General features: G+C 39.1%; 1 protein-coding gene across 6 annotated transcripts; it reads left to right on the top strand.

Moving 5' to 3' along the window:
* The first annotated feature begins 67,791 nt into the window (after positions 1-67,791).
* ELAVL2 (ELAV like RNA binding protein 2) lies at positions 67,792-127,220 on the top strand. Of its 6 annotated transcripts, none has more exons than XM_068176705.1 (8): positions 67,792-67,861; positions 83,835-83,921; positions 87,598-87,835; positions 105,876-105,979; positions 116,567-116,720; positions 119,234-119,459; positions 123,979-124,017; positions 124,498-127,220. In XM_068176705.1, exons 2-8 carry the CDS (start codon positions 83,850-83,852, stop codon positions 124,823-124,825), a joined length of 1,161 nt encoding a protein of 386 aa, XP_068032806.1. In that variant the 5' UTR covers positions 67,792-67,861; positions 83,835-83,849; the 3' UTR covers positions 124,826-127,220. The 6 variants fall into 6 exon arrangements, with proteins under 6 accessions (XP_068032806.1, XP_068032805.1, XP_068032808.1 ...); XM_068176704.1 differs by having other exon boundaries at positions 87,595-87,835; XM_068176703.1 differs by having other exon boundaries at positions 67,793-67,861; positions 124,495-127,220.
* Positions 127,221-144,179: the final 16,959 nt, after the last annotated feature.

Genomic DNA, 144,179 nt, shown 5'->3' with positions numbered 1-144,179 from the left:
GCATCATGTCATGGTTTCACCCCAGCCAGCAGCCAAGCCCCAGCAGCCACTCACTCACTCCCCTACAAGCAGGACTGGGGAGAGGATCAGAAAGGTAAAAGGGAGAAAAGTCACGGATTGAGATAAAGCCACTTTAATAGGGACACTGAAGTCCATGCATGCAAACAAAGCAAAACAAGGAATTCATTCACTGCTTCCCATGGGCACACAGGTGTTCAGCCATCTCCAGGACAGCAGGGCCCATCATGTGTAATGGTGACTTAGAAGACAAACGTCATCACTCCAAATGTCCTCTCCTTCCTCCTTCTTCCCCCCAGTTTTATGTCCTGAGCATGATGTTACATGGTCTGTAAATCCCTTTGGTCAGTTGGGGCCACCTGTCCCAGCTGCGTCTCCTCCCAGCCTCCCATGCACTCCCAACTTCCTCACCAGTGTGGCAGCACACACAGCAGAAAAGGTCTTGGTTCTGTGTAAGCCCTGCTCAGCAATAACAAAAACATCTCTGTATTATCAACCCCGTGTTCAGCACAAGTACAAAATATAGCTCCATTCCAGCCACTGTGAAGAAAGCTAGCTCCACCACGAACAAAACCAGTGTACATCATCATATGAATTTTCTGACCATAAAATAATGACTCTCCTAAGAGAATAAAGGGGCAAACCTGATCAGACTTTATGGTTTATTTCTAAATGGAAACACAATTGGCCCAATTTATATTATATATAATATATATTTACAATTCTATAGAGGTGCCTTCAGACATCTTCCATGGTCCTGTGCAGACTTCAGATAAAACAGCCTCAGAACTTGCTCCATTTAATGGTTGACTTGATTAGACTGAAGTACAAATAAAGGGTGAAGGACTGGGGGTGCTGTGTTGATTTCAGCAAGAGTAGAGCTTTTATTAGAGTGAGAAATGGTGAAACTTCCTTGAATTAGTGCTCTTACCAGCTGGAATCTAATACTGACAACACAACAGAATTTCTCTAGTCTTCCCTTGTACCTGGAGTTTCTCTTTGAACAATCTGTCAGAATGAGTTTTTCTCATGTTTTAATCATTTTCACTGCATTCATATTAACTTTGCCCCTTCATACATATCTTTAGTTCACACTGATCTAGCCAGATTATCAGCTCATATTTTACATGGAGTATTCCTCCCAGATAAATGGCACAGCATGCAGGAGAACATAGAGCAGCACGATGTGGACTCACAGAGAATGAGTCAAGTGACAGAAAAGCCTCTGCAATCCACAAGATACCTCATCATCTCCAACACAGTCAGCCCACACTTCGGCTTTCTAGTCCATGTCTAATGGTCAACAACTAACAATGGATTCGTGTCTTCTAGCTAAAGCTTTGGCCAACAGTCTGTGTATTGCTCAGGAAGAAAAAAGAAAATAAAATAACCTTCCAGAGTACAGACTGCCTTTACTTAATTTGCATGTAACAATGAACTAAAAGACAGTTTTTATAACTTAGGTTACAAGATCATAAGAAAAAGTTTTCATTTTATTGCACATATTAGTAATTAAATCTAAGGCTGTATAATAAGAAAAACAAAAGGAGTTTTAAGAACAGCTCAATGTATCAACATCAAAGTCATACTGTTATCAGAAGCCTTCTGAAATGTAAAAGTGTATCCAAAACAAAACCCCATTAGGATTAGATGTGAATACTGACCTAGACCTTTTTGTTATTTATTAGATCAGGAATTATGAATCACTGTAAAAGAAGTACAATCATTTTTTGATCCCCTATTGGCAAAGTATGGCCTTTCCTGCTGTAGTTGTAGACACAGATCTTAGAATTAGAAAATAAGAAAGAAAGAAATGTTTTGACATTGAAAGAAATGTTATTTCCTATATTTTGGATTTATGATATGGACAGCCAGACAGTTGTATTTTGAAGCTGTGTTGGATTGAAATAAACTGTGTCAAGAATAAATGAACCCTATGCTGCTGTTTATCAAGAAAAAAACTTTAGAAAATTTTGAGGTTTTGAAAAGGGCAGCATCATTTCCCCCTCTCTGGGTTTTGGTTGGTTCATTGGTTGGGTGGTTGGGGTTTATGATGGTTTATTTTTTCTGTAAGAAAGCCAGTCACCACTAGCTTTTGTTAAATGATCCCAAATTATTTTTCTGCACCTTCTTGTTCCCTTTGTTAGTGTACAATGTCAGGTTTACATGTTTATATCATCACTTATCACCCCAGCAGTTGGCTGAAGCATGTCCTGAACTTTGCCTTGCTGCTTTGGCATCTCAACATTGCTGCTAAGTCTCAGCATTAAAACATAGTATCAGTTTGAGGTTGGAAAGGAAGGGAGCCTCTCCAGGACCACAGGCCGAAACATTCTTCGAAGATCTGTGAACGTGAACAGCCCAAGGTCAGATCTTTTGAAGCCCAGGTTTGTGGTGACTCAACTTGCTGGCTGGGCTTCTTTTGCTGCTCTGCTGTCGGGAAGCCCCGAGCCAGTGTGTGCTGGCGCCCACCCCTGTACAGCCTGAGCTGGAGGTCCATACATTCCTGCTGCTGTCTCACATAAAGAGCAACTCCCCCTCCTCAGAGTCCCAGCCTCGGCATCCTAAAGCACCTGTATCCATACAGAACAGTTCCCCAGTTGTGCAAGCCATCCCACAATATCTGCATGCGCCCAGTGAGTTCATAGGCCTGCAAATGCATGCAGAGTTCTAATTCCTCCTGCCTTTTTCCTTACACTGCCTTACACTGCATACATTAAAAAACGCACTTCAGATGGGGACCCAAACATGCTGCTTCCCCATAAAGACCATATGTTTTTTTCCACATGAGGCAACCCCTTGGGCATTTCCCTATTTATATGTCTCTGCTGAAACTGACTTGAGTTCACTTCTGCCGATTGCAAAGTCTTTTCCTATGACTTTCCAACTTCATAGTCAGAGATTTTCCTGCTCTTCCACTACAACTGGAGAGCTGGACTCCTGAAATTACAGCGATGTGGAGGACACACACTCAATGTCTTCTTCATCCTCTCAGGTGCTCTGCAAGTTGTTGATCTCCTTCCACAGTTCTTTCACTTGGTGCAGCTTCTCAGCAGCTGCACATCCCCTGAAGGCCAGAAGATCATGTGTCCTAGCGTTAGCAGGAGGTTTGACCCTCTCTAAATCGGATGCTGCAAGCATCCTTTGTCACAGGCAGCTGGCATAGTTCATTAGAAGACTCCAGCTCTGTTCTTACCTTAGCCTTATCTCTGTCTTTATCTGGCTGCAGTTGGAGCCTTCCAGTTCCTCAGAGGGATCACAAGAATACTGCAATCATCCTATATAAATTGCCAGGAAGCTCAAGAAGATCTGAAGAGGGGCTAAGAAGAAGAAGAGTATAGAAGCTGCAGTGCAAACTGCTGTATCTGTGTGGGCCATTTGATCTGTAGTCAAGAGTTATGATCACTGGAGTCATAGAAAATACCTCACAACCAAGAAATACTCTTCTTAGATCTAGCTGATAGGCTGGGGTAGGAAGCCTGAAACCATGTCTCCATGCACCTGGCTCATTCCTTCATTTCCTTTATGTGTGAAACACTCTCTTTATAACATCTTGAAAAATGCATTTTCTACATTCAAAGCAAAGTAAGCAGTGCATTTACAATAATCAGGATACAAGGGTAAAGAATCTGACATGGGAAAGAGGGGTGAGGATACAGCTTGGATTTAGACAATGGATTGACTATAGCTGGAAAGATACACATCATATCAATGTGAAAAACTAGCAGCATTCCCAGGTGTCATCTCTTTGCTCTTTAAATAAAAGGCTGTCTGACATTCTGTCTGACAGAAGTCTGTCTGACAGAAGTACGATATGTTCCTAAAGGACTATTTTGATTTTGGTATATGAAAAAAGGAAGTTAATATACACTCACAACCTTGTGTGTAGATTTGTAATAATTACTTGGAACTAATAGACCCTTCTGTAATTTACCCTGGTTAATCTTCAGCATGCAATGACAAAAAGCAGTTTACACACATGCCAAAATAACCTCAAACTTAAAACCCAAAGCAAACAAACAACAAACAAAAAATCATTAACATTATTCCAATTCTATTTCTCTCTTCCTTCCTTGATACACATAGCCTTAATTTCACTCTTTGTGTATATTACAAGGACTGATGTTATGCTCTTTGAACAGAAGGCTCACACCTACAGCAACACAAAGTAAAAGTTCACTGTCTTTGTAATCCCAGCCAAGCCAACTCAATGGGATGGACCGTGGTCATAAACACTGCTACACCTTGCTTACATAGATCCAGTTACAAGACCTAACCCTGAGTGTTTGCATGGTCAGAATTATATTCTTTATTTTCACCAGCTGCACTATTTTCCACACTACGTCTGGTAAGAAAAGATTCATGGCCAGGCCGTGGCACTGTCTTCTAAGTTGTCACTATGAATTCATCAGGAATCGCAGACTTCAAGCACAGAATGGTAGACAGGGTACCCATGTGGAGACAGCACATCAGGTTTTGATTATATTTTTATTTTCTTCCAATACTTGCCAAGATTATTTTATTTACATTCATATATTTGTGGGAATAGATACTTTTTGAAAAAAGCTACCAGTTTTACCATGACTTCATGAGCAGATGCAGTAGGTAAGTATTTCATCTAGCTGTATCTTTTTTAGCTGTGCTTCTTTGCTCTCAGTTTCATGATACCACTTCTGAACTGGTTGAGATCAGCCAGAGGTCCTGCACCTCCACCTCTCAAGTCATTCAACACTATCACACAAAATGGAGAACAGACTTCCAAAGATTTACTTTAGCTGCTGTGACTCCAGTGGCTTAGAAATGCAGCAGTTAAAAACCTCAGAAAAAGGCAGACAAATTTTTGAATGCAAGAGCAAAGGGTATGCAGAAAGATTATGTGGCCCATTGTAAAAACCTGGAATTTCTTATGAAGTGTTTCTGTAATTTGCATCTACTGTTTGAAATCCTAATGGGAAACTGAATGTAATACTTTGGAGCACAACACACTAGACACAAAGGAACTTGGAATTATGTCCTACTGGGTTTGGACGTGATATATTTCCAATGAATAGTCTGAATCTGTTGAAAATCTCTATGTAATGTGGCCAAGCAATACTCCTAAACATCTGAATTAAGGCATGTTCTGAATAAACAATATACATGAACAACCATATTCTGTACAAGAGCTATGCACCAGTAAAGGTATAGATACACTAAACGTGAAATTAAATAAAGTTATCTTTCAAATACAATGGACTCATACAGGCAAGATCTTATTCCTGAACTAGAAAAGAACAAACATTTGAAGATTTAATTGTTATTTTATGCTAATTTACTAGAAATACACATACATGCATTTATTTTATTATGGGAATATTTATTTGTTTTTATAACTGAGATTAAAAGAAATCATCACTATTAGTTTGATTAACATCCCTCAGGTCTTCTGAAATGTGTCCAGAATGGCTTAATATATTTGGGATTGATGCATAGAATTGATTATGTTTTTTTTCATTGTGAAGTGAGAAGTTAATTCATGACAGAAGTGCTCAACCTCTGTTGGAAGATCCTTGGATATTTTTCCATCTACATTGGAATCCAAGTAATTCTGGTCTAGACCTTTGATTTTCTATAAACATGGACTCCTGCAAACCATCATACCTCTACCTTAACCTCCCTCTGAAATCTGTGAATAATCTTTTATGCACACAATTTTAATGAGAAAAAGAATTAAAGGTGTTATTACTTGTGTAATGCCACTAACAACATATGCTGTGCCAAGAAAATATACTCCCATTACTTTCTTGATTTATTTCTTAGGCAGACATTGAGAAAGCAAACATGAGGTTAAAGACTGTTTATACTGAAAAGAGCACAGCTTCCCTTTTGCAGTCTATTTTGCTCTGTTCTTTTCTCTTTTTTAATAATAAGTTCATTTCTATATTAAGATTGACATTTAGAATTAGAGGATTGTAAGATTTTTACTCTATCAGAAAAACTAAGTGGTTGACTATCACAACATTTTCATTTTACAAATGCAAAATGTAGATTTCACACTAAAGCACTAAAAACACTGTTGAATCCAAGTAGCGTTTTTTCCCACATTTTTAAAAGAGGCAGGAAAATTAACTGCAGGTTTGTGTGCCATACAAGTAAGCACAAATAAGGAATATGCATTGTTGTCTCCTGAATGGATTTGTCACTTTACTATCTAGAGCTTTTATCTAGTGACAATGGAATATAAAAAAAATACTGAATAAAATACCAAAAATTCATTGTGCCAGGAGATCTAATCTTTGTCTGCCTTATTAAAAGATTTGCAAGCTTACTCCTTCTGCAATTCTGAAGCAAGCCAAGAAAACCATGTTGTTAAGAAACTCTAATCCTTGTGATATGTCAATGGTGTGTAACTTAAACTGGAAATTAAACATACAGCCCTCTGGTACTGTAGCAATGGTAAAGATGCTTCCAGTGCTGTCATTGAGGTTATGAATGGCACTTTGCAGGAGGCTTTTTCCCCCTCCACCCCACCTGCTCAGTGAGTCCCATGGGCAGTGCCACAGGAGTTGTGTATGCAAACATGATAATACCATTTATTCTGTAATAGGTATTATTTGGCACCTCATATTTCTGTCTGCTGTTTTGTACCTGTCTGCAACAGCCTCCAGAATGAATAGGACAGGATCTCCCAGCTCTCCCAACTTCTCTGATTTCTGGCTCCCAGCAATGTCACAACCCAACAGCAGGAGAGAAGTAATTGCACCCTTCTGTTGCCAACACCCATTACAAATTGTCAGCTTTCATAAACAATATGACTGGATGAAACATTTCTTTCTGCCCTTCAAATAATTTCCTTTTATTTATTGTGATGGTTTACTTTTTGATTGTTTGGAAGGCATGGGACTGCTACCCTTAGCAACCAAAATGATTACTTTTTAACCTGCAGATTAGGCAGCAAGGCATAATGCAAGCTTCCCTACACAGAGCTGTGTTAATTCAACACATGCTTGGCCTCAGTACACCATTATTTTTAGCCCAGAGAACAAAAGCCGGTTTTGTTGTTCTCTCTGTTCTACATGCTGTTTCAGAAACATCGATTGCTTTCCAGCTTTGGCTTCTGCACTTACTTGCAACTTCAGAACTTAAAAGCAGTGTTTTGGCAGCAGTCACATATAAAATTTTTGGTATTATGGAATCTAACCTAAGAACATTTTACTTCTTGATAATTATATTTTCCCTTCAAGCTAATCAAGACAAACTAGGCAAAGACTTGTGAATACTGCATCCCATGCTTTTACAGTACAGTAAAAATCTACTTCCAGAATCACAAATATGACTCAAGCACCATGATATCTGAAAATTAGGCATGTGGTTATTAATTTAAACCTTTTGCCATCCCACACAAACTAACATGATATGGGTATACTTGTTCCAATTTTTTTCCCCTTTATTTGTTATATAACCAAATGCAAATTGAGCTAAATGTCTAATTCACACAATGAGAATCAGATAAATGTAGATGCAATGACAACTTATTGCATATAGATGGCATATGAAGACTGAAGTACCTTAATAAATAGCTGATAATCTTACTTTAAATTGGACACTTACAATCTACTTTGAATTAGCATCATTAAGAGGAAGTTCAATAAAATATACTCTTAGAAGTTATGTACAAGTCATGTAACCTACACTTACAAAGGTGGCTTTTTCTGACAAGAAATTGAATAAACTGTAATGAAAAGTTCATAAATATATTTTCTTTATTTGTATTGTATGTGACAATGTGCTAGTTATAGAGTACCAAGATACATAAAAGTTTATATGCAGTAACCAGCAGCTGTGTAAGGTGCACAGAGAACAGGTCCTTTAAAGCAAAGTTTTTATATCCATGGCAGTTTTCATAAGTCAAGTTATGGGTAGAAGGTAAAAAAATATTTCTGTGGAAAAGTTTGGATCTTTTTGCTCCAAAGCTGTCTGGACATGATTTTTCTATGTTCTTTTGAAATAATTGATACTGGCTGTTGTGAGAAAAGTGTGAATACTCTGCCTCTCAGCCCTGGACTTTGATATAAAAGAATAAGAAAAATCCTCATTAGGGGTAATTATCTATGTAAAAAACTGGTATGAATTTTACAAAATTAAATAATAAAACAAAATTTCTCTCTTGCATTCTATCCATACTCCTCTCCACCACATGCTTCTCTGACAGAAGTATCAGGCTCTGCTTCAGAATCATCATCACTCAGGTATTTTCTATCAGAAAAAAAAAAACTCTATTCATATGCTGGATTTCAAATGTTTGAATATTTCTTTCAAATTGAATACAATCTTCTTTCTCTTTTTTATTTTTTTAAATAATAAACAAACATTCATCACTCACCTTGTTGCACTGACACAACAGATATATGATGAGTACATGGTCAAAAATCAAAGTCCCAAAATGTCAGTGGAACAGTGCCAGTGAACAGCAAAATTGCCAAGAACTTTATCAGAGAAAAGTAGCCACAACATAAAAGCAGTCTGGGAAAAAACCTTGGATTTTGCTATGCAGTGTGATAAAGCAGTAAAGTAAAAAAAAAAAAAAAATAAAACAAAAAAAAACATCCAGAGCACAGAAGTCCTGAGTTCTTATCATGACTCTGCTCTGCATTGTCACGACTAAGGAGCAGTCAATATTCATGGTACTATCATGGTAATTTTCAACGGTTTAGTTAAAGAATTGCCCAAAACTTAAGCTGACAGTCTTAGCTGCCAGACTAGAAAAATTTAATACCAGGAAGCAAATGATTGAAGGAAACTGTTGAAAATCTCTACGTAATGTGGCCAAACACTACTCCTAAAAATCTGAATTAAGTCATGTTCTGAATAAACAATAAATGTGAACAACCATATTCACAAGAGCTGTGGAACAAAAAATGCATTGCTACACTAAGCATTTTTAAGGTAATTTAGTTTCATTTCATTTCATCATATTAATTCAGCAGCTATTTCTTCAACAACTATAATTATCACCAAGGCAGATGTGATATGCTTGGGGACAAATAATTGACATTTAAATATTTAATCCTATCATCAGAAATCTGCTGACATTGATTTCCCTTAAAAATAGAAATAACAAAGCATTGGCCTTTAGCTCTATGATTTAACATTTTAGAGACTACTTCCCTCATTTAGAAAATTATGTTGCTAAATACTTACATACTTTCGAAAGATTGTCCTATTTTTCCTACATCAAGTTCACACAGCCTTTTTTTTCTACATAGGAAGAATTACACTGAAACAAGATTGAAGTACTTTTGTTTACTTTTATTTAACCCAACCCACAGAAATACATAGCTGTAGAAAAGCAAATGAACAAACTACTTTAACAACTTACATGACCAGGAGAGCAAAATTTTAAGATTTGCTAAGCTAAAAATCCTAAACAGCAACCACTATAGAAATGGAGTTCTTTTTGAAGTGGCAAATAACCACTTTCATGCTGAAAAAGTGATTTTTGAGGGCTTGAGGGTTTGACCCTCAGCTGGCATAAACCAGATATCCAACACAAGGGAAAGCCAAGTTCTGATGCAGAGGGAAGGGCTGGAGGTAAGAAGAGGTGAAAGTGATGGAGTACAGCAGCTGTTACCATGCAAGACAGCCACTAGTAACTGGGAACATTTCAGACAGCTTTGATATTTCTATTTGTTGGTGGTTTTTGAAGAGGAACTTAGGAGTGAGTGCCCCTGGATTTTCCTGGTCACAGAGCTGTGATTTCTACAGTCTCAGCCTACTGATGTGAGCCAGTGGGTGTCCATGTGCAAAGATGAAGTATCAAAATATGAAAAAAGACAAGATTCTTCTATTTTTTCCCTCTGTATGGGAAAGCATGCACAATGGCAATAGCTTGAAGTACTATACTTGGATAAAACTATTTTTAAAAGTAAAAATGCTTATTTGTTTCTTATTTGTAAAAAAAAAAATCTTATTTGCATTAAAAAAATGGAACAGTGGATCATATTGCACCTGGGGAAAGCAATGGCAGTTCAATGCCTTGAATTTTACATCCATCACCTTGTTATCCAAGTTCCAAATTTTATTACCTTCCACTTATTGTTTTTGTGTGACTACAGCTTACAGTTTGATGCACTATATTTTGACTTTTAAAGGACTTCAGACTTTCCAGAGCAGGCATAATGTGTTCTCTGTGCATAATGTATCCAGCTGACCAGTGTTCCACCTTCAATTACAAATGTGAACACAATGTAAGATGTAGAGCAGCTCATGTGTTTAAGATGGGTACACACAGCAGACCTGTGCCCCTCTTCATTGTACCCATTGCTTTAGCAATTTCCAATTATGTTCACTATTACTACAGTGGCAGAAGCAAACTTTGGTTACTGAAGATTCATCTTTGAAATCCCTCTTTTAATGACTTCATTCTAACAGCACATCAGACATCAGCTTGTGTGCAGTACAGAACATCACAAGTATTTCAAAGTATTAATTGTCTCTGTCAACACATAGATTTTTTGCAGATTTAGAATTGATCTAACAGCACCAGGGAAGGGGCCTGAAGTGAGCTACTTTAAGCTCAGCAACACAGGAGTTGGGTGTTAAAATTTCTGTTTTGGGAGGGACAGAAGGGCGTGGCAATTCTGAAAATTCCTGAGATGCTAATTCCTGAGATGCTGAATTTTAAGGATAAAACATTTTTATCAGTGATATTAATAAAAGGATAGATCTGAAAAGTCATGTAAAATCAATTTTTTACATGCAGCCACTGCCTAAATGAGTTTATAGGCTGGCTTTCCAAGGTCGTATAGACCTAGAGAGTTTGCAGATATTAAGTGCTTTGTTAAAAAAAGGACCTATGAGCTTCAAGTCATAAATAACAATAAGAGACAGGACAAACACTAAATGACAGATCAAAAAAGTGGTCATACTAGGTATTTCACAGTTTCAAAGCGAACAAAATACTAGGTCTCTCTGGTACACTGCAATGCTTGATTTCTGAAAAAGGGAAAATTATGACCCTCTGAAAAATAAGTAGAACTAATAAATAATGCTGGAGAGATTTCCATAAAATTAGATTTTGGTCTTTCATAATATGATGATAAGTAGAGAATATTTCCAAAGTCAGCTAAGGTTTTTTTGGCATCTATTCAGCTGTGTTAGGGGAAATTGTGGGTTTGTTGTATTAGTCACACTTAGATTGTTGAGCTCTTCTTCTAAGGTGTAATGTCTTACTTGTTATATGAGTTTGAAGCAAGCATATATTACCAGAAGTATTTTATTTGTATAATATATGTTTAGTTTTAACCCTTGCTTTTTCCTAGGCCAATGATTTTTATGTTAAATATAATTGAAATGATATTTATTCATTTATTTATCAAACTAGATTTATTTATTATAACCTTTTGGTATACTTCATGTTTTGCATGTTTATGAAGCTGTAACTAAGACAAGAGTTACACAATCATATGTAGAAAATAGTATAGAAATTCTTCTGTCTCTAAATTCTCTAATTCTCTCTCTAATTCTTCTGTCTTCTAAAATATAAGTATGGAGATTTGAATTGAGAGACAGGTTGCTCACCAACTCTAAATATGGCACAATGTAAATTCAGATACACTTAAATAAATATGCTTTTTACTATCTCTTTTGAATTACCACAACCAGTTTGTCAGCAACAATGTATGATCCAAAATAAAAACAGTGGGTAGAAGAAAATTGATGCAAACAGATTGGCATCTACCAACTTGCAGATGCTGTGGTTTGCTAACTATCTGACTATTTTGGTAGAATATGGCATGTATCCAATGCAAACTTCTTTTTTTTAAACAAACAAACAAACAAACAAAATGAGAGACCAAGAGATACAAGTTCGTATCTCTGTTACTATTCAGAACTCTGTTTCTTTTATGGAGATATCAAGACATTTACATTCTAGAGATATTAAAAAATCTTCACTTTTATGTGCAGCTTAGTTTGCTCTGTGAAAGACCAGACGCTTTAAAGATACTGCTGGTTGGATCACTACAGTTAATATTAAAACAATATTAAGAGTGGAGAAGCAGGAATTTCCGAAGACAGGACGCTTTTTGATTATTTGTAAACCTAGCTATAGCCTTTAATTAAGCCATTTTATATTGTAGATCTGTCCATTACAGGAGATCTGAATTGGTTTGATAGATTAAGCTACTTCATTTTGGAGCAGTCATAAATCTACCAAAGTACACAATCAACACAGTGAATAAAGAGGGTATCCACACTGCTCTTTAGTCCTTCCGTCCTTAACCTCACAGCCTCTGGTGAATTATGACCAAACCCACACAGAACAATTTTCCTAGGAATTACTATCCTCGACCAAGCCAGAAAAAGCAGCATCTGATTCATTCCTATCATTCTGTGCACCATCCATTCTGGAGCATTGAATGACAGAAGATAAAGTGAACCACAGAACTGAAATCTCATCTCTTCATTCGCAAGGTTGGCACATTCACAGAGATAAATCTAAATTTACACTGGGCACTCTGTATAAGGCTGAGTTAAGTTTCACTGCCCCAGGAAAAAAAGTACCACTATAGAAATTGAAACACAGCAGTTGCTCACAGATTTCTCCTTGCTCAAATCTTTAGAAAAATACCATAATTTCTTCAACTGACTAGTATTATTTCATCTTCAGAATACATAAAGTATTGTATTCCAGCACAACTTGATGGAAAAGTAGATGGACTAGTGCAGCTTTTGTTTTTCTCTGCCCCGGTTCTGGGCAGCTGGGGCGCCTGGCTAGGCACTGCTTTCTGGTGAGACCGGGGCTGCTGCGGGTGCGGAGCTCTAGAACTGAGCCTCCGCGTGGGTTTGCCGCCTTCATAGCCGCACATTGAGAGAAGACAAAGGGAGAGAGAAGGCACACCTTGCCTCGCGTGACTGAGAATTGTTTATTCCCCATGTGGCTGCAGCGGTCGTCACAGCAGCTGTTCCTAGGTCGCGCGTGCAGACAAAATGGCGATTGGAACAAAGGAAACACTGGGTTAAATAGGGGGCGGGCAGACAGCCCTTGCCCAGTGGGGACAGATGACAGGGGAGTGGCGTGGACCACGGCAGCCTATAGGAACACTACAGAGGTGGGTACAGGGTTCTGGGACAAATAGGATTACAGAGGCGGGGTGACTGACACAGAACTTTCAGGAATGAACAGGGGGTGGCTATAAGATGGACATGTAAGAGCTCCTATGGTAGACAGCTTGGGGCAGACCATTGTGAGGGGAAGAAAGGGGTACAGAGAACCAACTAACTAACACTTATTAAAATCCCTAACTGAACCAACCAATCATGCAACAGACTAGGATTATTGTGCTGCTTCAGCCTCTATTTCAATGAAGGAGAAAGCACAAAACACATCAGCTGAAGCAACGGAATGCTAAAGACAACCGAAGAAAAATAAATATGTCATGTTGCATCAACAAACAAACATTTACTTCTTTCTCTTGATCAGGATGCTCTGATATTTGATCATCATTTATAAAACTCATGCATATATTCCAAAGAAATCACAAATCAGAAGGAGACTGGGTAGGACGCTGGAAGCCATCTTAAGTGTAAATATCAAGTACCCTTCACAGTAACAAAGATAAATCTTGAACAACACACTCAAAACTGTTGCCTCAGACTCTGTGAGTATAGATGTTCTGTGCTGTATCCTTTAAACAAGAACTTGGGCTCTGTTGAGGAACAGAGAAGGAAACTCTGAGGAAGTGACCCCTTGCACAACTTTTCCTATGCTTGAGTATTCCACATTGAACAGGAACAGCAATTCTGCAACATGCTCCTTACTCATACAGAACTCTTGCATTTGGTCCTTTTCTGTTTCATGAAACTTCTAAAAGAGGTGTAAGTAGTGGAAAGTTTTGAATGACCTGGGTACCCCCACCACAGAGAAACCAAGAATGAATGACCACTGGGACATCACTGGATCCACAGGTGGGGATATTTTCTGCTTGATCTCTCCCTCCCATCCCCTTCCCCTCCTTCCCCTCTCCCTCAGCCTCCCCCATTTCTTTCTATCTCTCTCTCTTACATTCCTTGTTAAATAAATCTCTTTCATTGACTTTGGCATATGGTTTCAGTCACACCTTACTTTGCGCAGAGGCCTCTCTCACTAGTCAGATCTTAAAAAGGGGGACAGCCTGCTTCACCCTGGCCTTCACTACAGGCTGCAGGGGGATCTCTGCTCCACTGCCTGCAATTCCTCCTCCCGATCCTTCTTTACTTTGCCTTAGTGTCTGCACTCCTCTGGCTGTAATATATTTCTGCACAGTAACATTTTTTTCCTTCTTAACTATTTTATCCCAAAGGTCACACCACTGTCACAGACAGGTTGAGCCTTGGGTACATCTTGGAGCCCGCTGGCTTTGGCTGCACTGGACATAGGAGAAGCTTCTAGCAGCTTCTCACAGAAGCCACCCTACAACCCTCCCTATGAACACATAACCACACAAACCCAATACAGTGTTTTCCATACTAAAAAAGTCAAGAATACATATTTTTTCTGTAAAAACCTTCACAGGTGAAATTCACTATTGTTTGATAGTTACTGTTTTTACTTTCTACCTCTACTTTCCTTTTACTCACCATTATTCTCGGAACAACATTCAATATTTAATCCCTGGTATAATGACCAATTTTTTCTTTTTCAGCATTAGTTCAGTTGTCACTGCCCTGTTTGGTAGGGCATTTTGAATAACCAGAAGGTTTTCAACAAACCATTAATCCTACATTTGTATACTGCCACCCATGCACAAGGCAACCTTATGTACTACTACAACTGTTACTACTAATAACAATTGCAATTAACTGGGGACAGAGAGAGGAATAAAAACCAGGAAAGACAACTGGTGAATACAGTTGCTGACCTAATGACCAATGCCCAGCTTACTTCTGAGTAGTGATCAGCTGCTCCTGGTCAATTCCCCCATTTATATACTGGGCATGACCTTCTGTGGTGTGGAACATCCCTTTGGCCAGTTCAGGCCCCCTCCCCTGGCCATGCTGCCACCCGGATTCTTGTGCAACTCCTCAGTGGCAAAGCATGAGCCACTGAACAGTCCTTGAATCGGGATAAGTCCTTACTCAGGGTAAGCAGAGCTCAGCAGCAGCCAAACCAGCAGCGTGTTGTCAACATAATTTTCACACTGAATCCAAACCACAGCACTGCAGCTGCTAATAAGCTGAAAGCTATATCAGCTGAGACCAGGACAGATATGTTGGACACCTCTCAGGAAATACTGTTTTCAGTTAAACACCTGTGGACACCCCTAAGCTTGGGGAATGTGGTTATAATAAACCAGTAGTAGCTTAAAAAACTAAATTAATCCAAAACCAAGGAGAATAGTAGTAAAACTACATTTCAATGCCTATTACAAAGTTTGGGGCTTATCCTAAAATCTCACTAAATGTCTGTGGTTTTTTATTGGAAATCTAAATTTGTTTTGAACTTGTGTGTTATTATTTCTATTGCAATCAACCTAAATCATTCAGAGTATTCATTAATTATTAAAAAAAAAAAAAGGTCTGTTAGTTATAAGAAAGAATTCCAGATAGAGAAAATGTCCTTACTTTAGGAATTTGCAACTACGCAGCTAGACTGCTGAAGTATCTTTAGGCTGTTGATCTGAGTTGAAAAAGAAAGAGTTGGTCTTAAAGGAACACTTGAGTGTTTATGTGAACACAAAACCACAAGTCAGAGAATGGGACTCTCCACATATGTATGGCAAGCTCAATGTCCTCCAAATTAAGCTACTTTTCCAACATACTGTGAAGAGTGCTTTCTGAGTTTTGTTAAGGTTAGGAATTCCAGCTTAGAAAACTAATCTTGTAGTCCACAGAGAAAAAAAAATATTTTCCCTCCTTTCTGCTTTACCTATGAATATGATTTCTGAATTAAATATAATCATGGACTTGGGGTCTGAGGTGAGGATGGAAATTAATAGCTCTTCTTATTGATCCTTCACACTTTGTAACCACTCAGTAAATTACTCATGACATCACTGCTTGGCTGCAGTCCTTCTGCAGCCAGACTCTCACATTAAACCCAGCACTGCCTGCAGCATGCTGCTTTTCAGCAGCAATTCACTTTCACTCACAAACCAATTTTATTGTGGCCTGAAATGTAAAGGGAAATCTTGGCCTTGTGACAGTCAGCCAGGATTTTGCCAACAGACTGTTAGGTTGTGGGTTCAATGGCTCTTCCTGCCACCAACTCTCTTATATCAAGATGCAGTGAAACTAAAGCTGTAGGGATATTGAGCCAGATTTTCATGTGGCATATGACCAGATGCATATTTCATGCACTTTTTCAACTCCTTCTCGATAGCTACTCTAACATCAAAACATCCTGTAAAGAAATTAACTATGTGTGCTCATACAATCTGTTTACACACATCTTAGTTTCCCCCTTCTCAAAAGCCTGGTGAATCAGCATAGAGTATGGTCAAAAGCCTGACTTCAGCAAAGAGTCTCTGTCAGAACAAATCACCAAATTAAGTCACATCACTAATAAGTCATAGGACTTTTAAAAACATTTAATTTTAAAGTAGTGAATTTTATTCTGAAGAACATTAAGTGCTTTTAATTCTAGTGGTAATCTTTTGTGATGATACATCAAAGACTTCTACACAGAGTAGAATTTTATTACTAATATTCACAGAAAATATTAGTGAAAATATTAGAAAATAACATGTGTGAGATAGGAAGATTTGCATACATACACTTTTGCAGATATGGCCTGGTATTCACCTTTAGTAGGAACTTCTGTCACTCAATTAATTAGCTAAATTAACAAATACATCAATAGTAGGCTTTGTGTATTACATGGGAGGTTTTTTCCTTTATTTTCTCTGCTTATTCCAGAAGCCTTTAAGCATGTCCAACACCTATTTATATTAATGATGGGAACTGGCATGGAGGCAAGAAAGAATTTATTTTTTAAATGAAGAACAGCTTCAAAGACCTGTTTTTGTTTTTTGGGGTTTTTTCACATATTTCAAATATATAGTAAAATCACCTGGAGCTCTTTTCCAGATTTTCATGTTTCAACGGGAATTCTAGTGATGATGGAAATATATTTTCATATTGATTTTGCCTTGGTTTACCCATTTACAAAATGCATGATAAAAATGCACTTATCTCACAAGACCAAGAAGACATCAACTCAAATTAATTCTAAGATGTTTGAGTGAAAGGCACTTTGAAAGTAAAATATAGTTTTACATTAGAAACAAATCACTTGAACTGTGTAACCAAAATAAAATAAATATACCAGTCTATTTATCTGTCCTTAAATCTTTCCTTGTCTAAAGGCAAGGACTTGTCTTCCAAAAATTTATCTTTCATCAAAATGTTTGTAAGTTTATCTTCTTCTAAAGGAAATAATGGAATACACATTACTCCTAAGATCACAGGTTAATGTGAAAAATAGGGTAAATTTCCTCCAGCACCAGAGTCTCATGGTGATGACTGTACATTTCTGACTGTAGTCCTTCTAATGACCCTACTTCCTCTTCTGTTCAGTAAACAGCTTCCACAGTGGCTTAAGCAATCCCTGAACGAGAAAAAGGCTCTTTGCCATGCAAGCAGATAGAAAGGAATGAACCACATACAGATATTTCTCATTATGATTAAAAGCATTCCCATAAGGCCTTTTCTTATCTAATGGATGGGGTATGGCAGGAGAGGAAAAGTAAAGGCAAAATTATTTCTCAAATGTAGTGGTATGATTCATATGCTTCTTGGTAATTGTTACAATGGATAAATAATGCAACCCTTCAATTGATTGACAATTTGGTTGTCTGATTTTATCAGCCACTAGCTACATGTTCTCTCATCACAACTCTCATCTGTCTATTTACTATCTGAGTGAAAATTTCTTTTTGATTTTATAGTCTTCTGACTTTTAAACTCCATTTTGTGTTCTCACAATTAGTGAGGTTCTTTTCTTAACTCAACTCAAGACAGATGGCTGTAGAGGACTGACACAGAACAGCTGGAAAAAGTTAGCAAACAGAGTTAGCACACTTCCTACTCAGGTGTTCCCAAGTGAACATAGGTACAACCTACTGTAAGGGAGTCGCTGGCATTTTTTCCCCCCTCTACATGTCTTTGGATACTAACTTTGCAGGAGTGGATGTTCACAACAGTAGCAGTTGTAACATACAGAACACAGAGAAATCAAGTATCTTTGCTAGGAGGAGTGAGGGGAAAGATGGCATCTCCTTGATCCCTGTAAGGACATGAAGTGGGGTGACTATCTCACTGCATTTTATCAACTGGATGTATATGTAAAAGGAGCATAAATTATGTGGCATATGTATCATTAAGCTGAGTAAGTATATTACAGAATCATCGAGTCACACTGTTGCACCATCAGCTATTGTCACAAAGATACCACAATGCAATCTTGTTTTAGCTCTCTGGAGTACTGTTTGATGACATGATGTATTTCCTAATGCAAAAGGTTGAGTATCTTTGTGTTTACAGTAGAAATTTACTAATAAAAAAAAATTACATATTTTATCCTGACACTCTGTTTTCCAGATGGCACCTAAGGATGTCGTGGCCCCAAGGCAGAAGAGGAAATTTGAAACTGCTTACATAGGATCCCAAAATTAAAGACAGAAAGAAACAACACAATCCCTGTCATTTCAGTCTGGAAACACAAATCCTTTTCTGCCACACATGTGCCAATAACTAAGCAAGCACTTCAGCTGCACTGGGGATGGTAAATCAACATCACATGAATTACTAAGGGATATATAAAACAAAAAGGCTAAGTCATCTCATTTTGGCAGAAAGCAAGACCAAACATTTATAATTTACTAAAATTCACTTTCAAGACTTCAGAATGAAGACATATTGACATATATCTACCCAAATCCAGACTGACAAATAAAGCTTATCTAGATATTTATTTATTTATTTAAATTGTATTAATAAAATAAAACACTTGAGTATCTAAGGAAACAATAGATTCTCAGCAAGTTAGATCTAAAAATAAGTTCATACTCATGAACTGAAATAAAAATGTCATCCATTTTCTTAGAGGACATAATAAGAAAAACATAGCAAATGGATTATATTCCGATGATATTTGCATTGGCTGATGAAGATCTGAGGGCATGACATTTGCCTAGCAGCTAATGAGAAACTAGTTGTTCTTTGTTTGTCAAAAGTTACATAAATAACATGGACCCAAAACCACAGATTGTGAGAGCACAAAATCTGTTGAAACCATAAAGACAGATATGCAAATGGGAGATGCATTTTTTAGATGAATTTTGGCTTTGAAATATCTCATAACCAGACATTATAATGACTCAAGTGATGAAACCTTATATCCATAATTCGCTCAAGTTCAGCTACATGTAAACTAGTATAAAAACCAGAAAAGGAGTTGAACAAGAACAACCTCCAATAAGAAGAAAAAAATCTCTCAGTCAGAAATTTAGGTAATCCATGCTAATAAACATGTTGCTATGTTATAATTTTTTTATTCTGAAACAAATTAATCAATATATCAGTAGGCTAATTAAAGAGAAATCCTTACCATCTACTATAATGTTCTACATTAATTTTTTTTCATTCTCTACATTTTTGAGAGATAGAAATCTTGTCAGCATAAAGGTTTCCTTTTTTAAAAATGTGGTCATCCTGATCCCCTCAAATTCCAGACAATATTGAGGAAATTCACTAGATTTCCAACTTTTCCTGCTGTCTTCAGTAACTTAAAACTGGGCTAACGTAGAAGCAGGATAGGAAGGTACATAGGAATCTAAGAGCAAAGTAAAGAAAAGTTACTTTTAATTCAACACCCACTACAGAGTACAATGAACTCTCCCTGGATTTCACTAGCTAACAGAACATAAGATTAATGAAGCAAAGCTCTTGTAAAAGCTGCAGAGAAACTAGGGACATTATTAAATAGGCAGAGAAGGACATGGCTTTCAAAAATTTCCAAAAAGTATTTGTCCTTGCTAGTACTACAGGACTTTTGCTCAGATGGTCTTTTTGAATAAATATACACAGTATACACTTTCTAAGTAATGGCAAGATTTCATCCCCTGTTATTTTGCCTTCAAAAATGAGCCTTTGTGCAAGAGCAGACCATCATTTCCATCTGCTATGGGTGGAATGAGTCTTCCTCCAAACACAAACATCCACCTCTCTGTCCATAGAGACCAGCACAATTACTTACTAGGAAAACATTAGACTTGACTCTCATCTCTCAGGTTCTCCAGAAAAACTGGGGTCCAAGACCTGGGTCCTCCGTCATGGTTGTCATGCAGCTTGTGCATTGTATATATCTTTATGCATGAGAATGATTATATTTTTTAAATATTTGTTGTATGTATATAATTTTTAGAAATAAAATGTTTGCAGTATTTTTATGTTGCTCTTCAGATCAGACATAAAGAAATGCTAATAATAAAAGCAAACTATAATTTCTTATTTTTCCATAGATTCAAGGATCTCAGCAAGGTCAATAACAGTGTATTTGTGGTGCCTGTCATAGGTGGGAAAACAACAGATAGAAGACAAGCTAGGGTAAATAAAGGACTTCCAAGAATTTAAACTCCTTTTGATTTATCTAAACTCATACCATAAACCAAAGGAATGAAATGTGCCCTTGTGCCAGGGCAGGAATTTATGACTACAGAGGAGCTCAGCTCTTCAGCTGGACAGCCCAGGAGCCTGAGGGGATGCTGTTGAGCAAAGGAGGAGGAGGCAGTAGCATGAATTCATGATGTGCAGGGAAGACAGAAGAGGAGGAAATATTTTCCAGCCAAAGGCGCCTACAGCCAGGGGCTCCATGACTCCATGAAATCTGAGCTAACATACTGAATCAGAGTGAAATCAGAGTAAGTAAGACTGAATAAGTGATGTCAGTCTCTGGGAAGGAAAGAACACTCCCCTCACAGGGGACTGGGGGTGTCAGAGAAAGGTGTTTTGCAGATACGACAGTTTATGGTGTGGATGTGCGCGTTGACTGTTAATACTCCACAGTGACATTTGACAGTGAGAAACCTCTGTTGCCAAACACGCACAAGCGGCATCCTCCTGGGGAGACATCTTTGACTCCCCTCACTGAACTGTTACACCTCCCCACCTCCTCAGCCACACGGACTGGCGCAGGGGGGCAAAGGCCAGGAGGGTGCCAGGAGGATGGCACGGGTTGCCAAGGTCAAGGGACGCGGTGCAGGACGGCGGCTGGCTGCGTGTTGGGCGGGTGGGACGCTGAGTGCCGACGGCGGTGGGGGTATGCCAGCTTGCAGGCTCCGACAGCATCATCTCCAGGGCTGCACCTCCACCCCCACTTCCCTCCCGCCCCATACCCGGCACGCCAGCCAGCTTTTTTTTTTTTTTTTTTTTTTTTTTTTTTTTTTTTAAGGCTGTTGTTTCCCGCAGCCAGATAGATAGCCGGATGGGAGCGTGGGTCCCTCCTCTCTACCCACGCCTCTCTTGCTGTTCCTGCGTGCTCTAGAGAGGCGGTGGGGGGAAGGGGAGCGTTTGGTCCGGGTTGCGTGGTTCGTCCTCCTTTTATGCGCTGATTTCTAGGTGTACTCCGCAGCGCAGGCAGTTTCCCCCATTCCCTATGTGACCCTGGCAGAAATGTTTAGAAAACGCGTTAATAGCGCGCATGTGTTTGCGTGTCTATATGTGTCTGTGGGGTTTTTCTTAAACCCATGACAAAGCACTATGAGGTCTGAATGGTAAGTGTTTTGGTTTTTTTGTTTTTGTGTTTTTGGGTTTGTTTTTTTTTTTTTAATGATTGCAAAAAAAGGAGGCAGCAGGCACTATCGGTGGGGGCGGGCGGAGGAGAAAATTCTCGCACGTAACATAAACCTCGTGTCTAGCGGAGGCGCAGTCGGAGGAGGCGCGGGCTCGCGGTGTCCCCGGCGGCGGCGGACGTGGTCCTCCCGCGCCGGGCAGGGCGCGGCGGGGGCGGTCGGGAGCCGCTGCAGGCGACCTTCGCTGCGGCGCGCTGCCCTTCGCGGAGCGCTGCTGCGGGACAGCCGCTCGAGAGCTGCGCCGTGCGCGCCGAGGCGGGGTGTGCGCGACAGAGAACCCCACCTCCCGCCCGGCGGAGCTCCCTCCTGCGAAGCACGCAGAAAAGAAGCCGGGCAGTGCAGTGAGAGGGCTCTTTATTTATTTATTTATTTATTTATTTATTTATTTTCTCTCGCAAATTGATCTAATTTCCTTAAGGGATGGATGCTTAGAGCTGCTTGAACTATCTAAAGAAATAGCAAGTTTCCTCGCTTCATGATTACCGTAGGTAACTTTGCTCGTTGCGACATTTAGCAGTAGGTGAGAAATTACATTGCCTGGTAGACAGTAATAGTTAACTTGCACCAACCTCATTCTGTGGATATCAGAATAATAGAATATGGGAAGTAGCAGTAAGTATTACTTAACTCCACCATTACTTAAAGCAATACAGATAATTTTCAGTAGTTTTAAATCTAGCCACCATTCTGATGACTCCATTTTAGACTCTTGACTGTTGTTGAAAGGACCAGAATTTACCTGTAGCCTAAAGTGACGTACTCTAAAGTCTAACTGAGTAAAAGAAAGAGAGAAAAATCTAAGTCTGCCCTGGCTGAGAAGACTTCTAACTACAGACTTCATAGCTGTAGCTATAGTCAGCGTTGAGTTTTCCTGTAATCATTAATATTTATTAAACAATATTTTGGTTTATTTTATATTTTAGTGTTGTCTATCCAAAGGCAGTAATGTTCAGAAGGATATTTTCCACAAAAACAGCTAGGTGAACACTGATGTATTACGGAATTAGTTTGCAGTGTCTTCTGTTCAAAAATACTTTCTTCCTCTGAAAAAGTCAGTAATCCATGAAATATATGAGTATATTCAGTTTAATAATTGTTAAGATTAGTAACTTCTGCACAGTTTTATCCTGCGCTGGCTGCAGCTGAACCCTTCTAAGAGACTGCAGGTGGTAAACCATGCATATATTTCTGTAGCCAGAAAATTGTATTTCTTTTCTTCCTATCATAAAGGCTGCTTCTCCCCCACATGTAGTAATATTCCCCTTTTATAGCAATGGCACAGAATTTATATACTGTAAATATTTATAACTTTTATGCCTTCACTAATGGCTCACCTTTTATTTTTGTCATTTTAAGCACTAAGAAGGAGAAAAGTGGTGAGCATGGGCAGGAAAGGATGCTGAATTTCTCAGGAATCTCAAATAACTAGAAAGGAACTCACTTTTCTGGCATATATACTCCACAAACATCATAAAGTTCACGGGTAGGGAGTAGATAGGTTTATTGTGCCTGTGGTTAGTCTGTTTTCCTATCACCTCTCACAGAGATGCTCACAAACATGGAGGCAGCAGCCACCCTTTGGTGCTCTCTGCCCAGAACTCACCCATTTGGCTGCAGTGTAGCAGCATAAGTAATACCTTCATTTACCTTCACCTGCATCTGGTTATGGAGATATCACAGGTTATGCATTAGTGACCCTGGATGTAAAAAAAAAAAAAAAAAAATCTCCAAACCACCACCAAACAAACAAACAAAAAAATCTAAGAAATCTTAGAATGTTGTAGATAAAAGTCAATCAAAATTGCTGAAAAAGATTGGCTGTCAAGAAAACTGGAAGACTCGTGGATGCAGTATGTTATAGATTTATCTTGCTTGGCAGTGATCATGTGGTTGTCTGAGTAGATGATTGTAGAGGAAAGGCTTTATTTTGCTCAATCATTAGAAACACCTAGGGAAAAAAGTCTGCATGCTTGTGTAAACACATTGTGTATGCTACCTTCCTGAAGAATATGTGGATGGATTGTCTGATGAAAGTGTAACTGAAAATCAGAGAAGTGTCTGTGAGCAAAATGTACACAGAGACTTTCTGTGTGAGACTACTAAGGGTGGGGTGGAAAGCATATGTACACACCTTAGAGCAGACAAGTAGGAAATGAGTTTAAATTCTTCTGATATCACACTTCCTAACTTCAGAGTCCAGCCTTAGTGTGAAAAATGACAGTTAAAATTGAAGGGCAGCCACAAAAGTACCAGAACTACATCAAATAGGAAAGAATTTCTTGAAAATTTATGGTAAAGGTGATTTTCTGGGGTTTCCTATCTTCCTCTTCTGCTTCCTCAGGCCTTTCTAAATAATTTTTTTGGATTATTTCCTTCCCAAGCCACCTATAATTTCTGAAAGCCCCTGTCAGTTGCTAGATGCCAAAAATCTAGTCAAAATCTAGCCAAAAATCTAGTCAAATCAAGTACCAAAAATGCACAGAAGACATTGATATTTATTCTGTTAGAATAATTAATAGCTTCATGTTTGAAACTTAATAAAACAAGGTAGTGCGAACTTCTTGTTTTAGTGCCTTAATATAATTAAAAAATAAAACCAAGATCAGTTCAAATTCTTTCCTTTCTGCCAAAGTATTTTTATAACTCCATGAAATCTTGATCAGTAATACATTGAAAGTTTCTGTTTTGCAGATTATATATAATCAAAGCATGAGTTCATATTGAACTACTTGCTAGTTCAAGCACAAATTTTTAATAATGATTCTCCTCAGAAGAGGGTTTGAAATTTTGGGAGTCAAATTTCTGAATGGCATTGCTTTCTCTATTTTTACAGAAGATAATGAAAGTAATGGAAAAATAAGATTGCAGTTGTTTGGGGGGGGTTCCATCTTCAAATAGTGCAGATGTCTATTAATTAGAGATGTGAGAATCATTAAAAATTTATCTTAGTTTCAGTCATGAGGTCACTGCAGCACCTTATATATTTTCAGCTTAGTTAATTGCATGCTTAACTCTACCACATTCTAAGATTTCACGTGCAGGAAAATAAAGAAAAAAATAAAAAAGAAATCACATTGCTTTGTTTCGGAGATATCTGGGTCTTTTTAGACAAATATTATTGAAGCCTAACTTTCCTTACCTAAATGTTTGGTGATTCATATAAGGAAAGCTGTTGACCCAAATCCTGAAAATAATTCTGCATGCCTGTAAAGTAAAAAAAAAAACCAAAAAAAACCCAAAAAAAAACCACTCGACTTTAGACATAGTCTTAGAGAAGTGCATATATCTTTGATTCTCTTTAAAAGTACTGGAGGTGCATCATGAATGTGCTTCCATTCTCTGTTTATAACAGGGTGTTGATGTATACACTTGCAGAGATACATGCCTCATATTTACTACAGAGAACTAATTTTTAATTTTGCCAGGTCCTTGAAATGAAAACCTTTAAGCATCATGGGAGTGCAAAACACATTAGAATTTATACTTAAGGGCTTTAAGCCACCAAGCCTTTTAAAACCTCAGTGCTTGAAACTTTTGGTTTTTCATGTTTTGGTGACGTTATGATCAGTACTTCAGATGTCAGGCATTCAGAAACCTCTGGCAATAGAAGAAAATGTACTTATGTATCTGTGAAGGAGAATCTGTATTGAAATGAAACCATTTAGGTGGCAGAGAGTGGGATTCATGAGAGCTGTGTTTTTCTTGAAAGTTTGCTTCATAATTTGTATTACTCGCCCTGGGTGTTTTTTGGTGCTGTGCTGACAAAAATGTCAGCCTAGTCTAGCTCAGCAGAAATAGAGCTGTATGGATTAGGAATTGTAGATATAAAAATAAGGGTTAACATCACCAGGGTGATACTCTGTTGAGTAGTCAGAAAGTAGTTATTGTTTCTGTGAAATGCATTAGGCATTGTCCAGTCTGTTGGGAATGTTGTGATGCTGTGGTTGTCTTGGAGTCGTGTTCCCTGTTCACTCAGTGCTTATGTTTAGTCAGAGAGTTAAGACTGACATCTCTTCTAGAAATTAAATGCTCACACTCAGCTGTATCTATGGCCACATAAATGCAAAACTGGCACATTTTCGAGAACTACTATTTTTTTAAAGTATGAGATCGAAATACTTGATGTCATTATCAGTACCAAGAGACAGCACCACATATGGCCTCAGCATAAGAACAAATCTACAAATATTACCATTTCAAGCACTTTTATTTTCCCCCAAGAGCACAATTTAATGTGTATAAAGTGTTTGCTGCTTCAGTGGCTACTTTTTCTACAATGTGTCGTAGCTGCTGGGGTCAACATGGTCTAAAGTAAAGCTGGTTATTCCCTCTAGGCATGATTTTACACTTCCTTGTTCCCGTAGCCCTGTTGACCATTCAGACAATCTGCAGAAGTGATAATTTATAAACAAAGTGGCAAGAGTGGGCATTGAGACATAGGAAGTACAGGATGTTATTTTTAGCTAATATTTACCACTGAATCAAGGTTTTGGTTCTGAACTATAAGGTTTTAATGCTTGCTAGGTTCACTTTGTCTTTCTAGTTATGAAATGTTCATTAAATCAGGTTGGGATATTTAATCCGGATGATGTAAATTGTTTTAATATAACTGTTGTTTTAATGTAAGTGTTTATATAATTGTTTTAATATAAGTGTTTAATATGAATATGTTAAAAATTTAAATTTAAAAAAAATTAGAAGGCCAGTATGGGAGGGGAGAGGGGAGACAGAAACAAAATAAGCTCCCTGACTCGTGTCCCACTGTCAGTTATGATTTCTTTAAAAGTGAATGACCACTGGATTTCACATTAAAGTGAATATGCTGTGATGAGTTTTTACATATGATGGCACACTGTGTTGCTCAAAACATGCAGCATATGAAACAGATGGCTTGGGAAGACTCTTAAAAAAACCAGCTGGGCCGTCTCTGGCATTACCTTAAAGCAAAAGAGAGGATGAATAAGTGTGCTGTAATTTTTGGCTTTAACACAGAGTTCAGGAAGCTCAGTGTCTGAAGGCATGCTTACTCAATCACAGTAACACATATAAAAACAGATACCTATTTGAGGGTAATAAAACAATAAAATTATTTGAAATTGTAGGGATGAAAGGAAGAATGAAAAATTGCAGTGGAAAAGGGATCAGACTTTTTTCAAGATGCTCATCACAGGACTGAGCAATGCAGAAAAATAAATTTAATCAGGACTTTCACATAATACCTTTAAATATTTTTGTGTACAAGATAGTAGAAGGTAAATCCTGCAATCTTTAATTTTTTTTTGAAATTATGATTTTAGAGATCTTCTTGTGAAAGTAATGTTTGTGCCTCCAAGACCTGCTTAGTTATGGTTTCAAAATTTCTAAGCATGTATAATCTTCTAACCAAGGGCAAGCAATGTATTTTGTACTAGAGGCGTGAAAATCAGACCGTACTGTACGAATATGAGTCCACAAGACATTGTCTTTTTAGGAGATATTTAATGTACTGGTAGTATTAAAAATAGGAAGCCATCCAAATTCTTCATATTCTTGTCCACAATAAATTTTTAGAAGTAGCTGTTTTGTTTTGTTTCTTTTTTTTTTTTAAATCCCATTCCTGCAGCTGCATACTGTCTTATTTAACCTTGACTGAGAACAACTAGATCTGGTATTTCAAGTCAAAACTACTAAAAGTAATAAATATTCAGTAGTATTAAAAAAGCAATTCCATCTTTGAGTTCGCAGTTTATTGAAATGAAGATTTATTTCCAGAAGCTAATATTACTAGATAACTGTTCAAAATGTGGACATTGCAGCCTAAGGAAAATAATTTTCTTACTCATTGCTGAATTTCTGTTAACTATAAAAATGACCATACAAAATGATCACTGAAACTGTAAATGTTCACAGATACTGTAAATTTTTGAAACTTTTTTTTCTCATTTTTTGTTAATTTCTTTTAAGTATTATTATTGTTCAGTTGTCTGTTAAAGCTGAGATGTTTAACTGGCTGTCTCGGCTATATTTTTATTTTTCAGCTCTGGAAAGTCATTGCACAAGACTTAGCAATACAGTTATATCAGAACTTTGAGGGATAAATATTGCTAAAATGATGTCATAATGCTGAAGTTTATATTTTATTTTAAAAATGCACCTTTAACTTATTTTTACTTAGTCTCTTTATTGGCAATAGGTTTTCATTTAATGTTTTAGGAAAATCCTATAAATGTTGTTATGTTACTACTTCAAAAAGGGAAAGAAAGGATGAAACATGTGAAATACTCTTGTACTCATTTTGTTTTTGATTTTGAATAGCTTTCAAATTAGAATGATTTTCCCAGATTTTTATAGGCTTGCCCAATCCAGCTGTATATTTTATATGCTAATTTAAGTTCTATTTTTGTTCCCCTTGGGATTTTGAGTGATTATAATTGTTGCTCTTCAAAAGCCAAACAGATGATGATTGCTGCTTCAGGAATATACCAAAAGAAACCAGCTTTCCTTAAACCTGCTCATCCACTTCATAATTATCTCCATTTTTTTCACTAAGAAGCAGAAAAATGCAACTGCAGTTCACTGAACCCAGTTCAGTTATTTAATATCACTTTACTGAGATAACAGGAGGTGTTAAAGCAGAAGGCTTTTCAAACACTAAGATGTAGCCACTGCTGTAATAAGGGTGCCAAGTGGAAGACCAGACCCTTCAGGTCAGCTTGAAAAACAATGCTAGAGTCCAGGGACAGCAGAAGTTGCTGTGAGCTCTGCTGGGCCTGGGACAATTTCTGGAGGACAAAACATAGAATTACAGTGATTTTGCAAGGTATTTTCTTGTCTGTCTGTTCTGCAAGAAGTGAGAAGTTAGAGCAAGCAGAAACATGGGAGAGAAAGAAAGGAGGTTGGAGCAGACACTGACACAGACAGTAAAGAAAATAATAAATAGGCAAACAATACCAGCTTTGATCATAAGTTCACTCTTTGTATCTCTCACCCCCAGTGACGTTTGGAATAAGCTGGGCTAGACCAGAAGGTTTCTCTAGAATTTGTTTCAGCAATAAATTTTAGTTTAATCACAGTTTAAGAACATTCATGGAGAAGTTTTGCAGTGAAGATCAATGCTGGAGAGAAATGAATCCCTGTGAATTGCAACAGGATGCTGCAATATCTGTCAGTTCATGAGCACTGGCATAAACAGGGATTAAAAGACTCAGAGGCTTTTCAAGATATAGAAATATGCAGGGAGTTCTTTACTTCACATAATTGGTTAAAAATCTCACATATTTGTATTTTTGCAGGTATCTTCTGATGTTTTCCTTATCTTATAAATGTAAGTAGTGTTGCTGGGTTTTTTCCTACCTGCTCTCTGAAGTTTGATTCCTGCAGTTTACAGGAAGAAGACTGACCATATGTGTTGCCATTTGTCCTCTGCTCCTTTGTTTATGCAGGCAATCAGTGACAGTGTCTCTGTATAAATCACAGTTTACCACTCAAGGGGGCTGATACAAAAACAGTTCCATCATCAGTTTCTTCTTCAAAGACAGACTGCAGCAGCTGTCTTAAAATATGGATCTTTCATCAAAGAAAGCAAGAATCTTTCACAATTCTGATCTCCCACAGGTCACATTTATTCAAAAGCTATGACCAGGAAAAGAAGCAGAAATGCACAAAAAGAGTAATTTGGGTTTTTATTTCTTAAGTTTAAAAACCTATACAAGAGCAGAGGTTACTCAGACAGTTATCAGAAAGTCCTTTTTTTCAATTATGGAAGCAAAATTCCTGTCAACCTGTACTTTTCTAGCTTATCCAGAATGTTAGAGAGTTTTGGCTACAGCAGTGTAAGCTGAGAGAAAAATTGAATGGCCTAGAGACTGGAGAGGGGGGAAAAAAAGCCTTTAAAATAGAACAGAGCTGAAACATCCACTGATTGTAGTTTTGTTGGTACAGCATGGGAAGTCATGAAATCTTGTAAATTCACAATGCCTTGTCAGAATGAGCAGTGTAATCCACATCTCCTTGAGACCAAAATGCAGAGGGTACAATCCCAGAGCCCAGGCTGCAGACTGCCAGGAACAGAGCTTTCCCTTTTGATCCCAAGCAGCTGTATTCAGTATGGCCAGCAGCTCTGGGGCCAGTTTCATCTCCAGCTAGAGTGTCTTAGAACCAGATCAAGCTTCCCATCTAATCCAGGAGTCACAACAGTGAGATCTGCTCTGGAAGGATCATTGTGCCCCTGTTACATTTAGACCTGGACTGGGTTTTATAAACCTACATATTCAAACACTGGCTGAGTGATAGCAGAGGTGCATTTCCTTTTGAAAACTGCTTTCAAATGAAAACATTACTTACTTCCCCCAAAGGTTTGATACTGCATCTACATTTGTCTGCATTTCCCTTGTTTAAGGACAAGTTTTGTTCCAACTAAGCTGTTTTCCTCCCTTCCTCACGCTCTGGCAGAAGGATTCCAGAGGCTGCAGCAGTGCATTTCCTTGTGCAGGAAAATGAAATGGGTTGCCAAAAGAGGAACAATGACACTGAGATCAATCCTATCCATAAGGGAAATAAAGAATAGGTGACTGATCTTAAAAGCAGCTAATGTAAGAGTTTATCAAAGCTACCACCTTCTCATTCATTATCAAGAAATGTTTCATCATGCCACCATTGCCTAAAAATCAGAGCTCAGCCCAGGACAACATGGGTCAGGAAATCCTGAGCTGTGAATCCTGTCTCCATGTTTTATCTGTTTTGCTTTGTTCTTTATCCTCTCTTGCATTAACGTGGAAGGTACTGAAATTATATGCAAAGTAAACCTTGAAAGAAAACTGTTCAAAAGCAGATTTTTTCAGAATTAATTGAAAACTACAATTTTGCATGTTATGATTACCCCGATAGGATGGAAAACAACAGTAATTTGTAGTAGGCTTTTTTTTAAATAGATTTTCAGGGTTTTTTTTCTCAATGGTAGATATTTGATCTTATTGCCACATTGTCTGCTTCTGGTGTGATTTCCTTGTTTAATTTAGAACCAAAATTTGAAGACTATTAACATTCTTACAGAAGCAGTAAGCACTAATAAATTAGATGTAATGTTATAAGAAATTGTGAAGATAATGCCTCAGTACTTAATGGCTATGAATATAAATTGACTGGGTATGTTAAGAAGGAAGGTTTATTTTAAATATGTGGTATATTTATTCTCAGGTCTGTTTTACAGAGTTATGTGAATTGGAAAAAAATAAAACCAAAACAACAACAGAACAGAGAAAATGAATGTCTACCCTAAATAATAATAATGAACCCAAAGAAAGAAAGATGAAAAGACTTAACTGAAAATTCTTGGCATAATAGGAGTTAAACAATGTAAGACTAGAAGGAATTCTTCTTTCCTCTGTAACCTAAAGGCAGCATAGTAAGAATAAAAGAAATGTTCCACGGTATATGATGTCAGAATAATTAATGAAAATAACTGTTGCTACTTGAACAATTTCAAATCAGCTTTATTACATTTTACATTAGGGCAATTGACTTATGATTACTAAAGCACTTCCTAAAGTAACAATAATTTTTATTTGAAACTGCAGAATTAAGAAGGTGGTATGTTTTGATGTACATTACCAGTCCATTTGAAAACAGTTCTTCCATACAGTACAAAAATAAACTCAGGCAAAATGATACATGTATACGGTACATGTGCTAAGCAACAGAAGTTCTTTGCAGTTAAATAGATGAGAATTGTTCTACACATTTGACTCCACCCACTATAAAAAATTCATTTATCTCAGTAAGATTACTGTAACAAGGAGACCAAACTATTTGTTGAAGTTTCCACAGTGTTATAGCTCTATATCGCTACTCCTATATCTTACCCAAATGGAAATTTTAAAAAGCCATTTTCCACAACAGCAGCAAAACTAAAGGCAAGGAAGAACACATACTGTCCATTCATTTAGTCTATACAAACATCTGGAGCTGTAACTTGGTTTTTAAAGAAAAAAATTAAAAAGCATAAAATTCTGTAGTTAACTTTTCTTTTTGTCCAAAAGCATTTGACTAATCAAGACAATACTGGGCTATGGCTGAATCAGCACTTTATACTCAGAGCTGGGAGAAGCAACAATTATATAAAGACTAAACCCAGCTCTGTAATTTTTAATAACCTTGTTTCTCCTTGTGTCAGTCTTATCAAGAATGAGGAAAGACATAGCCTTGTGGACTGAAGAGAGATGTTAGAGGTGATGTCTCTAAACAGCAGCTGTTCAATTTTTCTTAATGTGCTGTGGAGATGCAAGAAGAGCATCCCTATGGAAGCATTAAGTTCTAGGAAAAAATACCGGTTTTGGAGAGTGAAAAGGATATGTTCTGAATTGATTTGGTGCTTCCCCACCTCCTCTCCAAAGCTTAAATGGGGTAATGGTTCTTTTTTTTTTTTTTAATTTGCTATGTGTCTCCTTATATGTCCATAGTCTCTGTTTCTTCCTTTCTTGTGTATTAAAAAGGCAGTCTTTCCCAATTCAAATATCTATAGCTAAAATACTCTCTTGTCTCCTTTTCTTGTTTTTCCATACCTCCATTTTCTCTCACACTACTGTTTGTTGTTTTCTGCCCACATGTTCCAGGCACTGGGTGATAAAGCATGGTACAATCTAGCACCAGTTTATGGCAAACTAGGTGGTGGTGCTGTAGAACAGGCTCTAATAAGCAACTTTTTAATGCTTATGACTTACTAGCCTTTTTATCCTGTGTTGTGGGAATGGGCAGTACTTCAGTAAACCATCTTCATCACAGTGTGCAACTAAATATTGATTTTCTTAAGATAAGTATACACTATATATATCAACACATACTGTATAGAAGCTATGGTGATTCTACACAGGTACAAGCAATAAATAGTTGACCCCTCTATCTCAGTCTTCCATTGAAAATGCAGTTATTCCAAGCAGAAAAGACTGCAGAATAAGTGACTGTCTGAATATCATATTACACAGTCTATCTGCATGGCCATCAATGCTCATTTGCATAGTTACTGCATAGTAGGCTTTTAGGACCTCAAACACCCAGTCAAAATACAAAAAAACCCAAAAATATATTAGCCTATTTGAGTATGCTAAAGAAACATGGGGGATCTAAATACATAAAACAAAGACTGGGAGAACTAGTAAGATTCTATTTGAAGGCAAATAAATGTTACATATCTGTTAGAAAGTGACAAGATGGCTGTAAGTTTCACTATTCAGTTCTTTTATTCTGGCTCTGAATGCTCATTGACATTTACAGGGATGCATTACAAGGATTAAGGAAGAACTATAGTAAAAAATATTAAAATAATTGGAGTGTAATTTTGTATTTGTCTTTTGTCTTAGTGTAGCAGCTAGGAGCACTGATTATGTGGTAGGTAGAATAAATGCATCTGGCATAAATTATGTCAGTTTCAGGATTTGCCAAGCAGGGGAAAAGAGGAAAAAGGCTGTGGATGGAAAGGCTAAGTAAGCCTTTTTACAGAATTTTTCATAATTGTGGCTTAATTGCATTTGTTGCTTACATTCTCTTTCATGCACATTGAAATTGTTGATCTCATATCTTTGGAAGAGCAGTAGGTTTCCACAATCAAAAAGCAATATACAGTCATCCAGTAATATTAATTTCCCTTTTTCTCCCTGTCACCACATTAAAAAAAACAAAAACAACAACAACAAAAACCACAAAACCAAAACAAAACCAAACAAAAAACCAAAAACAAAAACAAAAAAAATCCAGAAAATAAGTTAAGTTCCAGGTGACTAAAGGTAAATTGAAGGAGGCAGGCAAATCTTAAGTTTGCAAAGCAAATCTGAGTAGCAAAAGAGAAACTTTACAGCTTCTTGACCCATGACATGACTAGCTTCTTGGCCCATGATATGACTATTGTCAGTATTGTGTTAAATATCACATGATTTAAATCCACTTTAAGCCTCACAATGTATCTTCTATTTCCTGTAAGGGATGAAGAAAATAACATGATAGGGGAAAGATTGTGGAAATCACAGCATCATGAAAATATTGTTTCAAACCAGTTCCCACCATTAGGAACCATTACAAGACCATGAAAATTTAATCCTAATTCTTAATCACATATGTTTCAGTATTTTGCTATTTGAACGTAAAAAGCAGATTCTTCATTGTAGTTTCACTTTCTGCAATTTAGAGGTGACTCTTTAGTATTGTTGATGTGGTCATTATCTTGACAATGATGTCTAACTGTAGAATTTTTTTCTTTCTTGTTCAGGATGAATTTGGATGGTGTGTGTATTTATGTGCCTGATGCAGGTTTTTTTGTTGCCCAAAGTTATCATCAATAAGTTAATATTTTACCATTTTAAGTGCCCAAATGGGAATTATGAAAGGATGTATGATTTTTCAGAATGCAGTTTGTATCTAACTTAATTCTGGATTCCCATGTCTCATGTGGACCAAGTAAAATCAAACTGAAAATCAATAGCCAAATGCTGAAAGGCACCTTGAAGTTAGAGGTCTGGAAGATCAAAATCAAAACCAAACTAACAATAAGTCCTTGAATTCATCTGAAAAAAATGCTAGAATACAAATAGCTTTGCTCATCAGACTTGTATTTGCTTGGTTTCAGTGCTTACTGACAGCAGAAGAAAAATGTGTAGAGAACTTGTCTAGTACTTTACAGTTTTGTTTAGCCTATGACATCCATTTCTGTTTTGGTGTGGTTTTTTGGGGTGTTTTTTCTGTGTTTTTTTATGTTTTGGGTATTTTATGTGATTTTGTTTTTTTTTCTCAGACATTCAACTGATTTTAAACTACAAAAAGAGAAAAATACTATCTAGAACTGTAGTCATTTTGGTGGTGGGGAATGATAAAATATCTTATTCTCTGAGGGAAAATAAATTTATATCTAACTTTGAACTTCAGCAACTTGCTTAAGTAATATGATCCAGTACTTTACTATTCCTAAAGTGCCTCAATTTTGGGGGCTTCTTTTGAACAAAGAAGCAGAAATTAGACTCATTATTCTCTCTTTTTCCTTAATCTCTGCTAAAATAATAAGAAAAAAATATAGCACTTTTATGCCTGTTCTGCAGGGCATATATTTATTACCTAATGACCAAACACAGAAGATGATCTTTCAGGAGAGTGAATGTCCATGACAACATCAGAATAATTTGCTGTAGTTTTGTGACATATTTTGTTCCACTAGGTCGTATGACAGTGCAGTATGTTACTATTAGTTTGAATAACCTTTTATATATTTAAAGCTATATGATCATTTATTATTTGGATTTGCTGATGACTCATCTCCAGCAGATTCAAAGTAGTACAGAGCTATGCATAGTACTTCTAATGGAAAAACTGAGTTGTTTAACAGAAGAAACAAAACCTCCAGCATTTAAAGACAAGAAAACTAGGCCAGCACCAGTAAAAGACCATTGTGTCATCCACGAATGAAGTAATTCTGACATAAAAAAGAATAAAAAGTAGTTATTTAGATACTTATAAGCTTGATAGTTCAAAGAAATATCTTGATGACATAAGTAACATAAAGGAAGCCCTTTTTGAAAGTGTGACTTGGTTTTTGTAGTAATTGCAAGAAATAATTAGCAAATTCTAATATATTAAGCTAATTCTTTATTAAAAAATTGTAACATGTAACATATAAATGTAAAGGAAAAGTATGAAAAACTGTGTAAAGTTATGTGGCAAGCATGGACTACACATAAAAAAGAGATAACTGTCTTTAACATATTGCCATGAAAAAAGCATTTTTTAATATTTCCTTCTCAAGAGCGTGCTGACAGTTGTTCACTCCCGACATTTGAGCAATCATAGCAGGTGTGTGTTATAAAAAGATGAACTTTATTTGGAGAAGGAAAGAGATAAACTAGTTTCATATACTTTCTGAAATCCTGTCCTTATCCTTAGTGCAGAACACATTGTGTATCTTTACGCAATCATTATTGCTAGCTGGAGTCATATTCTCTTAATTGAATAAAACAAAAAATTGAAGTTGATACTTAAAATTATGTCGAATATCTTTAAGTACTTGCTTTACAAGGTCAAAAAAATTCCATCTATTACCCATGTTATCTGATTATCTGAAAATTATCTAATCACATATTATACAAACACACTGGAATTTACAGGGACTTTTTTCAGTAAAATAATGGCAGCAACTTCCACTATATTACTTCACTGTGCTGTCAGCAGGAAATATGCTGGCTTACTAAAAAAGCTATCTTTAAGTAATACGTGCTTTCCACCTCAACAAATGAAAACAGACACAGGCTCTTGAAAAAAGTAAAATCCATCTTTTAAGTCAATATTCCTGTAGCTTTAATACCACGAGAGGATGTGCTCATTACAATTACTTTATAACCATATATCTTTTTCTTAGAGAAACTGATTGTTATGGTGGAAGTCTAATCTAACTGAATTGACAGTATTTGGGATGATTCAGTGGAGAACTTAAAAAGAACTTGTTATTTTGGGATAAAAAGCAGCATTAAAATATTGATTGTATTCTTGCTTTTCATTGTCTCTTTGCCGCAAGGTTATTTCTCCTCACATTTACACAGTGTTTTGCTGGCAAGGGTATCAGCCACTTCAGGCTCTGTTTATGTATTCCCCACAAATAAGAAGGCACAAGGGCAAATTGTTATATTGCTTGTGAATTTCATCAAAATTACCTGCCTTCTTGTGAACTCTGAAATGCATCTCAAAAACCAAGTGATTTTCTGATTCAGGGACAGCCACTTGGCAGTAATTTGCCTGTGCTGAAACTGCACAGTGACCTAAGTTGCTGAACAGGTTTGGCCTTATCCACATGTGCCTTATGCTTTCTCACATCACACTCTGGTTTTGTTCTCTGCCACATCATTAGAAAAGCCACCAGATCTCAGGGACAAGCAAAAAGGTGTACCTAACAAAGTGCATGTGCCAAAGATGCTTCCTTTCTCCCTTGATTCTGCCTTTCCTCTTGGCTCTGAAAAAGCTTACTCTCTTAATATGTTAAATAAATGACTCATCTTCTGGGTCCTTGTAACTGATAGCTCCTGCTATCAGATATGTTTAAGTGACAGGCTAAGGCCAAATACATGTGGTTAGATTATCAGAGGATAGAAGTAGTCTTGCCTGTGTGCCCTCCATTTAACAAGTCAGAGTGGTAAATCTTTAGGTTTCTGTTCAGGTTTAGGTTTCTCTTGGCTTAAGTACCTTGTGTTTCATTAAGAAAGAGTTAATTTTGTCTTAATTTATGATTTCAAGAAGATGGAAAGATAGACTTAGTGGCTAAAATTAAGTTACTTAATGGCTTACAAGCCTATACAGTTACTCTGGCTCTTCAAGAACCAATCACAATGAATTAAGTGCATGTAGCAAACCCTTCTTTAGAAAATAATGCTCTGTGACCTTAGGTTATATGCTCCAGTTGTATTTCTTTTAACTGCATTTTCTACAAAGCTTTTTTTCAAAAAAACACAGATCAAAGGTAAGCTGAATTCAGTCTAAAGTAAGTATTTCTGCTGGAAAATGGTGGACCTATAATATTTTATTCTGATGTCATTAATCAAACTAAAAACACAGTTTGAAACAGGATTTTTTTTTTCCTATAGAATATATTAGTGTGTGTACTATGGCTCATATTTTTTCAAGTGAATAATTCCACAGGTCATTCCAGATTCTTTTCACACCAGCAATTAATTTTTGTTTCACTGTGCTCACAAACACATGCTTGTATTGTCTGCTAGAGAATTGTGCTTTCATGTGAGCTTGACTCTGTGTATTAAAAATCACAGTGCAGTTCCTTCTCCTGCAGAGGAAATGGGGAATTGAAAATAAGCTGCTGCAGTTTCAAAGTGAAAGTGTTTTGTCCTTTTTAAAGAACTTGACAGCCAAATGGATGGTTTGTTCTGGGACTCAAAGATATGTCATAACAGTGGAACAGACAAGGTACCTCCACTCCAGTTCAGGTACTGCTGGGACAGTGATTTGGGATGAGGATTTTTTAAGGTGTTTTTATTAAAACAGCATCAAGTAAGAGAAACCTGTTTCTCTTTGCTGAAAAGATTCCAATGACAGTTTACTTCACTGGATTAACAACAACATGCTGGCTGCTGTGCCACCTGAATTTCAATTTCTTAATTTACAGCACAGATAAAATAGAATAAAGCTCGATCTCTGCTGCTCTTTACACTGGCCTTGTCTTATCAAGCATGAAGTTTGGCGTATTGCAAAGCTATTCAAGTCATTATCTGTTGAGGACCTCTTGAGCCATCTCTATCTCTGCAATGTGCTGATAAGACAGCTGTTTCTGTAGCTGCAGTGTCTCTATGGGCCTCGGTCTTCTTTCCATGCAAACTACAGCTTTGTCACTGTGCCCTGATGCTGTCACTTTCTCTGTTGTGCAGTAATACGATCCAAGCACAAGAGAAGTTGATGGCAGCAACTGACTGGCAGATGACACAGTCTTATTTTACAATTAGATGTGCATTTCACACCGCTGGAAATACAAATCCTCAATAACAGAAAATGCCGCAGCTGTGGTGCAGCAGCAATCTGCCTTTTCCTGGTCGTAGTAGGAAATAAGTACGTATATAATAGTTTAGATAAATAGACAACTTCTTTCAGGTATTAATTTTTTTCCAGACAAAGCTTCCACAGTTGTCTGTAAAAAATCTGAGGAGTTGTGGTTACCTTTTGTGGCGATACCTTTTTGAAAAAAAAAAAAAAAAAAAAAAAAAAAAAAAAAAAAAAAAAAGTGAAACACTCCCATTTCCTTTCTCCACCTAAATGCTAACCACTTTTTGACAATATTTTTTATGAAAATTCAGACATTGCTGTGTAATAGAATAGAAAATTATATAGTAGCCCTCGTTGCAGTGTTCATACTACTGCAGTTTCGTACAATGTCTGTATCTTACGACCGAAGAGAGGCTCAGAGAAGATGTAGGTACAACAATTCCACACCCATACTGAAGGCCATGCAGGTATGTTTTGTCTCAGGAAGTGTGTGTCTCAAGACTTGGTGTGAAACCCTTATGTGTGTCACTGTTTGTTTGTGAAAGTAATGCCAACAGACATAAGTTACCCCTGGGAAAAGAACCCTCAGAGTCCCGGGGGTTCAGTAACACACAGGCACAACACACACACCATCCATATGACAGCACCCGAACACCACGAGTCAAGAACCATTTGTCTGGAGTGCTCTAGAGGGAGTGCCAAGCCCACACTGATATCACTTACAGTATCGAGGTGTTTTCCTGAGGGTAGGGAGGGGATATTCCCCTTCCCCGGGAGCGGCCCTTCCGCAGACGCGGCGGGGCCGCGCCGCTGTCCGTGGTGCTGAGGCGGTGGCCGCGTGGTTCGCTGCTGTACCTGCCCCTCCCGTGGGCAGCAGGCGCTTCTTCGCTTGCTTTATTTCTTATTTTTTCACTTTTATTTAAAAAATATTTTAAAATAATAATAACTTTAAAAAATCCCCCTCTGTGCTAGCCGGTAAACATTTTTCTTCCAGCGCAATTTGCTGCTTTTACTGCCATTCCCTGACCACTCTGTTCCAGCCAGAGGATTCAACAGGATTCAGCACGCCTGAAAAATCAGTGCTCTTCTCTCCTCCTACTTCTCTCCTTCCATGTCCAACACCTATTTAATAACCCATACACGTTTTAGCTAAAGGGTATGTCCAGACAGCCAGCTACTGCTAATCATAAAGGCTTATTTTCAGACCTATTACTTAAGCAAAGGGGAACTTCACAGGAAAGTGTTTTTCCAGGGAGGACGAAAAAATTTAGTTTTCCTTCTGACATTGCCAGAATCAAGCGCCTCTGAATACACGTCAGGGATAAGAAAGGCCGATGACAAGGCAATTTGCTAAAACAGCTATTCTCTGCCTAATTTCACTTTAGCACTGTGTATTGACAAATATGACAGATGTGAGTACATTATTGGTAGAGATACTAAGCCTCGAAATAAAATGCATAAAGTTTGGATTTTGTCTCTAAAAGCTGGTCACTAATTATAGCTGTAAGATTGTTCCTTTTGGGTGGAGAGTGTTGGAGGGAAGATGGAATCAGGAGTCCTGAATATCAGACCAGACAGGGAAGCTGCTGAGAGCAGAGTCCTTTAATTTCCTAAAAGTTCAGGAAGACAGTCTTCTAGTTTCTAACGGCATACATTTTGCATTTTGGCATCCACTTTAAACAGAGTTTCTTTAGTTCTAAAACCAGGTGTGTATTTACACCATTTTAAAATTGGGGGGTGGGGCAGGGGCAGGGGAGGGAAGGGAAGGGCCTGCCATGTTTGGGTATAGTGAGTGAATGCATCAGACTGCTTAAGAAATCATCTAAATAATTTTTTTTATTTTCTGCCTTTCTCTCTTTTTATACATTAACGATGTTCTCCTAAGGAACACTTTTTTTGCTTACACACATGAAGCAAGAAAGTAATAAACAACTAAATCTAGTAATTCTGAAGACGGAAACATTGTACACAGTTTTTATAGATGTTTTCTACTTGGTAGAACAAACAATACTTTCAGTACTTTATTTCAAAGATATATATAAAAATATATATAAGACTTGATGATAAATGTTCCTACAAAATAAATAACTTGAGCAGCTTAATTTTGGTATCATTAAGAGAAACAGAAACAAATTTGCTGTATCAAAGGGTAAAATTTGCAATAATTAAATAAGTCTGAGCCTCAGACATAAGCTGAGAAAGTGTAGACCTTTCTGAATACTTACACTGCTAAGAGCAGTTTATACATACATCCACAAACTGTGTGAATAGACATCACTTCATGTAGGACCTTTGTATAAACAGCTTTGAGAAAGTAGGCATCCCCACCCCATTCCTTATTCAGTCCTTGGAGCTAGTAGTTTGGTACTTGTTCCACCAGGGAGTTATTCACCTTTTCAGAATGCTGCTGAATTAAAACGTTGGTGATATATTGTTAATGATCAGATTGTGTGTTCTAGAAAAACACTGGATGCATAAATCATAGAAACTAATTATGTAAAATACAAAATCAATCTCTGTATAACTCCCAGTTTTTGTCACAGTAGTTGGGTAGGGAGATCATAAGAAAGAGATGATACACAATTCATTGTATTAATAATTTAAAAACACACAGGGACACTCTCATTGAAATGCTATGTCTCTATTTGAAATCACATGTCTCTATTTTTGTGCTTGCTACACACAAATATCAGAATACTATAAATAAGCATTTGCTTTCTGCAGGGTATAAGTGCTTTGCTATTGGAAATACACGACGCACACTTGTGTTACAGAAGAAGAGCTACATCTAGGAAGCACTTTTGATTCTGAAAAGAAAGGATCAAGTGTAGTGAAGGTCAAACAGTAGGCAGAGTAAAAGGCATGCTTCAGAACACCACGCAGGATTGTTTCTTCCATACAACACCTCTTTTCTTTGCGAACGTTTGCTCTGCAAAACAGGAATTGACTACATCATGAATAAAATCTCGCTCCTTCCTTCGAGAATGTTTGCTAGAAGTACTATTAAAATATTATTATTTAACACTCATTAATATATGTACTCCCAAAAGGGCTAGAGCAGTCCCTGGCCCGTAGTAACAAACTTGGCACACGTGCGGGCAGAACTGGGCGGAGTGAGCGCATAAAGGTAAAAAAAAAAAAAAAAAAAAAAAAAAAAAAAAAAAAAAAAAAAAGGCCAAACAAAAATAAACGGGCAAATAATACAAAAACAAACAACAACAACAAAAAAGACACCGCCTTCTTGGCAGCACTTCTTGCGAAGGAATGGCGGCTCCGCGCCGCAGCGCCGGGAGCGGCGCGGAGCAGCCGCAGCTCCGCGCTCGGCCCGCCCGCGCGCGCGCGCGCGGAGGCGACCCCGCGCGGCGCCATGCGCCCTACTGGAGTGGCGGCCCGCGCGGCCAATGGGCGACCGCCGCCTCGCCGGGGGCGGGGCGAGTGGGCGGCGGCAGGGCCGGTGTGAGCGCGCAGCGGCGCCGGCAGCCTGCGTTGCGCCGGGGTGCGGGGACGCTGCTGCGCGCGGCGCCGGGGGTAGGCGTGGGGCGGCTGCCTTGCGGGTGGCGGGCGCGGACGGACGGACGGACGGACGGACGGACGGACGGAAGCGGGACGGGACGCGACGCGACGCGGCCGCCTCTGGGCGGACACACGCCCCCGCCACGTCCCCGCGGCCGCGCCGCCGGGCGCGGCACGCAGACGCACGCACCCCGGCGCGGTGGCGGGCAGGAGCCGGGCGGCGGGGCTGCTATAAATCTGCGGAGTGGTCCGCCTCCCTGCGAGGCACGGCGCGGCACCGCACGGCGTCGTTTCCCCCCACCCCCCCGCACACTCCGCGATGCTGCAGTTGGCTCGCGTGGCGAGCCGTTAGGAAGTGACCAGCAGGGAGGAAGGGAGAGAGAGAGAGAGCGAGAGAGAGGGAGCGATCGTCTTTAAAATCGCCCTTCCATCCTTCTTTTCTTTGTTCCTTCATTTCTCCCTCCCCTCGTTTTGTTCCATTAGGTTGCGAAAGGAGGGTCGTCCTGTCGCTCTCCCTCTTTTGAGTTCTCTCGTTTTAATTTTTTAATTTTTCATTTTGTTTTAATTTTTGATTTTTCTCCCCTAGTGTTGGACTGTTGGGAGTGGGGGAGGGAAAGGATTTTTTGGTTTTATTTTGGTTTGGTTTTTATTTGCTTCCTTTTATAACTGTCAGCAATTTAGCTCTTGTCTGTTTTCTTGAGAGAACTAGCCATCTGCCTCTTCCTCCTGATCCGGAGAGCTGCACCGTTACTTTTTTTTTTTTTTTTTTTTTTTTTTTTTTTTTTTTTAGCTGAGGAGTGGAAGGTAAGTTATGGCTTGATTCTTTCTATTACTGTACGCGTGCGATAGGGTCCACGCGACCCATTCCAGAGGTGCATGCCTTGTAAAATTATGGTGATCACCTGCTGTGTTTGCTCAGTCTTGACTCGATTGGTGCCAACGACGCTAAGTGAGTCTGTTCGTGGCTATGGCAGCATGCCCGCGGAGCTGAGTTGCTGAAAGTGTTTGCAGCGTGGAGAGGGCAGCCGCTGAAACGGGGGGACCGCACCGCGCCCACGCAGGATGGCATGCGCGTCCCTACCTGGGCTGGCCCAGCCGCAAAGTTCTTAGCGTGACCGCGCCCGTCCGGCTGCAGATACATCTCTTTGCGGGAAGTATCCGAGGGGACGGACCCGCACCGCGCTGGTGAAGGGAGACGGTATCACTTTGAGGAGATAAACTCGCATTTTCAGATTAGCCGGGATAAGGCGCTCCGCGCCTAACTGCATTAGCCGCACGGCGTTTTTTTTGCTTCCTGCGGGGCTGGGAGGCGACTTCGTGGCGCGGCGCACAAAGGCGCGTTCGGCAGTATTGTCAGCGGGTGCGGAGGGCGGGCGGTGAGCTGAGGAGAGCCGCTGAGCTTTCCCGGAGAGAAATCTATTACCATCGGGCGGGTGGACCCGTGTCTTTTCGTGGGAATGAATAACCCACCGCGGGAGGGGACGCGTCCCTTTGTTCCGGGCGTCGGGGCACTGCGCGGCGGTGCATGAGCAGCGTGGGCGGGGCGGCCCCGATCTCTGTCCGTGGTCCTACCAGGGCGGCGGGGAACGCAGACAGCGGTCGCCGGTGTGCGCGGGGAAAGTTGCCGTCCGGCAGCCATGGAACTCAGGGGGGCTCTGGGCAAAGGGGCGGACGGAGAGTCCCGTCTTCGGGCGCGTCCCCCGTCCTCTCGCCTTCCGTCCCCGCGGTGGTGGGAGGGTCTGGGCAGGAGGAAAAGGCGGCGATGGTAAACGCTGGCGCTGCAGATTGTGCTACCGGCAAAGACCGGCCTCGAGCACTGCCATTGTTGTTTAATTTATGCTGCTGCCACCACGGTACACCGTACACCCATCTATTTCACATACGAAAATAACTAATGTGATATCTGTATGAGCGAGGCAAATGGATAGCTAAACCTCAAGTAATTTTCAAGGACCGGCGGTCAGGCGGTGTATTTTGACTAGTGGTTGGAACGCTGGGAGGGCGGGGGACATGCACTCCCGTGGGGACGGGACCTCCCCCCGCCAGCAATGACAGCGTTTGGGCCCTCGCTGGAGCGCTACCCGCGCGGAACGAGCCGCCCGCAGGAGCGCAGCCGCGGTGCTCGGCAGCCGAACTTTGCGTGGGGCGAAGAGGGGTCTCCTCGCTGTCGGGCGCCTCCAGGAAACGGGACGGCGCTGTCAAAGTGGCTAATGCGCGTCGCAGCTCACGGAGCGCTCGCTGCCGCTGCGCCCTTTCGGGCGGCGGCCTGGGGACTCGTTCGCCCCGCCGAGGCGTTTCCGGAGAGGAGGCAGCGTGGAGCCTCCGAGGCTCGACACTTTATAGGGAAAGACGGCCAGTCGGGAAGCCTTCGGGTGATGGGCAAGCACTGTGGGTATCCTGCCTCTGACCCTACCGGGGACGGGGAAGGCAAGCTCCCGCCCTATCCTGATCAGCAGACTCCGCTGCCAGGCTCTCCTCGCCGCCCAAGGTGCTCGGCAGTAGTCGCGGAGTAGGGCCCGCCCGGCCTTGGCTCCGCGAAGTGCTCGCATTGCCCGGGGGCGCGGCCCTGTGGGCGCGGGCTTCTTGAGTGGCCGCCGGCAGTGTCACTCAGGCAGTGGCCGCGGAGGCGGGCTGTGGGGGACTTTATTTGCCCGTCATCGAGCTAGTCTCCTCTGTTGGCGGCAGGGCGACTGCGGGACTGTGGGCTAGAAGGAGCATCGGAGACATCAGGTGAGGTGGCTGCGGGGCGCTGCGCTGCTCCCTCGGGTAGCAGACACCTTTCCCCCACTCTGCTCCCAGCCTCGGACGGCAGCAGTGGTAACCAGGCTCCGCGAAACTCGCCGTTCCTTCAAGACAGCGAGCAGACGGCCTACTGGTCCCGGGCTGCTGAGAGAGGGGCGGGTCGAGGGGCTGGGAACGGAGACGGGGTTTACGGGGAACCGTGCGGTCTTGGCAGAGGCGCGCCGGAAGGCCGGATTCTTCCCGAGGAGGAGTGGAGGAGAGCTGGAGCGGGACTGTAGCCCGCGCGGGGAGCACGGCGGGAGGGCAGGACGGGCTGGGCTAGTGGCCACCGGCGCATGGCCAGGGTACCCCCCAGCAAAGAGTAAAGATAAATCAGAGCGTGTGCGGAGACCTTCACAATCCCCTACTACTGTAAGTGACTTTCCGTTAGTACCGGCTTGTTGCGGTCTGGGTTCCAAACTCCAGGAGACTGGTAGTGTTAGATTAAGAGGGGCTTCTTGACAGTTGCGGACAGTGTTTTGTTTTTTTTTTTTTTTTCTGCGAACGGTTACTTCGTCCCCTTCCTCCCGTCCCGTACTAGATGAATTTAATTGCTTTAGCCTTTGGGCTTTTCTAGACTTTTTCCTTTGTTCCGTCCCCCTCCCCCCTTGTGTGGTGATAATTGGGTGCTTAAACACTTGTCCCCCCGACAAAACATTGCTCAGTAAAGCCTTCGTTTAATCAGCAGCATCTGTCTGAATGACTTTCACCCCACCTATTTCCCTAGCGTAGCCCTACCACTCGAGCGTCGTTCCCATTCTCCCCGCAAGCTGCACTCTCCTTTCCGCCTTGTTCGCGTCTGACTTTGCTCTAATCGGAGCGCTTATGCCCACCGTAGTGCATCTGCCGCCTTCGGAGCGCGCCCTCCGGCGCGGCGGAGCCGTGGGGCAGCAGAGGGCCGCGGGTGGAGGGTGCGGGCCTGTGGCTGGCTGCGGAGGGGCTGCAGGGCTGCCCGCCGCACCTGCGGGGCACGGAGGGAGCGAAGCCGCGCCCGCGGGTGTGGCCGGTGGGGCTGCGCGGCCGGCGGCAGCGCTCCCTCCGGTGAAAAAGGCGCGGCCGTCCCGGCGGAGCACCCGGACCTGCCTCGTGCCGGCCCTCCGCCCCCCCGCGCCCTTGGAGAGGCGGTGCGGGGGGTCCCGCCCTGCCAGTGGGCCTAGCTGGGCTGGGGAGTTCCTGCGCTGGAGAGGGGCGCGGGGGTGGGGGGATGGGAGGGTGCACGGCTCACAGGCTTTGTTTTGTTTCGGGGGTTACGTCGCGCTGAGGAGCCAAGTGTTGCACCGGCGTGGCGCGTCCGAGCTTGGTCAGGCTGAGGGGTCGTCACCCCGTCATCTCTGCTTTTTGCACGGAGCACTACTGAGGTTCGGTGTATTGCCTGCCTTTTCAGGTTGCCCTGCCCCGGAAAAAAAAACCCCAAAACAACGCACTTCCCGTTCTTGATTTGAGTGCGTGGAGAGTGAGTTGATTTTGCTTCAATTGCATAACGCTGATGATGAGAACTCGTGGAGCAGCCAGGCAGCTTGGTACCCCTTTAAGCTCGTTACCCCCTCGGTAGCATCCGTTTAAATTCAGGTGTTACATGTGAGAACTGGAAAATTGATGGTTACTGAAAAAAATCCAGAAACCATGCAAAACGCATGTGTTTATAAAATAGTCTTTGATGGTAGTTAATTCAGTTGAAGCTTCTGAGACTAAAAGGTGTTGGCTGTAGTTTTGAAGACAGCCTGGGTTAATAAAGTTTAGCTACTTAGGACGTCAGTGTCTTGAGTTCTTATAAGTGATACTGGATAAAGTTGTAGCACCTAATGAATTGAGTATTTCAAGATGTCTGTATTTTCTTGAAAAGTTCTCAGGTTTTGTGCTGAAAAACTCCTTGCCATTTGACTTTGTTTTTGCTTTGATGGCAAGTTTTATGTTAAATTGGGGGACCTAGAAGGCGTTCCACTATGTGGGGACATTTGATTGAGGAAGGACAGTGGTATTAGTTTTAGCTTCGATTTTCCTTTTTCAGTTCCATGAATTCTGAATCCTGAAGTTACACTTAGGTTCTTTCATCTCTTTCCTCTGACCTTTCAAAAATGTAATAGGGGTGATAGCTCTAGCAGTGGACTTTGAACCTCATTTCTAGCAATTATGCATAAATCATTTTGTTTGCAAATATAAAATTGGCAATTCTAATACACGGTGTACAAGGGAGTATTACTTAACTGGAGAGAAACATAGATAGTTGAATTTTTTTCCATTATTGAGCATTTGTAACTACAGACACATACTAATAACCTTGAAACCACTGAGGAATTTTATCAGATTTATTCAAATCTGACCAAGCGCATCTTTAATGCCCCTTTCAAAAGTCTTCTGGTTGTACCCACACTGATATTTCTGCTTCAGCAATAGATGTCTTTATTTTATGTGTTTTTATTCTGGTGGAGTAGTTGATTTTTTCCATATGCAGTAGAGCTTTTTAATTGATTTAGTCTTTGCAGTGGATATGTATTAAATATGCTCACATTTACATAAATATCTTCCTATTATTAGGATAATCATGTTAGTGTAATACTTCTGCAAGTAAAATTATTGTGACTTTACCATATTAATGTGACTTTGATTTTTATTCTTTTTCCTGGATTCCTTTTAATTGCTGTTTTTTAAATGGAAGGGAAAGATTTACCTGCTGCATTTCCAAAAATTGTGAACTAACATACTTAAGACTGAGATAGGTACTCTAGGTTAAAAAAAAAGAGACAAGACAGAAAACCTTGCAGAGTTATGTCCCACGTTTCAAGATTACAGTATTCAAACTACAGTGAAGACCCAAGCTGAATTCTATGAAAGTCCTTGTAATACTAAGATAGAATTTTTGAGAGACAAAGCTAAGCATGCTTTAGTTGGGGACTAGGTAGGAAACAGATGACATGATCTCGTGTTCTAAAAGCACAAGTTCAGCTTTCTTGTGCTTTGTAAAATAAGTCAGTTCCCCTGCAGATAGACTTTACAGTTAAAAATAGTACAAGGATGCAAGCACAAGCTCCTGTCTTGTAACAGCAATGCAGAAATGCTGCTTTTATAGGTAAAACTTTTTGTCTTACAACATAGTGGCTTTTGATTATATGTGTGGCCAATGATGTTCTTCATAGCAATAAAGCAAATTGTGAGCTAATGGATAAACTTGGTTTGTGATGAATTACATTTCAATATTGCTTTAATGCCATCTTCACTTTTGCTGAAATGCTTTTCTAATAGATGCTAGTGTGTGCAGAGGACACTGAGTGTTACCAGCTGTTGATAACATTTGAAAAGTGTGAGAATGTTGCTTTAGTGCACAGATTTCTTTTTCTGGCAGCCCCCAAATCAATTGAAAAATCATGACACTGTCCAGCAGGATTAGCTAATGGTGTTTTGGGTTTTGACATCTCTAGTTCAATTTCTGAAGGAAGCTGCTGCATGTTTTTTTGATCTTGCCTGTGTAAAATCTACCTAATTTGACACTCTCAGAAGGGTTAGTTCTGGAGAAGCTGTCATAAGTTTGTAAGTTTTAGCTACTGCAGCTGGTGGGTCAGATCAAAATCTTTTGTTACCTAATCCATACTGAAATTCTGAAAGTCATACTGAGTCTGTGGTGGCTAAATAACACAAGTAGGCTTCTTGAATGATTCCCACTGAAGCCCAGACAAACTGCCAATATTGAGCAAGCTGCTTTTGCTCAGTAAGAATTGTTTTTTTATTTGTAGGGTCTCCTTGCATCTAATGCTTACAGAACAACATAATGCAATGCTAAATCTAACAGAATCTGTGATAAGAGACCTAATTGCTAGTTGTTGGTCTTCACTGTATTTGGAAGAAGAGCATGTGTTTCACATAGGCTTTCTGATCTACAGCTCTGAAGTAAGTACATCTTCAAAAGATGACTTCAGTGAAACACATGGCTTTAGTAGTCAGTGTTTTTATATGGACAGCAGTTTTTCAGCTTTAAAATCAAGGATAAAAGAAACAGCTCAAAACAGAAATCTGAAGTATGCTTTCTCAGAAACTTAATTAAAAATTCTAATGCTGTGTTAAGTTTTTGAAGTAGCTCACAGTCTAAATTCAACTTGGCTGGCAAAATATGTGGAGTTTTAAGAGCAGTAATGACATAATGTGGAAAATTGTAATGGGAAGAACTTACTTTCATATGTTTGAAATTTGTGAATTTGGAACAAGCTGAAGTGTTCCGGATGGAGATTAAACTAGTGTCACACTGTTTTCTATTATGTCTGAGCCTCATGGTACTAGTGTACTTAAGCAACAGGAGTTTTAATTTGTTTTGGTAGTCATAGTAAGCCCCATTGTAACCAGGGTTTTAAAAAAGCAGTGGTTTCTTGATAAAAATAGGGGTGAGAGATGTTTAAATGTCCTAGCAGTGAGTGTGCCAGCCAAGGATCAGAGTGAGAATAATTTTAGGCAGTCTTGAACTTCATATAGAACATTGGTGATACTGATTCTTCATTCCCTCACACAGTTGTGATGTTGCTGATGGCTGAAATAGTCCAGCTGCTGATCCAGAAACTGCAGAGATTCTTAGTCTAGATGAAGCTGTAAAATGTTGTAAGAATGAGTAGCTTGATTTACTGCAGTTAGGAAAAAAAACAGGTATATCCATGTAAAGCCACTGGCTGCCTAGATGATGCAGAAGCTAGAAAATATTGAGGTGCTGAGACACGGATCGTGTTAAGGATATGTGACACTTTATTCCACACTCAGTTGAAGAAGTTAAGTAGAGGTAGAAAGAAGGCATTATACAATGGAAGGTAACTGATTTGCCATAACATACTGTAAAGCAGTCATATGCAGTCTTGTGAATACTTACTACCTAAGCACGGCAAAAGAGGGAACACTTTAACGCTCAAATACATTGTGAGAAAGTCTACACAGGTAGGAAGGAGTACTCAGGGTGTCCTCGAATATTCACTGTGATGTGTTGAGCAGGCATTCTGTAGGTCTGTGCTGGCTGCATTTGCTTTCAGGTTGCTCTGGATGAGTTTATTTAGCTAAGTCCTTACTCTGATTTAGCTGTATGAGCTTTATGTATTTTTATGGAATGAAACTGCCAGTGAATGATCACTGGAGTAGTGATTTTCTTCTGTGCCTTAAGTCTTGATGTCAGAAAGGAAGTTAGTAGGATTTGTTTTACAGAATGGATGAACAGAATTTTTCTTGGAAATTCAAATAAGTATTTAGAGGCAAATGCCTTAGTCATTTCCTCTTACAATGGTTGAGAGAAGGAGATTCAGCCACAGAAAAAAAAAGGCAATGCCAGTTGAACTTCTCTACCAGTAGTGTCCTTGCTGATTGTATTTTGAAATACTGTTATTACATATTTTTTCAGAAGTAGAATTACATACTAGAAGGGTTGGTTTGAGTTGTCTTTTCTGTGTTGTTTTTTTTTTTTTTTTTTTAATTGCCTGTTTATTATTTATATTGATGAAAATTTATGCAATATTAACTGGAAGGAGGTCCGGCTTTGTCTCTAATTCCTAAATGAGTAGTAGATACATTCCAAACATTCGCATTCATGGTACCTGAGTTTTTTTTAGGGAAAAACCTGTTTCTGAGAGTCCTGAGCTTAGACTTGTCTCTCCATATACTGGGATTTGGACAGTCAGCCTTGGTGTCCAAGAGGCTGTTTCTGTGTAATGTTATGGAAAGATTGCTGTTAAAATACCTTAATGTAAATTAAATTGGCTAAGGATGTATGTCATGGTAGTGTCTGATGCTAATAATGTAACTATAAAGTGCCTTCAAGAAATGGTTCCCTGGGTTAAACTTGGTGTGGTGGATATCAAAATTTTAATTAAATATCTAAACACCAGAAAAAGGGCAAGGGTTTGTCTGCCCACTCTTCAAACTTTGCTTTATAAGCTTGATCCTTCTAGTTTTGTGTTTGTGGCATGTGATTTTTAGTTTCAGCACCAAAGTGGAGAACTTCTCTATATCTTACTTGTGATTAACTTACTTTCTGAATGCATTCTTGAAGTTAGGGTCTTATTCCTTACATGCTGCAGGAAGAGCTATGGCTGGACTTGTGCAGCATTATTTTGGAGAACAGTGTGCTGAATGGTGAGAGAGTTTTTGATAGCTCATGAAACCAGTGGGGCAAAAATGTACTTGTTTACCTACAGAAGTAGTTAAGGCTCCTTACATGACTGCTCTAGGTGACCTTGTGAGAAGTGTATGCAAAGTGGTGGTGAGGAGGAGAAGAAGGTGGTCCCTTATATCTCTGGTCTAGTGAAGAGTGTTTCTCTTTCATAGAGAAAGGAAGATGGATGCAGGAGAGAGTCGATATTGTGGGCCATCTGTCTTGGCAGAGGAGAAGATTTTTAATGGGGTGTTTTGATTGCTGAAGTTGCTATGAGCAGATGCATGCATAGCCATTGCACTGAAATGGGCAATATATTGCAGGAATGGTAGGATACGTATTTTGTTTCCATTTTATTTTGTAATGATGTCTTTGTTTCAGTGCCATCCATTTTGTTTGTCCTCTTGAAATGCTGGAAAATTAATGCTGTGACCTCTGTTTTATCCATTAGCATTAAATTTCTTATGCATCAACCCAGCTCATTGTAAAGGCAGAGCAAGATCTTGGGATTTATTTAAATTTTCTTTATCTGCTGTTCATCTCCAGTCATGATCCAGCAAGCTTAACTAGAGGTGAACTGGTTGCATATCACAGTTGACCTAAGAAAGGCTTTTAAATCTTAAAATCCTAGTACCTGCTATAATTATAATTAAGTGTATTATTTTTACCTCTAGTAACACATGTAGAAATTTTATCAGACATCCTAGTGTGGTTCATTTCCACCCAAATAAGCATTAGAAGCTGCTTTCTGTTTCCAAAAGATGGACAACTGAAGTCATAACTCTGAAACACCATATGCTGCTTGTAATAGACTATGTGTGTACTGCATGCATGCAGTAGAGAAGAAACTAGTGTATTAATGAGTTTGACTTTTATGTGCTTGCACCTTGAGCTACAAGCCCAAATTGGGGTCCTGACCTAAAACTGCTATTGCTAATCTGGCCAGAGCACCCATTCTGAAGGGAACTGGAAAACAGTTGACAAAGTGAACTGCATAAACTGAAGAAGACTGTAGAAGCTGTTTTTGCATTCAGATAGCTAAACTGTAAAACTTGGCATAGCAATAGCACTTGCCTTGGACATCATCCATGGTTGAGCTGTTGGTAGGCAAGATGAGAATTACAGCCATTAACCAGCCATTAACGAGCTGAGTAGCTGAATTTTTTCTGTAACAGTTGAGCAAATTGAAAGAAAATTAAATGGAGCCATGCTTGTCTTTTGCTAAAGTCTATTTTTATAAGAAAAGTTGTTCTTGTAGTTAAATTCCTCTGAACCACTGCCACTGAACAATATAAAACTAGCCATCATGGTGGATATCAGTGGGGATTTTTTTGTGGTTTGTTTGTGTTTTTGTTTGGTTTTTTTTTTTTTTTGTGGGTTTTTTTTTTTTTTTTTTTTTTGTGGTTTTTTTTTTGGACATACCTCTGGTGATCAACAATCCCTTCTCTGCTGAAACTATAACTGGGCTCTAGGTTTTCTTTTTTTGTGTAGAAGGTTTCATGTGCAACTCAGATGTTTGAGATGGTGACTGTTTCTACGTTAAATGGTATAACACAGATGACACATTCAAAACTTTGAGCAACCTAATCTAGTGGAAGATACCGCTGCTGATGGCACAGCTGTTGGAACTAGATGATTTGAAGATTGCTTCCAACCCAGACCATTCTGTGAATCTACAACGATTTTCTGTGCAAGTTTGGTAGGGTTAGAAGTGTAGACCTAGCTATTACAAAAAGATTAGATACTGCAGACTTCTGCTGTGGCAAAAATAAGATGTGTTTTTCTTTTGTGGATACAGTTTTCTTGATCTTTACAAATACTGTGTGTGTGAAACCAGGTGGAGTAAGGATTATTTGTTTTGAACATTTTTAAGTGTTCTGAAATGAGGAATGTCAATGTTCCTCAAGAAGTGCTAAGTTAAATTGCCTGTCTTTGGAGTTAATTGCATAGAATGATTGCATGCATCAGGTTTCCTGCTTGAAGTAATGCATGAGAACAGAAAATAAGTTGATAGTTTTTGCAGGAGAAGTTTGGGGTTTTTTTTAACTTAAGTGTGCAGTATCAGATTTAGCTTATGCTTCTGCATATCAATCTTGAGTAATCTTTCTGTGTTCTGAAAGAGTGTCCAAGCTCAGGGACCTAATTTTTGCGGCTGCTGGTACTACTTGCTCAATTATTAAAATACTGAAAATGAATTACCATCTAGTTGTAGCTGTCCTCCTGTTTTATAAATGGGGTTGACTTGCCCTTTTAAAACTTGATTTATGTGTCTTTTTGTGACTTGCTTGACCTAAGATGGCTGTGTTGTTTTTGTCTGCGTACATCTCAAAAACTCTGCTTGTCAGGGTATTAGGAAGAGCTGTAGACATGTGGTTATTCATATGTTCAGTCCAAATTAGGATAACTGTGAGTAAACTTCTATCAAATGCAGTACATGAGGCAGCATTTAACATTGACCTACACAAAAGGATGTGAAACAGTACACTCAGTAACAGCACGATACTGCCTGGGCAGCTTTGAATACTTGAGTATGAATGGTACATGTTTTCCATGTTTGATGTGTATGGACTGCAAGAGTTAGTTAATTCTCCTTAGGAAATAATGGAAATTGTACAGCAGGATTAATAAATGGGAATAAGAACCTCAGTTTCATGAAAGATGAAAAGTGTTGTGGATGTAGCAAAGAGATGATGGTACCTTTCATATCTGAATGCAATATGAATAGTTTGATTGGTGCTGAAATTTTGCTTGCTACCCAAATTTATGAATTTGTAAAGCTGATCAGCCTCCTTATCTATCTATTTAAGGTATGCTTGACTCCATGTAACTTACAATGCTGTTTGAAAACTCAGCAGTCCTGGCAGTGATGCCAGCAGGGCTAGCCTAGGGGCAGAAAGCCCTGAGCCCTGGCAGGTGGTGGGCTGAGTTGGGCCATAGAGACAGGGAATGAGGGAACGTTTTTCTTTCCACGAGAACTGCTGGGCAGTGGGCCTGGTGTCCACAGAAATGGATGGTGCTGTTTGCCTCCTTGGAGAGTTTTTAACCCATACAGTATAAAGGCCTGAGCAATCTCACCACATGGCTGATCTTGCTGTGGGTGGGGGGTGAGACTGGAGATGATCTGAAGTTCCTACTGACCCAAATGACTCATCTGTCTACCAGTTTTGCTGACAAAACAAAATACATTTACTGGACAGAGAACTGAGTTTGGGTCTTACAAAAAAAAAAAAAGGTGAGAAATAAGCTAATCTATGGTTGAACCAGAAACACCAGCACATTATGGAACTACTGGCTGTTCTTATGAGTGCATTTCTGGGTGAAATTCAGTCATTTGCACAGTTTTAACACTGCTTTGACCGTCTTCAGTCCTTCAGTCTTTAAGTATTTGGAATAGTAATTGGACAAATAATATTACTAGCTACTATATGCTGCCCTTATGAGTCTTCTTTACACTTAGAGCATATCATCAGACTTTTTCAACAAACTTTTTCATCAATCGTTGTAGACCTAAATGTTTACTTATTCTTAGGGGATTGTATGATGCTGTTCTTTTGAGAGAAAATAATTTAGTTGTCTTTGTGCAAGATGGCTTATTAAAAGAATAAAGAGTGATCTGTCTGAATTTGTTTTCCTGGTGGGGATCAACCTAGAGGCACACATACTTAGATTTTAATGTAGTCGGAAGAGTTCTCTGGGAGCTAAAAGTATGTACCTTTGCATGATCCACTTGAGAGCAGTGGGTGTCAGAAGGCTTTTCTGAAAATCCTTAAGGCACTTCTGGGCCAAATGACAATCCTTTGAAAACTGAAATGATTGGTATGATGATGTTAGTGGTGACCTCTCTGTCTAAGAGGTAAGCTATAACAAGCAAGCTACTGGCCAACAGTGGCCCAATCTGTGTCAAATAGAAGATATTCAAAGTTGTTGCTTATATAACAGTTTAAATGTGAGGTTTTCTGCCATAATTTTTGTTTGGGGTTTTTTGTTGGTTTGTTTTGTTCAGGAGGTTTTTTTTGTTGTTGGGGGTTTTTGTTTATGTCTGTTGTTTTGTTTTTTGTGTTCATGGTTTTTTTAATGCGAATGTTGGTTCAGATGGCAAAGGGTGTTTTGGGCACACCTCTGGGAGAGCATTTCTGAGTTTTGGCCTTGTTCAGACTTTTCAGAGACAGGCTGTATCGCGGTGCCTTGGTGTGAGTAATATCTTTCTTTGCTTGTTAGGACACCTTTTGGTAGAGTAGGAGAGGAAATGTGGCTTTAAGAGGACATGAAAAATGGGAAGATGTAACTAATGAGTCAGGAGATGGAAAATGGCTGTAAAGATTGAAGTAAGCCTGTTCATGGAGTAGTATCAGTCTGATATATTTTATGATGTGTAAGACTTTAATATTCCTGGTTATCCACATGTATCTTCTGCATTTCTAGCTTCCTGATTTCTGGAAGTGACTGTGGCATTATATAGTTAAATGGTAACTTAAAGAGGCAAGGCAAAAGACGAGGTACATATATGAACTTTTATGCAAGAGAGAGTTCTGTATGGCAACTAAAAACTGTAATACCTTTGTCTGAAACTACTTTTGGCAATAATGCTTCTGTCACATACTTCTGCACACTATTATGAACTGGTAATGTGTGAAAGGCATGCATTTTTTCCAATTAACAATATGCAACCAATTGATCACAACTTGTTTTTATCAACAGTACCTTATTTGCTGTCCATTGTTCTGTGTTATATTATACTGGATGATCTCAGGAGGATTAGGTAGGGACTCCTGACCATGAAAGGAAGTGATAGCAGAGAGGGTAAGAATTATAAATAGCTGAGGTATTGATTCTGGTCACATATTTTAATAATTGCTGACTGCCCTTTTTCTGTGTGTACTCCACTTTGCTTCAAAATTATTTTACTTGAAATATGATACGGACAATTCTCTTAAACCTTGGAGGTCAAAGGAATGGAATGTGTGTTTAAGCAGCTTATGCCTTCTGTGGGATAAATAGTAGTGGTCATGAAAACCAGGTAACTACCTGAAGGGTTATGGACAATTGGAAAACATGACTGAACATGAAGTTGTTCTTCAGCTTCACCTTCATACTTACCTGTTCTTCTCTGCCTTAGAGTGAAGTAATATGAGTGGCCTCTGAAGGGACTGAAAAATAAGGATCATAGAACAGTTTGGGTTCAAAGGGACCTTTAAAGGTCATGTGGTCTAACTCCCCTGCAAAGAGGAGGGGCATCTTCAGTTTTCTCTGAGTCCCATCTAATGTGACCTTGAATATTTACAGGAATGGGGCATCTGTCACCTCTGCAGTCAGCCTGTTAGAGTGTTCTGGCTATCCCTACGTGTCAGCCACACCATACAGCTTGGTGTTGACAATCTTGACTTGCACTTTCAGGGCGTTCTGCTCATGACCATTTTTGCCATGTAGCAGTTTGGACTGTACGTGCAGATCAAACCCATAATGGTTGCTTTCTTATGTAGTCACGGTACCTTCTTAAAATGTATGTTGAGCAAGAAATTTTTCTCCTTAAATTGGAGGAGTTAAGTTAATTTAAAACTGCTCATGTGGGACTGCTAATAACTAGCCTTTGTAGTGTTATCCCAGAGGATTGTAACCAGTGGCACAGGCCCTAGGAGGCCTGTCACTAGTGGTGTCTCCAAGGTCCAGTAGTGGGCCCAGTCTTGTTTAATTTATCCATCAGTGACTTGGATGAAGGGGCAGAGGCCTCCTCAGCAATTTCACTGACAACACAAAGCTGGGAGGAGTGGCTGATACCCCAGAGGGCTGTGCAGCCCTTCAGAAGCACCTCAACAGCCTGGAGAGCTGGGCACAGAGGAACCTTCTGAAATTCAGCAAAGGCAAATGCAGGATTGTACACCTGGGGAGGAACAACCCCAGGCACCAGCACAGGCTGGGGGTGACCTGCTGGGAAGCAGCTCTGTGGAGAAAAGCTGGGGGTCCTGGTGGACAACAAGGTCTCCATGATCCAGCAGTGCCCTGGTGGCCAAGAAGGGCAGTGGTATCCTGGGCTGCATTATGAAGAGCATTGCCAGCAGGTCCAGAGAAGTGATCCTCCCTTCTACTCGGCTCTGGTGTGGCTTCACCTGGAATGCTGTGTCTAATTCTGGGCATCTCAATGCAAGAGAGACATGGAGCTCCTGGAGCAGGTCCAGCGGAGGGTGACAAAGATGATTTAGGGACTGGAGCATCTCTCTTATGGGGAAAGGCTGAGGGAGCTGGGCCTCTTCAGCCTTAAGAAGAGACAACTGAGGCGGGACCCCATCAGTGAGTACCTGGAGGGTGGGTGTCAAGAGATCAGAGCCAGGTTGTGGTGCAAAGCAGTAGGATGAGATGCAATGGGCAGTATTCAGTGCACAATGAGTTCCACCTGAGTAAGAACTTCTTTACTGAGCGTGTGACTGCGCACTGGAACAGGCTATCCAGAAAAGTTACGGAGTCTTCCTTACAGATATTCTCAAGAACCATCTGGATGCAATCCTGTGCAGCAGTGCTTTAGGATGGAGCTACCAGAGCAGGGAGGTTGGACATGGTGACCCACTGTGGTCCAGCCTCACCTGTTTGATGACTAACTTCAGTTAATGTTTTGGCCTAATGGAATTAGTGGCAAAGTCTTGTTTTCTCTCCCTTTCTGATTCCTGCTTTTCTCAGGAGAAGCTTATTGCTCAGGATTTAATCCTGTGAGTCATTTTGATGCATTTGAGTGACCAAACAGATAGCGGTGGGGCTAGCAAACATCCACCTACGCTATTAAAATGTGTGAGTGATATGAAGAAGATTGCTCTGTCTGTGCAAGCTGCTGAATGGAGTGGTGACCAAGTACAAAAGAAACTTGAGAAGTCTGGATAGAGACTGATATTGTAAGGAAGGATAAAACCTCCAGTTGTGTGGTAGTCAGATGAAACTCTTGCATGTCCTTAGTTAATGCTTTTTCTGTGACTAAATGTTGAGATTGTTCTGCCACAGAGGCTCCTCACTAATATCTAGGAGAGATCTCCATTCTCATCCTTTCCAAGTAACATCAAGAAGGAATTGTATAAAACAACTAATTGATCACCCTCTTCTAGACAAGCTGACATGAATTTTTAAACATCCTTTCAGTCCAGTGAGCTGTAATAACTTTACAACTTAATTAAAAATAGCCTCTCCTCAAGGTCCATTTCTATAACAAACCAGGATAATAGCATCAATGTATTAAGGAGAGCGTGTATTGGCATGCTCTTAATGGCAAGCAGCTGGTGGTCTCTGTAGCTCTTTCTCTAAAAGCATGCTTCATGACAGTTTTCTGCAGTACATTTTCCTGGAACTGCTTTGCTGTTTTCTGATTAGGAAGTGCTTATTGACCTGCTGTACTGTATAGGTATAGCCAGAGCACAGCCTTTTGCTGTCTATTCAATATTTTCCTGCCTTTAAAAAAAATTTTATTATGAAACTTGCTTAAGCTAAGTGTATTCACCCTTGAAACCTGCAGTACTAATACTGCTGTGTAACAGTAACATCATTGGAAATGATGTAAAAACACAGACCTCCTTTTTCCACATTACACATACTTGGGCTCAAAGTGGATTGTGTTAATATGGGTTGTAGGTGACCCTGGGATTTTGCATGTTTCCCACTCTTATTTGTGATAAGCAGGTAGTAGGTGTTTTTTTAAGTTGTCAAACTTACATGTCATACTGTCCAATTTGGAGATGCAAATGGGATCTGTGAGGACTTCAGGTAGCTGTGTTTGCTGTGGGGCCTTCTACCAATGAGATTATTGATCCTGCACTTGTATACTCCTCACTTCAGTAGCAATAAGCTACTGTTGTTCATGCTAAGATATCAGTTGTCTTCATTTTTTCATATATATCTTCTGCTGAATTAATGCAAGATGAATGAAAAAGTGTGTGGTGTTATATTTTAGTTTAATGGTATGCAGTGTCTCACCCCTCGAAAATGTATGGTTTATTCCAAGCCTGTCATCCTCCCCTGCAGTATCCTGTGTCTGTAATCCCATTGGCCCTATCTGTTCCGCGCCCACTTTGAATCTCCCTGTTCAGTGTGACGGGGACGGTTCTCTTGCTCTCTTAGCTGGCTCTCCCTGGCCAGTGCCCTCTCTCCCTCCCCTCTCTCCCCCCCCACCTCAGAAACCATGCTGCCTCCCGGGGGTAGGGCCCCACTGAACCCTCATCTAATGAGCACCCTCAGAAGCCGTGTGGAGTCTCCTTGCCTGCCTGCTGCTACCAGCGAACTCACAGCCTGGGGGGCCCCCCAGGAAACACCCCCGAGGGGTACCCCCCCCAGAAACGCGCAGCTACAGAAGTGGAATGTACAGCGGTGATGGTGTTCTCGCATGTGCCTGACCTGTTTGTGGAGCTCCCAGAAGCAGGGATGGCCTCTTGCAAATAGTTGTGGCTCGTTCTGGTGTGTTTCTCTTCCTCCAACATTTACTAAGCCAGCAAGACGCTGGTAAGGCTGCAAAAGCTAGAGTCACTGGTTATGTTGCATGACTGTTTCTACTTTGTTCTTCTTGCCTCCTTGTGCACAAAATGTGTGACATTGCAAAACCATATTCCATGTGAAAAATAAGAGTGCATTGAATTACCAGCAGAATTAAGCACAGTGTTTGATTTGTTCGATTTGAATTATTTGTTTCTTGGTATGGGTCTATAAATAGACATATTTGTGATTTGGCATAGGTAATTGGTGAAAGTCAGGTTGTAGATTTTAAGCTAGAAGTAATTAGAAGATGTCTGACTCAAGTGGTATTACTGGACTGTTATCCAATGTTTTCCATCTTTATCATTTTGCAGCAGTGTTTTAAAATTTCTCATTGTGGCATCCATCAGGACAGAGGGTGGTGGATCAAAGCAAAGCTACAGTCAACAGGCAATAAAGTCAGAAGTGTTTGGTAGCTCCAGCACTGAAGAGGTGGCCGTAATGGAAAAACACAAGTGTACTCAGTCTGACAGGTCCTCCAAGCAATAGAGGATTAAGCAGATGGGCATGGTGACCATGGAATTACTTCAGTATAACACATCTGTAAAACAGTGCTTTCAGGAGATGTCTGTGGCAACTGTGATGATGAATTACATAAGCAAGATCTGATGCGTGCAGGGGAAAAATTCTAGAAGGCCAGAGCAGTGGTGATGAACTTGCATAATGGATCATGCAACAGTTGCTGTTAGAGGCGGTTTCCTTCTGCTTCAGTTCATTCCCATGTGTGTGTTTGCCCTTCTTTTTATAGCTTGCATACAGCTGTTCCTTAGCATTGAAGAATTCAGTTCTGAAGCCCCTGTAAAGACATGTCACATCTTGACTGTGGTTGATAAATAAGCTGTCATAAACAGCCTTGAGGAGGTAGACTGCAGTAGAAATGTCAGAAAAGGACAGGGGAGGTGTACCAAATTCATATTCAGGGAGTTGAATCTTTATCAAAAATTTTGAAGCATAAAGCTTTATTTTCCAAACTTACTTGCTAAGTCTGGTAATTCATTATTTTCATTAATTTCCTTAGAAAAAGAAGGTGGTGTTGGCAAAACACTTTTGAAAGAAATGTTGTCTCGACACAGGTCTTGCATTTGCTTTCCTTTTTATGCTGGTAACAGTGGCAGATCTATAAGCTTGGCGGGAAAGTGGGACTTTTTAGGAAAAAATGGGGTATTCTCCTGAGCATAAGTGGAATACTTTATGTACTCTTGAGAACACTGTTGTTCTGGTCCGTGTTCTAGAATCTATTTAATCTGATAACATGCAATTCCATTCTTCAGTTTAAGTGGAAAACTGTGCAGATAGTTGCAATATTATGAGTTTCTAAACACCAGTATTGAGCTGATTTTTAGAAGTTGAATGCTGGTTTGCCAGGTAGTTTTTCTGGAGCCTTGTGTTTGTAAATTCTTTCTCCATTTATGCGGTTAATAATGTAACACAAGTATATCCTTCATTTTACTGTTGGTGCGTTCTCTAAGGGTCATTTTAAAGGTATCAGTCCATCCACAGGATGCATGGATGATATATTATCTTTATATTCTATAATTTATATATTATCTATTATATATTATCTATATATAATCTATATATATATTATGTATATATTATCCCAACATTCATGTGGATTATATCACAATGCTTGTTGGAAACTTGACTAAAAATAAAAAACACTAAGCCAAAAAATTAGTAAAAGCATCTTTGGTCTGAGAAATAAGGTCTTGGGTATTCCTTAAGGCTCTCTTCTGCTTTTTCTCATTGCCTTATCTTGCCTTGCTAAGCAGTGTTGCTGGTGACATAATTGTGGAAGGTGAAAGCCCATGTGTAGGTGTACCATAATGTATTCCAGTACCTGCAAATGCTTTTAAATGTTAATTAAATGTAGTATAAGTGAACACTGTTTGTGATTACAGGTGAAATAATAGGATAACATGGAAACTTCTGGTAAGATCTTTCTTTAGTTGCAGGAAAACGGAAAGACACAGATGTGATGTACTCTTCTTGTGTTCAGCGCTGTTTTCATTGACTATGTTAGTGGTTAATAGCCCTCTACTGCATACTTTAGCTTTTTTAATATTAAAAGCTATCAAAGGTACTTAATTTATATTAATGACTGAAATTATTTAGATTGGCAGGCACTTCAGGAGATAATCTAGTTCAGTCCTTAGTTCAAAGTAGGGTCAATGTCCAGTTGGGTTTTGGATGTCTCCTGCTCTGCCCAGAGGGTCTGTGTTGTTTGTGGGCATTGTTCTGTGCTTGTCAGTGTTAGTAGCTGTGGCAATAAGTTCTTGTATGTTTAAACATATGTTGTCCTGACACTGGATACCTCTAAAAAGAGTGTCTTAATCTTCTTTACTCCCCTCCAGCTGGTATATATATTGGTCTTATCAGTAAAGATCAAGGCTAAGGGTAAACAAACTCAGCTTCTTCCATATCTGTTATCACCAGATTCTCTGCCCCCATTCAGCAGAAGGCCCACTTTTTGTGTAGTCTTTCTTCTGCCTTGCTTTTTCCAGACAGCTTTCTAAAGTTGACATGACTCAAGCAATGCTGGTAGGTTGTATTAACTTCAGTAGTTTTAAAGTACACATTGTATAATCAATCAGCTTGCTAGCAGTTTAAAAAAATGCACAGAATTATTTTTCATCCCTCTGTTTTAAGATATAGGTGCTTGATTTTTAAGAGTTTGTGTGACTGGCTAGTTTTAGTTCTGCTTTTCACACTCTTAACAAAGAGATACAAAAGAAATATCTGTGATATACTAAAAAGTTAACATGCTTTCCATCTTAATCTAGGAGTAGTTAATATCCTTGTGTTTAAAGATGCAACTTGGGTATGCAAATAGTGTTACACCATAAGTATTTACTCCATTTCTTCTGTAGGATGTTAGGCTATAGTTGGACACTTAATGTGGCATTAGAGTGCATGGTTGTGTACTTTTTTTTAAATGAGTGTTTTATTTGTAATCTACAAATACTGTGAGTTGTGTGACAAGGATGCAATACTTATTAGAGATCTGGTTTTTAAATAACTTTGGATGTGCAGTACCAGCTAAGTTCTTGTTGTGAGAACTTGCCTAAAAAATGTGCCTGGTTGGTCTACATGAAGTTATTTTTGACCTTGTCAGGAAGCAAATAACCATCAAATATGTCTAGAGTTTGATTTTGATCTCAAATCTTTAGTGGAAAAACGTTGCACTCCTAAACAGTTGTTTAGATAGAGTGGAAAAAAACCAGCTTCTGTGGTTCAGAGAAGGAGTAAAGTGTGTTGTCATCAGCAACATCCTCTACTAAAATGGTGAAGACTGGAGACTATTGATAGCTGAGTAAATTTGTACTAGGCTTGTTTGATACAATAGAAGCTATGGCTAAATCTCAGGGAACATTTTTGCCAAGCTGTCTCATAATTTTTGCAGCCTTTGACTGAAAATCTTTTTGGGAGTAAGAGATCTTCTATCTGCGTAAGCTTGTTAGAGAAGTTCAGTTCCACTGTGTTCAGGCTTTACTGCTGACATAATCCTTGGAGTTCCAATCTGCATGCAAGACTGCTTGAATTGTAGTGGAGCCTGAAATTATCTCTATTTTATAGAGAGATGGCTGTTTCTTTTCATAAGTTTGTGTTTTAGTTAAGAGCTTGATGAAAGAAATCCTGATTTTGAATATTGCTTGAAAATTTTGTCCGCATGCTGGCATTTACCTTTTCTAGTTGTGTTTGACATTGAGGATGTTACATTATGGCTTTCTATTTGTGAACGGATGTACTGGTAAAAATTACAGATAATACTAAAGGCACAAGTAATTTTCTTGTTACAGAAATAGCTAGGTATCTTTTCTGAGCCAGTGCTCTAGTATCACTCCTCTATTTTTGACAAACTCAAGCATTTTATCATCCTAAATTAAATGAATTCTAAATAAAGGACAAAAATACTACTGATGAGACTAGAAATAAACTTCCACAAGTCTTTGAGCTCAGCAAGAAAGTGTTGTAGTACTTGTCAAAGTCACCCCTGTAAAAATCATAAAATGGTTTGAGTTGGAACGTACCTTAAAGATCATATTGATATAACCCCCTGCCATGTGCAGGAACACTTAGCACTATGCCAAGTTGCTCAGAGCTTCATCTAGCCTGGCCTTGAGCTCTTCCAGGGATGGGGCATTCACAACTCTGGGTAACCTGTTCCAGTGCCTCACCACACTCACTGTAATGGTTTTCCTCCTAATATCTAATCTAAACCTACTCTTTTAGTTTGAAGCCATTTACTCTTGTCTTGTCACTACTTGCCCATGCAAAAAGTCCCTCCCCGTCTTTCGTGTATGTAGGAACTCACCCCTGGTTGGGGTGAGCCGGAAAGGTGGAAAAGTCTCTCCTCCAACCCGTGTCTCCAAAGAAAGACTCAGTTGTCTTCAGTTGTCTGGTCTCAAGGTAGTTTATTGTATGTTATCTAAAAGATTTTCTTCCTGAGCTGCTGCGGTCCGTTCAGCAGTCAGGCAAGGGCACACTCTGATGCCCAGGGGGCTGGTGCCCTCTTTTATATCATACATTACGTGTTAAATGTTTATGGTTTTTCCCCAGTGCCTATCACCTATACTGAACAGTGACTTTCTACTCTAAACCAATCTGTGAGTGCCAACATCACCAAGAACATGGAGGTTAGGAAGAAGAAGGAAAGAGGACAGGGCACACCCAAATCCCTCCATCTTAGAACTTCTGACCCCCATGTACAAAGCTCAGACCCCACTGTACAAGGCCTAAAACCCCCCTGTACAGCACTCAAAAATGCTTCCTTTCACTTTGTGACTACTTCTACTACAATATCTAAACTTTTGTGATTTCTTTTTCTTCCTGCACAGTTGGTAAATTGTTCCATAGATCAGATTCAAAGCCACAGGGGTCTGCGGCTGCACCCCAGGGTCCCAAATGCTTCCGACCTGGGCCCGGAACATCCAAGAGTGTCCAAGGGACATTCTGGGTTCCGACACTTGTAGGCTTCTTCTAAGTACTGGAAAGCTGCAGTTAGATCACACCAAAGCCTTCTCTTCTCCAGGCTGAGCAGTCCCAGTTCTCCTAGTCTTTGTAGGAGAGGTTCTCCTTCCATTCCTCTGACAAATTGTCTGGCCCTCGAATGAACTCATTCTGACAGGTCCATGCCCTTCCTGTGCTGGGACCCCTGGCTGCAGGGTTCCAGGTGGGGTCTCACCAGAGTGGAGGAGAAGGGCAGAATCCCCGCCCTTCCCTGCTGGCCACACTGCTTTGGCTGCAGCCCAGGGTATGTTTGGCACATTTGGCCTGTGAGAGCTCTTGGCTGGGTCATGTCTAGCCTCTCATCCACCACTGCCCCCTAATCCTTCTCACAGGGCTGCTCTTGATTGTTCATTCCCCAGTCTGTGTTGATACATGGACTTGCTGTGACCCAGATGCAGCACCTTGTACTTGGTCTTGTACTTTTTGTATTGTTATGTCATGAGATTCCCAGTTTATGACCTTGCCCAGGTTCCTCTGCATGGCATTCCACTCTATTTTGACAAGTTTAGCCATTAAGAGGTGAGTGGAAGAAAATGGTACAGGACACCAAAGGCATGATTAGAAGTATCTTTATATCTCTGGGTAGGCTTTGTAGAAAATACAATAAATTATGGGCTATTACTGCGTGAGAGTGTTCTGGTTTTGTCTTGGGTAGAGTTAATTTTCTTAATAGTGACTAGTGTGGAGCCATACTTTTGTACAAAGTACCTTTGTACTTGGCTGAACACAAGTACTGCCACACTGATGAGCAGGTTGGGGGTGCACAGCAGCTTGGGGGTGGAGGTACCACCAGGACAGTTGACCCAAACTGACCAAAGGGATATTCCAGACCATATGATAACCTGCTTAGTATATAAAGCTGTGTGAAGGGGAGGATGTTTGCAGTTACAGCTTTTGTTTTCCCAAGTAACCATTACACATTATGGTCCTGTGGTCTCCTGGAAATGGCCGGCTTAGCTTTTGTGACACAGATAGGAACTCCTGTGCTTTCACAGGTTTAGTTTGAAATAGGTTTTTTATTTGAGTACAAGAAACAGCAAATGTCTATTTCCATAGTAAAAGGTGGTGATGAAAAGTAGAAGACGGGTTGAACCTGGGTTAGGATAGTCTTTCTGAGTAAGTCTACTAGACTTAGAGCTTCAGGAAAACAGGCCCAGTGAGCACATCCAAGCTTTCATGGCTCTTTCTCTTAAGTCTTAAGCTCAGAGGAGAACTGGCCATCTGTTTTAGATTGTTTATAACTGTCAGTGTTTAAATAACTTTATTGTGTTCCAAAATTTTGAGTCCTGTGTACCAGTTGAGCTCAGCAGATGCAAAAAATAGAAAAGAGAATCAAAAGCACTTTGGCATTCTGTACAAAAATGAAGTGTTATGAGCTTAATAAAAGTTACTATTTTGTGCCTTAATGCCCATTAACATTTCCAATAAGTTTGAATCATTCGTTATGTGAGATTTCCTGGTTGTGAGACAGTGTTACCCCTGTGTGACAGATTGTGCTGAGGGGGAAGGTGGTGAGGCAATGGATTAAAAGAAATTCAGTATAAACACCCTTGAATGCCAGTGGACTATTCAATGCATGAAACAGACTCTAAAAAATGACTTAATAAAGGAATTGGATAGGGTGGTGATTTGGGAAAAGTGAAATTGGTGTAGCATGTTTGACATACCCTGGCATGGTTTCTCTCTTTTTCTTTTTTGAGGTTAAGTTCCTTTTCAGACACCAGGTAATATGTTGCACAGAAAGCTGGGTATCTGATGGACTTGATTTTCTTTTTTTAACTCCAGTTGTTTCTGTACGAAAACAGTGGCTCTTAAAGTGAGATTTTTTTTTCCCACAGAGAATAAAGAGGAGCTTTTAGAAGTCTCTTATGTGACAGTTTATCTGCTTAGAATTGGATGTGATTGTTGGTAGTTGTATATAAGATTAAAGGAAACCTGCTTGAAGAAACAGCTTGTCTGTTGCAACACTTTTTGTGCCAGAGGTTTATTGAAGCGATGTCAGGAAGCAAATTGTTTGCCATAGTTTGAGACATAAAACTGATGATGGTGGTAATTATGAGTAACTTTTGATGCCTGTAGATGGCTGCTGGTTCCCTCTGTCAAATTTGAGGTTTTTCATACTTGAGCAAACACAATATGGAGTTGGACTTTCGAAACTTTAGCTGTAGAATGAGTTGCCTTTTTGTTTTGTTTACAGTTGCAGGTGGGATATCAGAGATTCTTTGTATGAAAAGACAAAAGAGAACTTCAATCTGTGGATGTTTCACCTGAGAGTGCCTCATAACAGCAACAAGGGGGGTCATTATCAAGCTATGACACTTAGCACAGTGTGCCCTAGGCATAATGGAGGTCTTGTGTGGCAGCAGTGGAAGATGGCTTTTACAGCACTCAGACTGAGGAGAAATGAGATCGTTGGATGAATGTGTTAATAAAGTCAAACATCATATCTTGGTTATCTCTCATTTTGCATTGCTAACGCCTGAAATCAGATGTATCTGTATTCTGCCTATATTTCAGGGAGAGGTCCCTTGCAAGTAGGTCATAGGGACTGCTGTTCAGTTATTCTGGACTTTGTTAAACCTTAAAAGTTGGTAATTGTCTAGCTGTCATGACAGGGAGGTGGTTTAAATGATTTTCACCAGTAACGGCAAGTTAGAAAATTACATTTCTCTTAAACCTGGCAACAGTCTCCTTGAGTTAGTAGCTCTTCAAAAGTTGAACAAAATGGTCTAATGGTGAAGTAGTTGGGGAGTGATAGTGGAGGGTTGAGTATGTTGCATTGCATTCTTAAAATGATGTAAATTTTAGTAAGGTGCTAAGGTACCAGCTAATGGTATCTTACTGAATATCAGAACAGTTAGTGTTGGAAGAGACCTCTGCATACCATCCAGTCCCAACCCCTTGCCAAGGCAGGGTCACCTAGAGCTGGTGACACAAGAATGTGTCCAGGTGGGTTTGGAATGTCTTCATGTTTCCCTGAGCAGCCTGTTGCAGTGCTCTGCCACTGTCAGTGTAAAGAAGTTCTTTCTCATGTTGAGGTTGAAATTCTTGTGTTTAGTTTATGGCCATTGTTCTTCATTCTGTCTCTGAGCACCACTGAAAAGAGTCTGGCACCACCCTCTTGGCACCCACCTTTGAGACATTTGGATGCATTAATGAGATCCCCTCTCAGTCATCTCTTCTCCAGACTGATCAGGCCCAGTTCCTGCAGTCTCTCTTCATGAGGGAGATGCTCCAGGCCCCAAATCACCTTTGTGGCCTCTGCTGGACCCTTTCTGGTAGCTCCTTGTCTGTCTTGTACTGAGGAAACCAGAACGCGACCCAGCCCTCCAGATGTGGCTTCAACTAGGGCTGAGTACATGGGAAGGATCACCTCCCACCTTATATGGATAGGATTTCACATCCATTGACATACTTCCAGATCTTCTTGCTCTTTTTCAAGTTCTTGAGGTAGATTTCTGTGCTGACTTTTTCAGAATGAAGCAAAGAGGTGGTGGAGTATCCTATGTCAGAGATGCTTAGAAGCTCTCTGGACATGGTCCAGGCTCTAGTTAGTCCTGTTTGAGAAGGGCAGTTGGACCCAGTGGTCTCCAGTGGTGACTTCCAACCCTGAGTGATTGTTGTGGGAGTCTGTGGTTTAGGTGGTCAGGTGTTCTAAGAATAGTGTATGTGATGCCTTACTGAGCTGAATGTCAGCTTTGGAAAACTTGTGGGAAACAGCACATGCAATTGCTGGAGCAGCTATGGAATTTGAAACATGACAGGGTCTGCAAAATCAGGCTTGCAAGTGAAAAGTCTCTTGTCTGTGTTCTGTGTGTAGATTCTTTAATCTTCTCTAATAACTCAAATTCAGCTATCAACAAGAATAACAACAAAAAGAACCCAATCCCCCAAAACAATGAAAAAAAACCCCACCCCACAAACTTGCTGAATTTCACTTTTTTGCAGACAAACTTGATAAAGGGGTTAAGCATTAGTGCTGTTCTTTACTAGGACATTAGGCTTTATCTCATTTCGTAAGAATACAAAGTTGATGTGGTAAATTTAGAAAGTTCTCAAAAAGAAAGGAAGGAAGAAAAGTATGGCATGTAATCGAGGTTTCCAAACAAGATAACTAGTCAAATCTAGGTAATTTGACTGGCCACTCAGTAGCACTGACAATGTTGGGATGTGTAGTGTATGTATAGAAGCCATTTCCTCAAAGCTGTTGAGACACACCCAGTTAGAGCAGGTTGTAAGGGTTGATAGCTTTTTTCAAAAACATAAATGAAGCTGTCAAATATGAAGGGTTTGGAAGTCAAGATTTTGTGTAGTAGAGGGCTTCCCACAACCTTGAGCTCACCTGTTGAAGCTTTTGTTGATTTCTTCTTGTTATTACTTGGTTTGTATTGATGTGCTTTAACATTTTATGTCAATTTTTATTTGAGATGTCCTCCTCTTCTCCATGCATACCATAAATATTTATAATAAAAATGCTAAGTTGTTGAGGCTTCAGTTCCTTTATTTTTAAGCTTTCAGGGGCACCTGTGTTTTGCTAGAAAAACTTGACTCATATTCTTTCTGGTTTGTAGTCTTGTGCAGCATGAGTGTTTGGGCGACACAGCTTCATGGGGTGAAGGAGTTTGTTTCATGGAGGTGGTAATAAGAGTGTTTACCTCCCTAATGAGCTCCCAATATCCCATGGTTACGTGCTGTTCAATCATTGAATCACAAACACTTGGCTAAAACCAGTAGGAACAAGCAGTCCCAGAAGCAGATTGCTCCCTGAGGTGAACAGAATCTGCTAGTCAGTTTACACTGGCACAGTTTATTCTGGATCAGGTAATCCAATTGTAATGGGCTTGCAAAACAATTGATGCCACTTTTCTCCACTTGCTTTTCAAGTGCACTCTCTCTGCCAGCTGAATTACATCTACCGCTTACAGCTTCCTTAGTTCTTTTGAAAGATTCCTGCTGCTTCTTTTCTGTGCCTTGTCTTAATAAATGCAGAAATTCACCTTAAGAGTTATACCTCTTCTTAGTGCCTCAGAGAAGAGCCTTGCTAGTTAATGTTACTCTGTATAGCTAATCCACTTATTGTAGTGGATGCTGTAGAGAAGTATAACAATCTGTATTTTGCATAAGCAAAATAGAATGTAACAGACTGATGGGACACTTGGGAGAATGCACCACTTACTGCTTTTTAAAATACTGGGAATACGAATTGTTTTTGTGATTTTTTTTTCCTCCTCTGCCATTTTATATTAGTTTTTGAGTTACTATTCAGTCACTCTTTTGACACTTTTGTTGATTTCAGGACCCTGTGGGAGTGGTAGGGGGACAAATAGTTGGTACCTGTGTTATAAATCACCTGTGGGAAAGGATGTCACTGAGCATTTGTGTCTTTTCTGAAATTCTTGGAGAATTAAGTGTTTTTGGTAATGTGTGAAAAAATTAAAGGGGGAGAGAAATACAAGAGAAATTCTGGGGGAAACATTCTTTCTAATTTTAGCCTGTAGTGCTTGGGCATACTAAGATATTTCCAAGATCCCTGTTAGTGTTTCTTCCTCTGGAAGGCTGTTTAAAGCACTGCTGCTTTTGTTAGAACTTGATGTGTGGTTAATTTACCTCTTTTCCTTGAGGTTTACCCACCTTCCTTCTGAAGGGTTTACTTAAGAATGTTGACTTAATTGTACATTTTCTTTGATAAATGAAGTAGAAAGCTCAACACTCTCTGTACTGTTGCACAAAAAAAAAAAAAAAAAGGTCATTTAATAACTTCCTGGAACAAAATGCTTTTTCTCTCAGTCATTGTTGCCCCTGTGTGTTTGGGAATCTTTATATGTGTTCTACATACTTCTGTGAAACAGGAATGCAGCTGTTGAGTAAATTGGTAAAGTTCCTTGTTTTCAGTGTGTCACTTTTCTGTTACCAGAATTGGAAGGGAGACCTTTAATCTTACTGATTTTTTTTTTTCTTAGACAGTGCTTTTTGAAGCATCTGGTATGAATCTTGGTCAAAGCTGAAAACATTGAGTAGCTTTTGAGGCTTCTCTTGCACTACATCCCTCACTTCCCTCTCTCCTTTCTGACATAAGAGGAAGAAGGTGAAGCAAATGCATTTAACTTAATATTTAGTGCTTCAGTTTACTCATTATGCTTTTTGATTTATTTATTTTACATACTGTTCTGTTTGAGACTAGAAAACTTGCTCATGGAAGAGTGCACATGAAATTTTGGAGGAGGATATGGATGAAGTTCCTTATGGAACCATAGTCTTAAAACATGAGCTTAAACATACTAGTATATCAAAGGCCAAATTCCCAGTGGGGAGAACTGACAATGTTTTAGAGAACTAAGCTTGGTTTTAGTAATCTGTCACTGAGACTTCCTGTGCACTCTACATGTTTGCTCATTTTAAATAAAACTTTGATATAATTCTTTGTGGAAATCCCTAAATTATTTTTGTGTGAGTATGTAGAGGTAATGTATGAGTCTGTTTTTAACTGTTACTTAACCCAGTTGCAGTAAGACCTGAGGTTTTTAGATCACCCAGAGTCACTAGTTGTAAAGACGAGATTGAAGATCTTTCAGGCAGCTCAGGGTGTTCTGTCTCCTATGTGGCATCTTGCATACTCCTACGTCAAAGTTTGTAAGAGTTATTATTACAAGAACTCTATAACTCTTGTTCAATGTTTGAAGCAGATGAGTACTTCAAGGGTCAATGAATGCATGCAATCTCTGCTAGCAGCCAACTGTTTAAACATATCTGGTAGCATACCCTACCTTATACCCTCTTCGTAATACATCCTAGAAATTACAAAGGTAGGGGGAGGTGGTGTTGTCTGTTGGCTTTTTATGCTTATCTACACTACACAGTTCGTTCAGTAGGTGATACTGAGTACAGCCAACTGAAGGATGCTGGAAACTTGGAGGGTGTTCAGCCACTGAGCCCTGTCCCTTACTGCAGTAATAAGCTTTTCTTTGTGGTTCATTAGATGCAGCTGCAGTGAATTAGAGCCAGGTTAAGTAAACTCAGCTGATCTGCTTTGAATGTTCTAGGTATTTTTGTCAAAAGTTACAGGCTTGCTTTCTTTCTGGGCCCTTACTGGAAAGAATAGGTATTTATGGAAGCTAAACAAACTCAGAAGGTGTCACAGTTTTCAAATTTGAACTTTGTTAGTTCTAAAAATTATCCCAATTTGCTTTTTCTTTATGTGAGAGATAAAAATCAGCTGAGGAACTGGAAGTTTGGAGACAACCATGTGATTTGTCTAACCTCTGATACTTAACAATCTAAAAATAGTTGCCATATGGGATGTCTTTATTGTGAGGACAGCCTCTGCTAGTTGAGAACCTTTCTGTGTTTAAGCACTTTCTGTGCCTAAACATTTTTAGCGGTTATCTAAGTGAAATTGTCATATGACTTTAAATGAGAGCTGCTGTCGTTGTCCAAAGATATTGAAGAAAAGGGAGTTATTTTCTCTGAATTTAATACGGATGGTTACAGCAGTATTCTGTGTTCTTGTCTCTGTGGAGTGCATTTTAGATCTCTGTTAAAAACAAACTGAATAAATAAATTGATGTTACACCAGTGAAAAATGGAGCAAATTAAGACTAACACTTGGCTGTGTTTGTTTCAAGCCTTTGTGTTAATGGCTGTTTAACCTTCTAGCAACCTACTGAGATTTTGTAGGTTCAGTGGAGGTTATTTGGAGACATGCATGCCAAACCCTGTTTCAGCAGTTCTTCCTGCCTTGTTCTGCAGGGATTTTAGACACAGCTGAGACAAATAACAGAATATTTGATAATTGCATATGTTGAGTCCATTTTTCAGTAAGCTGTTGTAAACAAATGGAATAATTCTTACAGAGCAGTTGCATGTCCTTTCAAAATGTGTAGTAAAGAAAGCAAACTCTGAAGTTGTACATGCTTCTGTGGCAGAGGTTATAATTAGTATATGTAGTCTCTGGTGTTTTTTTTTTTCCTTTGAATTTACAGTAAGTTTAGGAGATAAGTTACCAATAGTCTATTTTTTGCAAATGGGGAAGAATTACTATATTAAAAGCTGTTTTCATTGTCAGTCAAGTCATGCTTGATGGCAGATCCTCAGTGGCAGAATGCTGCTCTTTATTACTTGTGTGGTATCCCACTCTTAGTCTCCCTTTCTCCTCGACTCCTCCAGTGTTATAGACCTTAGATAAAGTGCCATTAGACTTTGTGACTTTAACTTTTTCAACCTTTCCACACACTGACGTCTTAGAAGTCTTTTCAACATCAGGCTCCAGAGCTTTGGTATGGTTAAATGAACTTTGGCAGTTACAAGATTAAAACCAGTATTATTTAAATATTTCTGTTCTACAAATTCTTAGAATCGTTAAGATTAGAAAAGACCTCCAAGGTTATTGAGTCCAGCCTTTGACCAGACATGACCATGTCAACTAAACTGTAGCACTGAGTGCCATATCCAGTCACTTTATGAGCCCTTGCAGCAATCATGAACTCTGCCACCTCCCTGGGCAGCCCATTCCAATGTATAACAATCCTTTCAGTGAAGCATTTCCTCCTGATGTCCCACCTGAACCTTCTTCTGACCCAGCTTAAGGCCATTTTCTCTTTGCTGGTTGCCTGGAAGAAGAGACTGACCCTCACCTAGCTACAGTCACTTTACAAGTAGTTATGGAGAGTGGTAAGGTCTCCCCTGAGCCTCCTTTTCTCCAGAATAAACCAGAACTCCTTCATCCACTCCTCATAAAACTTACTCTCCAGACCCTTCACCAGCTCCTTTGCCCTCTCTGGGCCAGGCCATCCAGACAGTTCTTAACCCAGTGAAGAGTGCACCTGTTCAAGTTATGAGCTGTGGCTTCTTCAGGAGAGATTGAAATAATTCACTGCAGGTGCAGCTGCAGTTAGCCTTAGGAAGCTACTCCTGATGTACTCTGCCTTCATCGAGTAAAAGCGCTGTAATTCAGGAAAATCTAGGCACTTGGACATCTTTTATCTGAGAAACAGTTTTGCAGAACTGACTTGCAGGTTATGTGTGACTGTGCATTGTGTACAGTATTTATGCAGTAAGGAAAGCTTAAATTCCTTTTTTTCTTTATTGATGCTTCTAGGAACTTACTTTTCTAGTATTTTACCCACAATCAAAGCAAAGAATATATTTTTGAAGGCTAAAAGTTGAACATTGACTGAAAGCTACATTTAATATAGAATAGTATAAAATGTCTGCAGAGTGAATTAAGTAGATAAAAATCCTGTTTGACTTGTTGGTTTAAAAAAAGCATAACAATCATGTCTTCTTTAATATTGTATCTGCATAATGAGACAATCAAACACAGGGTTACCAGGGCTGCTGGACTTAGAGGTGCTGGTCTTTGTTTAGGAAATTTGTGGAAAGTTGTTACCTGCAGTGTGAAGAAGGAAAAGTCCTAGCTTTATTGCTGTTAGACAATACAGCACTTTATATGAACTAAATCCTTTAAAATTTTGGTTATCCTGACTATGGCTTCATTTCCAGAAGTGGGTGATTCTTATGCCTATGTTTTTATATTCTTAGTTATGTTGTTCTTTTAAATACCTACACCTGAATTGTTGGCAGAAAAGCTTAAATTAAGTCTGTCCAATTGAATATTATGAACAAAATACTTTTCTTCCTGATTCACATTGTTTTAGAGTTAGAATGTGCTGACAGATTTCTTCAAACTCATCTGTTGCTTTTATAATGTGAAGAATCTGTTCCAGGGTAATTAGATGGCACTTTTTTGACAATGGCATCTAAGGGAGTTCAACTCCTACAAACATAACTAAACTACATAAGTAGTGTAACTTTTTTCTTTTTAACTCTTTTGGACTTCTGTGTATATTTTATGGGAATATATGAGGTAGCACAGTGATTCCCCATGCCTGCTACCAGCAAGGTTTTTAATACTGACTATTACACTTTGCTCAGATTCCGCCAAAGCACTGATGCCTGTTGAGTTCTTAGCAGCATGTCATCAGGGCTTACTTTTGATGTTCGGGGTATTTTTTCCTGCTGTAGTAAAACACATTCTTGATTTTCCTGGTGAAGTATAGATGTAAGTACTCTGTAGTTTAGGCGATGCAGTATAAACCACTGTCATTTTTTTTTTTTTTTTTGCAAGATAAAGTGCAAGGAGGGAATATACATACTGTCTCTGAAACAATCTTCATTAACTTACTGATTCCTCTGCACAAGACAGCCAGTTCTCTGCCCATGCATAATGTTCATGTCATGGAAGTGAAACTTCCCTGTTTTGGATGTCAACTTCATTATGAAACAAAGGCTAAAATGTAGAAACTTGGGTTATTCTCTCCATATTAGAGCTATGTTGCAGTATAAAATACATCTAGTTTATTTTGAGATATTCTTCAAGACTTGAGAAGTCAGCCTTTGGGTGCCATGACAAATAACGTGATTTGACAGGTCTCTTAAAAAGGATGCTAGAGATAAACTAAGACTTAACTTTCTTATCTCAAACTTGTGCTCTGGGTGAAAGCAGAAGGCTTTCTGCAGTGCCTCAGATATAGTGCATTTCTGTAGTGAAATGATAATAAAAATATGCAGGTTAGCCCATATAGAAAGCAAGCATATTCTTAGTCAAATGACATCAGTATCCTATTTTTCAGCTGTTGATGTTCTCAAAGTAATTTTTTGGTTTACTGTTGTGTATGTGTCCCTTTCCAAGCTCTTTCTTTGTACTACAGCAAGATTTTTGGGACATAGGCAACTTTGTTGAACTCGATATGCATTGATAGAGGGCAAGTTTATTCAGAACTGTGTGCTGCTGGTCTGACTTCATTTATGCTGTCATGCTATAAGACTTCTTACCATCTCTTTCACAAACAACTCTCTTCATTTTCCTTTGATATTGAAACTTGAAGATGTGCACAGGGCAATAAAATAAATTGTCAAAGATATGATTTCAAGTATTTGGGAGCTCTGTTATAGTGGCATACTTCTGTGGCTATGTTTCTCTTGCTATTGAATTAGGTATATAATTAGTTTTATGTTGAAGGGGGTATTACCTCAGGTTTTTTAATGCAGCGATAAATATCTAAGTGAAATCATCTTTTTGAAACTAATTGGAAAGAAAATGGCTTAATCTAGCTTTTGTTGTTGCAAAATTTATATTTCAGAAATATGTATATATAATGTTGAGACACAGATGATGGAAATGTCAACTACATAAATATATCAAATTGTAGTTTTAATAAGTTTGGGTTTAAGATACAGCATAGAATAATACATTAAAGAATAAAGCATGAGAGTCAAAATATATGGGTTAGCCCATGCAAGGAGCAAAGGTATATTAAGGCAATTTAGTGATACATAATTTAATGGTACTTGGACTACTGGAGAAAACTGGGAGTGGGAGACAAGTAGATGCAATTTGCCATGACAAAAAGGTTAGAAGAAAGAACTAGAGCATGTGGAAGCCAAGTGGTCCCAGAAACTTCATATTTATGGACAGAATAATAGGAAAATCTGATTACCAGTATTAATGATGATGTATTAAATTATGGACAGTTTTAGCAAGGGGTTCCGACATTTTGGCTTCTCTGTTCTTGAATTCATGTTTGTGCAATAATTCCCATCCCCAGAGGTCAGAAGCTGTAAGACCTGGGCAAGGTTTCTGTGGTGACTGAAAGCAAGAGGAAGAGTATTTTAAACTAGCAGATCTTTTAAATATTCATTGCTCTGCATTTTTAGTTCTATTATAGAAATAAAGATTTCTGCACACAAGACAGCACAGCATATGGGTCTATCATGTTATATCTGTATTGCATTATTCATTACACGTGGTATATCAGGATTAAGAAATAAAAGTTCTGTTCATCTGGTATAGGAAGCCTTTGTACTGCTTTCAGAGAACCTACTCCAGTGACTACCTACTACAGGTGGGGCAGGATGGGATAAATCATATCTCCAGTTAAGCTTGGTTCTGTAACTGAAAGATGTGATTATCGACTTGAGACCATTAAGAACACTTCTTGGAGACTGAATAGTCAGTCTTTATCCATAATAGATTTTGAGAGTAAACTGGCCTTGGCCTTGTGTTTCATGTTAGTTCACTATAGGTTGTTAACAAGAATGGCTTGTTGATGTCTTCACTCTTGTTGATTTGGAATCTTTTTTAAAGAAGTCATAAAATAGAAGCCTTGTAACTGGAGGTTACAAATCTCATCTCATCTTGACTGAAGAGGGCAGAGTATGGTGACTGGAAGTGTTTCAGTTTGAGCAGTTCTTCTGTTCTTCCAACCCCTCAGGCCCAGCTGTGGGGCAAAAAAAAATTTAAAAGGCAGGTCAAGTCAGTCGTTGCCACAAGTCCATTTGCTTTCCATGATACTTTGAGGCCCTTCACCAAAAAATGAAAGCAAGTATTTATTATGTGGATAATACTTAACCTCTAAGATGTGATCCTAGGCTGTTTAAGCAATTTTGGGCATCATGTCCAAGGCTGTTCAGGTAGCTTGTTTGCTGTCATATCTCCTGGAAGGTAGATACTGGCAAATCCCAGTGCATCTTACCCTGTGTTGCTAGTTGAGCTGTTGTCCTTATGAAGATCTGTTCTTCCCCAGAAGGTTTCCTTAGTGGAAGAATTAATGTTTCCTGTGCAAAAATGACTTGATTCTGTGTGTACATAATGGTGCATGTTTCAGTTTGGTTTGAATACTTTTTGTGTTGCACATAAGCTTTGCTTGTCATGACTTTTGGAGCTAAAAGAGGGATGCTGTGACATGTCAGTCTGTCAGGCCACTGATGATCTGGGTTTAGGGAGACATCTGAGCGTGTAGGCATTGTGTTGGTGTCCAGCCTGATACCACTTCGATAATATTTATAAAGATGGGTATAGAGGAAGGGAGCGGCATGGTGATTACTGATTTCTGACTTTGAGCTGCTTGCATTTTCCCCCTCTTTGTATGGTGTTGAGGATGTCATTTTTTGTGCTAGCTGGCAGTATACATGAGGGTTTAAGGGATAGGGATATTTAGTCATGCAACTTTTCTTTTGTCTAAATCTCTGTTTGAGCTAAAAGTTCCCTGTGAGAGAGCAAAAAATCTCCTGAAGGGAGATCCTACAGTTTGAAGGGTAGGACTGTGATGGAGATACTGGGTTTATGCCCTGGGGATATGCTGAGGTGTACTCTCTGATGGAATGTCTGTGATGGGTGTGCATTTTGGGCCTAATTATCTCTCCAGTTTGCCACTGAGCTTTGAGCAAGGAGTACTGCCATGAAAAGCCAGCACAAGAGACCTGTTCCTCTAACCTTGTCACCCTTATCCTGGAAGATTAATCCTGTCATCCATCATTGGACTCTCTGTTGCAGTGAAGAAAGTTGAGTGCGTGAGGGACAAAACCGAGTTGTCCTTCAGGAAGATGCACCAAAGAGTAAATGGAGTAGCGTATGGCCTTGAAGGTGACACATGCTTTCTTGATTAGAAGAGTGTCTTTTTCTTACTTTTGTTTTTTTGATTGGTGTACCTCTTCAGAGTAACTTGGTTTGCTTCCTGTTCCTCTGTGCTGGTAAACGTCAACTTTTTAAATTGGCAGTGGGGAAGAAGGATGTAACTGCAGTATGAAAGAAGGGAAAGTTTTACATGGCCCAGCTGGAATGCTGAGGTAAATGCTGAAAAATTGAAGTAGGCATCCTAGCCAGTTCAAGTGGATGTTGACTTTGAAACCCTTCAGCCTATCAAGTTGCTATATTTGAAGAGTCATCAAGTTGTCTCCTTTCATCCCACTGAATCTTCTCTTTTCTTGTGTTAGTAGGCTTGAGAGGACTGCAGATGTCTAAGGCTGAAGGTAAATGTCTGCAATAAGATGCATGCAGTTACCTCTTGAAGAATACATACGTGTTTTGACAGAGCCGTATTGCCTTGGAGAGCATTTCGCTAGAAGGCTGGGAGAGCTAACACAGGAGACTGGGATGGCAAATAAGAGCAATAAACACAGTTGGCAAGATTTTGTGGCTGGTAGAGTGCAGTTGGAAAATCATTCCTGTTAGAAGTCAGTCTTATTTAAAGTATTATTTAAGTATTGCAGTTGTTCCCAGCTTATTTATTTGAGATCTAAATAGCTGTTTGTGATTTTGTGTTCAGCATTTGTGTTCATTGTTTGGTGAAACTCTTTCTGAACATCAATACTGTGTTCAAACAGTCCCAACTTGACATTTAGTTAAAACTTCAATTATAAGCAAAGTAATAATTTTCCCTTAGCTGACTTTGAACTTTTTTATATGAAGGAGGTCAATACAAGGAAAACATATAATTTTGTGCGGAGTTTTGGGGTCTTTTTTCCTTGTATATGAGCTAATTAGTAATGCATGTTGATGCTGTCTTGCTCAGGGAATTAGTTATATTGGTAGAAGTGGTTGTGTGTCTAAATTGACCTGAATAACTAGGAACGTAAAAATGGTTATCGTTTATTGGGGTCTCACTTGAACTGATCAGTAATTTCAGTCAAGAGATCATTTATTTTCTGCAGATTAGTCCATTACCAGGCAATGTTCTTGCCTTGTTGTACACGCATTATTTTTCCAGAACTCCTTGCAAGTGTTTGTTGGGTTCATTGCTAATGCATAGTAGCTTTATTAGGGCATTGTTTAGAGTATCCTAATACTCTTAAGTATTTTGCAGAAATGTTAAGAGTTTCCAAAAACATTTCATACTGAGTGAAGACATTTTCTTTTCATCTATGTATACATTTTTAGTGTTCCTACAAATATTTCTATTCCATAGATAATTTGCACTTTCTTGCTTCTGTCCTTTTTAGTGTGGTCACCAGCACTATTAAGTGCTTTCATGCCTCTACTAATAGCTGTTTCTTGTTCAAATGTCTACAGTTTTTCAGTTGTCTTCTCACTGCTTACCTGGAATAGGCAAGTCTGCTTCGGGTGCCTCTTATTTTCTGTGGAAGACTTCTGCAGATTAACTTCTGCAGCAGCAATCACAGGGGTGAATTACAATCCTTTTCCCTAAAATTCATATGATTTTTTTTATAACCATCTTTATTTTATTCACTTATTTCAACTCATCATGACTTTGAGGCCAAGATATAGAAATGTTAAGTGGTATTACTTCTTTAGTGATTCATTGAAGAGTCTGTGAAAAGGTTCTCCTTCTAAACTTTTGAGAGGCTAGAAATTGTTTTTTATTGTTTTAAAGGGCTCATGCTTTCTGGTCTTAATTGAATCTATTTACATTAGTAACTTTTTAAGTTACTTGAAGATTTGGGACCACTTCATTAGCAGAAAAAATTGCAAGTTTTCTGTGAAGTTTTCTGTCTTTCATCTATTGCATCAAAGTTCTGCCATATAACTTAGCATAAATCAACAGGTGTGCTTCTGGTTTCTTCTCCTGAGCTGCATGAGTTCTCACCAAGCAATACTCTGATCTAGTTTGTGCTGCAGATTCTTTAATAGTGTAATGGAGGGAACAGCAAATGAATGTATGTGTAGGTGGGGAGGGCTGCTAATGGACAAATGGTGGTTTATACTATTAAACAAAAAGTGAAAATAGAGACAAAGAAACAAGCGTTGTTTAGCCTGTTTGTGCAGAGTCGCCAAGCACAAGACGTGCTGTTAATATGTAGATTTCAGAACAATCATTAAGCTCTCATTGACAGCTGTCCTTCTTATAGGGAAACTAAGAGTGAGTAGTGTTTTGTTCTGACAGGTGAGGTTGTTAACTAAAGGCATGCCTCTGCCCTTTGTGTGCGTTTACCCATAGAGGATTTCGGGATGTTCAAGCTGGCTATGTAATAGTTTTAGCATATGCTAGATTGAACAGTCTCTGTCATCTCTTATTGTACAGCTGTTTTGAGCGTGCAAAAATTAGTATTGTGCTTTTGTATATTCTTCTAAGATACTTGACCATTTGAAAAGAAGGAGTCCTTCAAATTAACACTCCAGTAAAGACAAAAATCACTAAAGAGAAAGCATGAAGAATTGCATCTATTCCAAGTATCAATAACTCTGCACTTAAAATTTTAATACCTAAAAAAATTAGTTCTGCTGAGTTGTGCTTTTTAAAGCAAAATTCAGCATCTGTATTGTGCCAGGTCTTATCTTTCAGTGAGCCCTCAAATAATTATGATTTTTTTAAATTTAACGTGTTTAGCAATAGTCCCCACAGAAAATAGCTTACCCTTGTTAAAATGCATTAATTACTGTTGTGAGTCAAAGTGGATGGAATAAATCCTTTGGAAAGAGAGCAACTTCATTACAAGCAGAGAACAAAGTTCTGGTTTATACCTTTCTGTCTGGAAGAGATAAAGGACAATGTGTGTAGCCAGAGGTGGTTTTTGTTCTGCAGCTTGGTATTATGAAGACAAAATCTGTAGTATTTGCTTGTCCAAGTGGTGATGTGTTCTATCTGTAGCATGCTCTGAAGGTTTTCTGGTATGTAAGCCTTGAGGAGAATCTTCAGGAGCACATTTGTATCTTTTATCACTTTACCAAGGGCATTGTATCAGCTGTGACCTTTGAGGCTGGCGACATCTCATGGTCCAGCTTAGGTTGCCTCTAAACAGTGATAACATATCGAAGTAAGCAGATGTGTTTAGCATCTGCTGTCTTAAATTCAGAGTGTAATCACTTTTATGTGATAATACTGTTTAGAAGTATATAATGTAATTGTGCAGTGATTTTTTTTTTTTAGTGCAGTGTCTATAAATGTAATTAAATTATGTATATAAAACCTATGTGAAATGATTTCCCACCCAGCAATGACCAGGTTGCACAAGTATGAACTAAAACAGGTGGTAGAAGGACTTCAGTCAGAAGCTTGATGCACTAAACATTTCTCCCTAGCTCTATATGCATGTGAGGTGGTTGACGGCTCATCTGTTTTGTCACGTCCTTGGTTCTATCTCAGCATTGCCGGGATCCAGACTCAGCTTGCATTTTCAGCTGAGCATGAATAATTGAGTATATTGCATGCCAAAATACCTACGTTGAAAGGAAAGTTAGTAGGCCACTGTTACTAATGTGAAGCCAGTCTCCATCTTGCTAGCTCCACTGTATTTTCTAAAGCTCTCTTATAAAAATCTGCTGTTATAATTGGAACAGTTCTATGGCAACCAGAACTAATTGCATAAACCATATGGCTTTTGAACTTCTGATGTCTTTTCTCTTGAAAAACAAAAAAGTCTACTTGCTTCTCTGCTAGGCAAACCTTACTCATGACTTGCTTGAACTGCAGCTAATTAGAAACTGGTATTCAGTTAATGCCATAAAAAGTGCTTAAGAGTGTCTGGTTTTAAAATCTTACCTGTGCTTGGTGAAGTAAAAGTAAGTTTATTGAAAGATAGATTGCTGCCATGCACTGCACGTTAGAGAGAGCCACTCCGTTTGCTGAACTGAACAACTGTGTCTTTAATTCTGCTTCTTTTCAGCATTATAAAGAGAGCAGATTTACTCAGTCTACTTGACTTTATTGTTCTTCTCTTAATCTGAATGTATTTTAAGACAAACTTTTCCTTAGTAGGTGTAAAACCCTGTTTCCTGAACATAATGATCTTATAGGTTTTGATTGCAGTAACTTCTAAGGTATTTTAATAACCTGAAGTGTAATACTGTCTCTGAGGCTAATAGTCAAAAGCTGAGTTAGCTTTTTTTAATGGTACTGGGGATTCTTCAGTCGTTGATTATTTTTAAAATGTTTTGGGGGAGGGCAGAAGAAAACTCACAGCTCAAATTCTGTGTTAATCTGCTGGTTTAGTACAGTGTTAAAGCTGAAAACTCATTTCAGAAAGCTTACTCTCTTTTTTCTAGAATGTAATTAGCCATATTTAATACTTTTTTTAGGTAAGATAGAAGTGTAAATATAATGCCAAGAAATGCCAGTTTTCCATACTAGATGTAAGACAGCAGTCTGTACAGCCTTGAAAGTAATAAAAATGGTAGAAAAACTGGTAGAACAAAATAGGTTTTTGAGACATAATGGTGTTTTTAGTCAGAGAACTAACTTGCACACTGATTGCAAGTACTGTATAGAATGCTTCAATGAAGATAAGTGTGTTATGCAAGCTGGAAGTACTTCAGCTGACAGGTGCTCTTGCCTTTTTTTTGAGAAATGCTGCAGTGCTTAAGAGAACAGTGAAGTGTCCAGTTAGTACACTGAAGTCCTGTACAAGCAAGTAAGCTGTTCTATTGTAGTTTTCTATCTACGGCCTGTGGTTCACAGGAAGCAAATGATCTGTGGGGTCACACTGCTTTGCTGAGAGCCTTAGAGATCCAAATACATCATCTTGTGCACATCACTATAATCTCTGTAGGACAAGAATGTTGGAGACTGCTATTTGAAAGCAGTCTTCTTAATAAGGCTTGTCTGGACTTGAAAGAAGTCAGTTGAGAGCTCCAGATTTTATTCATGTAGTAAGCAGTTCATCAAAAATATTTGCCTTTGAACAATGGAGAGATTGAGAAGTTGTTAGTGTTAGTTTTGGGCTGAGATCACAAAGAATGGCATGCAAACTTGCACTTGATACCAAAGCCTCGGTATTTTGCATAAAAGGGTGGTTGAAGGTCATAATTAACCTAATTTAGAAATAAAGACCAGACATTAAGTCTGGTAAGCATATGGATTTTGGTAGCAAACTGACATGAAGAGTAATTTGCACAATTTTAAAACAGAAAAAGTTTTGAAGTACATCTTTATAAACCCTGAATGCAGCAGCCTTCTGAAATCTAAGTCTTCTTATTTCAAGTTTAGACTTACCTCATCTGCTAATTGTGGTCAAGAAGGATGTCTTCACTAACAGCAATCTCAAGCTGTGGCAGTGGTCAGGAGCCCTTCTGTTTGTTCCTGTTGTTGTTGTATTTCACATCTGGACTACCTGTCATCATCTGCAAATAGCCTATTAGCTTTTATGGTATCCTCCTAGCATTGTTTAATGTAATTCTAATTGGATTTTCAGTGATATTTTAGTTAAAACAAAGAACAGTCTTCTTGGTTACCAAAATACGCCCATGAAAATCATGTGCATGTTTTGTTCCAGTTGCTCCACTTAATAAATCCTTGACTCTACTGCCACTTGTATGTACAGTGGTACTTTTAAACAGATGTTGCCACGAAGCTTAGTGAATACCATCTGCACAAGACTTTCATTTAACTAATTTTTAAAACCTAGGATTTTAAGAATGGAATTAATTCTAACATAGTACTTTGTCATCTTTGGCTGGGAAAGATATGTAAAGGGAGCTGTAGTCCATGATCATCTTATGTGCTGATGGAAAATAAACTCACTGTATTTTCTTTCTTTCCTCCTCAGTCTTGAAGATTTAAAATTTTTTGGTGATACAGTTTCTTTTAGGCTTAGTGTGGTACTGAAGCAGTGTCTAGGGTAGATGCAGGGGTAACTAGACAGCATTATCTTGAAAGTCTTCTTAAAAATAAGCATCTTACTTCACATAAGAAAAATAATTTTACAATTGAATTTGTTAAGATTAGATTGGAATTGCCTCAAATCCAATTAAGCCACATTGCATGGACGTGCTGGGAATATAAATGCAATAACTGTAAATTTGTTCAAACTGATTTGTTGCATTATCTTGTTAATCTAACATACAGTACTTTTTGTGTCCATATTGCAGACAGCAACTCCAAACTAACATGGCAGTCAGACTGTGTGATGTGGCTTCTCTGCTTAGAAGTGGTTCGTGGGCAGCAGAGCCTTGGACTGGGGTCTGTGGGACTTTTCTTAAATTCTGTAGGCTACTTTTTTACATGTTAATAGTGCTGAGGCCATACCAAAGTCTTTTAACCTTCCATTTGGAATGGTAATTCACATACATGTTTCATTGTAGGCTGTAGGTTGTGTTCCTATTCTGTGAGAGCCTAGAGCACATAGGCATAACAAGACATATAACTTTTTCTGTAAAATGGTGATCTCCTGTAGAAATTACACTGCAGTGATTTGCCTTTCTTCTAATGTCAATTAGATTTTAGTACTAATTGAAAATACACAGTGGGTAATTGAAGAGGTGTATTGTACTAAAATGGTTTTGGTATGGTCTGAATACTAAATTGCAGTAACTTTGAAAACCTGTATAGTTGTGTTTTTATGATTACTATTTTAAAATTATATTTGCCAGTCTATTCTAAGATTTTTTTAAACTGTAAATTTATCTCAAATTATTTTTCTGAGTGAAAAATATTTAGTGCTTTGTCTTTTATGAACAATTCTCTTTAGCCTATTAGTGGGGTATGCATTATTTGTAAAACATTAGTATCACTTCATTCAGAGCAGATAGTTCTATAGCTGAGAGATGCTGTAATTTTCAGCACACACAGGCTACTGCAGCTGTTCACTTGAATGTTGGGTTAGGATCCCATACTTGCCACCTGAACATGAATATAAATGTGCAATGAAGAGAGAATTGTTTGTTGTCCTTGCTAAATCCTGCTAATTTTGATCAACGAACACTTCAAATTTGAGAATAAAACACAAAAAAAGGGAAAAGGCCATCATGCAGAGCCTCAGAGCGCAGCACTTGTGACTAGTACCTTTAACAGGTATGCTAGTGTTTTGAAAAGTAATTTATCTTAATAATCTACTTTATAATCTTTTCAGTGGACTTTTTTCATCAGTGTCAGAAGCAGGTTACTCCTTGGAATTTGTCACAAGGGAAGAAAATGTTGTTCTAGTTGCAGCTCTTCAGGAAAACTAGATCACACTTTTCTAATGAGTGCTCCTAATAGATGTATCCCTTTTTTTGCATTGTGCTGAAGTAACCTCTTCAAAAATACTTCTGTATGCAGAACACAGAACATAGACGTCTGTTCCCAGGAATGTCAAAGTTGAACTTCTAGTAAGAAACTCAACTTAACCCCTCTTGCATTATTAGGAAATTCAATTATTTAGCAGTCCCTGAACACAGCTGACCTCATCAGCTGTTGGTATATGCACTGATTGCATATGGCGCTTTAAAGAGGACTGTTAGGACAGACCCTTCAGAGGTCCTGATGCTGCTCTGTGATTTTACAAGAGGCTTTTTTGTGAGAGCTCCTCTTAGCAGTTTAATTATGAGGTTAAATTTGTGATTGATTGATTTCTTTAGTGAACTTCTTATATTGAAATACGTATTACTGGAGAATTAACATACATAATTTTCTCTTCCATGTTGTCCTAAACAGTTGGTCTCAAACAGGGTAGGCTGTCCAAATCTTAGATATTAGGATGCCATTAAAAATCCATTGTATTTACCAGCTGTTACCATTCAGTCACTGATTGAGGGGGCAGAGTGCCTTTTGTAGATGTGGCAGCTTGTGGACAAATGCTTATGTACAAGCAGACTCCTCCTAATTATTTCTGTTGCATCTTGCAGTCATACAGTCAGTGGCTTTGGGGTGAGACACAGTAGAATCAGACTGGTTTGAGCTGAAAGTACTTTGGAGATTGTCTCTAATCCACTTGCCATGAACAGGGACATCTTCCACTAGATTAGGTTGCTCTAAACTCCATCCCACCTGACCTTGAACATTTTGAGGTATGGGGAATCCACATCCTCTCTGGGCAAGGGCCTTACCACCTGCACAGTAAAGAATATCTTCCTAATATGTAATCTAAATCTACTCTGTTTCAATTTGAAGACATTCCCCTTTGTCCTGTCACTACATGCTCTTCAAAACTCTCTCTTTCTGTCTTTCTTGTAAAATCCCTTCAGCTACTAAAAGGCCACAATTAGGCTACCCCAAAGTAATTTCTTTTCTAGGCTGAACAAACCTGATTCTCCCAGCATTTTGTCACAGCAGACGTGCTCTGTCCCTCTAATCCAGGCCCTCCTCTGGACTCACTCCAACTTCCTGTGCTGGGTCCCCAGAGCTGGATGCAGGGTTCCAGCTGGGGTCTCACCAGGGCAGAGCAGAGGGGCAGAATCCGCTCCCTCCCCTGCTGCCCACACTGCTTTGGATGCAGCCCAGGACACGTTTGGCTTTCTGGGCTGGGAGTGCCCATGGCTGGGTCATGTCCAGCCTCCCCACCACCAGCACCCCCAAGGCCTTCTCCCCAGTGCTGCTCTCCATCTGTTCATCCCCAGCCTGTGCTGATGCTGGGGGTTGTCCTGACCCAGGTGCAGCACCTTGAACATGGTCTTTTTAAATCTCATGGGATTTCCATGGTCCCACTTTTCAAGCCTGTCCAGGTCCCCCTGGATGACATCCTGAACTTCAGTAATGTCAGCAGCACCCTTTACCTTGAGGTCATCTGCAAACTTGCAGAGGGTGCTCTTGATCCATTTGTCTGTGTTATTAGTGAAGACATTGAATAGCACTGGTCCCAGTAGGGACCCCAAGGGACAAGACTTGTCACTGATGTCTGTCAAGACTGAGCTATTGACCACCACCTCTGGATGCAACCATGCAATCCTTTTCTTATCCATCTGTTAATCCACCCATAAATATTCTTCATTTTAGAGATAATGATGTCATAGGGGATTGTGTCAAAGGCTTTACATAGGTCTAGATAGATCATATTTGTAGCCCTTCCCTTGTCCACTGATGGAGTTACTTCATCACAGAAAGGCCACTTGGTCAGACAGGACTTGGCCTTGGTAAAGCCATGTTGGCTGTCTCAGATCACTTCCTGTTCTCCATCTGGCTTAGCACAGGTTCTAGGAGGATCTGTTCTGTGATCTCCATACATAGTAGTTCTGGAGTGGTCCAGAATTACATTAAGTTCAAGACTCAGATTTAACTGTTCTCAGAGTTCAGGTGAGGGAAAAAATAATAAGAAGAAATTGTCAGTTTCATCAAATAAAAGCATCTAGAATCCTGATTCCAACCTGTAGTGAAAAAAGTTTGACATAGATGATGTCAAAGAAGAGTATATTTTCCATCCCAGCACATTCATATATCCTTTAAATATCTATTTAAAATACTAATCTTGATCTCTGATATTTCTTATGAGAAGTGTTCTTTGGATACACTTAATGTCCACCTCTTTTTGAAAATACTCAAATGCTACTTCATTAAAAAATGCATTGCATTTCATGTTATTTCAGTACCTAGTTGTAAGTTGACAGATATGATTACTCTTGCAACAGGCCAGTTTTGTTTGGTAGCTTCTATAATAGGCTGTAATTCCCCTCAATTGGAGGAATGGCAGAGAATGGAAACTAAGCTTTGAGTGCTGATTTCATTTAGTGAGCTTGTAGAAGATACAGTTTATTTGTTAAAGTATTGTCTTGACTAACAGTTTAATGCCCTTCTCTGCTGGTGTTTGGGTTTATTCTTGCATGTAAAGGCAGTATATGGCCTTGGCAGTACCATTTCTGCATAGTTGACAGGTCTTTTAGGTTGTTGTTTGGACTCTCCTAAAATATGAATTCTGATGGTTTTTGTTTTCTGTTTTTTTCAGCAGGTAATTGCTGTCATGGAAACACAGCTGTCTAATGGACCAACTTGTAATAACACAGCCCATGGTTCAGCTGCCATAAACAACTGCTCATCACCAGTTGATTCTGGGAACACAGAAGACAGCAAGACCAATCTAATAGTCAACTACCTTCCACCAAAAATGACACAAGAGGAACTGAAGAGTCTTTTTGGCAGTATTGGGGAGATAGAATCCTGCAAGCTTGTTAGGGACAAAATAACAAGTATGTTGGTTTTGGAGTTTTCTTTATCTTTTCCTTTTTCCAAGCAGCAAAATCTCAGATGGTGTTCTGCAATTCTCTTAAGTAATGGAATAAAGGCAGAAGGAACCAATGCTGGTCAGAAGGAACTTATATTAGTAATTTTTTAAATTATATACCCCAAAATTAAGCATATTTATTTGCATTTAATTTCGGTTACTTTGAGTGCTATAAATGCTAACAGGACACTTAAACCTGGGTTTCAGAGTACTAGGAAAGAAGAGTCACATGTGGAAAAGCAGATATTTATACAAAGTTTCCTTGAATTCAACCTCATTGAAGTTAGACTTTAGTGCTTGTTGATGCAAAGCTGCTTCTTTTCAGAGATGCGGGTAATGAAGCTTGTACCTTAGAAAAAGGGCAGATTATTTTACTTCACAGGTTAAGCTGCTTTTGGATTGCAGCACTTGAACAGTTTCTTTAGGATGCACACTTGAATCAATTTATGCTCTGTGGTTTCCTTCTTATTGAGCAGTCTCTGGCTGACTTCTGTTGGCTGAGTGTTGTTTGTGTCCCCTACGGCTCTGAAAAACCAGCAGATCTACCCACAGCAGGTGACTTGTTCTTAAGACATTAGGTAGTGGAATGGGTAAATCTGTGAAGCACCCTTCTCCAGCATGGTAGTCTGGGATACTGAAATCACTGCTTTTAGTTGATCTGGCCTGACCAAACCTTCAAGCAATCTTTGCTCTTCACTGTGAAGGTTACTGAATGTCCTTGAGGATGCCAAAGAAGCCAGATGGGGCTGATGCCACAGCTTTCTCTCTTCAGGTGAAATCTGGTTGATGGAGAAAACAAGCCTGTTTTCTTTGTAGGTAATGACTTCAATGCTTTGAAACAAAAAGTCGCTTCCATAGGTGTTTCCTGACCTCTTGTTCTGGGAATGGAAAGATGTAACTGGTATTTCATCAGTTAGTGGGATGGCTATTCAAAGTCAATTTGTCTCTGTCTTGTATATCTCACATGTTTAGCACGTTTAACTTCCTTATCAAAGTTGTTTAAGAATAACCTCAGAGGCTGCTGCTTCAGGACCACAGAAATATCCCTCAAGGTCTTCACAATCAATGTTCAAATTGTCTACTTCCTTACGTGATGGGTCTGATGATCTGTATGCCAGAAGCATGCTGTTGCTGCTACATAGTTTCAAAAGACTCCATACCTGGGAATGGAGCTGAACTTAATTGTAGCCCTCTTGTTTCAAGGTGTGATATTTTCTAAGTACCGTGAGAAGGATCCTGAATTTAAATTACATTCTCAGTAGCAGAGAACTCCCAGAGTTGAAATTATTTGAGATAGTTTTTCTTCTTTATCAGAGAGCAGCTCCTCAGCTTTGAGATACACTTTTAATTGCCAGCAAAAATGCTGCATCAGTCTTATTCCAAAATGTTTTAGCATAAGTGAGATTGAGAAGTATGGTGTCTGACCTTGTAACTGCACTGGGAGCAGTACTTCTGATATGAGTAGCCTGGAGCAAGATAACTTTGTTTGTAGATGCTTAGGAGAAAGCTCTTGACTTTTTGTCCTGCTATTATTCATTTTCAGGTTTACTTCAGAGAGTTTTGAAAAGCAAATTTTTCTTTTCCTTCTAAATTCAGAATGAGGATTGTTACCAGGTTCTGTGAAGGAAGACATATGGCATGAATTTCAGATTTTTATTGGTTTAATTCCTCTGTTAAAATGTAGTAAATTTTTTTTGTCTTTCTTAAATGAACTGTCATGAGTGCTAATTACTTGGTGAGCATCTTTAAATGATAAGGTTAGGGTAGCATAGAAGTTGAAATACACTTCTACACTTACAGTATCACCAAGGTCTGTAATGGCTTGGGTCTCCACCACTCTGCCTGCTCGTTTGCAAACACAGTGGAGTTTGGTGGCAACAAACGTGGGCCAATCCAGTCCTGTCCTTGGCTTGGAGTGGTTCCATCCTGCAAGCTCGATGTCAAAGACTGTGTTTCACTTCATGGCTACTTGTCATGGTGGGCAAAACCAACAACAGGGAAGAAGTAACTGCAGCCCATGGACCACTGGGACAGAGATCAATTTGTTTGCTCCAAAGGGCATCCGCTGGGGCAGCTGTGCCGTTAGAAACCACAGTCCTGTCCTCAGAGTTACTCCTACCAGGATCACTGGGTTGCCAGTGCCATGTGTTACAATACAGAGAGATCATGGCCAGCCACTGTCATCTTGACCCAAATACTCATTAGCATCCAGTGAATTTAAACCAAGTTATCTCCCACCCTATTATTCAGTACTCTCTCTGTGATCACATCTGCAACACTAAAGTGCACTTGCATTATCATAGAATCACAGAATGGTTTCATTTCGATGGTACCTTAATAAACACCTCATTCCAACCTCCCTGCCATGGACTGGCAGACCTCCTTCTAGAGGTGAAAATGCCCCATTTTCTTGAAGCTGTCTGCACATTTCGGGATTGAGAGGATTTGAACTTGAAGGCGTTCCTTTTTTTTTTTTTTTTTCCTCTGGAAAACCTGTTTGAGGGGAAGGAGGCACCCTGAAGTTCATTTACTAATTTCATATGAGCAGTTTTAAGTTCAAGTCCTGATTATTTTATAGAGTTTTAGCTAGGGATTTACTTGTGAATGAGGGAGAAAGCTCATGTGTGAAGGCTCCTGATGGTCATCTCAAAGCATGCACTTCATGGGCAGAACTTTCTGTTGGGGTGGCATTAGCAGCTGAAGTGGTGTCTGCTTTCTGTGGTAGCAGAAAACCATTTCAAGTGTTATCAGTGAGAATTAAAATAGCTGATTCCAGTTCTGTTGTTTTACTGAAGGTAAATTTAAATAGTAGTATTGAAGTTTCTAAAGGGTGCTGAATAAGAGTCTCTCTTCATGTGAGAATCCCACTGACAACAGAATCTGATAAGTGGGTCATGAAGTCACTTTATATTCACTTGCTAACCAGAGAATCTGTCAGGAATGAGTCATTGTGCCTAGATATTTTGGAGTCTGTGTTAACTCTTAAGTGCTTTTGACTAATGCAGATGTATGTCAATACAAATTGCAAAACTACCATGTAAGTTAATTGTGCTTGTACAATAAGTAGGAGACCCTAGTCTCAATAAAGCAACATAATTGAATTCCAGTGTGCCACTTAAGATAGCTGTTTAGTTTAGTTTAAGTGCTTCTACATATTTAAAGGCAGCAGAGGTAACATCATATAATGATAATCTTTTATGTAATCTAATGTTAAGCATTTATGGTTACAAAAAATAAGCTAAAAATATTCAAAATATTAGGGAAGAGCATAAAATAGGATGAAGTTTAATTGCTGGAGCTGCCCCTGGTCAAGTGCTTTAAAAAGCACATGCTTTCTGCTTGCACAAGATAGATGGATTTATCAGCTTTTGAAAAAATACAAGAAACAGTAGTAGGTAGCACTTAAAAAGTAAGAGATGCATGGTATGGTAAACATTTTCTAGACCTACTTTTCTGAAACTTGAATATAGGTAAAAATGTGACTGTAGTCTCCTTAAAAAAAAAAAGACTGCATTCTTTTAACTCCCACTGTCTTTAGTACTATTTCAGTTGTACATGTGGAAGATGAATGCTTAATTTTCACATTGTGGAATAATCTCCCAGTTTTCATTGTGCTTGTGGCATTGTTACCTAAACTGAAACTCATGGAATATAGACTCCTTAATTTCAGAAAGCAGCTAACTCAGACATCTTAAATTTGGGAAGGTGTTTGCTTTCTTGGCTTCAAAGCTCCCATACTGTTCTCTTATTAAAATAATAATATGCTCATAAAATTCACAAGTTTTTTTCTTTAAAAAATAACCTTTTCATGAATAGGGCTAGATTTCTTGTCTCCTTAACTGTGTTTGAACTACCAGTAATACTTGTATATGGATTTCATTTACAGTTTAGCAAATGCTTGTTCTGTCTAGAAAGTGAGGCAGGATATGCTTAGAGACCTAGCCTTGGACTGTATTTCACATTCATAGAGTTGAGTATGAGCTGTGAAACTCTGGTAATACTTTAACCTTTAGTACAAGGAGACAGGTGCTCTGCAGTTGAAGACTTCATAAATTCCTACTGCCTTCTGTCATCTCTGCTTGAAGATAAAGAGTAAGTCCACTTTAGGACATCCTGCTGATCACTTTTACATGGCATGTTTTCCACACTTAATCCAGCTGCCACTGTGGAGCTTACATGTTGGTTGAATGTCTGATCCTCTTTACATACCTTTTTCAAAAAAATCTGGGTTCCTGTTTGTGTTGTGGCTGGCAACTATCTGTCACATTGTGGTGGTGTTTTCTTTATGTTCAACATTATAGGCTCATGGAGTAAAATTCTTCTTGTGTCTATGTGACCCCTTCAAAAGTTTCATAGGCAGTCTAGGTTTTTGCAGTCTAGAATACAATCCAGAGTACTGTAGTCCAGTCTGCAGTACTGTGATGGAAACTCATGTAGAGGAAGGATCACATTTCTGTCTCTTAACACCTATTTCCATAAGACTAAAGCTAACAGGATATATCTTGCTTAGTTTTGTAGATTTCATCTTGTCTTCTCTAAGATAATAGTTTCTCAGATACTTTGAAGTATTCTCTCATTCCTATGTTGCACTAAACAAAGATATAAAATGCAGCACACAATTGAGATGTCTAGAACTGTAGTTCAAGAAAAACTGCCTGAAAGTTGAACACTTCCATAAAATTGTTGAAGCAGCTGTGTCAATATGTTTGCAACTAACGTTTGTACAGAGTTTTAGTTCTCATGCATGTTTTTGTTTGTGTTTCAGCTCTGCTGAAACATCTCTCTCTTAGAGATGACTCTTATGCTTCCTGTGACTTGTACAGCAGTCTTTGGTAATCATCGGAAAACCTGTTTGTGTCCTCAGTGGAAGCAATGCAAAGTGCTGCTTGGCTGCTTGAATCTAGAACATGTGAAACTTGTTAAGCTCTGTAGTGTTCTCTCCTTCTAACATAACATTGTAGATGTTTGTGTCTGGCAAGGGCAGAGCTGTTGGAAACCTTATGCCTTGTTGGTGCAACTGCATATCTAAAACTTCTGACTTTGAAAGTGATCTCAGTTGAGCCTGGGCTGCCAGTTTCTTTCAAGTCTCTTGTCACTGTTGCTCTGAGCAGTCTTAGCTTTCTCTCCAGCTCTAAATCTTTCATTTCCCTTAATGGAAGTGTAATTTTAGGGCATCTAAACTAACCTTACAGGAAGATGGGGAAAAATATGATCATGCCTTAATCTGAGGCTCCTAATTTGAGGTTTATTACTGCCTTGAAGATAAGGTAGAAGGCAAAGTAGATGGATCCTACTTTTACATAGTAGGTTTTCCTTTTTGTGTCCCAGAGGAAGCAGGAGGAGACAGTGTGGCATATCTGTGAAGGGGCTTAGTGTTCAAAGTTAATTTATGTACAGTGTAGAAAGTTTTAAGCATTCCCATGATCAAAAAAGAAGAAAATATTGAGGTAAGGCAATGGGTAGCTGGAATTTCAGGTGCTTCTTCATATAGTACAAGTGCCTGATATGGAGAGCACAACAACTTCATCATGTTTCAAGAGAGGCTTGCTATTTTTGTTAAACTCTTCAGGTCTTTTTCCTTATTAGCTTTTGCTCCCAATGTATTTGTTTGCAGTCCTATATCACTCTAATGCATCAAATGTTTTTGCAGGGTTTTGTGCACTTGGCTGGAGAGTAGAGTAATTGGGCAGCTAAAGAAAAAAACTAGTTGAAGTTGTCTGCACTTTTGTGGTGTGCTGAGTCCATGACATGCAGGGGTACTTGCTAACTGCTGCTAGGTGGTATGCTGAGATGAGTGAGTTTTTTGTCAGCCTGACAATTCCTCATTAAGGCAGGGTTGTGGACAAAAGGTGCTGACTGGAAAAATATGTCTTGCCAGTAGAATGTGTTGTTATAAACTTTACTAAAATGTGAAATTAAGAATAGATACCAAATGGGATTGGAGACAATTTTCTATTTATATGAATGAATATGTATTTATGTGTGGTGACTGACTGCTCTACAGAGCATCTTGCTCAAGACCTTGAAGCACAGATCTTCTGGGGACAGGGACGGTTGATCTTAAAATCACCTTTTTAATTTTCAAGTTTGTTTTGAACTCTGCAGGTATTAAAATGAAGTTTCTGGTGTGGCCTAGGGACTTGGTGAATTATAGCACAAAGTTAATAAAGTGAATATGAACTTTGTGTACTTGTTGGAGAAAAGTGCAGCAGCAGAGTATTGGCTTACTTAGCTAGCTTGAGTGCTAGAGGGATAATCCTGGAAGAGTTAAATTTCAAACAAGCCTTCTGTGTGGATTCAGAGCACAACTAATGTCTTAAATCTGCTGAGCGGTTGTAATTAAATGGTCTTTAAGGTTCCTTCCAACCCAAGCAATTCTGTGCTGTTTTATATTTCTGATTGCTATTTAATACTACTAAAAAGTATTTAGCAGCATTTACTGTACCTTTTCATAGTAAATGACGTAATTGATTGTACTTCATATGTCTCCTGGAAATGAGTCATGTAAACAGGTGAGGATGAAGGAAATTGTTTCACCTTGTATTACTCAAGATAGCACTTAATTGTCTGTGTACTTTCATATGAGTTTCTCTGTTACTCAGGCAGAACACTGTTTTGACCTTTCAGAAATACACAGGCTTTGTTTTTACATTAAAAGAGGTAGAAAAGACCTGTTTGACTAAACCTGCTAGGGATTCACTCATAGCACCAACTTCGTGGAAACAAGCTGTTTTTAAAACGATTATTTGTCATATATTAACCTGAATTAATGAGTTGATCTTGATATATAGCATAAGCAGGAACTTGATGTTTTAAAAATTTGACTCTTTTTATATTACTAAATATAATTAGGGACCTTTCTGATCACTAAATCACTCTGCTTTTCAGCAAACACTGGGCTTTTTGATGGAGATAATTGCAGTATACATTTTCTTGAAGTTTCTGCAAACAGATTACCATTCACTTTTGTCAGTGGTTGCCATAACTTACAAGAAGCCTGTGAAAGCATTGAAGTTTGCAAACTGGCATTGGTCCTGTAGTGATGTGGACTATCTTGTGTGCCTTTAGCTAAGGTAGTACTCTTTGTTTCCACGCTGGGAGTCCCAGGCTGCCAGTTGGGTGTATCTTACAACGTTTACTCTTTCATACATATGTGTAGGTATATGTTGCTGTTACATCTTAGTGATCCTGAGCTAGCTGTTTGATTCTAGTATAAGTTAGTGTGTGAGAGAGACCTCTTGTACCTGAAGTTCTTACAGCATAACTGCTTTTCAGGGTAGCTCTGCTGTGAGATTAGAGCAGAGTATTTATAATAACAAAGGTACATTTCAGTGATGTCTGCCTCAGTTTGGGTAGTGATGTAAGTGACCTGCACGCCCTGAAGCTCTTTCACTCCAAGGATGTCACGTGGATTATAGGGACTTGGATATCCCTACAGAAAGTAGATACATCCTCTCAGCCTCCACAAGCTGAGTGGTAAGTAATAAGACTTCAAGCTGCAGATGGTTCCAACAGGTTCATGATTGGTCCATTTTGTATTGAAGCAGCTAGTATAATGTGTAACAGAAGCAAGACCTTTAAATGCATGCAAGGAACGTTCTAGCTGCATGTGTTTATTTTCTATAAAATATATGTATATATACATTTGATATCCTTTTATCATGGTACTTCAACTGGCAACTCTTACTGTGAAAATTTGCCAGACTACCACTGTGGTTTTCTGTGTACAACTGCAGAAGAGGGCTTATTACACTATTCTCTACGGAATTTTTCCTCCTGGAGTATGTCAAGTCAGAGTGGAAATAGAAAGCTGTGGAATGCCACAGAAGACAACTATGCAAGCCTGTGCATTTAGTGACCTAATACTTTCATCCACAGTAAAGACAAAATAACTGAGATACTGTATTTCATTTTAGGATTCCTTCCATGTTTTTTTGTATATCTACTAATTCCCGCATTTACCAAGGACGCAACCATATTATCTTCAAAATTTCTGCACTATTGACCAGTTGTTGAAATGACTTTGTTTTTATCTTTGCTTATTTCAGGCATTTATCAGAATTTACTAAAACGGAAGGGGATTTGTAATCTGAATTATTTCCTGTCTTCTGAGTTTCTAGATATTTTGTAGATAAGGGTTTTTTTAGTCTTTGTGGTAGCTGTGGCTTTGTGCATATTAAACCAAAGCTCTTTGAAATGTCCTTGGAGCCACACAATGGTTAGTAAGTCTTGAATCTGTAGTAAGATGCATTGATTATTTCAGTTCCCCACTCTTCCCCACCACTTTCTAACCTAAAAAAGCCAGGTTTCCTTATGGAAGAAATTCTCTGTGTTCATGTAGGAATTAATTGCTGTGGAGACATAGTTCAGTTTCAAATAACAAAAACTTCAGCTTTTCTCAGCGTAATTTTTTCCCTATGCTCATTTAGCAACTTCAAAAAGAAAATGCTTTTTCCAACTACTAACTATTGCAGATTAGTAGTTGTTCTTGTTTGTTAATTACAGCTGTTAAAACTGAAAAAAAATGTTCCCCTTGGACATAATTTCAAGCACATATATTTTGAGTTGATAGTTAAGACCTAGAGAAAGAAATTATGTTTTGAGGACAATTTATCATTTTTCTACACTTTCTTATTCATCAGTAAACACAAGAAAAAAAAACCAAAAAATAAGCATGTGATTGAAAGTAACATTGGAAGTTAACCTATGAAAAAAGTTCCCTAGAGCAGAGAAATATTTTTTAATCAGAGGATCATGGCACATTTCAGTATGTCTTTCAAAACTCTGAGATTAAGTAGCAGGTAAAAACCTGTACAAAAAGCCAAAACAAAACAACTGTTCCAAAGTAGTATGTGTTATTGTGAAGTTTGGGAAAAGAATTTATGTTCAAGTATGTCCTGGTTTTGGCTGGGAGAGAGTTCCTTTATTCTCAGCAGTAGGTTGAGTGCTGTGCTTTGGAATCAATATGAAAATAATATTGGTAGCACACTGACGGTTTTGCTGTTGCTGGGCAGTGTCTACTCTGAATTAAGGACTGTTCAGTATTTCATGCTCTGCCAGTGAGTAGGTGTAGGAGCATAGCCAGATCAGGGACCTGAAGTGGCCAACAATCTATTCCACACCATGGAATGTCACGCCCAGATAATAAACTGAGGGAGTTACCTGAAAGGTGGGTGCTCACAGTTCAGGGAGAGGATTAAGCCAGTGGATGATGATGAGTAACTTTTTTGTGTATCACTTGTTTTCCTTGGGGTTTTTCGCCTTTCTTATTTCCTTTTATTAGTAGTATTACATGTTACTTTGTTTCAATTACTTAACTGGTCTTCACTGGTGAGGTTTTTTTTTTAATTCTTCTCCCCTTCTTGACCAGGATGTGAGGGGGAGTGTTTTTACTTGTGGCTGTGTATTCTTAGTTGCCAGCTGGGTTTAAACCACAACAACGTGTCATGCCGTTTTTTTTGCTTGGGTGAGCACGTTACCACAGGTTTTGAAACACCCCAAGTGTAGAACAAATTGCTTTACATCCATTTGCTTAAGGTGACTAGGTGGATATAATAAGGCAGAATATTTAGCGCTGCTGGCTGTATTCCTGACAAAAGGAGTAAATTGACTGCAAAGGACAAAACTGCAATGCCTGGAACATGTTACTACTAATAGTGGTAAAAATTAAAGGGTATAGCTAGCTTTCAGAAAAGTATTTGGTTTGGCAAATTCCATGGTATTCTTTCACCTTGGAGTGGTAAGGATCTTCTCCTTGTAATACAACTAGATAGTTTGTAAAAAAGTCTGGGTGTCTAGTTCAGTCTTCATTATTTCAAGTAGTTTGTGGTTGTCACTTATGTTTGATTCCAAGGCAGTAATGGGCATGATTCTCTATGTTCTTTCTCCTGTAGTGTCTATAAGCATTTGCTGTTTCTTTTGCTCGTGTCACAGCATGCACCCTTTCCATGTAATTCCTGCTTTCAAACACTTTCTGGTGTTGAGATTTTCTGTTTGGACATGGTGGATCTCTGTTAATAACCTTCACCTGATGTCTCTTCTGGCTTGCTGAACATTTTTTATCAGATTCATGTAATGCTTAGCATCCATGGTACGCCCCCACCATGAACTTTCTGTTCGTGCTGCAGGGAGGAACCAGAGCTGCACCATCACTTTTGTATCCAGCAACAACAGGCTTGTGTTGATGAAACACCAGATGATGATGTCCTCACATGTGAAGAACCATAAGCTATAATGCAGGAGGATGGCACCAAATTAATAAGGAGTTGAACTTGGCTGAGATCACAGTCTACTTACTGTGTGTCAAATACTTTGATCAGTGTTTGATCCTTTTCATTCATTTTTCAACTTTCATTATTCCAGATTTAGAGTGATAACTGAGAAATGCTTTGGGAGAAAGGCATTGAAGTATCAAATACTGAAATCTAGTTATGATCATAGTACAAGTGTTTTCTTACAAGCTGCCCAGCCTCACCTGCTCAGTGATGTATGAATTGTGTGTTCAGTAAATAGAATCCATCTGCTGGAACTATAAGCAAACTGCAAATAATTTAGGGATTGCTCAGTGACTTAGGCAGATTCCCTTGCTTTGCTAAGCTGCTTTTAAAATTCAGTTCAAGCCTTAATGCAAACTAAAATATAGTTTGCAACTTGAACAGTAACTTAAATTGAGAGTAAATTGAAAGGTTGATGGTATCTTCTACTTAAGCATTTAGTTTTTCTTGTTAGACCACAGTCATGTAGGGAGTTTCAGATACAGTGCTACACTTAATTGAGTTGTATGTCTGAGTGTGTGCTCCTAGCCTTATTCAGTGTCAAGATAATACTGTGGCAGTCTCCATGGCATTAATCGGAGATGAGGCAACTTTTCTGTAAAAGAGCTGGTACTAGCTGAATGATACCTTGTCTTGGCTCACAAGTCCTCTGTGTGGTTGTCACTCTGCAGGATCCCTCTAGCATACTGTAGAGCATTCTGATGTCTTAAATTGCAAATCCACACAGACAAAAGGATTGAATGTTTAGTACTTCTATATCTGAAACCCTGTTAAACTTTTCATGCTTCTGAAGTTGGGCTGGAGTCTACTAGTAGTATCTTTTCTGTGGCCATGCTGGCTTGCTTTCAGGATAACCTAGACTACTACTTGCAGCTTTTAGGTTGATCTTTACATAATCCTGTGGGTTTTCTGTAGTTCCACTTTTGCTTTTGTGTATTGCTCATGAAACATGTCTTCACTCTGAAATTTTAGGAGACTTTCAAAAATTATCCGAGTCCATGAGATTAATTCTAATGCCAGCTTCATATATGGTCTTCATATGTTGTCATGGATGTTTCTTTTAACAGCATTCTTCCACCAGTGCATACAACCTTCGGAGTGATGAAAGGCAGAATAAAACCTAATGCCAAGTTTCTGCAAACTTGACTTGATCCTGATTTCACAAATAAAAAGCTGGCTTTTTCTTCCACTAGTTTATGGGGATCTTTGCCAATTAACTTCATACACTGAGACAGAAGTTTATGGCTTTAAGCACAATGTGATTTATTGAAAACAGTGCTTATAAAATGAACGCTTACAGGCTGGAAGCAGAAAATACACTACTGTTCACTAAAAAATGGACTAGTCTCTTTCAGTCAAGGGCTGGATGACAGTTTTTGGAGGAGTTAAGCACTGAAGGCACTGTGTGTAGCTGAAGTTACAGCTGAATTGTGTTCTTCACTGTAATATTGATACAAACAGTATGTCCCATTTGGGTTTTCTTTCAAGACAGTTTTTTTTACCTGTGATTTCTGCTGTGATATTGAAATTCCAACTGGTTATATTCCTATAACTTAGTCTTTTGTAGTAAGATCTTTTTTTGCAGAAGGTGAAATAGCCTGATATGTCTGAAGTGATGGTATGGTGATTATTGTAGAAAAAGCCAATATTTTAAATGTATTCTTATCAATAATTTTTGGTTGTCCTTTGGAAATGTATGAATATGATATTTGCTATTCAGACTTCTAATTTTCCAGATTATGATTAGTCTGTGCTTTGTTTTTGTATTAGACCTTGAAAATTGTTTTATATCTTAGTGGTGTGTATTAATTTTAAGCTGTAGTATTAATGAAGTTGTAAATGTTTTGGGATTTTTTGTTGTTCTTTTTTTGTTGTTTTATATGCCTATTGGGATGGTCATTTATGACTGTTTTGGGTTTTCTCTTCCAAAATTTTAGCATTAATAGGATTCTGTTAGTGGGGCTGCTTTTCTTGCATTACTTTTATCTGACAATGAGAACTTCGAAACAACAGCATTTCTTGCTCCTTAAAGTGTATGAGTACATTTCATAGAACTCATTCAGTCTTCTTTGATCAGTACCTTCTGAAGAGGTTTTGAGAGGTCGACTGATTGTAGAATTTGTCGTGACTCTGTTTTTTGTGGAAAAAAATATTACCAGATACTGTTAATTATTATTTTGATTGATCTTCAGACATTACAGGAATGTTTAAGAATTCCAGTCAAGATTCATGATTATCTGGGTACTCTGGTAATGCAATCAACAATTGCTTCCAAGAGTTAGCTTGCTCAGCGCTTTCACTGGGTATTCCATAGCTCTGATGGGAAACAGCAGTCAAGGACTCCCTCCTGTGGTGGGTGTCCCAGACTTTCAGAAGAATTGTACTGAATTGTCAAAAGGCTGTTCTGGTTCATGCAGGTAGAAGGTGTGTTGAATGTGGGAAGAAACACAGGAATGGAAGCTCTTCTAGTGCTGAAATTGCTCTCTTTTCAGCACCTGCTAGTTATCTGGTAATAATACCATTGTATACTACTGGAGCAGTGTTGGAGGGGAAAAAAGGTACCAGCTGTGTGCTCAAGAAAATAAGTCTTACAGCACTGGCTCTAGATTCTTTCAGGGAAGACAGGCTTCTCAGATAAGCATGCAGGAAAATTATCTTCAGCAGCAGCTATTTAAAGATGGAAATCATGAGAACACAGGTTTAGTAGATAGCTGGGCAGCAGGAGACATCAGGACCAGGCTTTATATAAGCCTGAAATGTCTAGGGTCAAACCTGTTGAAATTTCTGGCCAAAAAACCATCAGAGAAGACCTAGTAGAATACTAAGATGCTGTAATCAGTCATGAAATAAAACTACCGTATTAATCAGCTGCTGTCTAATCATGATATTAGGCAGAAGGCAATATTGATTCTTCTTAGGAGTTAGAAAATTTCAGGACTGCTGACAAGGTAGCATTTAAATTCACTGTGCATTGTGAGGGACTCTACCTCTCTTGAAAGGGCTTATTTAACTACTGTTAGATTAAAAGTTGTATTCATCTACCTTTCAAGTCTTACTTTTAATGTATAGCCCATAGTTATTGAACACTTGCATACAAAATGAGCAGTTCAGATAACTGAACTCTTAGAAACGTAAAATAGTTTGTTTTAGAACGGAACTTGAAAGGTCATCTAAGAGGGATGATCTTAGACGAGGGACACTTTCCCCTAGAACAGGTTATTCAAAGCCACATCCAGACTGTCCTTGAACTTGTCTAGGGATGGGGCATCCACAGTTTCTCTGGGAGACCTGTTCCTGTGTCTCACCATACTCACAGTAAAGCATTTCTTTCTTATACCTGATCTAAATCTTCCCTTTTCCAGTTTAAAGCCATTCCCCCATGTCCTATCACTATATGTCTTTGTAAAATGTCACTTTCTGGCTCCTTTTAGGTACTGGAAGCTGCTGTAAGATCTCTCCAGAGCCTTCTGGAGGCAGAACAAATGCAGTTTTTTTAGCTCATCCTCACAGGAGAGGTGCTGCAGAATCCCCTCCCTCCTGTGCTGGCCACACTGCTTTGGATGCAGCCCACGACGTGTTTGGCTTTCTGGGCTGTGAGTGGCCATGGCTGGGTCATGTCCTGCCTTTCATCCACCAGAGCCCCCATGTCCTCTTCAGAAGGGCTGTACTTACTCCATTTTCTGTCCACCCTGTGTTTGTGCTTGGGATTGCCCCAACCCAGGTGCAGGACCTTGCCATTAGCCTTATTGAACTTCATGAGGTCGTCACAGATGAATGCACCTTTCAAGCTGTCCAGATCCCTCTGGATGGCATCACTTCCCCCAAGTGTATCGATGATGCCATGCAGCTCAATGTTGTCAGCAAACTTACCAAGGGTGCCCTTTACCCCATTGTCCATGTTGGTGACAGTGAAACAGGGCCAGTCCCAATAGTGACCCCATGTGAACACTACTTGCCGCTTGTCCTTGGTGTCCACTTGGGCAGTGAGACATTGACTGCAGTTCTTTGAATGTGAACATCCAGCCAATTCCTCAGCCACCACTGAATCCTTGTTTCTCCAACTTACAGACAAGAATGTAGTGCAGGACAGTATCAAATGCTTTGCGCAACTGCGGGTACATGACATCAGTAATTCTTCCCTCATCCACCAACACTTCAACCCTATTGAAGAAGGTCACCAAATATGTCTGGTACAATTTGCCCTTAGTGAGACCATGCTGGCTGTTGTCACCTCTCTGTTTTCATTGTGTCTTACTGTAATTGGAGGATCTGCTTCATGATCTCATGGTCAGAGATAAGACTGAGGAGCCTATAGTTACCATGCTGTATTTATTTCCTTTTTTGAAAGTGGAGGCTATGTTTCCACTTTTCCAGTTAGGGGGAACTTCATCAGACTGCCACACTTCTCAAATGCGATGGATAGTGGTTTACCCATTTCCTCTTCCTTAGGAACCCATGGATGTATCTGACCAGGTCTTAATGGAATTGTGCACCTTCGGGTTCCTTAGATGGTTTTGAACCTGATGCATTTGTACAGTAGATTGTTCTTCATTGTCCCAGTCCCTTCTTTGCCTTCTATGACTTGGGCTGTGTGGCTGGAGCACTTGCTGGTGAAGACTGAGGAAACAAAAGTTGTTCAGTATCCCTCAGACTTTTCTATATCCTTGATAACCAGGTCATCTTCTTGTTCCAGAGAGAGTTCACATTTTCCCTAACCTTTTCTTTTACCAACTTTCTATGTAGATGCTTTTCTTGTTTGCCTTGACATCCCTGGCCAGATTTAATTCTTTAGCTTTGAGAGAGGGTTCTATCCTGCTTTAAGGAATGTTGCTACTACCTTTAAAAGCAAAACATTAAAAACGGATAAGTGTCACCTCTGTCCCATCTACTTTACACGACCTCTTTTCTCTTTGGATAGCATCTATTTGTTCTCAATATTGGGCAGCAGAGGATTTTCTTCAGGCTTTTGTGTGCATTATTTATAGTTTTTAGAAAACACTTATGAAACAACTTGGGCAAGATACAACTAGTTTATTTGTGGTTCTTCTAAGTATTGTGCATTAGCCTGTGTATTTTTGAAGCTAAAAAGAAGTCATCTTTTAAGACAAAATTGTAAATGCAGGAGCACTGTGACCATAGCTATGATTTCCTGCTTACTTACTTCAACTTGAAACTTCTTTGGTCTTTTGGTGATAGGTGACTGTGAAGTCTGTCTACTTTTCTTTCCTAAATACTGAATCAGTGTGTTAATTACTTGATTTTAAGTGGTAAATTACTTCATTTATGCTTTTCTAGTCTACACTTGGATGTCCAGTCAGTCTCTTGAGCAGTCTGATTAGACTGATTAGAATTAAATTGTTTGAAATAACTTTTTGCCCTTCCCCTCTCAAAATCCATTCCTTATATAGACTGTGTTGCCATTCAGACTCTTGAGTATCTCCAGGAACAGAGACTTTACAACCCCTCTGGTTGCCTGTTTCAGTGTTCTACCACTCTCATGGTGAAAGCTTTACTTTAATTGTAAAATCATAGAATAAAATTCCATAAAGTATTTCAGACTTGTTCTGAATAAATTACTGTGGTTTTGGTGCACCTTCCTAGGCTAGTGTCCTAATATTTATGAAGTTCAACTCATACAGTGTCTCCAGAAAATGGTCATGAATTGAATCCTTTGTAGCAGCTGGGTAAGCTCTTTGTCTGTAGTAGTTTTGGGTGTTTTTTTATATGAAAAGCAGAACACATCAACCAAGAGGGATAGGAGAAATAATTTTTTCTCATCTTCTTCTGTTAGATCTGGAATGAGTATTGTATTGGAAACATCCTGTATGAAATAGCTTTCACTTTGAGATTCTAACATCTTTTAAGGTTGTCATTTAAAAGGGCTCCTCAGAAGATTAATAACAAAACACCTGAAATCAGCATTTCTGCATTAGTAGATAACACTGAAATCACATAAAATGAATGCAAAAAAGAGAGATTCCTCTTTTTTGGAGATGCTATTGGAAAGAGTCTCTGCAGGCAGTGGGGAGTGATGGAGGTGACAGGTATAGAAATTGCTCTGCTGTAATCAAACTATTAAGTAAAAATGCTTGTAGGATTAGAAACATGGCAATATCTAAGCAGAGCTGTAAATCAATACAGAAATGCTTTTGTGTATTTCCGTATGGTTTGTTAGTGGTGAGGCTAAAGGCATTGAAGATCATGGAGTCTAGCCTCCTGTTCAGAGCAGGGTTCTCTAAAGTAGATGCTCAGTCTTCTGTCTTGTTGGGGTTTGGATTCTCTGGTAATGTGTGTATTAACCTGTTCATGGATCCATCTAGACAATTTATGTTTGCTTGAGGTGTTTTGAGGAGGGGATGTGAGAGAATGGAAGTAGCTTTGGGAAGTGGAGTGGTGGTGTCCTCTGGCCTTTGGTGCCATGGTGGGCATAATAGGTGCAAAATTGTAAATGCCAGTGATGATAGGCTAGTTAGTAAACCTTCTTATGGTATTAAATTATGTGAAAAAATTCCTGTTGTTTTTTGTCATTACATACTGTTAAATACATACTGTTAAATGCATACTGTATAGATACCTCACAAGAATTTGATACAGCATGAGTTCCATTTTATCATTTTTGGACAACAAATGAACATGCCATTTGTGCTTTATGAAATGTTGTCATTTTATATTGTTGTGTAACCAAGCTAATCATTCTAACTAGCATTTTGTGATTTAGATATGTCAGGTGCTTCCCTATGGCTTGTTGACAATTTTATTTTACCTTGTTCTAGTGTCTTAAAAAAAAAAAAAAAAACAAAAAACCTCAAACCAACAAACAAAACCACCTCAGAGTATGGGAGTGTTTCTGGAAAGATTTGTGCTAATAAAGGGTAGTATTCTTGCTAAGTATATCTTTTCACTACGTTAAAATTTTCCACCTATTTGCATTCTTATGCACTAAAAGTACTTCTAAAGTAGGGTGCTAGTTAGGGATAGTATACTGTAGGTTTTGAAGTTGTCAAAAGATGACTTCTTGTCAAGTGTTGTCAAGTGTTTAGTAAGTGCTAGGCAAAATTAATGGTTAGAAAGGGGCTGTTGTTCAGAGATAAGAACTAATGAAAAATGCTTTATGTCCATCTGTCACCTGAATTTCCAACACTAAAAAACCCAGAAAATAATACTGCATCTATGACTGATACTTAGTTCTTGATCAGATACTTGCACCTGTCATTTTGAATATTGGAACAAAACGAGCCTTTAAACTCCTTGTTACTGTGTAGTGTATGAATAACATCTGTCTTCTAATTTGGCTCAAATTCTGACATTGAGTGACTTTAAAATGTACTTCCTTTTCAAGCAGTAGTCCAGAATTTTGCCGCTGTACTTCTTAGATTCAATAAAAAAGTTTAAGAGTGAGTGGTGGATTCCTGGTATCACTTTAAACTTGATTCTTCTGCACATCCTCTAGTGTCCAACAGTTCATAATACACTTCTGAACCTATTCTACATACCAGTTTTTAAGTCTTGCATTAAACTGAATGTAGTAATTTCTGTGTTGAACACAAGAACAGAGGAAGCTACTTGAAATCTACCAGTGTTAGTAGAAAAATTAGATGTTGTGATCCTTTCGAGTGGGTACTGTTTTCCAATATAAGCAATATTTGCTCAGTGTGTCTGTAGGTTTTAAATAATTAGCTATTAATTGTGTGGCACTGGAGTACTAATGATTATTTATGTCTTTTTAATCAGGACAGAGTTTGGGTTATGGTTTTGTGAACTACGTTGACCCCAAGGATGCTGAAAAAGCTATTAATACCCTGAATGGATTGAGACTTCAAACTAAGACTATAAAGGTATGGAGGGTTAAAATAATTTAAAGAAATTGAACTGTTTTGACTTCCTGATTTGTTTTACAAGTGTAACAAGCATTCAGCTGATGTCAGTAGAATAAATTGGGATTTACTGTAGTAAATGATCCTTTGTAGTGTTTAAAGTTAGATTAAGTGAAGAAGGTATAGAAAATTACATTTTCTTAACTAGCTTAATACTTTAGATGTACAGTTGAATTGCTTTAACTGAGGAATTATTATATACCTTAGTTGAAGTAATGCAGTATTGCATGTTGTTTGAACACCATGTGCTTCCTCATTTTCTCAAAGATTGTATAACTTCCTTAATAATCCTTCAGGTTTTGCTACTTGTCTTGTTCCTTTTACAAATCCTTAGAATGAAATGCTGAAATAACTATTGGTTATCTATTAATCACTCTATTTCTAGGGCTCTGTCTTTACATCTCTAATGTTTGGTATTCCCATCTTTTTCTGTTATGTCGCAACTCCTCACACACTTATTTACTAAATTCAGTTTCTCAAAATTTTAGAAACAAATCTTGAGAGTTACTTTTTTCATTCCCTCTTTTAATCCAGTAACAGAAGACTGGGGATACTCATTTGAGCAACTGAGCTCTGAAATTTTGAGAGAGAGGAGATTAAATAAAATTGTCAGGAAATGCAGACTTTTGAACATGTTTCACAGGTATTGGTGCCTGAAGGCAGTATATATTCCAACCAGCTCATTCTTCCTCGTTAAACAGCAGGGCTTGCTGGCTGAGAACTTGTACAGTGGCTGCCTTCTAACTAGGAGCATGTTTGGGACATGAAATAAAGTTCCCCTCTAAAAATATTTGTGATTAAAAAGCAGTGTGAAGCCACTGAAAAACAGTTGAAACAAAAATAAGATACCAGTAGTTTTGGCAAAAGTGTCTTGCCTGTTCTGTATTCATAAGATTTAATGAAGTGGATTGCACTGTTGGAAACTTAAAATACTACTTTGTAATAAATGGTGACTCTTGGCACAGAGGTACGATGGATGAAAGACATGGACCGATGCTTAGATGCTAAAAGCTCCCTGTGTATTTCTGGCAGACCTCTTGCCCACAGTCCTCTCTCATTTTCTACTTTGGGGGAAATTGAGCAAAGTAATTTTGTGCTCTAGGATTTGAAGTGATGTTTTGTGTGGTGGTGAGAAAGGGAATCTGTTTGTGTTCCATTAGTATTGTTTGGTGTGTGATGCCTTGGATTGAGCCAACATGACTTGTATGTCCAGGGTGGTAAACTGGAAGTTCTATTGACGATATAGGCAAAAAAAAGGAGGTGGTTAGAGAAAATCAAGCCAGGTCTCCCAAATCAAAATGTTCCCTTCAGGGGGGTTGTGGTAACTTGTTCAATGCTGACCATATTTGAATTTCTAATCCTCCTTTACCTTGCTAAGAGATTAATTTAATCAATTTTCACCTTTTTAAAAAAAGGTGACAATTGGTTAGACAGATATTAGTGATGACAGTGATGCTTTTTATTTCCTGCCTTCCCAGGACCAAAAAGTGGAATTGTAGGTTACATACCAGACAAAGACCTTCACAGTGAGACTAACGTCAGGTGTTCATACATTAGATATCTTCAGCTAAAGCAAAGCTGAAACTCAGGAGTTGTCACAAGCCAAAATGATAGCCTCTTTGCCAAAATAAAAAAAAATCTCTTTAAATGCTGATTGTTAATGTTACAAGTAAATTCTGACTGTAGCTGCCCCCAGTCAGGCCTGTTGAACTTCAGCAACACCTTTCATTGTTAGCGGACATGACTTGAGTGTAAAAACTGCTTTGCTATCTTCTCCTTTATTTATTCCTCTTCCTTTTTGGACATGGGGTTTCAGGCCAAGTTTTTTGTGACTGGATTTTCCAAGATCACAGAATCATAGGATGTTAAGGGGTTTGAATGGACCTTAAAGACCATCTAGTCCCAACCTCACCGCATTTATATGTGAAGCAGTAGAAATGCCCAGCCTACATGTAAGCATTTTGTAGCTTACATGTTCCTCAGATCAGCCAGGGAGCAGTGGTGAGCAGAGGTCAAGTTGATGTCTATGGTCTTTTCTGCCTCTGGTGGCAGCATCTTATGTGGAGGAAGTCTCCTATGAGGTCTCAATCACAGGGCCTTTGCAGAGGTTACATCTTTTTTATAGACCACAGTGTTCCTATTTGTTCAGAGTTGGTAAGTCAATGACAAAAAAAACAAAAACAAACAACAACAACAAAAAAAAAACACACACAACCCCCCCCCCCAAAAAAAAACCTCTCACCCCCAAAAAAGCCCGAATCAAAAAAAAAAAACCCAAAACAAAAGCCCAGCCTGTTTGATAAATTCAGACTCCAACCCATAACTTTCAGCTTCAAAAAATGCATGTAACTGAGATATATTAAAAATTTCATATAAAGCTTCATATAAAAATTACTGAATAGGAGTGCTAGTCTATATTTAGGCTTCAAAAGCAAAAAAAAATAGCAGTTCTGTCTGTGCGTTTTTGGGACTTCTGCAGGAATGCTTAGTACTTTACTAGATTGATGGTTAAAGTTTGTTTTCCATTAGTATATAAAACTGGAAGGAACTTTGCTGGTTTAGTCACAGTGTGATGTATCCTCACACTGTGACTGAACTCAATGTAATCCCACTCAGAGGCAACTGACTGTCCTGACCCTGATGTGTGATGCTCTGGACTGGGGCTGTGACAGATACCTCTGATTCACAGCTTGTATACTAGCCTGAATGTCATTGAATATAGTTTTTCTCATCCCTAAGGGCATGCTATTTAGTGTTTTCTTGAAATAAAATACATTGAAAAATGGGATTTGCAAAATGCTGGATTAAGGGTTGGGTTTTTTAATATTGATAGCAACACAAAATCCTATCACCTTTTCCCTTTTTTAAAAGAAGATCCTGTGGAATACTTTATGGAATACTTTACTGAATTTTTTGCAAAATATCTCAATCAGTTTTCAGGTGTATATCTCCAAAGCAAAGATTATCACTCTTAGTCTTGTCTAACCTGGTGGCAGTTGTATTGCTTTCTGATTTAACTGAGTAGTAAGGGTGGGTGTATACTCTGCTGCTAAAGCCACTTCTGTGTGTGTTAGATATGTGAACCCTGTTCAGCTGGACGGTATGCCTCCATTATTATATACTGCCCTTTGTGGCATAATTTATGGTTTATTTGCAATGTAAACTATGAAGTTTGGGCTTCGCTAAGTTATGCAACTTTAGTGTGGAAACAAGTTGTATCTTATAAAAGGTAAAATATTTTCTGTGACTTCTCTTTTTGAAGATGATGCTGCTGGCAAGCTTTTTATCTCTGTTTTGTTGAAGAGTTCTATTGGATTTTTGTACCTGCAGTGATTTTCTTCCTACCTGCTTTCTTGTCTGTGACTTTTTTTCATTTAGGTTGTCCTTAAAAGATCAGTTCTTCCCAAATGTGGAAAACTCAGAGAAACAAACTAGTTATGAGAGTCACTGATTTACACATAGGATTAAGAAAATTGAGTGCATGTTCTTGTTGGCTTGGATTTGCCTGGGAGAGAAGTGTTCCGTGGCTTCCCCTCCTCTTCGTTAGGGGGGTTTTATGAGAAAACTTCTAAAAAGAAAAAAGATCCAAGTGAATTTATTGTGAGATTATCAGAACAGGAATATCTTTCAATGTGAAGTAAAAGAGTTATGCATTAACAAGAAAGTGTTTCAAGATTCACTGTCTAAAAAGGAGCAGGCCAACAAATGGCCTCTCTGGGCTGGCTGAGAGCCATGCACAATGGTGAGTAGGAGGCAGCTTTTTACCTAGACAGGAAGACCCAGGACAATATTTTTGACTTTTCTTCATGGATGTTAGGCTGCCTTAATAATGGACTGAGTCCTTTGTGGATTGTAGCTGCGAAGGGGACACTGAAGATTACAGTAATGCTCTGCTTGTTCCTCCCTTTTGAGGGCTTGAAGTGCCCTGTGTGCAGGACCTGGCATTTCTCTTAATAGAGAATGCTGGTAAGACATGTGTAGACATGTATGCAAGTATGTGTTAGAAAGAGGGGAAAAATAGTTTGTCCAGGCTAGAGGCCTTGGAGTTGTCTTTTTCTATAAGAGAGCATATATAAGATGTATGTATTCTCCTTAGTGTAGTGCTGCTTAAAAGTCAAATTTAATAAGGTTTTCCTTCTCTGAAGTTCTTTGGATTATTGGGATGTTTACATGGGTAATTATTACCTGTCAGGGGAATAGAAATTCAAGGAATATTTTATCTAAAGTATTAAATCTGTAGGTTTTCTTCCCACTCCTTTATAACTTTGCATGTAATAAAAATAAAAACAGGCTTAATGTGTAACATTCTTCCAACTTCCTGTTAGAATGATTTTGACAAATTCTTCAGCTACAAACACAATATGTTCTATTTTGCCATCATCACCTAGTTGACTGCCCTACTGTAGAAAGTTGTGTAATGAGAAGAGCTAGTTAAGATTTCGGTAGAAGAGTGAATACTAAGCATTCAGCTTTACAAATTCTCAAAAAAGTGCTGTTTGGCAAGAGGGGACTTGAAATGAGGGGTGTGCTGCAAGTTCATTAGTGTTTGAGTCGTTGTTAAAACTTGGCATTATGCAATGTGATATCACTTGGTGTCTTGAAGTACTACTTAGGTTTACAAGAAGATTCATTAAAGGAAATATCCTCTAACTTAACTGTTCAATAGCAGCAGCCTTAAGAAATTTTACCAATGATAGTACTCTTGAAAACATTTAAAACACTTAATGGAAAATAGCAAAATACTTAAAAAAAAGAGAGATGCTGGTTTGATTTCTGAGTTCAGTGCAACAGATAAAAACAATTGAGATTGTTCCTGTTGTCACCACTGGTACTTATAGAGAAAAATTTTGGTAGTGTCCTTTTTTGTAGTAATTCTTTGATTAACTAATATTCTTGGGTAGCCACAATGTACACAAAAGTTGTCTAAAAACTCTATTAAAATACCAGAGGTGAGTGAGCTGTGAAGGTGAGAGAAACCCTCCTTACTTTCTTGATTATTTTTTCCCCCCCACCTGCCCCTCCACTATTATTAAAGAACATTGATCTAATATTCTAAGGAATCCTCTAAGGAATTGATCTAAGGAGCAAAAGGGAATCCTATGTGGAAGTTTAGTTTGAAGCTAGTGACTTTTACTGATGTTTTCAGTCAGCAAAGTCTGAGAGAGGAGCTATGATCCCAGAACATTTAGCGGTCTTGACAGGGTAATATAGTACTGTATTCTTGGGGTCAATTTGCACTGTTCTAGCTGACCTGAAACAGAAAAATTTTTCTTGGAAGAAATGTAAAGGTTTTGGTTTTGTTTTTTTTCCCTAAAATTTCTGCAGGAGTTACATAAATTATAATTATGCAGTCTTTTAGCTATGTTAACAGTTAAAGCTTTGACAGTATTTTGATTTTAGTACTACACACACGCACACACACACATCTTTTCACCCCCAGGTAAAATTTGTTCTTCACTGAAATTCAGATCTCCTCAGACTTTGAATGTTACTTACCCAACTTAAGCTGGCTACTTGTTTTTCGTGTAGCTGAATAATATTGATAGGAAGATTCAGTTCTTAATGCACATTGCTGTCACTTCCTGTAAGCCACATTATAGGCAGGTGGTTGGTTGTCCGCTCACACAGAGTGTCAGGCCAAACTGTAAGATGTGTTGTCCTCATGTTTAGCAGTCACAGTTTGTTTTCTGTTTGAAGGAGAATAATTGAGGTCTTATGTTTAAGATGCTATTCCTGTTTGTATTATTCGTGTGGAGGGCTTAATATTATACTATGTACTCCTGTCATCCTTGAAAGGTAACTGCTTTTTTTATTCCTAGTGCATCTGAAATTCCTTTGCTCTCATTGTTTGGGCATGAGTGGGGATCAGAAACATGAATATGAAGTATGAGGAAAGGTCTTTTGAGACTCTTAAGAATGTGAAAAGTATGAAATGGAAATTGTTTGGAGACTTGATCTCCTTTCATTTCATATATTTTATTTGTACTTAGAATTCTAAGTTGAGTATTTCTTATTTTTAACAAGACAGTGATAGTTACAGACTGGAAGTTCTAAAGTGCTCTTCTGTACTGGTCCTTCCGAGGGCAAAACAGATTTGCTGTTCTGTGATTGTAGTGCATAATTCCCACCTAATATTTTATGTCAGTGAACTTGATTATTGTTTTTCTTTTATCAGACATTTATGACCCTGATTTAAAAGTGTTACAGTATCTTGAGACTTCTGGGAAAACCTCCTCTTCTATTTCCATCAGTGACAGGATATCCAGCTCTGTTCTTAGTACATACGTACATTTGCTTCAGTTCACCAAGTGGATTGTTGGGTGTCAGTTGCTTTAGACCAAATCTTCTTAAAGCCTGTTTCTGCTCTTCCTCTGTGCTACATACAGCAGCATTTTATGAGGTCTTCCTCTTTGAGTAGTGTGCTGTCCTTAATTGGTTATATCTTGATGATGACTTCTGGTCCTTATCCCCTCAGATATATAAAGACTGGTCTTAAGTCTAATTTTGTCAGATCTGTCCATTTATGCCTTCAGCTGAGTGGCAACAGATGTGGATCCCATGACCCACCTCAGGCCTGTGACTCTGGTGTGGGCTATAGCTGTCAGAGCTGGAACACTTTGAGGCGTGAACTAAAATAGTGAAACTCTTGTGATGATAATGCTGAAAGGCTGTTGCTTCCATTTTTTCAATGCATTCCCTATTGTACTGCAGGCTTTAAAAGCAGGATCTTTATGGGATATGGTTGTGTTTATCAGCTTAATCTAAACTTGTAAGTGGGCTGTGTTGAGGTTTCTTAGTTTCACAGAGCTGGATGTAAGTTGCCTTTACAAAGGGAAGTCTGGATTTCCAGTTTGTTCTGTCCACAGAAGCGTGCTACTGTAAGATTACACCATGAACTCAGCAAAACATGTACATGTTCAGTAAGGTAGTCTTGTGTATTGGGAAAAGTGGTCTTAAAGCTTTGTTTGGAGTGGAACAATCCTTTTTTGAGGGGAGACAGGAAGTGAACTTGATGAATATACAGCAATGTACTCACCTGTTCTGGGCAACAACCTATCACTGGCGAGTGACAGCTGAGACCTCATCTCTGTGGTGTGCTGCAGCATCTTCTTACTAGAAATTAAATTAAGAAGAGTTCTTGAATCATGGTATCTCATACAAATTTAAGTGCAAGTTGAGAACACTTGCCTGGCACAATGGCCTCTGAGAACACTGCTGTAAGAAAAAGCAGTATGTCCTTGTTTTTACTGTACTTGCCAAGGAGGCATACTTGTTCCTAATGTATTCCTTTTCTCAATATAAATCTGTCTGCTTTGGAGGTAGGTTTAACGCATTTTAATCTGGACATACTGGATGGTATGTTTTGTTGGAGTTTTTTTTCTCCACAGAAACATGTATTTTAAAAGAAGTGGACACTACTCTTAAGGCAAATTGTGTTTTAAGCAGATTGATTACACTTGAGCTAGTGAAAGCAAATATTTACTGAAATACTGATTTTTAGTATTTAAGGATTTTAGATTTAAAGACTTGGAAAACTGCATTAAGTAGAGGTGTTTAGGAAGAAATTGTATTAAATTCTCAAGTTTTTTGAGAGAATACAAATAGTTTGTATTTGTACTAATAATACTACTACTCTACTAATAGTAAGATAAAAGAGGTAAAAGTATGGGACTGAGGTGTCTATAGGAAGTATCAGATAATAAGAAACTGAAACATTCACTTCTAAGAGCTGTGCCTCTTTATAATTTTTGGTAACTTCTTTGTTTACCTGCTTTCACAGTTCTCACTTGAAAATTTTGAATCAATTCGTCCTGATGTTAGGAAATTAAGTATTAGAGCAGTGAAAATACTTTGACTTGGTGGTATAATGTTTGCACTTCTAGAAACAAGTCTTTCTTACTAACTGCAGTGGAAAATTTCAGTAAAACTGTTTTTAAATTGGTATCTCCAGAGTATTGCTGTTCAGTGTTGTGCAGTGTGTGCTATCATTAAATATTTAAAACTGCAGGCTTTCAGTCTGTTTTTTGACTTGCCTTGCTCAGTGGTTTTGACATCATATAACTGAAATGTTCACGAGTTGAATTAGCTGTGGAATGAAAATCTTGGCACAGTTGTTAATTCAGTCCATATAAAGGTGGTTTAAAGAGACTAATTATAGCAACTATATTTAAACTATCAGCCCGCAATTACTGAATGAGCAAACTGACAGGATATAAGTAGGGAGATTAGTCTGGAGAGTCTCTGCTTTAAATGTGTCTCACAAGTGAAATTACTGGACTTTGACATCAAAAGTGAAGAGGGAAATGTATATCACATACTCTAGGAAAGGTTATTTTAATAGGAATTTTATACCAGTAATATTTTGTGATGTTCTTGTTTTTCACTAGTGGTGCTGGCTTAAAATATGTTGCATTTCTGAAGTTACATGTTCCTTTCAGATTTTTTGCCTGACCAGTAGTTCTGGTACTTAGCAAGATGGTTAAATAGAGTGCACAGATATTGGTGATTAATCACTGATTTTGGTTTAATATGTGCTATTATTGTGACTAATGTGCCCAAATCCAGTGTGTTGGAGTAGTCTCTTGAAAGTATTAACAGCGAAACTGGATATGTGAGAGTAGTGTGTACTGGTTAGAGTATTGCTTCCATTTACTTGTACTCTTGCAATTCAGTGTAGGCCTTGACTGCTATGTCAAACTATTTGAAATGTTTTTAACCAGAGAGGGCGTGGACAATACTGCACCAGCTGTCATAATGCAAGAACTAATACTCACTTAGCAGAGGAAAATGAGAGAGTTTTGCAAAAACTGCTTTGTGTCTTGACAGGTACCAGTTCTGTAGGATAAGGTAAACTTGGAGTAAGTTAGCAAATATTTTGTGCAGGTCTTTTCTCTTCTCATAGACTTTGTGTGAATTTATATTTTTATATGTGACAGCATGTGTCCAGCAGTGTGAATTCCCCCTTGAAAGACAGAGTCTTCATGGGTTTGGTAACTCATGATTTTACAGGGACTAGTCTTATTCCCCAGGCAATCTGTCTCCATTCCTTGGCCTCGGGTCTCCTTAAAGTCCTGTCAAGTGAGGCATGGAAGTTTATTTCTTAAAGAAGCTCAGGGACAAATGGGCAAGTTGAATAAATTTTTTCATTCTTTAGCTGTTGGGGTTTTTTGCATGGTAAAAAAAGGGTAACTGTCACTGTCTTTGTTGCTTCTTTGGCTAAATGCAAGCAAACTTTACTCTGTTTTCCTGTAACTTTGATCATAGGGCTTTAGCTCTTACGTGGTTTTCATGTGGAAAGAACAAGGCAGTGTGACTTACGAGGTCCCATGCTGGATAGCTACAAGGTTTGGAGGTCAGTCCTCCTCAACCACCTTGCACAAAGCCTCTGTGTGGAACTTGAAGGATCACAACAGTGTTCAGGGTACTGCATGTTAATCTCCAGCATACCGTCTTCTGTTTTGCTTCAACAGCAGTCTTAAGAGTCTGCTGATCTGCATGGAAATGAGACAGGAAGGATTTGAAAAGAAATACCGAAGAGTTAGGCAAAAAGACAGAATGACAGAATCAATTTCAGTTGCCCAGTATGGGCTAACAATATATGGAAGGGGAGAGAAGGAGAGGAGATAAATCAGACTACTTCTTGAGGATCCTTTTTGTTTTTATGTTTTACATAGGTGAAAGGCCTAGATGAAGTATTTTGTCCTGTTGAGAGGCACAGATGTTCTAATCATTCTTGTAGTAACACCACTGGTAAAAACCTTGGTAGAAAGTAGTAAAAATGCTAGTTTTTAGCATGTGTCTAAAGGTCAAAGATTTACTTAATCATCTTAAAATATTTTGACTGACACATCAAGGCAGCAGGTAAAAAGAACTCGGTCCAAAAGCATCCGAGAAGTTCACTGTTAAATGGCGCTTGTTTATAAGGCCTGTGTTGCAGAAATTGACAAGCTGCTAAACAGGCAAAATACATGTTGGAATCCTACTTCTGTCATTCATTCTTAGGCCTGTGAAAGTGATGTAGCAGAGTTTATCTTGATCCCATGAATGACTGTGATTATGAGTCATTTGGTAGCAAGCTCAACACAAAAGACACAGCACTTGAAAAACACTTGCAAACCTCAAAGTGCTTCAGACTGTCTTTCTGTGCCTTTGGCCTACATATCACACTGAAATCTTAATTTTTTGTATGTTTTAGTGCTTTTTAATAAGAATTCATGGAACATTCATGGAACTTCTTAAATTTGTCACTTTAATTGTACACTTTCTCCACCAACGCTTGCCTAGTTTTTTCTCATTTATTTAAAAGTAGATACGAATTCATGTAGTCAGCTGCTTCTGTGTGGTCTAAGTTGCATTCCTTCCATGTTTTGGAAGCTGGCTCCCAGAAAGCCCCCCAAAACCAAACCAAACAAACAAAAATCCCACTGAACTGGCTTTGCAAAGTAACTGTTGAACATGTTTTTATGTCTCAGAACAGATGACACTGTCCTGTTTTAGCTGGTTTTAAAGTGTTTGTTTTCTAGGATTTTTTAATGTTTTTTTCCTTAGGTTTCTTATGCACGACCAAGTTCAGCTTCTATCAGAGATGCAAATTTGTATGTTAGTGGACTTCCAAAAACAATGACTCAGAAAGAACTGGAACAGCTCTTTTCCCAATATGGACGTATTATTACTTCTCGTATTCTGATTGACCAAGTCGCTGGTAAGTAGGCAGTTTTGCATGGCCTTTCATGGATTCACAGTTTGAGATATTTCATCTTTCAGTACAATCGTCTTGTCTCTATAATTTATAAAAGGTGTATGTAGGCCAGAAAATGCTTTTTTTTCCTGGAATTGTTCATAAATATGTATGGACAAAAATAGACTGTGTGGTGTACTGAGCCAGCTTGAGTCATTTCCACCCTGAAGGTGCAGGTCTGAAGCTTGTTCGATGACTTGTAATAAATTTACAGCTCCCATAATCTTCCTTTCCAAGCTGCTGTATGAAAATACTTTCCCCATGCCTTATAAAATGCTATTAATTTTTTTTTTTTTCCTAAAAAGAAAATTTAATGCAGAAATGCACAGCTGGTTCTCTGGGGCTAGGATTACAGAAGCCCTAGACTGACAGTTGCTGTTAAGACTGTTTTCAAGGCTAACTCATTAAATTTGGGCACACACATGAACTTTGAGTTCCTCAGGAGCAGGTAAGTTCTGTGATTACCCATGCTGTAGAGTACTAAGATGTAGCAGTTTATTTGCATTATTAAGGTGTGTGTGTCAATCAGGTAATGCTTGTCAGTGATACTTTGTGGTTACTCTTCAGGCTCGGGACAGTAATGCCTGTGGTTTTTTGCTGTCTCAGGTGGCTTATCTTGAGGATCTTTATAGTTTTCTGAATCACCTGCTGTGAGGTCTCTGCCAGAAATAAGCAATTGTATGAAAAGCCAAGTACATGACAGGAGCATTGAATGTACAAAGCAACATAAAAAGAAGCAGGTTTGGAGAACTCTCCAAGTTCTCCCCCTTCCAGAACACTAAGGGGTGGGACAGATGAAGTCATTTACTCACATAATTATTCCCTGATTAAGCTGGGTTTGATTTTTTTTTTTTTTTGATAGTTGTACCTTTTCAAAGCTGCATATCCTCTTGGGTGGCAAACAGCTTTCAGCTGTAGAAGGTCATAAGGTTTTTTAATTGTCTTACTTAGAAAAGTTTGCACATGCCAGCATTTTGAGTCTTGGCTGACGTTTAGAGGAACTTTTGTGTACTCCTTGGACGTGCACTAAGTCAAAAGAGGTCTCAATGTTGACACATAGTACTTAGAGAGTGTTTTAATAGGTTGAATTGTTGAGAGTGTAGAGAGGCCTGGAAAAGAAAGCTAAAGGCCAAATAATGAATTGTAGATGTAGCAGATTTGCGAGACAGATTCCTAGTCTTTGTGCAATAAATAGCTGTTCACTGTAGGTTCCTGTATATTCATACACAGAAATAGATGGCATTTAACAAATCGACAGGTAAGTAAATACAATTGAACTTCTAATATGTGTTATATTTCTATTCATATTCATAAATCCTGCTATTTGCAGCATACTTTCTGACATATAGATTGTTGCTAAGGTTTAAGCTTTCTTGCCTCCTTTTATTTAGTAATTTGGAAGAAGTAGGCTCAGAATGGTATGAATAATAAGGTTGTGACACAAACTGACAGATAAAAAATGCAAAGTTGAAGCTGTGACATTTGCCTCTTTAAAGCTTTCTTATGCCTGTTCATTGTCACTTTTGATGGCTTAAATCATTGTTTATGAACAGAATACATTTCTTGTCACTAATGTCTTTCTCAGTTGAGGACAAGTGTCTAACTCATCTGGTTATTCATGATCCAAAATGTAAAGGGATTCTAAATGGCACTAGGAATACTACAACAAAACATTGATCTAACTAATGTTGGCTGTTAGTAGCTTTAATGTTATAGTTCAAATATCCAATGTAGCTCAATATGTTTATGTCTAAGACACTTGAAATTTTTGTTGAATGATGTTCCTAAGACCTTCTGTAAACACTTTGGGATTCCTTTGCGTGTTGCCTTTGACTTTTCTATATCAAGAAAAGTTTCCTTCAAAAGTAACACCTAGTGATGTATGGTGATTAACCAGAACCAAGTATTTTCCTCAGAGGTAACCACTGACTCTTAAAACATGGCCATAATTCCCATTATTGCAATATAATATGTGCATGTTATCATCCTCTGAGTATATTTGCTCCAAAGAGAGCTTCAGGGGATACTGCAGGAGAGCAAAAGCCATTTTTTTTTTTTGCTGCTAGAGAACAGAGAACTGAGCTATTTGCAGAATTTTTGTCCATTTATGTACTGCAGAGTAGCATGAGCTGACCAGAGGTAACAGTGCAGCTGGTTTGTGTTCATCTCCATCCAACAAAATTGCTTTGTTTCCAAATTCCACTTAGGCTCACTATATTTGTTTCCACTATTTTCCCTCAAACTTCCAAGCTTTTTTACACAAATGTGTCTTACATCAGTTAAATTAAAAATTAAAATCAAAATTGCATTAGAAAATTACCACTTTATGCAAAAGCTCAGTTCTGTTAAGCTCAAAGTTATCATGTGTTCACAGCATTTGACCATCAACATAGCAACTGGCCACATGAATAAAGGTTAACATCTAATATTCTGGAGTCTGTGAATTCATTACTGTATGCTTTTTTCACCTTGTGCAGGGGTGTCACGGGGCGTGGGGTTTATCCGGTTTGACAAGCGAATTGAAGCAGAAGAAGCTATCAAGGGCTTGAATGGCCAGAAACCTCCAAGTGCTCCAGAGCCTATCACTGTAAAGTTTGCTAACAATCCAAGCCAAAAAACAAACCAGGCCATTCTTTCCCAGTTGTACCATTCTCCAAACAGAAGGTATCCCGCCCCTTTAGCTCAGCAGGCTCAACGTTTTAGGTAAGTCAAATAATGTGCACAAGTGTGCTGAAACTTGCATGTTCCCACAGGCATTTTGATTGACTCTTTTGCATTCCTGCTTGTCTGACTTCTGTGTGGGAAGGAAACACATGAATGTTGAACTTCAGCTATGCTACCACAGTACAGCTAAAACCAAAATGCATGCCATCCTATTGATAGCATTTCAGTGTCTAATAAGCATACTTAGTTAAACCAAGGTGGCATCTCTCTTGTACTCAGTCACTTAGTTTTTTTTTTTTTTAATATTACTTTTCATTTCCTAGGTTATTCTTGATTAATGTGCAAGTTGATTCAGTTAATATTGACCTAGGAGATACAGTGTTTTTTTCTTAGCAATACGGCATGCCACAACCAGCTTCCTCTTTATCTACCCCTACATTTTTCCTCCATATTCTGGCTTTCAGGTTTTTTTCCTGTTTAGCTGTCTATATTCTCCATGCCATACTATGTCTTTACTTGTTACAACCTTTCATAATGAAGATTGCTCACATATTTTTTGCATGTGCTTTTTGGGGACTTATGTTCCCATCATGTTGAAACTACTGCTATATAGTTCCTTATGCTATTTAATGTATTGAAAAGAACAGATGGTGAGAACAAAGTGAAACAAACACTGTACTATCTACATCCATGAGTACCTTGAATTTTTTTGGTGATCTTGATTATTTTTTCCCTCCCTCTACCCCTGAACAGTGTGACTGGGTTGTGTTAAATAGTAATACACTCAAAGAGTATCTCTATTTTATTTTTCAAGAAACAAAACCAGTTGACAGCTTGCTTCAAAGAGAATATACCAAATTTCAAATGCTCTGCGTTGTCTAGGCTTGCTTATACCAAATATTCAGAGTTCATGGCCTGTACTTCTGTCTTTTTTTTTTCTTTTTTCAGCTTTTTGGCCTTATCTGCTTCATCTCACAGGTGTGAGGAGTAGGTGTTCTGCTGTAGGAGAGGGGATAACAAGTTTTATTTACTTTTTTGTAGCTCTTCTTACTGTGTCTTAGGTAATAAAAGGGCTATCTTACAACAGTGTTCTGAATATTGCATAAAGGTAGACTTGCCATTATTCTACAAACAGAGTCTGAGGGCGGAAATTGCAGAATGGACTCAAGTGCATTGTACAAAAAAAGATCATGGGGTTTGTGTCATAAGCTTATTTAACATACTCTAGCAATGACCTGATGCAGCTGCCTCATCTCTGTTAATAGTTGACAGAGGCCTGAAAACAGCTTAGACTTTAATAATAAAAGCAACAGGATCAGTACAATGCTTCCTTTTTTTCTTATTAGGAGTAAACTTGAGCTGAACTTTCAAAAGCAGATCTATGTAATTGTTTCTCAGTTTCCATAAGATGTATAATTTAAAGCATCTTTAAAAATTTTCCAGTGAAAGTCCCTGAGAATATTTCCAGAGTATTTTCAAGTCTTTAAGGTAACTGCTGAAAAATTATACCAGTGATACCATTACTGTATTCAGTCCTTGTCTGACAGCCCTTGTAACAGGGACCTGTAAGTGGTGGTGTTTCTAGAACTCTACACCTTGCTCTCCACCACTCATGTCAGTGACAGTAGACCTCTGTCATCCACACTGTCTACTGATAGTAGTCAAGTATTTTTTAATTTCCTGTTTCTGCTCTTTTAGGGGTTCGGTAGTTTTTTGTCAGTGTATTCTGCAAACCCAGCTCACTGCAGAATCAGTGCTCTCTGGAAAACTAAATCAAGTATACATTTTTTACCTAAGCTCGTGTTTTATTGAGTCTCAATCTATAATAAGATTTCTTCTTTGTGTATCTGGGATTTGCCAGATAGAAACAAGAGCTTCTTTAGGGTGAACATTTTTTGAAATGAGGATTCTCCAGGAATGAGAGCAATAGGAGTGGTATGCACTGTATATTTCAGACATTGGCTAGATAATTTCAAGGGGTTTAGAGTTGTGGTGGCATTCTGTAATTGGGGGAAGGTGAGGCAAGAACCACATGGAGAAATCTTGAAAATAATATATATATATTATAGAAACAGTATATTATATATATATATATATATATATATATATATATATATATATATATATATATATATATATATATATATATATATAATAGAAACATTTCATCCTGGAAAATCAGAGCATCATAGAATGGGTTGGAAGGTTGGAAAGCACCCACAAGGATCACTGAGTGCAGCTCCTGGCCCTGCACAGGGCCAAGGGTCACACCATGTGCCTGAGGGCATTGTCCAAACAATTCCTGAACCCTGGCAGGCTTGGTGACATGACCACTTCCCCAGGAATCCTGTTCCAGCATCCAGCCACCCTCTGGGTGAAGAATCTTTTCCTGATATCCAACCTAAACCTCCCTCAACAACTTCAGGGCATTCCCTCAGGTCTTGTCGCTGGTCACCACAGGGAAGAGATCAGTGCCTGCCCCTCCTCTTCCCCTCACAAGGAAATGTAGAGTGTGAGGAGGCCAGCCACCTCTCAGGCTCTCCAGGCTGAACAAGCCAGATGACCTTAGCTGCTGCTTGTACAGCTTCCCCTCCAGACCCTTCACCATTTTCTTGTCCCTCCTTTGAACACTCTAATGGCTTTATATCTTTCTTATATTATGGTGCCTAAAACTGCCCCCAGCACTCGAGGTGAGGCTGCCCCAGTGCAGAGCAGAGCAGGACAATTCCCTCCCTTGTCTGGCAGGTGATGCTGTGCCTGATGCCCCCCAGGACATGGGGGTCATGGGTACCAGGGCACTGCTGACTCATGTTCAGCTTTCTGTTGACCAGGACCCCCAAGTCCTTTGCCGTGCTTTTCACACTTGCCCTTTTTAAATGTCATGTAGTTGGTGATTGCCCAACCCTCTAATTTGTCAAGGTCTCTGCAGAGTCCCTCTACCCTAAGGGTAGTCAACAGGTTCTCCCAATTTAGTGTCATTGGCAAACTTACTTAGTATATGTTCTTTAAGTCCTCCATCCAAGTCATTTATGAAAATGCTAAAGAGCACTGAGCCTAAAATGAAGCCCTGTGGAATCCCAGAAGTGACCAGTCTGATATCACCCCATTCACTGTAACCCTTTGTGCCTTAGCCCTGAGCCAGTTGCTCACCCATCCCATGATTCATTTATCCAGCTGTGTGCTACACATTTCTTCCAGAAGGATCCTGGGAGAGGCTGTATCAAAGGCTTTACTGAAATCCAAAAAGATTTCATCAGCTGACTTCCTTGGTCAGCTGGGTGGGTTATCTTGTCATAAAAGGAAATTTAAGTTTGACAAGCAGGACTTTGCCCTCATGAAGCCATGCTGGCTGTGATTGTGTTTTTCAATACCTCCCAGAATAATCTCCATAATTTTACCAGGCACTGAAGTAGGACTGACAGGCCTGTAGTTTCCAGGATCATCCTTCTTGCCCTTATTGAAAATTGAGGTAGTGTTAGCCAGCTTCTATTCACTCCATATTCCTAAGATCATTAAAGAAATCATGGAAAGAGAGCTCAGAAAGACATGAGCCAGTTCTTTGAGTATTCTTGGATTAATTCCATCCAGTCCCATAAATTTGTAGGGACTTAGTTGGGGATGCCACACAAGTTCAGGGTTGTTCAACATTCTCTTGTCCCCATAGCCGAGGACACTGGAACCCTCTTAGCCCATCATCAACATTAAAGATGAAGGCAAAGAAAGAAAATTTCCCTGTCTTGTTTATGTCCCTATTCATGGGGTGACCATTTTAATTCTGTAACAGGCTGATGTTATTTTTGGATGCTCTTTGAGATTGACATATTTAAAAACCTCTTCTTGTCCCTCACATTGTTGGCAAGCTTCAACTCCTTTGGAGCTTAGGCCACACAAATTTTCTCCCTCCAGTAGCAAGCAATATCTCTGTATTCTTTCCATATCCATCTGACTTTGCCTCCACTGTCCTTACGCTTACCTTTTTTGCCTTAGCCCTGCTCAGCCAAACCAGCCTTCTGCCTCCCAACATTCTGGACTTGCCAGAAGGAGTAGGAACATGAAAAATATCTTTTTGGAGTTTATGTTACAACAGTTGCTAGTAATCCAAAATTACTGCATCTGTCTTGATAGTTACGTCAGCAAACATGTCAGAAGCCTTAATAAAAGTCTTCTCAACCAGTTTAGAAATATGGAAAACTTGACTGTTGTGGTCACTGACTGTAACTTTATGGTAACAGCATATGATTTAGGCTAAATTTGTGGCCGTGGTGCACTTTATAAAATGAACTTCTTATGATTGTGGTTACTACACAAGAACTGTAGAAGCATGGGGTTTAGATGGTGGATGCTGCTACCCATTTCCCAGTAAGCATCTCCACAAAGAGTATCTGTTCTGTCTTCACTATCAGGTGTAATAAAGTGCCATGGCTCTTTCAGTGGTGATACTTTAACATTGCATGAGGTTCATTACAGTGTAATGGATGTGACAGTAATATGCCAAGTTTCCTTAATCTTAAAGGGTGGAGAAGTCTGAAGACTGAACATGTTGCTAAATGTTTTGCAGGTTGGACAATCTGCTCAACATAGCTTATGGAGTAAAGAGGTAATAAAGGATTAGTTGGTTCATAACAACCAAATTATTTTGAAGTATTTTGCAAATGCTTACTTTTCAGTAAGACTTGTGTTGGATTTTTGCATGTTGAGACTTCAGCTGAGATTGTTAATTTTGATGCATTTTGCATGAAATATACAAGCCTTTTGTAGCAGTTTCATGGAATTCCTGTTTCAAATGACTTGCTAATTCTAACTGGTTTTATAGCATGCTTTTCTCTTGATTCTCTTTTATATCATTTCAGACATACCTAGCACTGTTCTCCCTACTTGTATATAATTTTTTTACATGGTACTTGCGCAGTTAGGGGGCAAAAAATATTTCTGATTTTATCTTTCTAGTCTGAGCAACATGTTAATTCTGTGAAAAGCTCTGTATCATTCTCTTCTTTTATTTTGACATATCTTTGCTCGGGTTTTGTGTGAGCAGCTATATTATGATTCTATTTTGCTTTCCCTCATTCTTTAGTAGGTTTCCTCCAGTGACCATTGATGGAATGACTGGTGTGGCTGGAATTACGATCTCTGGACATGCAGGAACTGGGTGGTGCATTTTTGTGTACAACTTGGCCCCTGATGCAGATGAGAGTATCCTCTGGCAAATATTTGGACCCTTTGGAGCAGTGACGAATGTGAAGGTCATCCGTGACTTTAACACCAACAAATGCAAAGGTTTTGGATTTGTGACTATGACAAACTACGATGAGGCAGCTGTGGCAATAGCCAGCCTGAATGGATACCGTCTTGGTGACAGAGTATTGCAGGTCTCCTTTAAGACAAACAAAACGCACAAAGCCTAGCAAGTTATTCTCAGTGCATTAATACATGAAAACTGTACAACAAAGGCAACTTACAAGAAGCTTTATGCATTAGTAAATGCCTTTGTTGTATTCCAGTGTGGAAATGGGGATAAAATGACTACTTGGCATCCTAAGAATATGTGAGATTTTTTTATTGCTAATATTTGAATTAGAAGTTCTTAAATATCTTTCGTGTTTGAGTATTGACAAGAGGTACAGGGTTTTTACCTGTTACAATGTGTATTCTATTGCCTTCTTTGAAGAAGGTGGAACTTCAAAAATGTTTCAGCTAAGGGAAGAAGTTTTTTTTCTTTATACATGACTTCCTTTAATCTATGAGTAAATATCGAGGCTTTGTGTAATACTATAATTTTTTTTGGTCATTTCTTAATTTACTTTGTGTTTAATTGACCTTGTAATGTATTATTTTGTTCTTGTTCAAGAAAAGTTTCTGAAGTTTGCATTTAATTTATAAAGTTTAAGCAGTCTTTATTTCATCATCTTCATTTGAGTTGGGGAGTGGGAGCACATTATAAAAGCTTATTGTAAGAATACTGGAGAACTTTTCGTAAAGCAGTACCTTGCCAAAGAGATAAGAGCCTCTTTGATGTGGGTTTAAAAAAGCATCTATTTTTATAAAAAAAAAAATAAAAAATTTGAAGAAACTTTTTACTGGTCCTGGAACAAATATTTTGACTTGAATACTTTGAGAAATCTCTTCGTATGACACCTAGTGAGCTTTTAAAACTTACCAGGAAATTTGCAATTGTTGGGAAAAAATTTAGAAAGATTTATGATGTAGAACTACTTTTGAGACCTTTGTATTAAGAAGTAAAGTCAGTGGGATGCACTGTTGGTTTCATTTTCTGTAATCATCAGTGGAGTCATTGATCATCCTGGTTATTAAGTGGTAGGTGGCTCACTTTAATTTGTGATTTTGAAGCAAATGAAAATTTAAGAAAAGAATATAAGAGCAAGCAGAAAAATTAAAACACTGCGATATGGGGGAAATAAATCTGTTCTTCCTAAAGAATTCCCTTCAGATAGAGCTCATGGTGTTTAGTGATGTACTTGCTATTGTTTGAAGAATTGTTTTGTCTTAAGAAAAGACATCAAGCATGATTTGTGCAGTAGCAAATCAGCAGAAGTGGCCTGAGTTGGATGCATTAGGAGGTATTTTGAAAGTTATGTTCAAGGCTAACACCTGAGCTTTGTGTAATGTAAATAAGACCTTAAGTTATGAAACTTTCAGCTAATTTTGATTACAGTGTTTTTTAAAGTTACATGCCAAGTGTTGTTAAATTTTGAATGTTTTTGTATAAGTTTTTTCTTTGTAAATGGCATTAACATTATTACTTGAGGTTCTCTTATTTTCTTTTTTTTTGTCCTGAGGACTTGAATTTACAGTGCATCAGATCTGTTGCTATTTTTGTCTGTAGATGGTCTAGCTTCAGCTGTTTATGGTGATGCAGCATTTTTGTTTATAACTATGTTTGTGGTAAAAAAAAACAAGTATAAACATATGTTTTGAGCAAATTTCCTTACATTTTTCATATGAAAACCATAAATACCTGTATGCTATTGAAGTTTAACTTTGTATGATGCTTAAATTACTCTTTGGGGAAACAGAAAAAGTCTTTGCCATGCATTGAAGAAATTTAAGAAAACAAATACAGAATATTTTCTGATTATCATCTAGCTTATAATTAATTTTTTTTAAAAAAGCTGAGGGTTTGATGCCTTCACCAGGATGCACTGACAACTATGTAGTTACGTCCTGCTTTTTGTATAAACTGAGATGCTCATATACTTCCCCTTAGAAAAAGCAATGTTCTATGCATAACATAGTTGTACACTATCTTTGCAGTTGGTTTTGGTTCTTATTCTTTTAAATCGTAGTTAGAAAATTTTCAGTATAGTACAGTACATATACTGTGAAGCGCGTGCTAAAGTGAATAAGCAAGTTTTCATGCTGACCCACTCAATGCTATTCAAAATTCAATTGGCTTCCTGGGTACTTCTTCATTCTTAGATACATTTAGATTGTTAAAGCTAATCCTCTGCATTAAAAGTTGTATATAGTTTAGAAATTACAAACTTTCCAATGTGGGAGAAATAGTAGCTACATGCTTCTTTCCTATACTACTGTAGCAACTAACGGCATTGATGAGAAGGCATGTAAATTGGGCTTCACTTTACAGTGTTTATCAGAGCACTTAGTAAAATATAAGGCTGGTATTTATTTGAAGTTGTACAGTATGACTTAATTCACATTTGTTGGAATAGAGAATATATTCTGTTGGGTATTTAAGAGGTTGTACATGGTTTTTTTTGTGTTTGGATTCTTTGTACTTTTTCATGTTCAGTACATCAATAAACAAAGTTGAAGGGAAAACAGTTTCATAAACTGGTCTTTTATCATATTTTCCGTTGCTTTAATTAGTAAACAATCTCAATGAAAGGTTTCTGCAAAGCTCTTGAGCTACTTGCAATGTAGGTTAGGATCGTAGTTACCTACAAGGAGGTAAGACAGTGGAGCTGTGTACCAGTTCCGTTACCTTAGAATTAAGTGTAGAATCTTTTCACTTTAGTTTTATATTAACCACTCAGTACTTAGGCTGAAATAATAAATGAGTGCCATTAAATGCATTCAGTAAAAATGAATTTGCTGTCTGTCTAGCAGGCTGCTATGCTGTGTACCTGAGTGAATGCCCCAGTGTGTTTTCCAAGAGATGACATAGAAAGATTAAGAAGTATCAGGGACTCGAAGGTGGAGATGTGCCAGTTGACCTGTGCTCTGGCCTTCCTGAGACAGGAGCAGAGACTAGAAAGAAATCCATATTGAGAGAAGATAGTAGATCAGAAGGAAGGAGTGAATGGAGGCAAGTCCTGCTTGGCACAACAAGCAAAAGCCCTTCTTGTTCACTTCACCCTCCCATGTGCCTCTGTGCAGTAGGTGTGAGGCTCTGGATGTGAGTAGGAAAATCAGTGGATGATTAGGATAAAGGTCCTTCTCCAACAGAAAAGTCTGCCTCCCTGGGGCATGAGTTACGGATGTCACCAGGAAACTTCCTAGCCTGGTTCAGCCATCAGACTCATACTACTTGTTGGTCCTCCATGTGCATGGTGGCAAAGCCAAAATGCATAGTTCAAAAGCTGTCAAAAGAGACTTCGGGGCCCTGAGATGGTTAGGTAATCGGGGGCACAGGTTATTTTTTCCTCTACTTTTGTAGGTGCAGGTAGTGATATTGAAAAAAATACATGGACCTGTCTTAATACCTGACTCTGGGGCTGGTGGCACACTGCCACAATTATGGTTTCTTTTTTATAATGGGTTGGCCTCCATAGTCCTGGACATGATGAATTCAGATGATATTCACCTCTCTAAAAGGGGAAAGAGGGCCTTTGTCAAGGGCTCATGGAGCTAAATGATAGGGCATTAAACTTGATATCCCCTTGGGGAAAGTGGTTATAATCTGATTTAATTTTGAGAAGGTGTGGGGTGACATGCTCTTCCAGTCAGCAAGAGGTGCCTAGAGCCTGGAGAGGGTAAGCAGGAGAGCACATGAATTACAGCATTAAGGAATTCTAGATACTCCAGCCAGAAAGCTTCATAGGGGCCCAACTCAAATGCCTCTATGCTAACACACACACAGCAGGGGAAATAAAGAGGAGGAATTAGAGATAGGTGCAGGCCTGCAGGACTACAGTCACTGGCATCATGAAAATGTACGTTGACTCCTTTGACTCAAATAGAAAAGTATGGGCTCCTTAGGAAGGTCAGGCAAGGGATATGAGAAGACAGTGTTGATCTCTATGTCAATGACCAGCTGGAGATCATGGAGCTTCACCTGGGGATGGATGAGGAGCTGACTGAGAGGTTATGGGTCAGAATTAAAGGCACGCAAGGGACAGATATCTTTATAGTGGGGGTCTGCTACAGATTGTCTGACTAGGAAGATCAAGCAGCTGAGGCCCTTTACAGAAAGACAGGAGTGGCCTTGCCTTCACAAACTGATTCTCATGGGGGATTTCAAACACACAGGTGTCTGTTGAAAGGACGACACAGAGAGGCATAAACCTCTTGCGTTAGGAGCTTTTTCCTGGACTTCTTTGGTGATAAATTCCTCTACAGGTTGGATAGATTTGCCAAGGAGGAGAGGTGCTATGGTGTATTTTGCTCTGACAAGGAGGGGCTAGTGAAGAATGTGAAGCTCAGGGACATTCTGGGCTATAGTGTCTGTAAAATAGTGGAGTTTGAGATCCTTAGGGCAACAAAGAGGTTGCACAGCAAGCTCAATGCTCTGGAGTTCAGGAGAGGAGACTTCAGCCTCTTTTTGGTAGAGTACCAAGGGATAGAACCCTGGAAGGAAGGGAGCCCCAGGAAAGCTGGGTGATGTTCAAGGCTTGTCTCCTTGCTAGGGAAATCAGACAAGGATGCAGGCAGCTGCATATATGAACAAGGCACTCCTGGACAGACTTATAACACAGCTTACAGAGGGTGAAAGCAAGGAAATGTAGCCTTTCCTTAAAGGGAGGAATACAGAATTGTTTATATAAGCTGCTACTGCTGTTCCATCACTGTTGGCTCAGCCAAATGCAGTTTCCTCAGCTCTAGAAATTGGCCTTGCTCACCTTGATCCCCTGCTCTGCCTCAGGATGTCCCTGCACTAGGGCTGTTTTTCCTGGCAAGTGACAGTTCACCATCCTCAGGTTCCAACCCTAATCTGTGATTTTATGAAGGACAGGGAGAGAGCAGGATTTATTCTTTATCATTATGTCCCTTTGTTGTTTAATTACTGCATTAATTTCTAGGCTCTATTAATTGGGTTCCAACCCTAATCTGTGACTTTATGAAGGACAGGGAGAGACCAGGATTTACTCTTTATCATTATGTCCCTTTGTTGTTTAATTACTGCATTAATTTCTAGGCTCTATTAATTGGATGTAGTTTGCTGGGTTTTTTTTTTCTCTTCCCAGTACTTCAAGTAAATCTTTAAAAGCTAATCAACTCAAGTTTCTTCTGCCCTTTTCATGTACATACACATCTTAATTCATTTGCTTCACTCAGTTGAATGAGAGTGAACTGCCATCAGTGAGAACACAATTCCAAAAGTGGTTTGTGCAGTATAGCTTTTATTTTTGCTTTCTTTCACCTTTTGTTTTTATCTCTACTGTGAGATTTTTGATACAAAACTGTAGTATGTGTTGTTGAGCATCACACTACAGTGTTGTGGAATTGAGATTACACGAGTGGTAGGGTCTGTGAACAACACACATAGACAATAGCACCTCAAGATGTCAGTCATAGTTGATAAACTGATTAATTAGAGAAAAGATTGGATGCTGATAGCTTTTTATATAGTTATGTGCTTGGATGGTTGGAGTATTAAGAGGACGCAAGACACACTACTTGGCAGCAGATGAGGAGCTATACATGGAGTTCGTACTCCAGCAAGGACATATGTATGTTCGGCTTTCACAGAAGGATAGCTTTTAGTTCTCAACTTAGACCAGTTTTAGTACAGTGTAACTATCCATAGTTGAAATATTTTGCTATATGAAAATGAGGACAAAATATGTTCATGTAAATATCTTCAGTTTACAATCAAAACTTCTTTAGCTGCAGAGAAGACAGCAGTTGAGGAGCACTAAAAAATAGCAGTTATAAGCACAGTTGCACAGAGGAGCTGTCAGTGCTGAAAAATACAAATTTTATTATATGTAGCTGACCATCTTATACATAGATACATACTTTTCTTACTGTAGTAAAGTTTTATAAAGCTAAAGTTAAAATTGTGAAGCTGCCTCATGTCATTTGTGGAGGACCAGTTCCTTTTATATATAAATAGTAAGAGTTCCAGGAACATCTGTAAATAGCTGTGAGGGAACTGGAGTGTTAACTGCGGCACTTGTGGAAGGGCTTTGTTACTGCAGAACATGCTCAAGGTTTGTGTGCCTCTTCTGTAAAACATACATGCAACAAGATTGGTCGTGACAGATGACCTTCCCACCTACATCTAGGAAATCCTGCCTTTGGCAAGAGTGTGTTTTCCCAGCATGAAAGAAAAAAAAGCATTTTTAAAGTGGCTGGCTGTACTCTAGGTTTGTATGTAGTGTGCATTCTTTTTCTCCAACACACAGAGGTCATCAAGTGCTAAGAAGTCTGGGGTACTCTTAGCAGGACTGCTGAGAAAGCCTGAGTCATACCCTTTGTATTTTTGCTACATGAAGGTGACTAAATGTATAGAAGTGGTGACTTAGTTATGCATTAAAAAGCAGCAACTAATTAGGACTTACTATTGTAGATGTATTTTATGACTAGAGATAGTATGTCTGGTTTTTTATCTATGACAGTTTGAGAAACAAATGCAATTTGAGAGATGCTCCATCATGGATAAAATAATAGCCTGGGACTGCACAATTTCAACCACATCAATGCTGTTGATCCAGCTGTGCTTGCACATGTGTTTTAGCACTGGGCTTTGTTTGCCCCGTTTTGGCATTTGGACCTCAGCATTTCAGTGTGTACTTTTCATAATGAAGTGCAGCTTTTTCACACTGACACCTTCCTAATGAAACTTCAGTGTAGAGGCACCTTCTGCTAAACTACTGCTGTGATGGCAGGTGGTTTGGGCCTGGTGGTTTAGCAGATGTGCTAGCACATCAGTGGTCATCTGGGCCAAACGGCGTAAAAGCTGGGGGAGAGATTGGGTCTTTTGGTGGAATGAGGTAGCACACTGTCATAGTCTTGGAAAGGCTGCTGTTGGGGTGAAGAGCAGTTCTAATCTGAAAAGCTGGAATTGTTACCCACGGTAACAATTGGTAGAATATGGTAGAAATTGAGGAAGCAATGCAAACTTTCAGGTATTTTCAAAGCAATTTGGGCAATTTCATTGGATTAAGAGCTTTTTTCTAACTTCATGTAATGAAGTTAAATTGATTACTGTCTCATCTTGTAATTACTCTCTTTTTTCAACCAACTTTCTGCTCTGAGACAACTGGGAACAAGGAAAACAATATCCTTTGTATTATTTATAAGGTCACTCTAAAAACCAAACCGTTAGTAAAACTTGATTTCTTATTTTATGTGTTGTATCATGTGATTCCTGTACATAAGTGAGTTTAGATCAATATGGCATTTTTAGGGACTTTGTAATACTGTAAGTGAAGTCATTACAAGTGCTGTAAGAGTATTGATTCTAAACACTGCATACTGTACTAAAACTTAAGAGATTAACTTTCTTTTGAAGGTTTCTTAATAAATTATTCTCTTATATGCAGGAGGGCATTTCATTAGTCCAGCACTGGTATTTCTTTTGCTTTGAGTGCAAGGATGTTCTTTGTTTCAAGTGTTTACTTGAATGTTAACAGCTTCTACAACTGTAAAAACTTCTATTAAAAGCCCTGATAAAAGAGCGCTATTTTCCAGCACTTATGAAAGACAATATTCTCTAATAAGAATTAAATATCCTTGAAAGATGATCCACCACTTCTTGATATCTACCTGTCTCAAAAGTTTGGTATTATCTTTTAGAAATACAAGGTACTCTGTAACAACCTGTAATATCAAGAGGAAGGTGAAGCTAGGTCAAAGTGAAACACTTCTTTCCTACTGCTTGTCAGTGCTTTCTGCCATCATTCAAAATACAAGCAAAAGAGTGGCAAATTTATTTTTTCTGTCCTTCATTAGTATTGTCACTATATTTGATGGATCCAAAATGGTTCAGCTGTAACTTTCACTTCAAGCTGTTTGCCTTCCCTGTTCAACAGTTCATGTTTTCTGAGGAGTTAAGACTCCAGAGACTTTCTGGTTGAATTAATCTTTTCTTGAAGTGTTGTGTTGCATATTCATTGTGCGTAGATATATTATCCAGTTTTATTACCACTAACTCAGGTAAGTTATAATTCTGAATTTTGAATGTAAATGCAGTACTCGCAGTAAATGATGGCTGTTGATGATGGGTGCTTTTTTTTTTTTTTTAATGGGAAAGCTATTTAGTAATGTGAATTTAGACTTCCTCAGATTCCTGTTTGTTGTGCTTACACTCAACAGTCACATTTGACTGTCCCCCATCCCACTGCTTTGGTCTGTTATTAACCAACCCTGGTGCATCGCACATCTAAGCCATGAAAATAGATGTGTGCATGCAACGTAGGCATCTCTGTGTTTTACAGACTTCAGGGGAGACCAGAAAGGTAAAATTAGTTTTCAATGTTAGAATGCTCGCCCATGGGTTAACAAAACTGATCCACAACTGATTAGCAAGTTACTTTCAAATGTGCTCATTCCAGAATGACACTGGTTACTTTCCATACTGAAAACATTCTTCTACATTCAAAATAGCTTAATAAGACTTGCCATAAATATGAAGTTGATACCTTAGGTTCTTATGTGGCCATCCCTCAGAGCAACCAGGGGAAAGAGAGGAGGAAATCCCAAAAGTGTCAAGTCTGGACCAAAAGAGCTGTCAAAGTTGTTGAAAATTCAGGTTTTGTCTGAAGTTTATGAAGACTTCTCATTTCAAAGACTACCCTCTTTGGTCCTTAGGCTTGTTATGTCTTGCTCAAGGAAAACAGGTATCAGCTTATCCAGAAAAGCATAAACAAAGCTAAAAGAGATATGAAGCCACTGTAAACAAAGGCAGCAGAAGCATGAAAAATGATCTTTCAAATTGTGATACCAAATTTCAGCAGATCTGTTAGCTGATAATATGCTTGTTTGAAACTTGCACAAACATGGAAAGCAATAAAAAAAAGGTAAAAATTTAGAAGTAAACTTCAAATAAAATTTTGATAAATTAAAAGTGACATCTGGCTGAATTGCCACAGTAAATGCAGTGATGTGTGTAAAGTTCTGGAGAACTTTTTGGTAAATTTTTGAGAATATTTTGAGAGCCTCTGCTCTAAGCTTTATTCAAAATAAAATTCTGTAGCTATTATTTAGAAAAGAAAATGAAAATTTACAAGAAATTAATGCTCAAATGTCTTCCCTTATGATGGAATTTGAAGTAATTATTAATGTATCAAAATAACTTACTTTATACTCAGTTCCACACAGATATTTTGCCATAGCAGTGGCTCTAGATGAGGATTTTTACAGTATCATGAAGGAAGTTGTCCATGCCAAGCTCTCAAAGGGCAACTCAGTTTTAATGGAAAGTGAAAAATAACCTTTGAAAAATTCTGAAGATTTTGCTGCAAAGTCTTTCTTTCACCTCTTCTATTAAAACTAGCAGATACTTTATTCTATTTATGGAGATCAATTTCATTAAATATGCCAGCTGGGAATATTTGTGCTTTAACGTCAGCATGCTAATGCTGCAATCATCTTACAGCATGGTCTCAATATTTTGCTTTTACAAACTTTCAACTATAAAAAATCCTTACAATGTCTAACTCAGGGCATATATGGTGTATGATTTCAGGTAGTCTTGTCAAGGCATTATGAGACCATATTTGCTGCTACTTGACATAATTTTCTCTGTAGATGGTTCCTAAACATGAAAGTTTCTTCAGTAGTATGGCAGCATTGTGTCAGATGACACAAATATTCCTTCTCAAATTTTGATTTTTAGCTTTATTCAAATACCCTGTTTAGGAAACAACCCTATAATCTGATGAGTCTACCCTCTGTCAAGTATTCCTTCAGCAGAAGGGACTTTGAAGAGTTATAGGGTAAACTTGCAAAATCAGTTATTTGTCACAATCCAGAAGTAGTCCAGTAACAAGTACCAGCAGGTTTTTGGATTAGAAGCTTATTTGTGTGGGTTTGGGCAAAGCAGTCTTCTCCAAGTATTAACACACTGGAGAAAGAAGTGTCAGGCTCTGGGAGAGATGTTCCTGACATTTTCTGACTTCACTTAGTCACTAAGACATGTGGGAAAGAGCTGATACTTTGAGTTCAGAACATGGCTTTGAACTTCTCTGGTGTTTCTCCAAGGATTCGTACACAATACAGTGGAAGTCAGCAAAGTGAGAGTAAAAAATGGGATTAAGTGAGCAGTTGTGTGCTTGAATGTGGGAGCCTATTTAACCAGAAGAGATGCATTTCAGCTTCTTAAACAGCTCATCCTGGCTGTGGAGGAGGGGAGATGGAGACTGTTGGAGGTATTTAATGTGAATCCTCCATCAGACATGTTGATATGCTCTTCTTGACCTTAATGGACCTACTTGCACACCAGAGCTTTGGGAATGTATGTTCACTTTTACTCATGTTGGTACTAGTCATTGGATATTCGCAAACCTTTCAGATGCTGAACTGTTCTTTCTAAATCTACACAGCTGATCACCAACTCGGCTGAGGGCTTTATCAGCCCTCTTAAGAATTAGTGTTTCCTAGGAAATCAAGCAATATGAATTTCAGGGAGAATTTTTTTGTTTAATCTCTCAGCTCCCTATGTATTGTCACTTTTAGCTCTGGCCTGATATTTTGTGCATAACGCTTTATGAAAAGAGCATGCCTCATGTTGAAGGATATTAATATTTGTATACCAGTTTGTCCAGTGTAATGTTTTTAGACTGTGAAGAAGAGGGGAGCAGAAGGATGTAAGAGTGTCATTTCACTTTGAACACTGGTATGTTTTTCTCTGCTTTTGGCTACTAGCATGAGCTTGCAAGCTAAGTGTGTTTCCCCAGGGCTGTGCTCTTTTTTACTGTGTGGCTTGAAATGCAGCATTCAGTTCAAACATGTCTATGTTAATTTCTTTCTGCCTAAAATTACAGTAGTACCCTCTTACATCTATTACTGATGCAATTAGAAAACCGTAAGTTCAATTTATAAAAGAAATCATATGCTCTGGTATTACTGCAGCTTCTGTAGATAAGCAGAATAAAAACAGAATTTCCCAAACAATAGGGGAAAATTAATGGAGGTAAGATTTAGGCTGGAATGAGATTTACCTCGATGTGGAAATACTGGGATTTTTTTCCCCTTTACTTTAGACTGCACATGCTTTTTCTATTGCTGCTGTGGATGCAGTTGACAAGATGCATCTGTTCAAGGTGCCGGTAGGGACAAGACCCAAAGAAAGATGATCCAACAACCTCATTGACTGAGGAGGGTGGAAAGACTCTTAAACAATTGGAAGCTCATCTGGATTCCCTGCCAGAGAGGCCTTTACAATTAAGAAGAGATTGCACTGTTCAAAACTTCAATGTAATCTCTTTAATTCTGTGCATTAAGCACAATCTTTTAACTACTGCAGAGTGTCTTCGTTTGAAAAGACAGGTGTGTGCTAAGAAAGGCAGGAGGCCCTCTTGAAATGGAAAATGTAAACCTCCTCCCTCTGAATTGTTATAATTTTGAAATTAAGGGGCTCTCAGCCAAAGATATGGGAGTAGGAGTAACAGTTCTTTATTAGGAAAAAAAAAAAAAAACAAAACCAAAATCCAGTAATACAAAACAACACTGACAGAGTCAGAATATGACCTGACACCCTGTGGGGCAGGGTGTTGGTAGCAGTCCAGTTGAAATCGTGGCTGCAGTCCTCCTGGAGTGACAGGTGTGGTTCTGTTGAAATAGTGATCCTGTAGAAGGGTGTAGTCTTCCTCTGAAGATCCAGTGGTGGTGTAGATGGGCCTGGTCTTCCTCTGGGAATCCAGTGGGAAAAGACTGCCTCTGGTGTTCCAAATCTCAGATTATATCCAGGTAGATATGCTTGGCTCCTCCCTCTGGGCAGAGCATCTCACAGTGGGATGCTGTAATTTTATCAGCCATGTAGTGAGACTCAGTGGCCCATTAACAGAAGATAGCTTCCCAGAGGGAGGATTGGTTGTGGAAGAAAAAAGAACTACACCACCTGGTGTTGATGGGTGGCCCAGTTAACAAAAGATAACTGCCCCACTTCTGGCAGATGGCAATATTATACACACCCCCAGCTACATCTTGCTTTTGCAACCTAAGACACAGAGTTAAAAGAAGGATTTGGAAGGAATGTAAAATTTCCTTCCAAAGCCACACACAAGCAGTTTTAAATATGAAGCATAAAGTCATAGGATCATTAAGACTGGAAAAGACCTTCAGGATCATCAAGTCTAACCTTTGACCAAACACCATGTTAAACTAGACTGTGGCACTGAGTGCCATATCCAGCTGTTTCTTGAACAAGTCCAGAGATCATGACTCCAGTAAACCAGAGATGGTGACACTGCAAACCATTCCAATGCTTGACAACCCTTTCAGTGTGGAAGTTCTTGCTGATATCCAACCTGAATCCCGCCTGATGCATCTTGAGGCTGTGTCTCCATCGCCTGTCACTGACTGCCTGGGAGAAGAGACTGATCCCCATCTGGCTACAAGCCCTGACCTTCCTTTTCTCCAGGCTAAAAAAATACAGTTCCCTCATCCACTTCACAATAAAACCTGTGCTCCAGCACTGATCCTTGGGGAACATCTCTAGTGACCGGCCATCTCATGGATGCAGCACCATTCACCACCACTCTCTGGGCCCAGCCATCCAGCCAGTTCTTAACCCATGTCCAAGCCATGGAGAATCCATATCAAAAGTTTTACTGAAGTCCAGGTAGACACCATCAGCCTTTCCCTTATCCACTAAGCAAGTCACCTGACCTCACTGTAAGGGGTCAGCTTGGTCAAGCTGGATCTACCTTTCCTGAAGCCATGCTGTCTGGGCCTGCTCCCTTGGTTCTTTTGTATGTGACAAATGATGACTGTCAAGATGATTTTATCCACAATCTTTCCATTCAGAGAGGTCAGGCTGAATTCTTCTTTCAGCCCTTCTTGTGGATGCTCAGCCTCCAGTCCTGGTAACAGTTAGCCAAAACTGAGGATAAATAAAGCAGAGTGGCTTTGGGAGCTCTTCCACCAACTCCCTCAGTACCCTCAGGGGAATGCTATCAAATCCCACAGACCTGTGTGTCTAAGTCAGGTCACTAACTGCTTCCCCCTGGATTTCAGAGGATCTATTCTGCTCCCCATCCCTGTCTGCCAACTCTAGGTCAGTTTGCCCTGAGGATAAGTGTTGGTACTGTAGAAGACTGAGACAAGGCATTAAGTACATGATTATCCTCATCCTTGATGACAATATTCTGCCATGTGTCCAAAAAGGTATGGAGATTTCTGGTCCTTCTTTAGTTACTAATGTATTTATAAAAACGCATTTTATTATCTTTCACAGCAGTGGCCAGATTGAGTTATAGCTGAGTTTTTGCCTTTCTAATTTTCTCCCTACATGACCTTATAATATCTTTGTAGTCTTCCTGAGCTGCCTGACCCTTCTTCCAAAGTTCATAAACTCTCTTTTTTCCCCGAAGTTCTGGTGAAGGCTCCTTGTTCAGCCAGACTATTCTTGTTCAAATCTGGCTTGTCTTTCGGCACATAGGGATGGCCCACATCTGCACCTCCTTCTTAGAGTATGTCCATTCTTCCTGAACCCCTTTAAGGACTCTTTCCCAAGGAACTGTCTGAACCAGTGTCCTGAACAGGTCAAAGTCCACCTCTGGAAGTCCAAGGCAGAGGTTTTGTTGACCCCCCCCCCTTCCTTACTTCACAAAGAAAGCTGGATCATTTCATGGTCAGTGTGCCCAAGATGTCCCCTGACTGCCACATCTCCCACCAACCCTTCTCTGACCTGTAAACAGCACATCTAGTGGGTCACTATCCCTTCTAGGCTCACCTCCAACTGTGTCAGGAGATTATGTTTCACACACTCCAGGAACCTCCTAGACTGCCTCCTCTCCACTGTGTTGAGTTTCCAGCAGACATCCCACAAGTTAAAGTCTCCCACAAGAGCAAGGGCTGGTGATCATGAAACACCAGCCACCTTTTTATAGCATACTTCATCTGACCCCTTGTCCTGTCTGGGTGGTGTGTAACAGACTCCCCCTGGGATGTCTGCTTTGTAGTTCTTCCCCCTGATCCCTACTCACAGGCATCCAACCTCATAATCACTGTCTTGAGTTCTGTACAGTGAAAACCCTCCCTAATGAGGGAGGATTTCAGAGCCATCACACCAACTCTCCTTTTCATAATATCTCTTACCCAGGCCCTGGGAAGGCAGCAGCCTCCCCTGTGGGATGGGTCCAGCCAGTATTCAGTGCCTTCAGTTCCCTTTGGAATGGAGGCACCGACTACAATTACACTTTCATTCTTAATACCTGTAGTTGGGATGTGCCCAGTGACTGACTTGCTCTATGCAACCCTCTGACAGACCCTTGTTTCCACTATTATTTGCCTGACCCTGGAGTTGCAGAGCATCATATCTATTCCATAAGGGCACCTGGGAAGGCCAGGGAGGCAGGGAGGGGATTCTTCTGCCACCCCAAGCAGGGATCTGTTTCAATTTCCACCATCTTTAAGGTCCCTCCTTTTTCCTGATGGTGAGAGAGCTGGGTCTGCTTTCATTCTTGCAGAGTCTCCATCTGCTGCATTTCCCTCAGGGATTTAAGGGTGTGACTCCACCAGTCTATTTCACACGATCCCTGATAGTCCTCAGCCTCTCCACTTCCTCTTCAATCTTTGATATGGATACTTCAGCAGGTTAGTCTTACAGAGGCAAAGATCCCTCATGAGGTAGGAAAATCCATCATGTTATGTGTGAACAGCACTTACATCATGTAAGCATGGCATTTTTCATGCCACTCTTCACCCACAGTGTATTTCTGGCATGTGTGCTCTTCTAAATAACAGAGTGAATTTTTAACAGGACTAGGTTCCAAACTTTAAAATTCTTCACAGCTGTAGCAGATCCCTAAAAGCTCACATTAGGAAATCATAAACTGTTGTACAGTGCTAAAGATACAGGAGTAGCTACATGAGAAAGGTGAAACAGGGCTCTTGGTCTTTGCAAATGAGTTAGGATTTGTGCTGGGTATCTCCTGTGCCAGGATTGAAGAGGAACCATTTACCCCTTACCTTTCATCGAAGACGAAGTGAAGGCAAGACAAAATGCAAGTCCAGAGTAGTCCAAACTACTGCTGGAGGATATTGGAGGCCATTGGATAGCTTCTCTCTACCCACAGGGCTGCTCACTATCTGGGTCAGGCCTTGGCAATAAGGCAGGCCTAGCCTTAAACATTTATGGACAACTACTCTGTCAGAAATCTGTTACAGGTTTTTTTGGGAAACTGATGTTTAAATAGATGGAAAATGTTGATATGACTTACTGGGATACTATTTTTTTGTTTGGTTGGCTATTAGGAGCCTTTGCCCTGTGAAATTTCAGAAATTCACTGTAAAAAAATGAAAATTCTGTGATATTGTTGATTACAAAAGAGAAAAATAGCACTGAGGTAGAATTGCATTGTTTTTCTGGAACTGGAAAATATTCTAATAATGGTAATTTTTTACTGTTTCTTAACCTTTCTTTCTGTAGCTATTTATATATTCTTTGCTTCAAACTCAGTTTTAGAATATTGAAATTTTTGAAAGCTACTGGGTTATTACTTTTCCTGAAAGTAGGACACTTAAATCTATAAAATGTGCTAGAAATTGTATTTGAAATGTTAAGGTTAAATTTATGATTAATGAAGACACTAATGAGATACTGTGGTTATCTCATTTCTTCATGTTTAACATTTTTCTCAAAGGTTAATGAAACACAGAAAACATTGTGAAACCAAGAAGATGATTTTTGTGAAAAAAACTGTGTATAGAAAGATCATTAAGATTGAACTAATCTTTGAAAGCCTGTTATCTGTGAAAATGCTTTCTCCCCCATGACTCTGGATCAGGGAGAGATGCATTAGTTTAGCATTAGGTATTTGGTAATACTAATAATTCATTTCCCTTCAGTAAGAATGTTTATCAATTTTTCTGTTTACTAGTGGTAAGAAGATTTCCTATTTCCTGTCATAGTCAAAGGAAAAAAATATTTTGACCCTGTCTACTGCAGATAAATAAAATATTCAAAAAAAAGCACCTTTTTTTAAAATCTCTGTTATGTAAAATCCACTACTAATAATTTCTTTATTACACATTGTCACTGTGGAGACAAAAACCAGACTTCACACTAATTTATACTGTAGCATAAGAAGGTGAATCTACATTAATTTTGTTGGAATTACAAGATCACAGGAAAAATAAGTCTTCCTCTTCTATGATCTGGAAGCAGTATTTTTCTGCATACCAAGAGGTGTTACAGGATGAACTGGGTAATTACCTGGCACAATCAGTTAGAGTTTGATACTTAATTCTGTAGTCTAGGAACACTGAAGCAAATATTCTGTGTACAACCAACAGAAAGGAGAAGAAAAGAGACAAAGAGATTAAGAAAATGAAATCTTTATCCAGCTATGTGCAATTCCCAAAAGATTTGTTCAAGATTCACTAAAAAAATGGGTTTATTGCACAAACCAGGCAAATTTGTAAAAGCAGCTAGAGGCCTACACATTACTAGAAATGATTTATGAAAACATTTTTTGGGGAAACTTTGTTCTCAGAAAGCCATGTGCTTCCTTTCCTGATCAAGACCAAGGAGACCTCCTGGCTTCAAAGTGTGACACTCATCGGTCATGATAGGTCATCTAATACCGCGTCACTGAACCTAGTGGCATCCCATGGATGTGGTCACAAACACAAAGGCTCCAGTTCATGAAGCCCTCATATAGTACAGAACAGGAATGAGCTCCTGAAATGCTGACACTTGTAATCACTCCTCTCCAGCAGAAGAGCTAATTTCCCCTGTCCTTCATGTGTATTAATCATCTGAGGTTATGGTTATAATTATAACCATTCTTTGTAGTTTGCTTCCCATACCATGACAGGGGCTGGGTCCATCACGTTATCTTTCATTTATCTCAAAGCACTACTGTGAGGCACTGGAGCAGGTTGCCCAGAGTGGATGTGGGCTCCCATCACTGAAGATGTTCAAGGCCAGGGTAGATGGGGTTCTGAGTATCCTGGTCTCCCTGCCCGTAGCATGGGGGTTGGAACTGGATGATCTTCCAACCCAAACCATTCAATGATTCTATGATTAAGTGATGAGTATTTGGTTCAATCTGTACTCAAACAGTACTCTCGCACAACAGCCTTCCCTCTAAACTGGAGAGAGATGGATTTGACGAGTGGACTGCTGGATGGATAAGAAAGTAGTTGGGTTGCATCCAGAGTATAGCTGTCAATGTCAGAGTCCTGATGCATAACATAATTATTGATAATTGCTGTTCTTCATGGCTTGTGCTGCTGAAACAGGGAGCATCTCTGATAGTGCCTTCAGATTGCTGTATCAGTTTATGCTTTGTGAGTTGCCGCTGATTAGAAGTGCCTAATCAATGACTGCTAAAGAGCAGATGAGTGCTGAAGAGTCACTAAAGCAGCTGCATTCATCTGGGATAAGGCACACCATGATGTTATGAAAAATGTACTTAAAAGCACACTGAACAGCAGTTCCTAAGAAGTTTTATTTATGATTGCACTTCAGTAGGGAACAAGTTAATAAAAACTTTAACCATACTTATGGTATGCCATAAAATATTTCCATGAACAGTATATAAGAGTATATACTCGTAGATACGCCAAAGTCTCTGAAACAGGAAAAATATAAAGCTCTTCTCTATAATGAACTTTGACTGAAAAAGTAAGTGCAGAAGATCTTTTCTGAAATCTTTTCTAGACCATGCTACCCTTTTTACTGATCCGTAAAAACAGGCAGAGGAGGAACAACTTGGAGAAGAAATTTTATCTTTGAGAAACCTTGAACCAAGATTCAGAGCATAGACCAGCTGCCTAAAAATGTGTTAATATTTCTCTGGCAATCTGGCAAAGAGCCTTCTTCCTGTAGTGATTATCCTTTTTTTTTTTTTTTTTTGGTGGTAATAATTGGTTAGAGCACAGTCACTTGCAGCTGTTCGGCACACTGAATTCCAGCAGAGATCATCAAGGCGCTGTGTGTGTTACGGTTCTGTTTGGAAACCATTGAGTCTCCAGAGTAGTTTACTTCAGAGAGTACTTTTGGCAGTTGGTGGTTTTACTAAAAGAAATGAGATAAACTTATGCTTTAATTTTTAGTTGAGCAGATGTGGTCTTACTGCACAAACCAATTTCCAATTTGTGTCTGTGAAAAAAATCCCAACAACCAGATTGACCTCTATGAATTTCCTAGGTTTCATCATCTGAACATTTGGAGAATGCTTAGTTTTGACCAAAGGAAAAAAAAAAAAAGAAAAAAAAAAGAAAAAAAAAAAGGAAAAAAAAACAACTAAATGCCCACCTGCCAGGTGAACAGCTTTTTCACATCATCTCCTTTTTTCCCTTTTTTGCACAGAAAGGTATTTGCGCATGAAACTGTTCTCTAGGGTGATAGATGTCGCTTATTTCTCACCTGAAATGAGTCAAATATAAGCATCAGTTGGTAGGTTTTTCGCTGTCTGCAGAGTTGGAAAAGAGAGCTAATAGAAAGCCATAGCTGAGTTCTAGCATCCTCAACTCTGATTTTAGTCTGTATTCAGAAAACGGCCTAATTTTCTTACTGTTCATGGAACTATGTTTTGCAGCAGCTAACTGCAACAAGATACCATGTAGGAAACTGAGTTTCCCTGGCAGGTTATTCATTCAAATGACACAAAAGTTCTAGCTTGAAGTTCAGTGGGTTGCTTCATATTGAGTTCTCTCTGAGGAAATGTCATATGTGGGCATCTATGATGACTTCTTTATCTATTCAGTTAGTTTAGCTGCAGCTTCTTTCAAAAGTGACAGAATACCAAAGTCAGTAAGTCTTCATGCTCTTCAAGGATTTGAAAAGAACTGGTGGCATTGCATCTGTGATTCTTTTATTACTATTGTTTTTACACCTGTGTGGGAAAGGAATCTCAGACCTTCACACTGTCACTAATGGGGTTGTGCAGAGCTCCATTTTAAGCCCAGTTCTCTTCAACTTCTTCATAAATTACTTGAACACAGGACTTGAAGGGATACTAAGTAGGTTTACCACTTACACTAAATTGGGAGGAGCTGTCAACTCCCTTGAAGACGGAGTCCCTGAGGCTTTGTGGGAAAACTTCTACAAAGCAGAGGTCTGGGCAATCACCAAGCCTATGAAGTTTAAAAAGGTTAAGTGTCAGCTTCTGTGATGGGGCAACCCTGGATGTACAGACAGAACAGGGAGTGAGTGTCTGGAAATAAGCACTGCAGAAAGGGACCTGGGGGTCTTGGTCGATGACAAGTTGAACATGACCCAGCAGTGTCCTGGCAGCCAGGAGGGCCAACCCTTTCCTGGGGTGCATCAGGCACAGCATCACAGCCAGGCAAGGAAGGGGACTGTCCCACTCTGCTCTGCACTGGGGCAGCCTCACCTCAGGTGCTGGGGGCAGTTCTGGGTACTACAAAATAAGAAAGACATTGAGCTGTTAGAGAGCATCTGAAGTGGGGCGCCAAAGATGGTGAAGATTCTGGAAG

This window comes from Anomalospiza imberbis, chromosome Z (assembly GCF_031753505.1).
Source record: "Anomalospiza imberbis isolate Cuckoo-Finch-1a 21T00152 chromosome Z, ASM3175350v1, whole genome shotgun sequence".
In the NCBI taxonomy this organism is placed as follows: domain Eukaryota; kingdom Metazoa; phylum Chordata; class Aves; order Passeriformes; family Viduidae; genus Anomalospiza; species Anomalospiza imberbis.
Note: the sequence above shows the minus strand (reverse complement) of the source record. Positions and strands in the feature narration are given on the sequence as shown.

Excerpts from the sequence above, each read along its gene's own strand:
- ELAVL2 (XM_068176702.1), top strand. The coding sequence starts at position 83,850 with ATGGCAGTCAGACTGTGTGATGTGGCTTCTCTGCTTAGAAGTGGTTCG. Across the intron at positions 105,980-116,566 it reads TTCAAACTAAGACTATAAAG|GTTTCTTATGCACGACCAAG; the intron begins GTATGGAGGGTT and ends TTTTTTCCTTAG. Across the intron at positions 116,721-119,233 it reads TCTGATTGACCAAGTCGCTG|GGGTGTCACGGGGCGTGGGG; the intron begins GTAAGTAGGCAG and ends CACCTTGTGCAG.